The sequence below is a fragment of the Haliotis rufescens genome, unplaced genomic scaffold, assembly GCF_023055435.1.
Source record: "Haliotis rufescens isolate VD_foot unplaced genomic scaffold, xgHalRufe1.0.p SCAF_4, whole genome shotgun sequence".
NCBI classification, from domain to species: domain Eukaryota; kingdom Metazoa; phylum Mollusca; class Gastropoda; order Lepetellida; family Haliotidae; genus Haliotis; species Haliotis rufescens.
Window position 1 is genome coordinate 38548659 of NW_025964112.1, and position 144179 is coordinate 38692837.

General features: G+C 40.4%; 7 protein-coding genes across 10 annotated transcripts in view; 3 read left to right on the plus strand and 4 right to left on the minus strand.

Annotated features, from left to right (window-relative positions):
- Positions 1-8472: 8472 nt before the first annotated feature.
- LOC125372261 (SPRY domain-containing SOCS box protein 2-like) lies at positions 8473-13333 on the minus strand. The gene is made up of 4 exons (XM_048381562.1): positions 13318-13333; positions 12624-12633; positions 10462-10631; positions 8473-9065 (listed from the first exon to the last, which is right to left on the minus strand). Exons 1-4 carry the CDS (start codon positions 13331-13333, stop codon positions 8473-8475), a joined length of 789 nt encoding a protein of 262 aa, XP_048237519.1.
- A 1741-nt stretch (positions 13334-15074) lies between these two features.
- Positions 15075-21005, plus strand: LOC124134675 (perlucin-like protein). Its single transcript, XM_046499625.1, has 5 exons — positions 15075-15195; positions 16067-16155; positions 17417-17510; positions 18908-19142; positions 20908-21005. The coding sequence occupies exons 1-5, from the start codon at positions 15141-15143 to the stop codon at positions 20930-20932; spliced, it is 498 nt and encodes a 165-aa protein (XP_046355581.1). The 5' UTR covers positions 15075-15140; the 3' UTR covers positions 20933-21005.
- Positions 21006-21581: 576 nt separating this feature from the next.
- LOC124134674 (zinc phosphodiesterase ELAC protein 1-like) lies at positions 21582-37275 on the minus strand. Of its 2 annotated transcripts, XR_007218063.1 has the most exons (10): positions 36871-37275; positions 34999-35114; positions 33122-33316; positions 31693-31787; positions 30598-30693; positions 29009-29108; positions 28116-28296; positions 25112-25206; positions 22972-23226; positions 21582-22854 (listed from the first exon to the last, which is right to left on the minus strand). XR_007218063.1 is itself a non-coding variant. In XM_046499624.2 (9 exons), exons 1-9 carry the CDS (start codon positions 36947-36949, stop codon positions 23110-23112), a joined length of 1074 nt encoding a protein of 357 aa, XP_046355580.1. In that variant the 5' UTR covers positions 36950-37275; the 3' UTR covers positions 21582-23109. The 2 variants fall into 2 exon arrangements, 1 of the variants encoding a protein (XP_046355580.1); XM_046499624.2 differs by having other exon boundaries at positions 21582-23226.
- A 201-nt stretch (positions 37276-37476) lies between these two features.
- LOC124134673 (RUN domain-containing protein 3B-like) lies at positions 37477-57102 on the plus strand. Of its 2 annotated transcripts, none has more exons than XM_046499621.2 (10): positions 37477-37677; positions 39293-39408; positions 40129-40262; positions 41490-41575; positions 46181-46270; positions 51053-51133; positions 52434-52590; positions 52705-52862; positions 54009-54161; positions 54861-57102. In XM_046499621.2, exons 1-10 carry the CDS (start codon positions 37595-37597, stop codon positions 56041-56043), a joined length of 2241 nt encoding a protein of 746 aa, XP_046355577.2. In that variant the 5' UTR covers positions 37477-37594; the 3' UTR covers positions 56044-57102. The 2 variants fall into 2 exon arrangements, with proteins under 2 accessions (XP_046355577.2, XP_046355578.2); XM_046499622.2 differs by having other exon boundaries at positions 52452-52590.
- Positions 57103-64008: 6906 nt separating this feature from the next.
- On the minus strand, positions 64009-70387 carry LOC124134722 (protein SPO16 homolog). Of its 2 annotated transcripts, none has more exons than XM_046499764.2 (6): positions 70151-70387; positions 69200-69317; positions 68609-68710; positions 67045-67123; positions 65242-65359; positions 64009-64435 (listed from the first exon to the last, which is right to left on the minus strand). In XM_046499764.2, exons 1-6 carry the CDS (start codon positions 70248-70250, stop codon positions 64308-64310), a joined length of 645 nt encoding a protein of 214 aa, XP_046355720.2. In that variant the 5' UTR covers positions 70251-70387; the 3' UTR covers positions 64009-64307. The 2 variants fall into 2 exon arrangements, with proteins under 2 accessions (XP_046355720.2, XP_046355719.2); XM_046499763.2 differs by having other exon boundaries at positions 69134-69317.
- Positions 70388-74592: 4205 nt separating this feature from the next.
- On the plus strand, positions 74593-79515 carry LOC124134721 (EF-hand calcium-binding domain-containing protein 1-like). The gene is made up of 5 exons (XM_046499762.2): positions 74593-74677; positions 75075-75361; positions 76159-76321; positions 77091-77165; positions 78662-79515. The coding sequence occupies exons 2-5, from the start codon at positions 75080-75082 to the stop codon at positions 78775-78777; spliced, it is 636 nt and encodes a 211-aa protein (XP_046355718.1). The 5' UTR covers positions 74593-74677; positions 75075-75079; the 3' UTR covers positions 78778-79515.
- Positions 79516-121223: 41708 nt separating this feature from the next.
- Positions 121224-144179, minus strand: part of LOC124134672 (probable G-protein coupled receptor 139) — a 24273-nt gene continuing 1317 nt past the window's right edge. Inside the window, exon 2 of the mRNA XM_046499620.2 lies at positions 121224-123675. Within this exon, the coding sequence (XP_046355576.1) occupies positions 122505-123675 (1171 nt within the window). The 3' untranslated portion in view covers positions 121224-122504. The remainder of the gene's footprint in view (positions 123676-144179) is intronic.

Here is a 144179-nt window from a genome sequence, read left to right on the forward strand (position 1 = left end):
ACAGCTGAGAATAGTAATTGGACGGTAAGAGTTTGAGTCAGAACGATCTCCTTTTTTCTTATATACTGAACAGGGGGCACGGGTGGCGCAGTCGTCTAAGGCGCCCCGATTCGCTGTGCAGAGTTGCGTCCCTTGGGCACGCCAGAAACCTATGATTGTGGGTTCGAATCCCGGTTCGCCGGTTTCTAGGTTTGTCAGCACCATACCCGTGCTCGTGGGTTTCACCGAAGTGGTAAACGTCTGAGACCTGCCTCACTTCGGGCTTTCCTCCCACATTAAGCTGACACACCGCGATATAACTGGAATACTGTTAAAAGCGGCGTTAAACACAACTCACTCACTCACACAATATACTGAACAACAAAAGTTCATGTGACATTAAATAAGATTTAATGCAAAGTTATGTTTTTTACCAAATCTGAAACAATTTCGGTTTGCAACAGATAAGACTCCTGTAAGTGTTCAAATGGTTTAATTTGCCTTACTGACTTCAGAAAATGCGTGATTTCATAAAAAAACATGAACATGCCAAAATGTCAATTTACAAATCAGTAGCGTGTGTGTCCACCTCTGTTTGCGATGCAAGCAACACATCTTCGTCTCATGGTATTGACCAGGCGTCGCAGAAAGTCATGTGGGATATCTGTCCATATCTGCTTGAGCATGTTTCGAAGTTCCTGGAGTGTCTGTGAAACACGTGGTTGACGTCGAAGGCGCCGATCCATCTCATCCAACATGTGCTCGATTGGTGAGAGATCAGGGGAGCGAGTCGGCCAGGGGATGACATTCACGTTTTGTTGAAGAGAACCTGAACAAGTCGAGCAATATGAGGCCGGGCGTTTTCATGTTGAAAGGTAATGCCTGTGCCATGACGACGCAAAATCGGTGGAACGACAGGGCTGATGAGATTGAGATTTCCTTCTACAACAATCAAACGGGCCCTCTGTCTTGCTGTAATCCCACCCCATACCATAACGCTGCCGTCCCCGAACCGATCTTCTTCCATGATTGATGTAACGTTCATCTCGACGTAAGTACACTCGAATCCGTCCATCGTTGTGGCTGAGACGAGAAAACGAGACTCGTCAGTGAATAGAACTTGTCCCCACTGCATGGCCGTCCAGCGTAGACGCTGTCTGTACCACTGTAGACGTGCTTGACGGTGGTTTCCTGACAAAATGGGACGTCTGGCGGGTCTTCTGGCGACAATCCCTGCACATCTGAGGCAACGACGTACGGTTTGTGAAAATATTCGTCGAAGGCCAGGGATGCTTCTTGCAGTCACTGTTGCTGGCTGGAATCGATTTTGTAGGTGTGTGTTCGAATCCAGTTGTCTTGTCGATTATTGGTTACGCGTGGCCTCCCACTCCGAGGATGGTCTCTGACTGCATTCGTCTGTTGCCAACGTTGCCATAAACACCAAATGGGTTTTCTGTGGACGTTAAATTGTCTTGCAACATCACGTTGACTCGATCCTGCTTCAAGCATACCAGGGGGGCACGGGTGGCGCAGTCGTCTAAGGCGCCGCGATCCGCTGTGCAGAGTTGCGTCCCTTTGGCACGCCAGAAACCTATGATTGTTGGTTCGAATCCCGGCCCAGATTATGTTTCTAGGTTTGTCAGCACCATACCCGTGCTCGTGGGTTTCACCGAAGTGGTAAAGGTCTGAGACCTGCATCACTTCGGGCTTTCCTCCCACATTAAGCTGACACGGCGTGATAGAACTGGAATACTGTTAAAAAGCGGCGTTAAACCAAACTCACTCACTCACTCAAGCATACCAATGGCTCGCAGACGCTCATTTTCGGACCGGCGTGGCATTTCGTAATGTTGGATACATGCGTAATAAATGCGTAAAGTGGTTGTTGTCAGCACGATGCTAAACAATGCATATTGAATCCCGTTAACGCACATGTTTTAATACCCATTCTTGGGTAGTGAAATGCATGGGGCATGCATAAAAGTCAACGTTTGCATGAAATGTATTCTTTTCTGTACATGTACTACAATATTGAAAACCAAACTTTTCTTGTTTGAAAAATACACTAAAATATTGGTGTCACAGGAACTTTTGTTGTTGAGTATATATAGGTTTTATTATGCCGGTCGACCACGCCTCTGGTATGTAGCCTGTATTGAGAACATTGTTAAAGATCAAAAGATAAAGAGGACCCAAAGAATCTAGTATCTATCAGATAGTTGTTTTCAACGAAATCAAAGCTGTAGCTTTATTCCTTGTTAGTCTTTATAATGCAATATTTAATGTTATTTCATTATTCAACATGCTTGTATCCTAGTTGTTAAAATGATAATTATTTTCATTATCAAAGTCATTTTGTGTATCATCTACATCAGTATTCAAGTTAGAAAAGTATTCATAAAATACGTCTGCATTGGGTTGCGTTTCAGTATCATCGTTAGATTTTTGGTTTAACAAACTCCAGTATTATTTGGGGAATGTTTAGAACGATCACGTAACAACTGACTTGATGTATGTTTATTTCTGAATTTGTTGATTATTTTCTTATCTAATTTGGAATGTTGTGTAAAAGTTAAGTTCATTTTTGGGGGTTCTTTTCTTTAAAAATAGTTTCCTTGACTTCTGATACTGTTTGCGCTCTTCTCGGCATTCGTAACTAAACCACGGTTTATGTTGTCTGTTACTCGATTAAGAGCCAGTTGCCTTTACACGCCGTACACGCACAAGTATTGCGTGCGCGATGTCATTGACAAGACTGTCGATCACATTAGGCCGTGGGCTATGTATGACCAACGAGCACCCCCCCCCCCCTCCTCCCCCACACACATACACATCCAAACCCCACTGTTTTTTTTTAAGCCCATAAACATACTAAACATAATTTTGAATGTTAACAAGATGATTTGGGACGAACTTGTTACAGCCTTTCAAAGTATGGTACTACATGCCTTGTTCTCGCCCTTACGCTGGACAATAGATGATTAATGTTCACAAGATGACCAGCAGATGACGCACTTGATTTAAATAAGAGAGAAATAAGAACATTAGCACAAATAAATCGACTCATCTTGTAATTATGAGAGTTTCAAAATACACATTTACATTAAGAGTTTCGGGTTAACCATTCTTACAATCTCGTATTATTATTACAGATAAATACCTTCATTCTATGCGTCTACGTGCTGGTTTGCATGGTGCCATCGCCTCTGGCTTAGATCCACTCTTGGCACGTCCGGTATAGGAGCGTTTGTTTTTATTCATTTTGTCATCTTGTAGCGTCGCATCGGCACTTGGTCTACAGCTTTCAGCCACACAAGACATATTTTATATTCTGGCATTCATCTGTAGTTTGTTGCAAACCCTGTTGTCCTTAATTACTAGTTATTCAAGCTTTGCAGTTGTCAATTTTGTGGAATTTTACTGGAGCATTACGTTTGTATATACTGATGTCGTCGTGACTGCTGTCGGTGGACTGCATTACAAGTTACATTTGGCATCTTGGGATACATCCCAAATTATAAATTATATAGGATAGGGATGCCCGCTTTACAGCAGGAAACAATTTATCCATTCTGCTTGCTGATTGCTTAGTGTCCGCTTTACAGCAAATGGTCAGCTTGCCAACAATAGTTGCTCTCGCTCATTATTTGGCAATGGTAGTTGCCTGGCAGCGCTAGCTGCATAGCAACATGGGTTACTTGTAGTTGCAGGGCAGCGGGTGCTGCATTGGTAAGGGTTGCTTGGCAACGGTAGTTGCAGTGCAGCGGGCGCTGCATTGGTAAGCAACATAGGTTGCTTGGCAACGGTTGTCTTAATTTCAAGCCCGGCCTAATGGGGTCATGTCCTTATATAATATATATTAGGTCAAAATGTCTGAAAGTGACAAGTGTCAATATTGGTTCAAGGCAGTGAAAAAGCTGGGGTGTGGTGGGTGATTGGGCGTGGGAGGGGTTGGGTATGGGGTGATTGGTATGTGTAGGGGGAGGTTAATATTTTACGGCTACAGCTGCATAAGACCACCACCCGCCCCTGATCGACTTGATCATTGGCTTGCCTTTGCGTGTGTTTATGACTGGTAGGATACTCAGATACGCAGGATACGCTCACCGTTACGTGAACATCTGGAATCATCACTATTTGATAGTTATCCATAATCACATGCCCATATATAACCGAGGAAAAGAATGTATGCATTCATGCTTGATGGTGGATAAATATGAAACGAACAAGAAATAGTTATTGGATGGTGATGTATTTGATACGGGTATCATAGCTGTGCTTTGAACCTTTTGAACTTTCAGTTTGCACCGTTTCCGCGACTGTTTTCAGCCCAGTCACGTTTTTATAACGTTTGTAAAACCATCGGAAAAATACACGAATTTTCTTATGAATGTTCAAAGGGTTTTTGTCGCATATATTTTTAGGAAATTACATGTTCTAATACAAACACACACTTGGACATTATGAGAAATATAGTGTTAAAACAGTCCAACAACATCATTTAGTCAAGCAGCGTTCACCAAATGCAATGATGTGTCAGTCATATATCAGCCGTAATATCTGCAATCTTTACGGATTGTATGTATGCTTCATCTTGTCCTTGTGAATGTGTGTCATTGTGAATGTGTGTCATTGTGAATGTGTGTCATTGTGAATGTGTGTCATTGTGAATGTGTGTCCTTGTGAATGTGTGTCATTGTGAATGTGTGTCATTGTGAATGTGTGTCCTTGTGAATGTGTCCTTGTGAATGTGTGTCCTTGTGAATGTGTGTCCTTGTGAATGTGTGTCCTTGTGAATGTGTGTCATTGTGAATGTGTGTCCTTGTGAATGTGTGTCCTTGTGAATGTGTGTCCTTGTGAATGTGTGTCCTTGTGAATGTGTGTCATTGTGAATGTGTGTCATTGTGAATGTGTGTCCTTGTGAATGTGTGTCATTGTGAATGTGTGTCCTTGTGAATGTGTGTCCTTGTGAATGTGTGTCATTGTGAATGTGTGTCATTGTGAATGTGTGTCATTGTGAATGTGTGTCCTTGTGAATGTGTGTCATTGTGAATGTGTGTCATTGTGAATGTGTGTCATTGTGAATGTGTGTCCTTGTGAATGTGTGTCCTTGTGAATGTGTGTCATTGTGAATGTGTGTCATTGTGAATGTGTGTCCTTGTGAATGTGTGTCCTTGTGAATGTGTGTCATTGTGAATGTGTGTCATTGTGAATGTGTGTCATTGTGAATGTGTGTCCTTGTGAATGTGTGTCCTTGTGAATGTGTGTCATTGTGAATGTGTGTCATTGTGAATGTGTGTCCTTGTGAATGTGTGTCATTGTGAATGTGTGTCATTGTGTTGGGGCAGTGGGGAACTTTGTGATAAAAGCGATCGCTCGTCACGCCTAGGGTCCTGGCTCGATTCCCATACGTTTACAATGTATGAAGCCGATTTCTGTTTCCCCCCGCCGTGATATTGTTGGTATAGTGCTAAACGCGGCATAAAACCTTTCTCACACCGATATGCTCCGAAATGTGTGCCTGTCTTCACAAATCATTGTAGCACCCATACGTTGTACTGAACCTATATTAAGAGTGGTCGCAGCACTTGATCGTCAGTTAAAAGTACCGTTAAATATTAACAATTCAGCAGAAGTAAATTTACAGAAAACGTTCACAGATGAAGACACGGGTTTCCAGCACAAAATCAGAATCTAGTATAGGGAGGAGGCGGAGAGAGTGGGAGCTGGAACGAGGCATCTTCTGATGCAGCGTCCTCAGTGGCTGGGTCGTGGGTCCAAGCTTGTGCACGTCCTGTGGACACGAAATTGAAAAAATAAGTTGGTTGGTTTGTTGGTTAACGCCGCACTCAGCAATATTCCAGCTATATGACGGCGGTCTGTAAATAATCGAGTCTGGACCAGACAATCCAGAAAAAATAAGTCAAATCTCATATGTCATATCATCTTCCCGAAGAAAGTCAGTTAACTCTCCCACACTCTGGGAAGTTGATTTCATCACATAATCTCAATTTTCTTTTATTAGTAGTTTCAGAAGGGGATTGTTTTAAACATTGGTATTACTTGGTGAGTGTTTAGAATTTACTCGAAATACGCCTCAGGATATTGGCACTATAACATGAAACGTCAACGCCAGAGGTTATCCAGTCTCGATTATCCGCCGAAACAGTTGACATTTGGCGTAAAAGGCAAAATAGCACGGAAAAGTATATGAATGGATCACTGAAAATCAGCGATGACACCAGGTGTTCGCAAAAAGTGTAAGCAGGTCCTGCCCAACAGGGGGCACCCGCCACTCACACAATTTGGACCGCCTCCGTGGCCTAGTGGTTGAGCGGAGAGCGATAGGTTCGGGGTTCGATCCCCGGCCGCGTCATACCAAAAGACGTTAAAAGATGGTTGTTACCCTGTCTGGCGCTCGGCATTAAGGGGCTAAAACAAGTACTGGTCGGCTCGGAGTCAGTATACTGTGTCTGAGTGGGGTATTCATGTTTAACTGCGGCATGGTATCTCAGTGAGCTAGCACTATAAATTGGCATCAGTCCGGACTAGTACAAGCAGCCACACACACACACGTGCATACACGTCGCTATGTAAGTGCAATAATATTGGACGCGACGTTAAACCCAATTTCACCTCGCCTCACCTCACTCACACAATTTACATAAAGGAGTGTTTTCGATTGTTGCCTGACGCCGTGTACTCATACCACACGACGGCGGCCTGAAAACATTCGTGTTTTGACCAGATAATCAAGTGATGCACCAGATATTTCGGTCACACAATAGCGCATTTACTGATCTTATTGACACAAAACGATAGGTCAAGTTTGAATTTCGTCAGATATTCTGGTGCTTATAAGTAAAGAAAAACCTTCAAGGAACATATGATTTATATCCATCTTTGTTCATATTTATCACAACTTAAGCGGTATCCTAAAAACACTGCTGTTAATGTTTTGAATGAACAGAGGAAGAATTTGTGACGTCATTACTCACGCGTTGCGATTGACTGATACGTGGCTCGCTTGTGAAGATCCAGTTCTTCGGGCTTCGCGCGGTCGGGGGTGGAACAAGCAGGAGGTGTGGGTGTCGTCATGGCCGCCGCAGCTGTATTACGCATGGCACTCGATATGGCTATGAAAAGAAAGAAACGGAAATGCATTATATTCCTGACTTTTGTTGTATTACTCAAATTATAGTGAGGATATTATTACTATTCCGTTTTGCTCTGAATTGATAAGTTGTATAAGTTTATGTACATTTTAATAAAATTATCTCAGGATCCCTATCAAAATTTGTTTGTTTGTTTGTTATTTAACGCCGTACTCGGCTATATTCCAACTATATAACGGCTGTCTGTAAATAATCGAGTCTGGACCAGACAATCCAGCGATTGATTCATGAGCATCAGAATCAGAATCAAGATCGGTATCTCGACATACACAGCCACCAATCTCATCAAATCAGATCTGGTTCTCCGATACGATACCTCTGAGAGATATGAGGACATCTCCAAAGGAGATCAACCGATGAACATTGGGGCTTCTAAATTCCAAGTGGGGTGAGCGGAAGCATTCACACTAAAATAACTGTAGCAAACGAACTTAGACGGCCTTTACCGAATGTACATATTGAAGGTCGCGCAATTATATCGTTGTAGGTATCTTGCACGCCCTGTTGTATTTTAGCTCTGTGGAATCAACATTCAAAAGGGGGTACCATCGAAGACATATTTGTGTCCTACGTGGGTCTTCGTTTGCTAAAATCGACAGTTTCGAATTGTGGCGATACACAAATGAAACTGGTTTTTGACATCTGACTGGTTCAAGAACCAACGCATCCTTCATTTAGAGGTGTTCTCAGATCTGAACACAGAGAGGTATATGAGAGTTTGTTTGTTTGTTGTTTAACGCCGCACTCAGCAATATTCCAGCTATATGACGGCGGTCTGTAAATAATCGAGTCTGGACCAGACAATCCAGTGATTGACATCATGAGCATCGATCCACGCAATTGGGATCGATGACAAGCATCAACCAAGTCGGCGAGCCTCACCACCCGATCCCGTTAGTCGCCTCTAACGACAAGCGTAGTCGCCTTTTATGACAAGCATGGGTTGCTGAAGATCTATTCTAACCGGATCTTCACGGGTCATGAAAGTAAAAGATCAGATTTTAATGGAATTGACACAAACACGTTCACATTCTTAAAATGACCCTAGGGGCGGTGGGGTGCCTAGTGGTTAAAGTGTTCGCTCGTCCCGCCGAAGACCCGAGTTCGATTTCCCACATTTGTACAATGTGTGAAGCCTATTTCTGGTGTCTCCCGCCATGATACTGCTGGAATATTGCTGAAGACGGCTTTAAATCAAACTCACTCACTCTAAGAAGGACGCGTACTTTATTTCACCTGCATACTCAATCACTCACTAAAATGACCCGATCTTCATTAGATCTGAAAGCAACAATAGGGGTTAGCTATGACAACACTTCTAATGGAATGGCCTACCAGAACCTCTGTAGAAAACTTGCAGTCGAGCCATGGACACGTTGGCTCCCACCATCACATATAGGGGTTGGTTCAAGTTATGGATGTTTTCCGCCATCACTCCCCAGTACTCGTTGCTGGACCCGAAGCCCAGCTCTCCACGGTCCATGTCAACATACATGAAAAACCTCTCAGGGATGATGTCCTCTTCGTTTGGTGGACACCTCCTCCCCGGCGCTGAGTTGTGAAATATCGTCTTTTTGGCGATGTCAAATCCCCACGAGGCTGCTGTCATGCCAACCAAAGTGACCTTCCCCTTAATGAACAATGGCGTCGTGGCAGTACCCACACCAACTGATGCTGTGACTCCTCTGTGGACTTCCGGCCAGATGACCTCGTACATGTGCTTACCATGTGACACCCCACGTGACCACTTGGCGCCAACTGTTATAGGGCGTCGTGAACGTTTACGTTCTAGGGTGTTGCTGTCGACAATCGTGATGCCTTCACCAGCGAAGGCAAATCCATGGATGGAGAGTTCCGGGTCAGAGGTCGCAGTCAGTGTCCATGGAGGTCGGGAGAGAGTCTGAACCAGTACTATAATGAAGACAACATGACCAGTTGATACGAGGTTTGAACCAAAATAATATCCGAGATAAATCATGTTTGACAATCGCTTTTCACTCTTAAATAATACATAATACAATTGAGAGTGGCGTTCGCTTTTATCTTAAAAAATAACATTTAAGGGGGTAATCTACACCTGAATCCTCATCATATTGGATCTCTATTTGCTAGTTTCTCTAGTTCATGTGACCATCACATAACAAGAAAATTTGACAGCAGATGTGACCCTAACCACCATGTATGATACGACAGGATCCTTTTGTCCACCGTGGATTGTTTGTTTGTTTGTTATTTTACGTCGCACTCAGCAATATTGCAGCCATATGCCGGCGGTCTGTGAATAGTCGAGTCTGGACCAGTGATTGACATCATGAACATCGATCCACGCATTTGTGATACGATGACATGTATCTACCAAGTCATCGAAGTCAGACCACCCAATCCCATCTTCCCGCGGCAAGAGAGTGAATTGACTATAAACCAGTTTCCACCCTTGCCGAATTATAGAGTTATGTTTTGGCTGGACCAACGAGTCTATGCATAGTCCAATCAAACGAAATCGACACCCGGTTCGTAAACTGCCGTCGATTGCAGGATTTGCAGAGCATGTGCACAGACAACTCGGCGTAAACAGATATTTTCCAAATCGTTTTTAATCAAGGTGCTCACCTTATTTAAAGCACTTCGCGAAGTAAGACCCGTTTTATCACAATATAGATTTTGATTATCGTTCGGATCGTCTTGACTGGGTGCCGCCATTTTGTTTGACGCAAATGCAAGGGATATGAGGTGGAATCTGATTGGCCAAAAGCAAGAACATAGAAGGGACATAACTCGTACTAGACACTTGAGTTTTTCAGTCAGTTAACTCCCTTGCATCGGAAAGATGACCCGATCCCATCAGTCGCAACTTACGACAAGCATAGTCACCTTTTATCACCGTGGTATCATGTGATTAACGGAATAAGCCGAGCGAACCCGAATGCTAAAAGTGGTTCAACTGCGATCAGTCATTTTGATTTACGCAACAATACATGTTTTATATGTTCGGAATCCTTGGCTTTGAGTTGAGATTTCTCCGAGTTAGAATTGGTCTTCTGCAACCCATGCGTCTAACGGGATGGCTAAAGGGGCGACTAACGGGGTCGGGTGGGCAGGCTAACAGAGTTGGTTGATGCATGTCATCGCATCCCAACACCGTAGATCGATGCTCATGACGTCAATCACTGGATTATGTTGTCCACACTCGATTATTTACAGATCGCCGTCATAAGGCGTTCAACAACAAACACACAAGAAGTAGAGATTATTTATAATTATGGAAACAGTTTTTGTCGCTTTTATTTGAGTAATGGAGATAGACTACCTTGGTTAGCAGTGTTGAAGTGCACGACCCGGCCTGATGCTCGTTGTGCGGAACAGATATAGCAGGCTGCGATGGCGAGGACACAGGCCATGATGAGGAGGCAGACGGTGATGAGGGCGGCGTAGCCGACGTCCACCCCTACATCTACCCAGAAGGAGGGGTGGCTATGGCTGGGGAAGGAAAACACGGTCACACAGCTTTCACGTTGATAGAAACATTTGACTAACACATACACGAAGTCACGTCTTCATAAAACCGCTTTGGAAAAGATGGCGGGAGATGTAACCATTCCGAGTCTGTTTGGTATTTGATAAGACTCAGCATTATTTTGACAGACATTTCTTTAATAAGCACGTCTGTGACAAAGTTTCGTCTGTCTCAGTTAAGTTGCATCATTTGAGCATTGTGAAACGAATGGGAGTGTGTGCTGAAATCTGATTGGTTGAAAATGAGATTAAATCGGATTCGAAGCCCGGAAAAATCCTGGAGCATTCACTGTGCATGGATACTTCATTGAAAAGCATTTTGTTTTCAATACCAATTTGAAACATGTGCCATTTGGTTTGGCAAAATGTACACCACGTTAATTAGATATAAGTTCGCGTAATATTTATCATCACTTCGATGATGACTAATAACTGTAGTATTATACAATGTTGATACACATTCCGGACTTCGAATGCTCAATGAAAGCCGCTAAAAGGCGACTATGCTTGTCGTAAGAGGCGACTAACGGGATCGGGTGGTCAGACTCGCTGACTTGGTTGATGCATGTCATCGTATCCCAATTGCGTGGATCGATGCTCATGACGTCAATCACTGGATTACTGTAAACTGGACTTTTAAAGTCGGTTTACTCTCTTGCTTCGGGAAAATGGGCTTTGAGTGGAGATTTCTCCGATTTAGAATTGGTCTTCTGCAACCCATGCAACGGGATGGCAAAATAGGCGACTAACGGGATCGGGTGGGCAGGCTAACTGAGTTGGTTGATGCATTTCATCGCATCCCAACACCTAGATCGATGCTCATGACGTCAATCACTGGATTATCTGGTGCAGACTCGATTATTTACAGCCCGCCGTCATATAGCTGGTATATTGCTGAGTGCGGCGTTCAACAACAAAACAAACCAAACCAATAAAAGCCGCAAATCTGATAACACATATATTTAGGTAACGTCGTCGGTTCAAATAAACTTTCGGGGCCTCGAATATTCTATAAAACCCGCAAGGGTGATACCACTAATGTTTATTAGTGATTAACCAAGTGGAAACATCCAGTGGAGAATTACACCATGCATATGTTAAAAACAAGCAAAGTCTTTTGGGTTGGTATGAATAGAGACACATGTGTTAGTAATAACTTAAGCTTATATTTTCCCGACAATGAAAGACTTATGTCAAATTGACTATAAAGCAGTATACATTTTCCTATAGCCATGTTAAACAGACAGACAGACAGACAGACAGACAGAAAGAGTGACAGACAGACACACACACGCACACAAACGTCGCTATATAAAACCCATTTCCCCTCATAATTCATTCACACAGTAAACTTCAGCGCCTGGCCAGAGCCTCAATCGTGCATGGAATGCCGGCGTACTCAGGAATACATCAATTTCCCTATTGTCTGAGGTTAAGAAAACCAATTAATAACTGCAAACAATATAGCGTTCTGTGAGACTGGGCCAGGTCCACACACTGCTATACCACTGTATGAATAGAATGCATGGCTACTGCAAAACACAGACATGTAGACTATGTCAGACAACACCACTGACCCACATTGTGTAATTCTTTATATGAAATAGGATTATGATACATGTCAGTAACGCAATCACAGAAAATGGTTCTGAATGTGATTGATTTGTTTATACCGAGATGGAAAATATACCCTTAATCTGACGATTGTATGGAACAGCATTGCAAAACGGGAACTAGAACATAGAACTGACACTAGGTACCGTGTGGCTCGAGTTGTGGGTGTCGTGAAAGTGGGCAGAAAATTAGTGTTAGTGGTGTAAGCGTTTTATAAACAGAAGCCAAATGATTCTGTTTATTATGATTGCACTTTTTAAAATACGGTTTACTAAAGAAATGTCAGCAGGTAAAATATATCGGCCTAGCCGGCTTATGAACAAATGTTATATTAATACTTACCACAGAACACCTGGGAAGAAAATTAAATGGCATGTAATGATGTTTAAAGTTTCAGAATAAAACCATCACATCAATGGTATATATCGAAGCATTTGATAATTAGACAAAATTAAATACGTAATTTAAAACACATATTACATGTTGTATTCATTCCTGACAGGTAAAGATTTAAGAAGAGAAACCTAAACTTTGATTTCAATGAAGAAAATATTGTTTTAATTACCTTTGATTAAACCTGTGAGAACCAGAACACCAGGAAAGAGTGTCTTTATAGCCATTGCTGTTCATGCCATAGTGGTTCATGGGTAGTGTAGTGTGCCATTTGCAGTTGGGACCAAGCTGAACGGGCACGGACACAGCCGAGCGTTGACAAATGATTTATGTTTGAAAACATTTCTGTTATGAACTAGTGGCAGTGAACAAGTTTTGTTTCGTTTGTACATTCCCGCAATAGTGTAATTCGCATTTGCTTTTTAAAATTATTATCCATCAGTCAGCTGCCGTTAGATCAGGAGGGGACATATTCGTATCAAGAGGACTCAAAACGGGACTATATGTAGCCAGGGGTTTAAAATTAAGATTATGGATAAATATGTAAATCGGAGTACGTGGTCGATGGGGACTACATATCTGGATGAGATGCTAAGGTATGGTTGTCACAATGTATCAATACCATTGTTCATCTCACTGGTACCTTTCACTGGTACCATGACTAAGTCCTGTGTTGGAAAAAGCCGTCGCAACAGTGTACTAGTTGCCATGAGGTTCCTCCATGAGTGCACTATATTTCCAAACGCTCATCTTTTCGCGAACACCTGGTATCATCACTATTTGATAGTGTTGAATAGTCGGAATCGTACAATCGACTATGTTGTTGGCAGAGATTTCTAGTGAATATGGAAAGGGTTTTGTCGCTTGTATTTACACTTTCAGTAAGATGATTTTTTACATATGACATAAGTTATCATACCAAGTTATCTACTAGCGGTTCAGAACTACATTCCGACATTGTCATGCCACTAACACTCCTCGTCCCTCATTTAGTCGACATCGAGTAAATGTCTACATGGAAATGCATGTGTATTCACATCCAGGGTTAGCGAGTTGGGTTTAACGCCGCTTTGAATTAAAGTGGGAGGAAAGCCCGAAGTGTTGCATGCAGGAGGTCTTACCATATGGTGGAGGGAGTGTCCTGGTGTGGGGAGGGATCTTTGGGCAGGAGAGGACACCGCTGGTCATCGTTGACGGAAACTTGACAGCTCAGCGTTACATGGATAAAATACTTCGTCAAGTTGTCCTACCATTTCTCCAACAGCAGCCACATGGTGTCATTTATCAGCATGACAACGCTAGAGCCCATATAGCCAGAATTGTCACTAACTTCCTCGCAGCCAACAACGTCAACGTCCTGCCGTGGCCTGCACGCTCACCCGACATGTCCCCCATAGAACACCTCTGGGACTTGATGGATCGTCGTGTTCGACAACGACCACACTCTCCAGCCAACCGGCAAGAACTGATCTTGGCCCTCCAAGATGAATGGCGTCAAATCCCACGTGACCTCATCAGACGACAGACTTTTTGTGTGCATCGAAGAGTTTTTGCGTGTATTGAGGCATTTGGTGGTCACACACGCTATTAATGACCTATTATTGAACGTGAGCTATTGTTTATGTACTCTGCCTATTGTCCATGATTCTGAAAGCTCGAGTTTTGTACCACACCCAACTTTGGGGGGCTCTGACGTCATTCTCGGTCGCGGTATGATTGTCATTTTCAGTGTTGATTATGTTGATATATTGATCTTCTCAATACACTTTACTTCATGCATGTATGTTTTGTTGTTTTTGAGCAAGAGTGATTTCAAACTCTGGTAAAGTTTCTTTTGGACGTCAGTTTATTTGGGACATATTAATAGAAAATGATACTCATCTTCAAGTACATTAACACTTCTAGCTTGACAATAATCACAGTATCTAAGAGCTTTGATAATGTTGTGATATCGTCCAACTTCTATTTTTATCTTGTGACTCGATATTCTAATCATAATCATATTTCCGTAGACCCCGTGGTAAAATATTGAGATATAGTTCATAACCAAAAGTTACTTTTAGACTTCTGTACAACATCAACTTTCTACTATTATTGAGGTCTGAGTTCATTGTTGTTTATACTAGTAATTATCTATAAGTCTTTGTTTAAACAAAGAGACAAATATCAGAGGATTTACAGACAAAAGATTTAACCACACATATGTAAAACCATTTGTACACAACATATCTTTTATGGATCGATGCTCACGATGTCAGTCACTGGATTGCAAGGTCCGGACTCGATTATTTACAGACCTCCGTCGTATAGCTTGAATATTGAGTGCGGCGTTAAACAAGAAACAAAACGAACAAAATATTATGTCACGTGGTGCTTAATTTTATGTGTAACAATTTACAACAAACTGTGGTGGCGGCCTATCGCCCACATGTCGTGTTCTCAGGAGCAGGGAGATAGTAGACGATCATGGAGAAGGTACTCAAGTATTTGCCTTTCGTGTCAGCCTTTGTCCTCGTAGCAGGTGGGTCAATATTGTTATTATAATGAAACAACTCTTTACTATATGGTCTTAATCTGATGTATCGATTGATACCCATTTTCTCTGGGATCAGTGCTCAAGTTATGTGCCTAGATAGCATCAGAGCTCGTTCAACAAATCGATCGTAGCGTTAATCTGGACTTAGTGGAGATTCCAGGGAAGAATATGTCCCCATGATCCCATACTGGTCAAAAGTGCCGACTGAAGAGGAGCCAGTTGTCAGACTTGGTGACTTGGCTAGATCCGATGGAGTGAATGTTGTTCATGCTTTCAATCACTGGTTTGTCTGATGTAGACTCGATTATTTACAAGTCTCAATATATGGCTGGAATATTTCTTACTAGTATTAAACAACAGTCACTCCAACAAAGCGATATTAGTGCTACCATGTCTCAGTCTGTTGCACTGTGTTCACAAAGCGACCCTAGTGTTGCAATGTATAGTGCAGTGTTCACCAAGTGATCTTAATGCCACGGTGTCCCAGTTGGCAGCAAAGTGTTCACAAAGCGATCTTAGTGCTACAACCGCTCAGTCTGTTGTACAATGTTGACAGTGATCTTAGTGCTACCATGTCCCAGTCTGTTGCACTGTGTTCACAAAGCTATCTTAGTGCTACAATGTCTCAATATACAGGTCTATAATTGGTTAATCCGTTTAGGCTACCAATTTATGGATCGTGAAAGAAAACATCCTAAAAAATAAACGTCGCTGTGGAAAAAAACGATATTGCACTTACGATTTTGTCATTGTTCACCAGATAATAGAATTAAGCACGGATTACACGTGAGCATCCAGAATATTTTCATGGACTTCCGATTGGAGGTAGTACCTATAGTCACATGTATCCCCCCAGGTCAGGGGAGCTGTCCCCCCGGGTACGTCTCACACAGCGAGTCCTGCTACAAGATGTTCCCCCTGGCTGCCACGTGGCCCGAATCTGTGGTAAGGAGATGCCGTTAATATATCACCCTGGTTACAGTGGAGTAGGGGCGGTCGGGTAGCCTAGTGGTTAAAGCGTTAGCTCGTCACGCCGAAGACCCGGGTTCGATTCCCGACATGGGTACAATGTGTGAAGCCCATTTCTGGTGTCCCCCGCCGTGATATTGCTGGAATATTGCTAAAAGCGGCGTAAAACCTCACTCACTCACTCACTACAGTGGAGTACCGTATGACAAAAGATCCTATTTCAATGACATGCAATGTGTCAAAACACTCCAAAAATCCTATATATGGTTTCTACATATATAACCGCGGAGGGACCCCGTTAATCCAGACGGTAGAGTGTCAGTGAAATAGTCTGGATTTACGAGTCATTGGAGCCTTGTACCTGTGGTTATATGCACGCGTTTCAATATGGGATAGTCTGGTGGACGGGTGTCCGGTGTAACAGGGTCCGGCCTGTGAAGGTTTCACTGTACGTGATTGATGATGGCTACATACACTGTTCAAGGACACGCAGGTGTATTGAGTCTTCGATCCAAGGTGAAATCTATAACCTGCACTGCCTCTACTCTTACACCAGTACTATGAATGCACGTTATATTTGATCCATGACATGTCGGTGATGTTGCTCCTATCCATGTAAATGGATATAATTATTTCCGTTTTAGAAACGCAAAGGATGAAGTAACAATTTTATAAAACCAAATAAATATCTTGTTCATTATCCAGTTTCGCCGTAATAGGTTAAACATCATAATATGGGGCGGTCGGGTAGCCTAGTGGTTAAAGCGTTCGCTCGTCACGCCGAAGACCCGGGTTCGATTCCCGACATGGGTACAATGTGTGAAGCCCATTTCTGGTGTCCCCCGCCGTGATATTGCTGGAATATTGCTAAAAGCGGCGTAAAATCATACTCACTCACTCACATCATAATATTTGGTGTGAATACACAATGCCATTTCGAAGGCGGTTAAATGTGACAAATGTCATAACACTTTCTTAGTAAATTACAGAATCTCGTACTTTTTTGGTTTTGGGGGGTTGAGTCCCATACGGGATTCGAACCCACACTGCCAGAGTGCGACTCCTAATCGCCAGCACACAAAGTCAGCGATCGAATCCACTCAGACACCGAGGCTTCCGTCTCTACTTTACAAAGAATGTGTTCTCCCAAATATGGCATTTGTTATATTTGGTGTTATTGGAACTTCGTCTGTGTATATCTATGCCTGATAATGAACATGGTGGTGTTTTCCTACAGGTATTCTGCAAAACCTTTGGTGCGAAACTTGCCATGATAACGGACCAACAGGAACAGGATTTTGTGGAGAACTACATCAATGGACTGCACAATAGTAATACGATACATCCTGCGCGAACCTTTAGAGGCTTTAAGTAGGGTGTTTTATCAAATTGGAGTGACTGAGTATGGTTTTACGCCGCTTTTAGCAAGTTTCCAGCAATATCACTGCGGGGGACACCTGAAATGGGCTTCACACATTGTACCCATGTCGGGAATCCAACTCGGGTCTTCGGCGTGACGAGCGAAAGCTTTAAGCACAAGGCTACCCGACCGCCCTTCGCTTGGGTTAGCCTGCGTTGAATACTTAAAACCAAACAAATCGTTTCATGTGAATATATTATTTTCAACTTATTTTTTTAAATCAACTCTAACTGTAACTTTTTAAAATTGCGTAAAAGCAAACTGTATTGTTCAAATACTGTAACATTACTCAGATACTGTTCAAAGAGGCGTTACACCAAACTCCCTGCACGGTTGCAACGCCGTAAAATTACTGTGGTACTGTTCAAAGAGGCGTTACACCAAACTCCCTGCACGGTTGCAACGCCGTAAAATTACTGTGGTACTGTTCAAAGAGGCGTTAGGCCAAACCCTCAGTATGGTTCCATCGCCGTAAAATTACTGTGGTACTGTTCAAAGAGGCGTTAAACCAAACCCTCTGTATGCTTCCATCGCCGTACAATTACTGAGATATTGTTCAAAGAGGCGTTAAACCAAACCCTCTGTATGCTTCCATCGCCGTACAATTACTATGGTACTGTTCAAAGAGGCGTTAAACCAAACCCTCTGTATGGTTCCATCGCCGTACAATTACTGAGATATTGTTCAAAGAGGCGTTAAACCAAACCCTCTGTATGCTTCCATCGCCGTACAATTACTGAGATATTGTTCAAAGAGGCGTTAAACCAAACCCTCTGTATGCTTCCATCGCCGTACAATTACTGAGATATTGTTCAAAGAGGCGTTAAACCAAACCCTCTGTATGCTTCCATCGCCGTACAATTACTGAGATATTGTTCAAAGAGGCGTTAAACCAAACCCTCTGTATGCTTCCAACGCCGTAAAAGTACTGAGGTATTGTTCAAAGTGGCGTTAAACCAAACCCTCTGTATGCTTCCATCGCCGTACAATTACTGAGGTATTGTTCAAAGAGGCGTTAAACCAAACCCTCTCTATGCTTTCATCGCCGTACAATTACTGAGGTATTGTTCAAAGAGGCGTTAAACCAAACCCTCTGTATGCTTCCAACGCCGTAAAAGTACTGAGGTATTGTTCAAAGAGGCGTTAGGCCAAACTCCCTGTATGCTTCCAACGCCGTACAATTACTGAGGTATTGTTCAAAGAGACGTTAAACCAAACCAATTGCATGGATCCAAATCTGTAAAATTACTCAGATACTGTTCAAAGCCGTGTTAATCCCAACTCACTCTCTGGTTGTAACACGTGCAGGCCACCTGACGCTGGACATTTGGCTTGGTGGGTCCGACCTCCTGGTGAACCAGGAGTGGATGTGGACCAACACCATGGACCATATACAGTACAGCAACTGGAAACCCGGGGAGCCAAACAACGTCGGCAGTGGCACCTCCGTCACTGAGGACTGCTTGGCGCTCATGACTTCAGATAACTACCAGTGGAACGACGCTCCCTGCACAGACCGAATGTTCTTCCTCTGTGAGATAGAGTAAGTAACGTCCGATGAAACCAAATACCCTGTTTATTCCTTGTTCGCTGTGAAATAGAGTAACGTCCGCAGATGAAACCAAATACCCTGTTTATTCCTTGTTCGCTGTGAAATAGAGTAACGTCCGCAGATGAAACCAAATACCCTGTTTATTCCTTGTTCGCTGTGAAATAGAGTAACGTCCGCAGATGAAACCAAATACCCTGTTTATTCCTTGTTTTCGCTGTGAAATAGAGTAACGTCCGCAGATGAAACCAAATACCCTGTTTATTCCTTGTTCGCTGTGAAATAGAGTAACGCCCGTAGATGAAACCAAATACCCTGTTTATTCCTTGTTTTCGCTGTGATATAGAGTAACGTCCGTAGATAAAACCAAATACCCTGTTTATTCCTTTGTTTCCCAAACATAGGTTTTATTATCTGCTTCTTTAATACATCTGTAACGTCCTTTATCGCCCTTCCAAACACAATATAACATTATCAACCCCGTACACAGTACACAGTGAAACTCAAAGAAACAACTACGAAATAACGCCCGAATTTAGACCAGAATCGTTGCCTTATTGTTTTTATATAACAATAAAATGTGTCCTCGAGCGATGACGATATGGTTGGTTGGTTTGTTTGTTTGTTGTTTAACGCCGCACTCAGCAATATTCAAGCTATAGGACGGCGGTCTGTAAATAATCAAGTCTGGAACAGACAATCCAGTGATTAATATCATGAGCATCAATCCACGCAATTGGGATCGTTGACATGCATCAACCAAGTTAGCGAGCCTGACCACCCAATCCCCTTACTCGTCTCTTACGACAAGCATAGTCGCCTTTTACGGCAAGCATGGGTTGCTGAAGACCTATTCTACCCCGGATCTTCACGGGTCGATGACGATATGTGTTGGTGCAAGGTGGGTGTTGTAATAAGCCAAATGGTTATGGACATTATTTTATTTCGTGAAAAGGTCATCTTTGGAATTTATGGTGGCAGGACATCCTCGTTGCGAACATTTCCAATGAATGGAAGTTTGACGTCTTGTTTTAATCATGACTTTGTGCTCGGCAAAGATCAAGTGGCGTCCACCTTTAGAATTTGGAATAAATTGTATATCAACTTGTGCATTCGCCATAATGGAATGCCGTTTCTTGTCTGGGATACCTTTTATACACTTCTGATGTGAAACTGGTTCACCAATTTGATTGTGAGCGATCACTCACTTGTATTCATACATGCTAGTTAGCTGTGTGATTGTGGTTCACCAATTTTGGGTGAGGGCCCCCTTAATTCCCCATTGCCTTACCAACCGCTTGTTTGTGTGTTGTTTAACGCCGCACTCAGCAATATTCCAGCTGTATGACAGCAGTCTGTAAATAATCAAGTCTGGACCAGACAATCCAGTGATTGACATCAGCATCGATCCACACAATTGGGATATGATGACATGCATCAACCAAGTCAGCGAGCCTGACCACCCGATCCCGTTAGTTGCCTCTTATGACAAGCATTGTCACCAGTCTTACCAATCACCACGCTAGGGTGATTTAATGTCCATAACAAATAGGTGCTGGACAAGTAGGAAGACCCCGTTGTGGTTACCTGCTGTGGTTTCTTTGTAACGCTTGAACAAGTATTGGTCTGAGGTCATATTTATTAATGCCAAGTTGTGACCACCAGGCGACCAAAACACCGAGTCCTTGATCAACATCATGTTTTATTGATTCACTTCATTTTTTAACCATTTTATATTTTCCTGTTTATTTTTTAACAGGTTGAATTCAAATCCTATTGGGTAGCAAACACATCCACACAGAGTATTCACAGGAATGTAATTTTCTGTACTTTTCAAATAAATCGTGTTTGAATTTGGTTGTCTATTTTCTTCACATGTCATTATATCAAATCACATTATCAAATCATCCTAGTTTGTGCTTCAGCACAATTTGAATACTGGGCCACAAACGTGTTACTACGGAAGCCTTTTAGGGCCAATGTCCCCCCCTTTTTCTTCTTGAAATTTCAAGTCTTCGAAAGGCATTTAGAAGTGATACACATAAGGAAGAGAATTTATGGAATACCTCATAATAAAAACGTTGACATCAATAAATGCTCTTCCTTTGAAATTTCAAGAAACCAATTTGAAATTTCAAGATACCAAGTTGAAATTTCAAGATATTAAGTTGAAATTTCAAGATAATAAGTTGAAATCTCAACTTATTATCTCTAAATTAAAAAAAAAGACACCAAACAAATGGCCCTGAAAGGCTTCCATATGTTACAATGGCATCCCAGAATAAATATGTATCGAAAGGCTCATTAAAACTGTTCTGACCAAACTCAAATATGTATTCATCTAGTTGTGAAATTTGCACAAAAAGTGTGTACCATGTTCAGAGAAAACAGGGCATTTTGTACACCACAGGTAATTGATTTGCGAAAGTTACATGGAGTCCACGTGTAGTTTTATTCATTGATAATTTAAGTGAGGAGCATACATGTTCTATTGCATTTAGTGATAACCTTCTCATGATAATGTACATGTAAAGTAACTTGTTACATATACCAAAGGAGAAAAGAAGGGTTGACATGTTTCATGAACACAGGTAACTTATGCAATTTAACATTATACTAGTATTGGTTTGTCTAGCTGATAAACCAAAAGGGTAGGAAATGTTCTTCCTTTCTGTTTAAAGTTATTTTTGTGGACAAACTGTTATTAAGAAATATAGACAGGTGGAAAGGTGCATATACGTTTTTGATGTAATTTTGTAAGTTGCATGGAAACTATGGCCAAGTATTGAAATACACATTTGGAAATAGAATTATGACACTGCAGCACACCTGTTAATAATAAGCAGTGACTAAATTTATTGTCAACAATATTTTGATAAACAACAATTCATAACAAAAAACCTCTAATAAATTGACAAAAAGTACATATCATTAATATTCAATTTAAATTTCTTCTTCTTCCCTGAACGAATTAGTTGCAGATCCGTGAAGGTCCGGGTTAGGATTGGTCTTCACAGCGTTTGCTTGTCATAAGAGGACGAATGGATCAGGTCATCAGGCTTGCTGACGTGGTTGATGCATGTCATCATATCCCAATTTTGTAGATAGATTCTCATGATGTCAATCACTGGATTATTCAGACAAATCAGTAAGTGATATCATGAGGATCAGCCCTCACAATTTGGCTATGGTGACACCCAAGTCCAGTCAAGGAAGTTTGTACAAGATTTATTCGGTCGCTTTGTACGACAAGCATAAATTACTGGGAACTTTTTCAAACATCAGCAACAGATACCTTCAGTCATACATGCCGATGGCATCATGGACACCGTTTCAAACATCAGCAACAGATACCTTCAGTCATACATGCCGATGGCATCATGGACACCGTTTCAAACATCAGCAACAGAGACCTTCAGTCATACATGCCGATGGCATCATTGACACCGTTTCAAACATCAGCAACAGAGATCTTCAGTCATACATGCCGATGGCATAATGGACACTGTTTCAAACATCAGCAACAGAGACTTCAGTCATACATGCCGATGGCATCATGGACACCGTTTCAAACATCAGCAACAGAGACCTCAGTCATACATGCCGATGACATCATGGACACCATTTCAAACATCAGCAACAGAGACCTTCAGTCATACATGCCGATGGCATCATGGACACCGTTTCAAACATCAGCAACAGAGACCTCAGTCATACATGCCGATGACATCATGGACACCATTTCAAACATCAGCAACAGAGATCTTCAGTCATACATGCCGATGACATCATGGACACCGTTTCAAACATCAGCAACAGAGACCTCAGTCATCCAAGGCCTGTGTCCTCACACACCATCTACAAACTGAACGGTTCATCATTTATAGTCTCAGTCTTCCCAGTGGGGAGAACCTGTCGATACTGGTCACTCCAAGACAGAGTTCATCATATCAGGAATGTTTCAAGTCTTCTTCATTGGTACTGTGTAGGAGAACATGTCTTCAGCACAGATGACCTTGCCCTTCCCCAGGACATTCTCAGCCTCTTCAAGCAGCTTCTTCACCGAGTCCTCCCCTTCCTGGAATAATGGAGAAATGAAACCCACTGAAACGTGTTAACTTCATTAACTGGACATATATACTCAATTCCAAGAGAAACGCATATCCTAAAGTATGGACGTTAACACCTGACATTAGCCCTTGACAACCGATGGCAACTGACGCCCTGTGCTTGCCGACACAGATCTGTGGTGGGTTCTTCTTGCCTGGCAGTTATTGACACTGGTAGGTGGCATTGGTGACAGTAAGAACAGATCATAACCATGTCTTTACGTTAAAAACTTTACATATTGACATCCATTTCTTGGGCGACCCTGTGCACTGTTTATCTGTGCACTACTTGCAATAAGACACTAAATCATAGTATGATGAATCTGTACATTTCTCGACAATCATGTTGCTGCATTTTCAACAATGAGCATTACTTGATGACAAACGTTTGTGCTTAATCTGGACTCGGTTCAGTCAGGGTCACTCAAAGAACTGTCAGACGGTTGTTGCTACGTTTCACTTTCTTCGGAACTTTCATCACCCAACAATGCATGTTTCCCATTAAAAGCATGCATGTTGCCCCCACCATGTCTTCAGAGAGACCCACTCTGGCCATTTCGTCTTTGGATATAAACAGACTCTGTTCAGTGTTTGAATCTAAAAACGATGCTTGGAACGTTTCTGGACATGTTATTCTAGCACTTTGTGATAATTTACAGCAATTCTGGAGTGCTTCTGTAAACTCTTCTCCAAAATGTGATCTTTATAAGCATTTTAAATCCATGTTAAATGTTGAAAGGTACTTGTCATGTCCACTCCCTACCCATTTAAGAATTGTTTTTACTAAATTCAGATGTTCAAATTTTAAAATAGCTTTAGAAACTGGCAGATATAGTAAAACAGACCGTTCACTCAGATTCTGTAACTATTGTAGTAGTAAGGGAGTTAATGTCATTGAGGATGAATTTCATGTACTCTTTAATTGTAATTTATATTCTGCACTAAGACAAAAATACCTTGTTAATCTTCCTATACAGTGATTCTCATGTAATAAATATTCTTAGTAATTATAATGAGCAAACATTATTTCTAGTTTGTAAATTCTTATGTTATGCTCACAAAATAATTAATGATAAATTCTGTGCCCTGTAAATGTCATGCTCACATGTTTTAGTTTTGGGCCATTGGCCTTTTACTGAATAAACATGTCTGTCTGTCTGTCTGTCTGTCTGTCTGTCTGTCTGTGTATTTTGTTGTGCGAACAGATCGCTTTTATTGGATATCAATGAGATCAGAAGTTAAAACATGAGAAGTGCATTCTTTTCAGAACTTTGAACAGATAGGTGGGTGAATAATTGTAGTGGAACGATACACCGATGCATCGAACGATTGCGATATTTTACTTCTCGATCGCAATCGCATACAATGTTGTAAGTATCAATTCTTACCTTAAAAGTAGCCTTTAATAAATGTTATTCTAAACACTAATTACAAGTGAAAATGAGTAGTGACAATGTAAATATTTTCATCCATTGCCAACTGTAAATCGTTAGTGTGCCAGGTATTTGGCCATCCTGTCTATGAAAAAGATGGCTTACGCACCACCGATCAGAGTCGTGATACATATCAGATTGCGAGCAAGGTATCGTGATATGTATCGGATCGCACAATTGGTGCCTCGTCCCAGCCCTAGTGAGAAATTGAATGGAAAAAGAGCCTGGACCAGAAAAAACAGTGACTGAAAGCATGACCAACAATTCATTTGATTTGGGCACAATTGCACACAATCAATGAAATTTTTGGGACTAAAATTTCAGTTTAAAACAGCTGGGAATATGAGACATCCAGTTTGACATATCCAGGTTTCAGTAGCAGTATTTTTAGTACCAGTTTGCCAGGACTGTGAGTACGAACCTGAGCATCATATGATAGCGGCCTGTATCTCTGACTGAAGTGGGTGAGTATAAGTTGTCCCACATCCAGCTGCTGTGCCAACTCCGCCGCCATTGCTAGGAGACACAGAAAACAAGTGATGACATTATTGCAATACAAAACAAATATGGCCACTTGTGTATCTGAGTAGTGCTTACATTAAGACCACTGTGGACTATGCACTTTGAATATATCACACATCATCCTTACCACCAGGGCAGTTGTTCTGGAGCTCAATTCCCATCTAAACCAGAGAGCAGACTAAACAACTGCCCTGGTGGTAAGGATGATGTGTGATATATCATGTCCCCCGCCTGTATATACACCATAGTACCAAATATGAAGACAATCCAGCGATTAGTTCTTGAGATATTGCGGCAACACCGTTTTCCAACTCCAAAAACAGATTTGCCTGCTGTGACCTTGAAAATGGGGTCAAGGTCACCAAAACCGACTGATGTCTGGGGAGTCTGTATATACACCATAGTTCCAAATATGAAGACAATCCAGCGATTAGTTCTTGAGATATCGCGGCAACACCGTTTTCTAACTCCAAAAGCAGATTTGCCTGCTGTGACCTTAAAATGGGGTCAAGGTCACCAAAACCGACTGGTGTCTGCGGAGTCTGTATATACACCATAGTTCCAAATATGAAAACAATCCAGTGTTTAGTTCTTGAGATATCGCTGCAACACCGTTTTCCAACTCCAAAAGCAGATTTGCCTGCTGTGACCTTGAAAATGGGGTCAAGGTCACCAAAACCGACTGGTGTCTGCGGTGTCTGTATATACACCATAGTTTCAAATATGAAGACAATCCAGCATTTAGTTCTTGAGATATCGCGGCAACACCGTTTTCCAACTCCAAAAGCAGATTTGCCTGCTGTGACCTTGAAAATGGGGTCAAGGTCACCAAAACCGACTGGTGTCTGCGGTGTCTGTATATACACCATAGTTTCAAATATGAAGACAATCCAGCATTTAGTTCTTGAGATATCGCGGCAACACCGTTTTCCAACTCCAAAAGCAGATTTGCCTGCTGTGACCTTGAAAATGGGGTCAAGGTCACCAAAACCAACTGGTGTCTGCGGAATTTGTATATACACCATAGTTCCAAATATGAAGACAATCCAGCATTTAGTTCTTGAGATATCGCGGCAACAAACAGGTGGGACGTACGGACGGACGTAGTGACGGTCATGAATACTATATCCCCCGCTTCACGCTTTCGTGCGGCGGGGGACAATAACTTTAAAGTGATAGGCATACACAACCAGTTAGATATCAGCTTCATATTCTAGGTTTTTTTTCAAAAACTAATTGTGTTTTATGTTGACATTTTCTCTAAATCAAGCATTTTTTGAAGGCAATGAATTCCATGTTCTCAACATGTGAGGGTGCTTTACGTGCTGAAATAGATAACCTGGAAGATATCAGCTTTGGATTCTATGCTAATTTTTTAAGCACAGGTAGCAGGGCTTGATTTAACTATAAAAAACATGCACCAGTGCAACCTATTATTAAAAAAATGCAACCTAATATTTATGTCTACATGCACTTAGTGCATGTCAAAAACTTTCCATTTGTATCTGACTTACCCTTACTGGAGTGAGTGAGTGAGTATGGTTTTACGCCGCTTTTAGCAATATTCCAGCAATATCACGGCGGGGGACACCAGAAATGGGCTTCACACATTGTACCCATGTCGGGAATCGAACCGGGGTCTTCGGCATGACGAGCGAACGCTTTAACCACAAGGCTACCTGACCGCCCCTACCCTTACTGGACCATATAACATTGATAATTGAACATAATACCTCCAGGCCTTATTTACCATACTATAGGCCTGTAACTAAAACCTGTGCTATGTGTAATTTGTCATCCTTCCTTTGGCTTCACATCATCAAACTGTGGACACTTCAAGATTATGTAGGGGCGGTCGGGTAGCCTAGTGGTTAAAGCGTTCGCTCGTCATGCCGAAGACCCCGGTTCGATTCCCAACATGGGTACAATGTGTGAAGCCCATTTCTGGTGTCCCCCGCCATGATATTGCTGGAATATTGCTAAAAGCGGCGTAAAACCATACTCACTCACTCACTCAAGATTATGTGCACATGTTCCCATACCGTTTCAAAGCATTACGTGATAACTTATGTGACACTGCCAGCACACTGGGTAGTGTTTCATGTAGTTATTTTCTCTAAGTCAATCATGTCAAGGCAATGAATTCCATGGTATTAGTCATCTTCCTGAGGCAAGGGAGTTAACTGACTGTAAAAGTCCAGTTTCCACCCTTGCTGAACAATTCTGGAATTTTTCTGTGCTCACTGGTAGCGCCACCAGGGCTATCATGAGTTAGGTCTCTTCTATGCCCCTCCTATTGACCAATCAGATTCCACCTCTCAAATCAATTGCATTTGCTTCAAATAAAATGGCTGCGCCCAGTCAAGACAATCTGATCGATGATCAAGATCTGTATTGCAATATAATAGGTCTTACCTCGCAAAGTACATCAAATCAGGTGAGCACCTTGATTAAAAACATGAAAAGATTTGGAAAATATTTGTCAACGCCCAGTTGACGGTACACATCTTTTGCAAATCCTGCAGTCAACCGAAATCTGCACGTTGAAATCCATGTTATTTACGAATCGTGTCGATTTAGTTACATGATTTTGATTGGGCTATGCATAGACTCGTTAGTCCAGCCAAAATATAATTCCACAATTGCAACCTAGTTGGGCAAGGGTGGAAACTGGACTTTTACAGTCAGTTAACTCCCTTGCCTCAGGAAGATGGGTACTGTATCAGTATGTGAGGGTGCCATCCTGCATAAAAGAAGGGGGTTGGCACGATTATATGTGGAGTAAGAGAGTGAATGTTGCTTTATGGTGCATCAACAACTTGGCAGCTGTTTGTGGTGAGTGGCCTTATGATGAATCTTGGTCTGAAAGAAGAAGATGGCGGAAGTGATATGTGAAGGTTCACCTGGTGTGGAATGACCATTCTCCAAGCACTTCTCCCACAGGGCGTTCTCCAGTGTTGCTTCATGTATGAGGACATCTGCTCCTCTCCCTACCTTGACCACCTCGGAGGAGTCACTGGTGTCTCCCATCACCAGGATGTGACGGCCAGGTCTGGATGGGCCGACCACCTCACTCGCATCCACCTGCACAGACAGCGGGGCCACGATAACATGTGAAGTTGAGGTGTAACTGGGTTAACAGCACGTTCAAGGTTATTACACTTATATAGTGATATGCATGCACGTGCGTGTGTGTGTGTAGCTGCTTGTACTAGTCTGGAATATGTCATTTTGTATAGTACTAGCCCACAGAGATATGAGGCCACACATTTTTAACATGGATACCCAACTCAGACATAGTATAGTGACTCTGAGCTGATCAATCTTTGCTTAATTCCCTTAATGCCGAGCGCATCCGTTGTCTAGTGGTAGAGCATCCACCTAGAGAGAAGGTTGGGGGTTTGATCCCCGGCCGTGTCATACCAAATGTACTTCTTGTTAGGCGCTAGTCATTAAGGGGCTATAACATGAAATATGAAATAATGGGTTAGATGAATATAACTGTTCTAAATATACATCTTGACTCGGAAAGTAAATTAGCTCGTAATTGTGTTTCTGAAATTAGCTCCCCTGTAAGCATGCTGAAAAAGCTTCATTGGGTACTTACGCGAGCTGATTTATACATTTGAGTTTTCCATTTAATGCATGCATTTCTGTACGCAAGTTAATTGAAAGTAATTGGCTTTTGAATATTTTGGGGGCGGTATTTTATGCAAAAACGCTGCTTATCTGTAGCTCTGAATATTATGATGTTATGACTGTCATTCTGTTATAATCAGTGTCAAACCCTCAATACCTTAGTCCCATCTTCAAGGACAACTGCTTCTCCTGACTTGAGTTTAGAATACAGGGGCCCAGGTGGGATCCCCAGAGACTTAGCTGCCTGCACGTCAAATCTGTAACCAAGGCATTTTCATAAAATATTTGTATGAAATGGCACTAAAAATTAGTTGGATGGGTAGGAAAAAACCCACCAAAACTAAATATTTCCTGACTTATGGGGCAACTACCGGGATTCAGAAACCAAATTCTTCATCATGTTTCATGTTTATTTTTTCTTTGAAATCAGATAAAAATCAGTTCGATGGAACATTAATATAAAAAGAGAAATATTGGTCTGGACTAAGCAGAATAACAACATATAATGTTTTGAGATTAGACTTGAGTGAGTGAGTGAGTGAGTGAGTGAGTGAGTGAGTGAGTGAGTGAGTGAGTGAGTGAGTGAGTGAGTGAGTGAGTGAGACTGAGGTAAACTAGTGGCACATCACCAAACAGTGAGTGAGTGAGTGAGTGAGTGAGTGAGTTGGATTTAATGCCGCTTTTAACAGTACTCCAGTTATATCGCGGCGTGTCAGCTTAATGTGGGAGGAAAGCCTGAAGTGATGCTGGTCTCAGACGTTTACCACTTCAGTGAAACCCACAAGCACAGGTATGGTGCTGACAAACCTAAAAACATAATCAGGGCGAACCAGGATTCGAACCCACAATCATAGGTTTCGGGCGTACCCAAGGGACACAACTCTACACAGCGAATCGCAGCGCCTTAGACGACTGGGCCACCCGTGCCCTGAGATAAGTCTTGAGCTGCATGGTGAATATGTGCTGAGCTTGCTGTAAACATACACATACCATACTGCTCATCCCTTGAATATTGCCAAAATTAACTGAGTGCATTTCCTTGCATCTTCCCGAGGCAAGAGAGTTAACTGACTATAAAAGTCCAATTTCCACCCTTGCCGAACTAGGCTGGTATTATGGAGTTACATTTTGGCTGGACTAACGAGTCTATGCATAGTCCAATCAAAATCGCTCACTGAAATCGAAATCTAGTTCGTAAACTGTCGTGCATATTTCGGTCGATTGCAGGATTTGCAAAGCATGTGCGCCGCCAACTCATTGTCAACTGATATTTTCAAAACCTTTGCATGTTTTTAATCAAGGTGCTCACGTGATTTGATGCACTTTGCGTTGTTAGACCCGTTTTATCACAATATAGATCTTGATTATTGATCAGATCATCTTGACTGGGCGTCGCCATTTTGTTTGAAACAAATGCAAGTGATGGGATGGGATTGGTCCATAGGAGCGGCTCAGAAGGGACATAACTCATAATAACCACTGGTGGCGCTACGATCAAGCCCAGGAATTCCAGCCTAGTTTGGCAAGGGTGGAAACTGGACTTTTAAAGTCAGTTAACTCTCTTGCCTCGGGAAGATGATTTCCTTGATGGTTACATTTGAGAAACATAAAGTAGACAAATTACATTCTTGCTTTCAAACTACACATTTTGGTCTCATATGTTTTGGCGTACAAATCTGATCAACTTATTTAGGTCTATAGAGCTATATGCATAGGAACATGACAGGTCAGCATGAGTGGTCCTACCTTCCTGGTTGAGGTGCCTCCTGTATAGCGAACCCAAACGATGGCACCCGATGTTGGAGTTGAACACCCTGCACATGGAACTTCCCATCATTGAACCTACAGGACAAAGAGTCACAATCAGCAGCTGTCACAACAGGCTTACCTCATCATGGGATGCGATGCTTGATACAAATACAATACTTAATATTGGATGAAATTCTCTATGTTGAATGTGGCCAAACTAGCCAGATATCGATACTATTAGCCAGTTTGTGTTTAAGAATGGTTACTTTTGTGAGTGAGTATGGTTTTATGCAACTTTTAGCAATATTACAGCAATATTACGAAGGGGGACACCAGAAAAGGGCTTCACACATTGTACCCATGTGGGGAATTGAACCCAAGTCTTCGGTGTGACGAGGGAACACTTTTACCACTAGGCTACCCTATTGCCCCTTGGTCAGTTTAGACTTGTTCTAATCGTATTATGCAATCAGATTTAGCATATACATATTAGAAACAGACATTTATTGTTTGAGTAAGGTATTTTGTCGACCACTATACGATATGTCTACCACTACCATATGTCTAGCTTGTGTCTAGCACTACCATTTACCTACCATGTGTCTTCCACTATATGTCTAATATATGTCTAGCTACCATATAATATGTTTACTTTATGTCATACATCACTATATGTCTACCATGTGTCTACCACTACAATGTGTCTGTCTATCATGGTGTATATCTACAATTACCCTGTGTCAACCAAGTGTCCACCACTACCAAACGTCTACCACTATCAAGTATCTAGCTTGTGTCTACCATCTGTCTTCCATTACCCTTTGTCTACCATTACCCTGTCTCTACCAAGTGTCCACTACTACCATACATCTACCATATGTCTACCACTACCAAGTATCAAGCCTGTGTCTACCATTTGTCTACCACTGAATGGTTTGTACCACTACCAATACCACTACCAATGACCATGTGTCTACCACTGCCATGACTACCATGTGTCTATTACTACCATTTTTCTACCACTAGCACCATGTGTCTACCCTGTGTCTACCAATGTCTGTCTAACATTGTGAAACCAATCAAATCACTCACAGTTGCCACACACCATTTTCATCAGGGGAGATAAGTCTACCTGCCTTCTCGTTTGGATGGAGTTTTTCATCAGCGGCGTGGTCTACTGTCCATTCCTGCCACAGAGAAAAAATACAGTACAATATCTCAACAGGCATCACTCGACCCCACACTGATGAGTGAGTGAGTGAGTAGGTGTTCAGGCCTCTTTAAAGAGTATTACATCATGTATGTCAGCGTCAGCGTAATGTGGGAGGAAAGCCCGAGTATTATGTAGGTGTAAGGTGTTCACCACTTCACTGAAACCTACAAGCCATGGTATGGTACTGACAAACCAAGGATCAGTGTAAACCTACGATGTGAACCCATGATCAGAGCATCCTGTGATGCCTAAGGGATGCAACTCTGTACAGTGAGTGAGTGAGTTGGGTTTAACGCCGCTTTTAACAGTACTCCAGTAATATCACGGCATGTCAGCTTAATGTGGGAGGAAAGCTCGAAGTGATGCAGGTCTCAGACGTTTACCACTTTCTGTGAAACCCACAAGCACGGGTATGGTGATGATAAACCTAGAAACATAATTTGGGCGAACTGGGATTCGAACCCACAATCATAGGTTTCTGGCGTGCCCAGGACGCAACTCTGCACAGTGAGTCGCGGTGCCTAAGAGGACTGGCAGCAAATGGCAGTGCCTCAGACAACCTATGCCCCTGTACCAGAGACCATATCTATTACATGGTCTCTGCCCTGTACTGATGAAGCCAATAAGACAATGCAGAGCAAGTAAGGATAAGATTTATGGATAAACAAAGTCTTTATTACAATTCATCCATTTCAATGAATGATACACAACCTTGAACAACACACTACTGGTTTACAGCAGACAAAATAATCAACATGGAGGAAGCCGAATTCAATCTGATTTTATCATTTAACCTTGTCGAAACAAGAAGAAATAAATTGCAAGTGATTCCGTAGCATTTGATTGGCTTAAAAAAGAAATAACTTTTGCGTTTATGTTTCCACATACCCATATACAGAAAAAGAATAAGGCCACGACACTAAAGGATTACCGTTTCCTCGTTAGCTGATAATAGAATGGTCGGGGCTTTTGTTGCGTTATTGCGCTAATTTTGTAATTTTGTTTACAGTTTTTGTAATTATTAAGAGAAACAACTGAAGAGTTATTATGATTATGATTTTTTACATTTTAATTTATAAGTATTAACTTCAAAATGTTTATCAAGTTCTAAATGCTAAACCTGGTGTGCACACATTGCATACATCTGCTGTGTGCACACTGGTTCTTTATACCTGCATAAACACAAAAAATATTGAAGTCAGTTCTGAAATGCAGAAACATTCTTTTCGTGATTAAGCATGGTTTATACAAGGCAATCAATTACACCAATCAACATCCTACAGCACAAGTCACATGGCCTGAACTTACCATCCAATCAGCAGGCAGTTGGCTATCAAGCACCTGCAGCTCATGAACGATGTAGTCAAACCCGAGCTGTGAGCGAGACAGCTCAAGGGATACACGGAGGAACTTCCTCAGTCCCAGCGGTCCATAGAGCTCCACTGGCTCCGTCCTAGCGTTGTTCTGGCTGATGGTGCACATGAGGCCTGGGAGCCCAAAACACTGTACAACAAAAACACTGTACAACAAAAACAAAGTGATCCCAATATCTCATTGTGTTTTGTTTGTTTGTTTGTTGTTTAATGCAGCACTAGGCAATATTCAAGGACTATATGATGGCGGTCTGTAAATAATCTGGTCTGGACCAAACAATCCAGTGATTGACATCATGAGCATTGATCTACGCAATTGGGATACAATGACCTGCATCAACCAAGTCAGTGAGTCTGACCACTCGATCATGTTAGGCGCCTCTTATGACAAGCATAGTCGCCTGTTAGGGCAAGCATGGGTTGCTGAAGACTTCTACTAACATGAATCTTCATGGGTCTCATCGTAACATGTATTGACATGAGTGAACAAATTACATGCTGGATTACCTCTCTTGTATCAGTTTCCATCACAAGACAATTAAGTTTTTTTATAAGAAATGTTTTATTTGGGATAACACTTTCTCAGTAAAGTACAAATTCTAGTACTTATGGGGGGTTGAGTCCCATCCTGGGCTGAACCCACACTCTCTGATTGAGGCACCAAATTGCCAGCACACAAAGTCAGCGATATAACCCACTCTGTCACCAAGGCTTCCACAAACATGAAAGTCCAACAACTGGTATAGTCTAGATCACATACTTTGTGTACCCCTATGATGAGTGTACATTGGCACTGCTCCCATGGCTGAAATGTTATGAATACACAATGCCTTTTAGAAAGTTGTCAAATGGAACTACACTTTCTACATAAAGTACAAATTCTAATTCTTGGCTTTTGACAACATATAACCATGATAACAGAGATATCATACACTGTATAATCAAGTATAGGGAGTACGGATTAGTAACTTACTGGAGCAGAAAATCTCAGGGACACCTTGTAAATCGTGTCAAGGTCATTATCATATTATTATTATTCTTTTTGCTGATGGTATCTTAATCATGGCTGCCTCGGATCTCTGTTGCTTTACATCCTAACTTGCACCAGGTTCAACAATTTTGAAAACTGAACCAACAAACATTCTGGAAAGTTAATATATGGTTGAGATTGTATGGCAGTGCTGCCCACGTACTGTGCAACACCTCCACTGTTCAAATGTATATCCCACGGAAGTAAGAGATAGACGATAATTTTAACGGAATCCGTCATACGGGCTGTAAGTGTCGTTCTGAATACCAGGTGTTAATGTTTTCGAGGTTGCATGATTAGAAAACACATTCCGACTGTCACTTTCATGATCTGGTAGGCGACGCTTTGATTGGTCAGATGAAAGGTCGATCTGATGTGACCCGTAATGGGATAGCGAGAACTAAGATCTGATTTTAATGAGATTGACAAAAACATGACAAATAAGACACAACACAGGGATTAGTGATCATGGTGATGTAGTATGATAAGTAAACCTTAGCAGTATTCAGTATGTTCACAAATCGTTGTTGTGTGGAAAATGTTAGTCAGATACAAATTTGAGGTTTTTTTACATGCACTTGGTGCATGTAGCCATAAATATTAGGTTGCACTTTTCAATAATAGAACATGATAGAATACACTGGTGCATGTTTTATATAGCTAAATCAAGCCCTGATGGGAGATGACAAGAATCCCACAAATTTCAAGATTATCACTGAACACTGTGTATGACAGAGCTTTTGTGACTGAGACATTCAGATCTTCAGGAAAGAAAGACTTACGTGATCTCCATGGAGATGAGATATGAATATTTTGCTGATTTTCCCTGGTTTTAGAGGACTCTTCATCAGCTGAATTTGGGATCCTTCTCCACAGTCAAACATCCAGCACCAGTTATCTGGGGGAAAACACAGAAACAGTTTGGACTCATGTTTGTCTTCGCTGAAATTTGTTAGCTGTAATTATCTATATTTAAAACATTATATACTTGATGAAAATAATAATATTCACACATAAATAAATTGCAAGTAATTCCATGGCATTTGATTGTCTAAGTAAGCTTTGTTTGTTGTTTAACACTGCACTCAGCAATTTTCCAGCTATATGATGGTGGTCTGTAAACAATCGAGTCTGGACCACACAATACAGTGATTGACATCATGAGCATTCATCCAGGTAATTGGGATACGATGACGTGCATCAATCAAGTCAGCGAGTCTGACCACCTGATCCTGTTAGTCGCCTCTCACAAGTTTAGTTGTCTTTTTACGGGGCAAACATGTGTTTCTGAAGACCCGGATTTTCATGGGTTACTAAATAAGCAATTTTGTGTTTTTATGTTTGATTGGATGATAATTGAGTGGGCAGGGTTTGTGTTGCATTATCATGATTATTGCACTGATCAGTGTCACTGATTTCGTATTGTTGTCTACAATTCTTTATGTTAATCATTTTAATGATTATGTAAGCAGTCTGTGAAGTTATTATTGATGACGTATTGATTGTTCAGGATTGACTTCAATATTATTTTGCGTTTATGATGGTATAATTCATGTGATGTTTTGAATCACAAATATATATGATGCTATACACAAAGCCGGGAAACAAAACAACGTGAGAGTAACCATGGTAACTGAAAATACGATATGACACAGAACCTCGGGTAAGGTCTTTTTAGACATCTCAAAATTATGGTCTTTAGGAACCTATAGCCATCTTTTAAACTTTATATAGGCCTAAGAGTCTAAAGTTTCAAAGAAGGAAAAATGAGGAAGCCCATGAATATACGATGCCTTTGGCCATGGAAGCTGTGCAATTTACACTTACCAGAGGGGTATACAAAGTATGTGACCTAAATTACCAGTTGACAGACTTCCATTTTTGTGGAAGCCTCGTGGCTGAGTGGGTTATATCGCTGACTTTGTGTGCTGGTGAATAGGTGCCTCACTCCTGAGAGTGTGGGTTCAAATCCCAGAAGGGACTAACCTCCCCCCCCCCCCCCCTCAAAAAAAAAGTAAGGAAAATGCACTGAAGTTGTGGTTCAAATTACGATTTCATTTTGTGTAGTCACTGATCATTTAATTCATCTATTCAACTATAAGAAAATTCTGAAGATTCCATTCGTTTCTGAAAAGTTTGAATACCCAAGCCATTTGTATTCACCATCCATGTCAGCTTGATTAGTGGATTATGTAGTAGTAATGTAGTGCTAGGTACCGCAGCCCAGTACAGTGAATGTAAAATAATTAGACAACCAGACGACAAGATGTGAGAAGGCTGGTGCTAACAGTATATTTTTTATCCGACTTTTGGGGAACATAAAATTTGGTATCAGTGATCCAGGGCTATTCATCACGATGATGGACATTTCGTTACTGTGCTCATGTGTAATATGCTGCGATTCGGAACATTTTTGGTCAGCAAGGTTACGGAAAGTGTGTACATCAAATATTCCCATACAGGATTTAATTTACGTGATATCACAATAATTACTTCAATCCATGAATCAAGGTTATCCACGAATTTTGGCAAAGTTCTGCTTTCTACTAGAATTGGTACTTTTCTAAGAAAGTGTTATCCCAAATATACCATTTATTATAGAAATAGATATCATAAATAAATGACTGAGTATCATGTTAATGTCACATAATTACCATGCTTGAGAACAACGCAGGACACTCCTCTTGATGGTGTTGGGTAGGCTGATGCTGTCCCAAGAAATGTTATTTCCATCCTAAGTTAAATAATTGTCAAACTGAAAAAAAAAAAAAAATCCTGGTGTTTAGCATTCATATGAAACCCTACATTCAACTTTCCAGCATTTATATTGTCTCTTTCCAGCTTCTCTGTTTCACAACCTGGTATCATGTCCACATGTAAACAAAGATTACAGAATAGAGTTATCGTTCCTGAAACACCTGTTTGAAACTCTGGATCTCAAATCTCTGTTTGGAGCTTCAATGGGCTGAACGATTGTTAACCGGGTTCCACTGTTGTTACACGCTGTTTCCTATGTGCCCACAAGACAGGAACCTAGTCAGCCGCTGCCGATTATGCATCTACTGGTTTCCCTGTTAGTACGCGCATCAATAATTTCTCCTTAGCCAACAATATATGATAGACAGTTTCCCAGTCGACCCGTTGATTGAACCCTAAAACCATTTGCTATTTATTTTTATTATATCTTTGAGATTATTTTTTGGGGTTAAAAATTACTACCCACAACTCAAAAATGTTTAGTTTAAAACCTAAATTTGTCGATGGTCAAAGGTTAAGGTCAAACATAACCTATGGGCTATGATCACATGAGCGTAGAGTGTCATGTTTACATTTTCCGCCCGCCACCTGTAAACAATAGATAGATGAGGGGTGGGAACGATGGATGACAACAGAAACACGAGCACCAAGCTTTCCAACCGACAGATCCAAGTTGCAAGACGAAATGTCGTTTCTGTTTGCAGGTAAGGGTGACCTGTCATTTGTGAACATCAACATCGAAATTGTTGTCGCTCAAATTTTGTAATTGATTTAGAGAGTTCACAGTTATACCTCGATGTAATCCTTCATGTCAGTGATGACGTATTTTATATCAGATAAACGTCAAGAGAACAAAGGAAACGAACATCTAACTGAACGGGGTCATGATAGCTCATTAAATATCACTTCCTGATGAATTGTCAAATTTAATTCCAAGTGACATTAATCTCAGGACCAGAATAGGTTTTTGCTAATCAGCATGTATGTCTACTTCGTATTTCTTTGGTAGTCCATAAGTGATGTTGTATCAAGTTGTTGACAGCATGATCTTAATTGTCCAATATCCTTACATGCTGACACATTATTTTTTTTATCATGTAATTCGTTTCTGATTTGAAACTCTCTAGTTTTGTTCAATATTTGTCATTGTTCACAAGTGTCATTGTGATTGAAGCATGCATAATTATTTGATTTATTTTAGCTGTTTTAGCGTCATGCCAACAACTGAAGATTTATTCATATGGGTTTATTTTCTGTAAAGAGCTGTAACAGCTCACTCAAAGATGTATGTAGATATATATACGCCTTTGGCTCACTGATGGTGTGTAGGCTTTATACTGAGATACAAGAATCTTAAAATTAGGTCATGTATGTATTGATCGATGTAGTACAGACTGTATTTCCAATTTCTGAATGTGTTGACCAGAAATGACTGATCAGAAAGGTGCAATTCTAGGAAGAATATTGAAAACGCATCTTATCATCATTTCTGGTCAGTAGTTGATAAGTATGTCTGGTAAACTCAGATGATTAAAACCTGTGAGGACTACTGAAAATCTGTGGTTGCTAATCAATTAATTCACAAATCATGTCATATAATGTAAAACATGAGTCAAAATTGAGCTGTTGACTATTTCAATATTACTTGTGGAAAATAATCAAAGGCAAATTAATAATCAGAGTGATAGATGTCACAATACATGAGTTGGATAAAATATGTATTGCAACACTTTTTTAAATGTTAACTTGTACCATTATTTAATATTTAGTAGAAATTCTCCATGTTCTATGCATGCTGGCTGACAAGAGGCTGTTGCTATCAACCATTTTGTGTTTTGGTCAAATGACTGGTTAATAAGGCTTGTTCTGATCCGGTTTAGCTTTTTGCTTCATGGCTGGCGGTAAGGTAATAGCCCCAGTTGTTATCAGGTGCTGTTAATGCAAACCTTTATAGATATTACATATGCACATAGGGGTACAGTAAACTATATACAGTAAGACCTATTCTACCCCAGATCTTCACGGGGGCTATTACATCGATGACATCATACACATGATACAGTACATGATGCAGCTAGGTTATAAGTCAGTGTTGCTGTGTCATTCAAGTTTTGTAATAGTAAGTGGGAAGTAATTAACCTTTTGTTTGATATACTGTGCCATATCTTTGAGGTTTTCACTCTATGTTTCTGATTCTGGGAAGTGGATAACTCCTGATATGTGACAAGTTCTGCAGTGAAGCATACCAACAGACATCCTAACTGATTTCGATTATGCCGCTCAGTGTCCTGTCCACTTATTATGCTTATTATTTTTCAGATTCTGTGTGAAGAGCCTTATAGACAAGGCCTGTTTCAGCAACATTGACGATGAGTGTGAGGAATTCATCAACTTCTGTGCAGTTCTTGAACAAGTGCTCCTACACAGAATCAGGCGTATGTTGTCCAAAAACTGTCACATTTTGTCAGATATATAATCATGTTTGTAGTTTTTCTCAAATCCTCCTTATCTTATTGTAAATAATTGCAAGTTCTCAAAGCACCTACATATATATATATGTATTTCTGAGTCCTTTGCTGGGATTCATACCACAGACCTAATGGGAGGTCAGACACCTTGTTCATGTGACCGAGTAGGTTAACCCCATACTCCAGCTGACAAAGTAAGGATGTCAACTGTGGGATGACTCCACGCCCTGCTACATACCTGGGGACCGCATTCCCGCAGAGCAGAAGGTCCGTGGTTCGATCCCTGGTCGCGTCATACCAAAAGACGTTTAAAGATGGTACTTGTTGTTACCCTGTTTGGCGCTTGGCATAAAGGGGCTAAAACAAGGACAGGTCGGCTTGAAGTCAGTATACTGTGTCTGAGTGGGGTATTCATGTTAAACTGCGGCATGGCATCTCACTGGGCTAGCACTATAAATTGGCATCAGTCCGGACTAGTACAAGCAGCCACGCACACGTACATGCATGTTGCTATATAAGTGCAATAATCTTGGAGGCGACGTTAAACCCCATTTCACCTCACCTCACATACCTGGGTGACCATGTGTATGCCCTCTTCCTTTGCAATTATTGAATATGAAATTTGTTTTTTAGATGATCTCATTTCAGTCAGTTGTTTCCAATAGGTACTATATTATTTATTTACAGCTCACAGAACATGGTACCGAGGTGGGGACAATCGCTCCTTTTGGGAGTATGTTCGTGCAGCGTGCCGACATGTGCCCCAGAGCTGTATAGCAAGCATAGATGCCATAGAGAATATTAAGTCTCCATCTGCTAAGGTGAGGTCATCATTGTATAGATGCTATAGAGAATATTAAGTCTCCATCTGCTAAGGTTGGGTCATCGTTGTATAGATGCTATAGAGAATATTAAGTCTGCAACTGCTAAGGTGGGGTCATCGTTGTATAGATGCTATAGAGAATATTAAGTCTGCACCTGCTAAGGTGTGGGATCGTTGTATAGATGCTATAGAGAATATTAAGTCTGCAACTGCTAAGGTGGGGTTATCGTTGTATAGATGCTATAGAGAATATTAAGTCTGCAACTGCTAAGGTGTGGGATCGTTGTATAGATGCTATAGAGAATATTAAGTCTGCAACTGCTAAGGTTGGGTCATCGTTGTATAGATGCTATAGAGAATATTAAGTCTCCATCTGCTAAGGTGAGGTCATCGTTGTATAGATGCTATAGAGAATATTAAGTCTGCAACTGCTAAGGTGTGGGATGGTTGTATAGATGCTATAGAGAATATTAAGTCTGCAACTGCTAAGGTTGGGTCATCGTTGTATAGATGCTATAGAGAATATTAAGTCTCCATCTGCTAAGGTGAGGTCATCGTTGTATAGATGCTATAGAGAACTATTTATGGTATTCATCTTTGTAAAGTGTGTGAGTGAGTTGTGTTTAATGCTACTTTTAACAGTATTACAGTTATATCGCAACATGTCAGCTTAATGTGTGAGGAAAGCCTGAAGTGATGTAGGTCTTTGATGTTTACCACTTCGGTGAAACCCACGAGCATGACCTAGAAAAATAATCGGGGCGAACCGGGATTCGAACCAATTGTCAATGGTTTCAGGCGTGCCCCAGGGATGCATTCTGCACAGCGAATTGTGACAACTGGGCAACCAGTGCCCCCCCATCATTGTTTAGATGCCATAGAGAATATATGAAGTCGCCATTTGTTTAGGATAGATCACTGTGTAGAAGCTTTAGAGAATATGAAGTGACATTCTGCTGAGATAGGGTCTGCATTGTATTGCTGGCACTGGCACGGAGTTTATGAAGTCTGCACCAATGATACATGAAATTGGATGTCACACAGTCTGCTCAGTATGAACAAATCTTGTATAGGTGACAACCTGTTACTGCCACCTGTCTACAGAGGCCTTGCTGACTGAATGTCATTGTACCCCATCAACAGCCACCCGGGTCAATAACTTGTATTTACAGGGTTTTTAATATGAGCTTCACAGCTGAACATATGTCTTTCACCTCTCTTCCAGGGCCGAGCCTTCATTCGGTGTGCACTAATGGAGAAGAAGTTGTCTGAGTATTTAGGTGCAGCAACCAAGCAGCAGCATATCACAAGGTCAGTCTGACAGCAAGGGTGAGGTGAGGGGAAATGGGGTATTATGTCGTGTTCAACATGTTATTCCACTCATATAGTGAACATGGTGAAGTCTGTGTGTGTGTATGTGTGGCTGCTCATACTAGTTTGGACTAATGCTGGTTCTATAGTGCTAGCCCACTGAGATACCATGCTGCAGTTTAACATGAATACCCTATTCAGACACTTTACACAGACTCCTAGCCGACCCGTTCTTGTTATCTCCTAATGTTGAGAGCTAGGAAGGGTAACAAGTACCACTGTTTTATGTGTTTTGGTGTGGTACATCCTGGGGACTGAACCACCTGGGGATCAAACCACTGGCCTTCCTCTCAATCCACTAGACCATGGAGGTGATCGATTGGCAAGGGATACGGAAGATGCTTCTCCCATGTCTGTTTCAGGTGGCAAGCAAAGATGCATTTTTGCTTGATTGTAGTGGATAGGTGTTGTACTTGTTTGATGTGCATCTCATTATTGTCATTACAAAATTTCAATTAAATCCTTAAGTTCCTGACAATTTCTGTCATGCTTAAGACCTTTTTTGTAATAATTAAATCGTCGAATAGTTTGGTTACCCGCAGTTATTTTAACGTTTCCTTTTTATTATTTAGCAAATGATTTTAACACAAGTTCAGGCTTCATTTGTGAATATTGGTTGTACATGTATACTCTGCACACAGCAGTATTCCAGGTATGTCACTGTGGCTTGTAAGTTACAGAGTCTGGACGAGACAAACCAGTGAATAATATAATGAACAACATCTCACACTGCTAATCCATTGCCATTCGTCACCACTCGCCCCTCCCCGTAACCTGCAAGAAGAATCGGGCCCTATCGGTGAATGTTACGAGCGAAAATACGACAAACCAATCAGAATGCGCGTTCTTCGTCATAGAATCCGTCAGAAATAATTTTTAATTTTACATACATCTTGCATCTAAAAATATATCCATGACACAGTTAATGTGTTCAATCATACTGTATAATTCCGCCACTCCCGATGTTCTTAAAATTGCATCTGAAATATATATAATATATGGGGAAATATCTGTGAACCATTACAGAATGAGTTGACAATTGTTTTAGGTATGCCCATTTGCGCTAAGACGGAACCCGGTCGCAAAAATGGCCATGAGAGGGGCACGAGACGCTATTCAGCTTGTTCCCGGAATAACACGATTTGGTCATGAATGATCCATTGTGTCACCTCCTTTGACAAGTATGGGTTTCTTGGGACCTATTCTAAATGAGTGCCATGATTGTACTACACAGTGGGGAAGGGGAAGGTGTTGATTAAAAATAAATAAAATTAATTCAGGAGTCAGCGCTTCAAGACACATAATGTCCTTGTCTGAAAGAGGGAACAGATGGGTTACCTAGTGGTTAAAGCGTTTGCTTGTCGCATCAAAGGCCTGGGGTCGATTCCTTACATGGGTACTGTGTGTGAAGCCCCTTTTCTGGTGTCTCTCGCCGTGATATTGCTGGAATATTGGCGTAAAACCACTCACTCTCTTTCTCTGAAAACAACTTTTTTAGACCAATAATTTTTGAGAACATCCAGCATGCCTAGTGAACCAGTTTTTTATGTACAACCTGAGGACAAATTAGTTTTTACTAATATTTCTAGAACACATTATTGGCTCCTAATAGACAAAACTGTTAGCCCTTGAGAGCTAGCCCATAATCTGTCAAGAAGCCCTTCAAGATAGCTGTAACAGGATTCTATGGTTATTTAGGACATAGATAAGAACTAGGGATTACATCAACATGCATTGTATTCAAGATGAGAGGGTTCAAATGGGTACAAAGTGATAACTGAGGTTTAGTACAAGGATCAGTGTAAATGTGTTATGGAGTATAAGATAAGATATAAATAGAGATTATTAGCTGAGTATTTCTGTATTGTAAATACAGTAAACTATGGTTATAACAAACTCTTAGGGACCACTAATAACCGTAGTTCTCTATAAGCATATACAGTATATTTAAAACAAGTGTCAGAGACTAAAACAAAATATTCGTTTTATTGGTCAATCTTATTAAAATCAGATCTTAGTTCCCGCTATGGCAAAACAAAGATTTGAGGACATCACATTACGGGTCACGTCAGAACGACTTTTCATCCAACCAATCAAAGCATCGCTTAACAGATCGTGAAAGTGACAGTCGGAATGTGTTTTCTAATCATGCAACCTCAAAAACGGTAAAACGGGGTATTCTGAACGACAGTCAAGGCCCGTACGACTAATTCTGTCAAAGTAATCGTCTATCTCTCGCTTCAGTGGGAGAAACATTTGAATCGAGGAGGTGTTGCACAGTACGTGGGAAGCACTGCCATACAATCTCAACCATATGTTAGACACTCAGAAAGTTTGTTTGTTCAGTTTTCAAAATCTTTACTGATAGCTGTGTCAACATGTTTTGAAAGCGTAGTCTGAAATTGAAGTCGCCAGGTTGAAACAAGTGCCGTGAAGCTCGAGGAAGCTGCTTTCTAATTGACTTCTGTTGACTTCTTTTTACTCATTTCAGTGGTAAGTCAAAGTTCGCAAAAGGTCGTTCTGACGTGACCTGTAGTGGGATGTCCTCAGATCTTTGTTTAGCGGCAGCAAGAACCTAGATTTGATCTTAATGAGATTTTTTTATTGGTCAGTTTGTTGATAGCGTTCGTTATAAATGTAGTTTACTGAAGAAAGATTTATAATCGTGATTATTTTGCCTTGTCACTATGAAACTAACCTAAAAATGAAGTCATCAGTTATATACATCAGAGCTGTACACTTATGATAAAGGGAGATAATTTGCTGAGAGGTAACTCTTGTATGAAATAGTTCCGTCAAAGTGTTATGTTCACTGGCTTAAAATATCCAGTGCTATTTTCACTTTCTCAACTTCAAAAAACTCATTCTTTCACACTGAAGTATATGATAAAATGATTTCTTTATCAAATACTGTAAATCTTTAAATTAAAGCGAGCATGAATCAAATGCGAATGGTCTTTGCTCGCATTAATTAACTTCTCATTTATGTCTCCAAATGACCATCCAACAATAAGAAGGCCTCACTGCACACTTTGGATAGCAGAAAAACGAACTTGAATATAAACACAAACACAGTTTATTGAGTAGCAGTTGTAACAAGTATATAACAATGTCAGTCAAAGAATAGGAATTACACACTACGCATAGGGTGAGTTATCACTGCTGTGGTCAAAAGTTCTACCCACTCGTGTCAAGCTTGTTAACACCTTCTCTGCATACCAATCAGTGAAATGTTGTTGGTTCAATTATTTATATCCTTAATGCAAGTCAACATAGTAAACATATAAACTGTGTGTTGTTTTTAGGAAAACACTGTTTATTGTTATTAAGGAAGTGCTTTACTCAGTGCTGATAAGTGGTGCTATTTGTGTTAATTTGGAGACACATTACAGTATCATTCTTTAAGTAATCAATATTTACTTTAGAAACCGATTATGCATACAGTGTTTGAGGAAACAGCCCAATTTATCATATATAAAACTGATTTAAGGCCATGTTTGTCTACAATAACACCCATACATCAGTAAAGTACTATCGAAACCTATGGGAACATCAGACAATAGCATTTTGATCATGCATACATGGCAACGGTTGATGGGGCAACATTAGCCAATCAGAAAGCAGCTTTCTCGAGCTTAACAGCTTTAGGTTTAAGAGATGGCCAAGATTACACGGCAATGGTTTCCACGGGCTATGGAAAGTCTTTCATTTCAAATGTCTATCCAATAGATAGACAATGTCTAGAATTCAAAATCAGCCTTACCGCCCTTAAGACTTGTTCAGAATGCCTGTGTTAGCCTTTTCAAGGTTGCAGGATTAGAAAACACACTTGGATTTTCTCTTTTGTGATCTTGTAAGCGACACTCTGATTGGCCGATCTTTGTGTTTAAAGAGAGCATTAAGATCTGATTGTAATGGGATTGGTATTTTAGGAAATCTCGAGGAGAAACCTGTTAAGATGTAGATGAAAAAAATGGGCAGTCATGGTTGGTGTTCATCATTTGACTATGCATAGACTCGTTAGTCCAGCCAAAATATAACTCCAGCCTTGTTAGGCAAGGTTGGAAACTGGAGTATTATAGTCAGTTAACTCCCTTGCCTCGGGAAGATGAAATTGATGTACATAGCAACAATTTCAATTTTCAGATGGTAATTTTAACACTTTCCATATGTAATAATAAGGTTGATTGTGACCACAGCAGTGCAGGCCAAGTTGTGTAAGGTGACACAATTCGGTGTGCAGAGTTGTGTCCCTTGGGCATGACAGAAACCTATGGTCTCAAGTTCGAAACCCAGTTTGCCCTGATTATGTTTTTAGAATTGTCAGCACCATACCCGTGCTTGTGGGTTTCATGAAAATGGTAAAATCTGAGATCTGCATCACTTTCCTCCCTTATGAACATGATGAAGCTGACATCCCGTGATATAACTGGAATACTCTTAACATTGGCGTTAAACCCCACCGCTCACTCTTAATCTTAGAGGATAATTGTATATGAATTGCAGATAATACACTGACAGACAAATCATTTGCTCTGTTTTTAGAAAGCACTACCTAGATGGAGCCATAATGCTGTCTGAAGATGCCAATATGCTGTGTGGGGTGTTCTTGGGCCTCAATACTATAGACTTCAGGTGAGAAGAGCCCTCTAGATTGTCATACTATGTGGGGTGTTCTTGGGCCTCAATACTATATAGAGTTCAGGTGAGAAGAGCTCTCTAGATTGTCATACTATGTGGGGTGTTCTTTGGCCTCAATACTATAGACTTCAGGTGAGAAGAGCCCTCTAGATTGTCATACTTTGTGGGGTGTTCTTGGGCCTCAATACTATATAGAGTTCAGGTGAGAAGAGCTCTCTAGATTGTCATACTATGTGGGGTGTTCTTGGGCCTCAATACTATAGACTTCAGGTGAGAAGAGCCCTCTAGATTGTCATACTATGTGGGGTGTTCTTGGGCCTCAATACTATATAGAGTTCAGGTGAGAAGAGCTTTCTAGATTGTCATACTATGTGGGGTGTTCTTGGGCCTCAATACTATAGACTTCAGGTGAGAAGAGCCCTCTAGATTGTCATACTATGTGGGGTGTTCTTGGGCCTCAATACTATATAGACTTCAGGTGAGAAGAGCCCTCTAGATTGTCATACTATGTGGGGTGTTCTTGGGCCTCAATACTATATAGAGTTCAGGTGAGAAGAGCTCTCTAGATTGTCATACTATGTGGGGTGTTCTTGGGCCTCAATACTATATAGAGTTCAGGTGAGAAGAGCTCTCTAGATTGTCATACTATGTGGGGTGTTCTTGGGCCTCAATACTATATAGAGTTCAGGTGAGAAGAGCTCTCTAGATTGTCATACTATGTGGGGTGTTCTTTGGCCTCAATACTATAGACTTCAGGTGAGAAGAGCTCTCTAGATTGTCATACTATGTGGGGTGTTCTTGGGCCTCAATACTATATAGAGTTCAGGTGAGAAGAGCTCTCTAGATTGTCATACTATGTGGGGTGTTCTTGGGCCTCAATACTATAGACTTCAGGTGAGAAGAGCTCTCTAGATTGTCATACTATGTGGGGTGTTCTTGGGCCTCAATACTATATAGAGTTCAGGTGAGAAGAGCTTTCTAGATTGTCATACTATGTGGGGTGTTCTTGGGCCTCAATACTATAGACTTCAGGTGAGAAGAGCCCTCTAGATTGTCATACGATGTGGGGTGTTCTTGGGCCTCAATACTATATAGAGTTCAGGTGAGAAGAGCTCTCTAGATTGTCATACTATGTGGGGTGTTCTTGGGCCTCAATACTATAGACTTCAGGTGAGAAAAGCCCTCTAGATTGTCATATTATGTGGGGTGTTCTTGGGCCTCAATACTATAGACTTCAGGTGAGAAGAGCCCTCTAGATTGTCATACTATGTGGGTGTTCTTGGGCCTCAATACTATATAGAGTTCAGGTGAGAAGAGCTCTCTAGATTGTCATACTGTGTGGGGTGTTCTTGGGCCTCAATACTATATAGACTTCAGGTGAGAAGAGCTCTCTAGATTGTCATACTATGGGGGGTGTTCTTGGGCCTCAATACTATAGACTTCAGGTGAGAAGAGCCCTCTAGATTGTCATACTATGTGGGGTGTTCTTGGGCCTCAATACCATAGACTTCAGGTGAGAAGAGCCCTCTAGATTGTCATACTATGTGGGGTGTTCTTGGGCCTCAATACTATAGACTTCAGGTGAGAAGAGCCCTCTAGATTGTCATGCTATGTGGGGTGTTCTTGGGCCTCAATACTATAGACTTCAGGTGAGAAGAGCCCTCTAGATTGTCATACTATGTGGGGTGTTCTTGGGCCTCAATACTATAGACTTCAGGTGAGAAGAGCCCTCTAGATTGTCATACTATGTTGGGTGTTCTAGGGCCTCAATACTATAGACTTCAGGTGAGAAGAGCCCTCTAGATTGTCATACTATGTGGGATGTTCTTGGGCCTCAATACTATAGACTTCAGGTGAGAAGAGCCCTCTAGATTGTCATACTATGTGGGATGTTCTTGGGCCTCAATACTATAGACTTCAGGTGAGAAGAGCCCTCTAGATTGTCATACTATGTGGGGTGTTCTTGGGCCTCAATACTATAGACTTCAGGTGAGAAGAGCCCTCTAGATTGTCATACGATGTGGGGTGTTCTTGGGCCTCAGTACTATAGACTTCAGGTGAGAAGAGCCCTCTAGATTGTCATACTATGTGGGGTGTTCTTGGGCCTCAATACTATATAGAGTTCAGGTGAGAAGAGCTCTCTAGATTGTCATACTATGTTGGGTGTTCTTGGGCCTCAATACCATATAGACTTCAGGTGAGAAGAGCCCTCTAGATTGTCATACTATGTGGGGTGTTCTTGGGCCTCAATACTATAGACTTCAGGTGAGAAGAGCCCTCTAGATTGTCATACTATGTGGGGTGTTCTTGGGCCTCAATACTATATAGAGTTCAGGTGAGAAGAGCTCTCTAGATTGTCATACTATGTTGGGTGTTCTAGGGCCTCAATACTCTAGACTTCAGGTGAGAAGAGCCCTCTAGATTGTCATATTATGTGGGGTGTTCTTGGGCCTCAATACTATAGACTTCAGGTGAGAAGAGCCCTCTAGATTGTCATACTATGTGGGTGTTCTTGGGCCTCAATACTATAGACTTCAGGTGAGAAGAGCCCTCTAGATTGTCATACTATGTGGGGTGTTCTTGGGCCTCAATACTATAGACTTCAGGTGAGAAGAGCCCTCTAGATTGTCATACTATGTGGGATGTTCTTGGGCCTCAATACTATAGACTTCAGGTGAGAAGAGCCCTCTAGATTGTCATACTATGTTGGGTGTTCTTGGGCCTCAGTACTATAGACTTCAGGTGAGAAGAGCCCTCTAGATTGTCATACTATGTGGGGTGTTCTTGGGCCTCAATACTATAGACTTCAGGTGAGAAGAGCCCTCTAGATTGTCATACTATGTGGGGTGTTCTTGGGCCTCAATACTATATAGAGTTCAGGTGAGAAGAGCTCTCTAGATTGTCATACTATGTGGGGTGTTCTTGGGCCTCAATACTATAGACTTCAGGTGAAAAGAGCCCTCTAGATTGTCATACTATGTGGGGTGTTCTTGGGCCTCAATACTATAGACTTCAGGTGAGAAGAGCCCTCTAGATTGTCATACTATGTGGGGTGTTCTTGGGCCTCAATACTATAGACTTCAGGTGAGAAGAGCCCTCTAGATTGTCATACTATGTGGGGTGTTCTTGGGCCTCAATACTATAGACCTCAGGTGAGAAGAGCCCTCTAGATTGTCATACTATGTGGGATGTTCTTGGGCCTCAATACTATAGACTTCAGGTGAGAAGAGCCCTCTAGATTGTCATACTATGTGGGGTGTTATTGGGCCTCAATACTATAGACTTCAGGTGAGAAGAGCTCTCTAGATTGTCATACTATGTGGGGTGTTCTTGGGCCTCAATACTATAGACTTCAGGTGAGAAGAGCCCTCTAGATTGTCATACTATGTGGGGTGTTCTTGGGCCTCAATACTATAGACTTCAGGTGAGAAGAGCTCTCTAGATTGTCATACTATGTGGGGTGTTCTTGGGCCTCAATACTATAGACTTCAGGTGAGAAGAGCCCTCTAGATTCTCATACTATGTGGGGTGTTCTTGGGCCTCAATACTATAGACTTCAGGTGAGAAGAGCCCTCTAGATTGTCATACTATGTGGGGTGTTCTTGGGCCTCAATACTATAGACTTCAGGTGAGAAGAGCCCTCTAGATTCTCATACTATGTGGGATGTTCTTGGGCCTCAATACTATATACTTCAGGTGAGAAGAGCCCTCTAGATTGTCATACTATGTGGGGTGTTCTTGGGCCTCAATACTATAGACTTCAGGTGAGAAGGGCCGCTATTAACCATACATGTTTAATGTGTATTTGATTGTGATATGTAGTCATGATAACTACATGTGTTTGATGTTTATTTAAGAATTGACCTTCACTTTGTGTGAGTTCATTGGAGTACGAACCTTCATAGAGTGAGGGCCAAACTGTATGAATGTCGGAAAGTCAATTCTTATAATTTTTTTATCACAATTTCTTACCTCAAAGGATGTAGGCCAAGATCTAAACACAATTATATATAGTACGTGTGACTACATGTTTACACTGACAGCCATACAACAACCAGCTATGTCGCGGAGTAAAGTAGTTCCTCAAAAAGAGAGGTGACATGGGCACAACTTGCTCTTCAGAAACATCTTACGCAGCACATGTGTTCAAATCATATCCTCATTAGATGAGAAAGGTCTGTAAAGAACTACCTCAGTAAGTCAGTCACACTGACAGCGTGTTGTAATACATTTATTTAAGTACAAGACATCAAAATGGCCGACACGATAAACGTGACGGGAGAGATTTCCGAAGTTGTTAATGAACCTGTGGCGGTTACATGTATTAGTCATCATTGATCAAATGGCCGATCATTGAAAGGTGAATAAAGATGCGTCAAACAGACACAAAGGTAAATTCATAGATTGCTGGAGACGGTCAATGTCAGCCTAGGCACGGATCGAGTCGATACTACGATAGTTTAGATGTGCATTTCTTCGTTTGTTCATTAGGATGGGCCGTAGAATATAGGTTCTAAATGATCAGAAAGAACGCTTATGCATGTTTTCGTGCTAGGGAATTACCAGGGTTTCCCCAGGAATGTGGATGTAGTCCGTCAGTGTTTACGTCATTTCAAGAACACGGTCTCGTGAAAAATGTATGAACGTCAAATTGTGTCGTTCATACACTTATAAACGTCAATCTCGCGGTCATGTGACCGACCTCACAACAATGGAAAAGCCGTATATCGTGTAAACTTCAAATTAAAAAATTATTTGAATGTGATGTGGTTTTAGCTTCTGCCTGAAGGGGGAGAACATGGACTTGCTGGGACCTCTGGTCATAGACTTCACACCATTCCTGCAGTTCCACCAGAGGTATGTTCCTGGAACTGTTGCCTAGTTGTTTCAGGTGCTGGAATACCCTGTGTTGAGTTCCGTACCTTTGGCATGCTAGAAACCTATGATTGTAGGTTCAAATCCCAGTTTGCCCTGATTATGTTTCTAGTTTTTTTAGCAACAGACCCATGGGTATCACCAAGTGGTAAACGTCGAGCTTTCCTCCCATGTTAAGCTGACATGCAGTGATATAACTGGAATACTGCTCAAAGCGGGATTTAACACATATCACTCACTCACTCACTCACAGATCTTGTCCTTTTTCAAAATGGGCGGATATTGCAATCACGATGCCTGTTCGTCACCCCGCTGTTTTCCGTTTTCCAAAATCGGTAAATACTTGTTGTTGAAACTTGCTATATTGATCAGTCTAGTGGGGAACTGGTGATGATTTGGGATTTTGAAAAATACTGAACAGCATTACTATTTTGTTCACTGCTCTGAAGGTATCCATCAGCCATTTACCAAAAGTGTGGTATAAGTAGCTAAACGCCATTTCCGAATTGCACCAGACCAGGGGGATATGTCATCTCCTGATGACTCTTGTTGTATATCACACAGTTTGATACATTATTTCTCTGTTCATTGTCCATCTATTCAAACATCCTTCGTTTGGCTGTATTGTGTAGAGTTCTATAATTGGTTTCCTTACATGTTATATTAAGGCTATTCTCAAAAGGTAACAGTGTTTGTATTTAAAAGAGCATCTTCCTGTCCACTAGCCTATATCAAAGCCTAGTTCCTATCCTTGCCACATCAAGGACACTTTTCCTTGGCTCAACCCTGGCGCCACCTCAAGTTGTGCCCCTTGTAATGAAGATGCAATATCCAATCAGATCACTGTTCTTGTCTTATATAGCTTCTCAAAGATGGCTACTACCAAAGATGACAACTTAGTCGATCAGATAATAAAACATTCACGATTTCATCCCAGACACAAAAACATAAACAATCGTTTGGGGTTTAAAAGATGAAAAACACATTCGTGTAAACAAAGACAGGCAGCAGTAAATCCCTTTCATACGAAGGTGTACCTGTCGTGGAAGTTGATTTTGTGAAACGTTTTCTGATTGGACTATCAATATGTGCGATAGTCCAATCATATTTAGCACAGTCAAGTGGGCTTGATGTGGCAAGGGTGGATACAAGACTTACGATAAAAAGGCTAATGGACGTTCTTGCCTCGGAAAGATGGTAAAAGAGGAACAGTTAATGGTTCAGTTTGAGAAATTTTGAAGAAGTTGAGCCATGTTTTTTAGTAATGTCCCCTGTACTCCAGTGCCGAGAGTGTTTCTAGTGACCTTGAGGAAATGAGAGAGCTGTCCAACTCCAGCATCAGCAGCAGCATCATGAGCGAGGATGTCGTGGACGACGCCAGCTGGAGGAACAAGTACAAGAACCTGGAACATAAGTTCAAGAGTGCCTGTGAACAAAAGGTAGACCATTCAACTATTATTTATGTACGTCCATTTCAGTTCCTTTTATGCTGACCTTGTTTCGGGATGACAAACAGGAAATATTTCGTTGTCTAACTCTCACCTGTGTATCAGGGTTACCTGGAGGAGCTGGTGCGTCTCCGAGAGCGGCAAGTGGAGGAGATCTCCACTGACAACCAGCGGATGGAGATGCGGCTGCAGTATGTGGAGGCGGAGGGGCAGCGAGACCGGCTGATGCTGGAGAATGTTGTGCTGGAGCTCCAGGAACAGCTGTAAGATACCTTTGTACATCGGTTACCATCAGTGGATGCAGCATCTAGCATGACATTGGAATACCAGAATAACAATTTCTAATTTGATACTGTATGTTGTGATCGTGTACACAAGTGTGAAAAGGAGTTTGATGAAGGTGTTTTACAGGTGTGCTATATGCTGTTGTGGTAAATAATTTATCCATCTGATCAGAAATGATAATCAATTTGTGTGATTCTCAATATTGAAAGAGTTGCTGAAGCATTAAGAGGCATTGGGAAAGGTTTCCTATGTACGGTTTATCAAAATTATAAGATGTGTTGTTTGCTTAGTTAACACAGGGAGATAAATCTTATCTTCATCTATACGTACTTGTCCACCTTTTTGTAAAACATTCACAATCGCAAAATACACTGTTACAATATTGGTTTAAATGTCAATCAACAAAAAAAAGATTGTCAGATTTGTCTCCCTTTGTTAGCAGAGCAGACCACATGTCCTGCAGTTTTGCATTGGATTTAACATTGTTTAGTGATCTGTCTAGACTGTTGTGACTTTATCTATTTACTCTCAAGCATATCAGCCTTGACACACATACATCCATGTAGAATGTCTAGCATGTTAGAGGCAATCTTGAACGTGCTGAATGTTTTCTGTATCCATTCGCAATGCAAGAGGAAATATGTTCCTTAAACAATTTATCAATTTATACTTCAAAAGCGAACATTAAATTATTTTTGTGGACTACAGTAATTATCCCCTGCCCAAGGAAGTTGGCGGGGGATATAGAAACAGGCTCAGTCTGTCTGTCCGTCATGTTTCGTTTCCGGAGCATAACTCATAAACCGTTCAATATTTGTTCATGAAACTTTGCAGGTCTGTCAAGTACATGCTGAACTGGTGCCTTTTGCTATTTAGAAATTTTAGAAATTTTATTTTTTACGTTTCCATGGCAACAAGATGGACTTAGGTTCCAAGCTCTTTTTTTTTTTACAATTTCCATGACAAGTTCCACCTCGGTTAAAATAGGTTAGGGTTTGTTTAGATATATTTATGTCATAAACTCTGCAACAGGGGCGGGGGATATAGCCACGTTAGTGGCAAACTCTTGTTGTTTTCGAAACACCAGGACAAAGTTGCTATTGTCAGATGTTGCTATGTTGCAGTGCGAAGGTGAAGTCTGAGCGGCAGACGCTGCACCAGAGGCTGTCTCTGCTGCTGTCCATGAGGCAGCCACCAGGACCGAGGCAGGTCCGGGAGATCCAGATGGCAGACATGGCAGGGGAGGGGATCCATTCCGTCGACTCCTCTGGGGAACTGTGAGTAGAGTGGATATATGTTAGTCAATGTTTAAAATGATTGCAATTTTGACTTAGACTATATACAAAATGCCTAAATATTTCAGTTATTTTTCAAATTGACTGAAACATTTGTCCATTTACTTTATTATGAAAACAAATGCAAACATTTTGATGTTTAATTAGGTAGGGTATGGATTTTTGGCCCAAAGGGTTAGGTTGGCAGGTCGATGAAATAGAACTAAAAAAAATCCAATTTCAAATATATGTTTTTGTTTCCTCTCATTATTCGTCTGAATTCGTTTTTGGAGATAAATTTTCAACAGGTTTTAATTTCAGTGTTTTGAATAATTTAATTATTTTTGATAGCAACAATAAATGATTTGGTTGTTCTTACATTTTACTTATTTCTAGGCAGCAGAATATGGAAGAGCACACTGCTTTTAAGTTGTTTTCTTTCAAGATTTACCTCAGATTGGTCAATTAGTTTTTTGAGATCCCATACAAGTCTGCTGGCTGGGATGTTCAGCCTACATGATGTCATTAAGCATGTTTTTTCTCACATAAGCATCTCAACTATGTGAATTAGTACTGTGCTATAAGTTCTTTTACCCAAGGCTCGGGAATTTTGCCTAAGGGAAGACCTGTAACAGTAACTTGTTCATTGTTCTCTACAACTTGTTTCTACTCAATTATTGACAAACCTTTTTTGGATTCCAGCGATTTAATCACCTCAACCCGTCACCTTCAGAGCGTCCAGCAACAGGACAACAAGAGCCTTCTGTCAGGGTCATCCGGTCAGTTTACAGCGAAGGAGGACAACCACAGCATGATTCCACTGACCGGGTCACTCACAGATGTCCAGATTCGACCAATGGACACTCCAGTTCATCAGAGTGGGAAAACAGACAGTACAGAAATGTCTGAGATGCAGAGTCCCAGTCATCAAGGTGCTGATCCTTCTCTAGAAGCTCCCGGCCAGCAAAGACAGGAATCCACTGACAAGGAGAGCTCCACGGAGGTGGAGGCTGACTACCGAGAGAGGGCACCTGCTCTAGCTTTCCCTAGCTTCAGTTGCGTGGATCTGGATGGTTCCTTAGACACTTGTGAGGATGAAGATGCTGGTGAAGAGTCTGCTTCAGTGGCAGAGGAAATGCTGGGTGATCCCTTGGGTATTGAGAAGGGTAGATTGGAACATGCAGAGATGGTTGATACAGCAGACAAAAATGTAAATCAGGAAACTGAACCTGGTTCAGAGGGAAACAAACTTGAAAGCAAAGACACCGATGATGTCGATCCTGATGCCAATAATTCCCATGGTGATTTTGTGGAGAGTAGTGAAAAGACTCAGACCGTTGATGACTGTCATGATACTTTAGTTGAGAGTAGTGAAAAGACTGACAGTGGTAATAGCGATTATGATATTGTGAACCCAGATATTGAAAAGTCTTCCTCCAATGAGTCCAGCATTGAACTGGCAGAGGCTCCGGATTCTGGGAAAAGTGATAATATGGCTATGGGCGACTCCACGGAAGATGAATATTTGAGGATTGGTAGTGATGAAGGACAGAGTGATTCCCCGACAGACATTCCACATGAGAAAAAACCCAACTCCGATGAGGAGGCTGATGATTCTAAGAAACAAGCATCTGATGAAGAAGAAATTGGTGCGACTGATCCTGCTGAAAATGTTTCATCCAATTCTGGGAACCAATTGGAGGGAGAGATCCAAGTTGCTTGTGAGCAGACGGCCAAAGATGCTCCAATGTCTCCTGGAGGGGATTCCGGCTCATCTGAAGGTGATAAGGAATGGGACTTTGTCTCAGACTCCCGAGGAAATGGACAGACGCAGAGTGCCAAAGAACAATCTGGTGATGATCAGAGTGATGAAGAAGCATCTTAACTCGGACATGACAAGGGTGAACTAGATGTAGTGTATGGTTAGTTTGAGAAAAAGAGTGCAATCACCATGAAGACTTGACAAATTGACCAAATATTTATTGGAATTTGCTTCACTTATCTCGCCAGACAAGCTTTCTGTTTAAGAAAAACAATAATATGTACAATTAGGGTTAGAATGATACACGATTCAAGCTCAGAACTCCAGATAAAATGAGCAAAAAAATCACCATAACCAAATTAATTTGGAGTTACATAAAAGTATGCATGAAATAATAAAAAAGCCTGATAGTTATCAACACTGTATTATTCCCCAATGTATCCTTTTCAGCTTGTGTACTTGAATGTCTTTACATATCTTTGTTTGCTGATCAAATGCAGACATCACCTATTTATCAACTCTTCTGCAGTGAATAATGCATCAAACGGCTATGTCTCACTTATTGTGATTGAGAATTGTATTGGTGTTGTGAGCTTATGCGACACACTTGGGGCAGCACTTGAATAGAAGAAACTTAGAAGTTATCTGCAACAGTCTTTTAAGCAGAATTATCTTAAAACTGTCTACACATTGGTTTTAAAATACCCAAGGGAGTTAAAAAGTATTGAATTCCCTAAGAAAATTATCCAATACCCAATGTGAATGATAACATGAGTAAATACTCAATGGCCTAAGTTATTAAAGGAGCCCTGCACACTAATGGCATGTGTTAATTTAAAGTTTAGGGACCCGACTTGTTGAAATGATTTATATATTAAGGGATTAATGTCATAAAATAATGCTGTCCCAAGAAACATTTATGAAGAATTTGGAGAAAACAACTCATTTTAAATCTTTAATCTCTACATTAAGGTCTTCAATTCAAGTTTGTCATCATGTGACTTAAGTATTCAATAGTTCTGTATGACAGCTGTATTGTAGTTGTGTAGTCATCTAGGGTGCTGAGATATGCTGTGCAGAGTTGAATCCCTTGGTCACATAAGATACCTTTGATCATGGGTTTGGCCTGATTACGTATCTTGGTTTTCCAGCACCTTTCCCGTGCTCATGGGTTTCAGGGGGCACGGGTGGCCCAGTCGTCTAAGGTGCTGCGATTCGCTGTGCAGAGTTGCATCCCTTGGGCATGCCAGAAACCTATGATTGTGGGTTCGAATCCCGGTTCGCCCCAATTATGTTTCTAGGTTTGTCAGCACCATACCCGGAATACTGTTAAAAGCGGCGTAAAATTTTATCTCCAATTCACTCACTCACTCTCACTCACTCACTCACTCACTCACTCACTCACTCATGGGTTTCGCCAAAGTGGTAAACGTCTGAGATCTGCATCACTTCGGGACTTTGTCCTACATCAAGCTGACACGCCGTGATATAACTGGAATAATGTTCAAAATGGCGTTAAACCCAACTCACTCATTTAGGGCGATTGGCAGAAAAGTGTAGAAGCCTTGAGTTATTTCCCTTCTTCAGATTGTGACTTGTAGGTTTATATCCTGTTAAAGTATCAGTTAACTATCTATCTTAGTGACCAGGCAAATAGTTGAGTTTCTCAAACCATACACTGCAGGGACAAACACCACCATTCACATTCAAAGCATATTGCATGATTTCATGTTACCAGCTGTCTGGTTCATGCAGTCAAGTGTTTGTTGTTTAAGGCCTGTCATGTTTAAATGTACAAGTTTCACGAAGCACGAGATACTGTATACTTTATATCATATAAATGTACCTCAGACGACCAAAATACCATTGGACTAGGGCTGGGATGGGTAACTCGGGTACCTGGGTCGGGTGGGTACTGAGTAGGACCCGGGTACCCACAGGACTACCTGGACCTGTGGTTAGTCACGTGATATATTGTTTAATGACAAAAATTATCTAGAACTCTATGGTTACACTAAAGTCACTAATGTTCGCATTTCTTTCTGACTATGCACCCATTCCTTCTGATTTTTAATATGGTTGAATAAAGATATAACTTAAGTCAACTTCAGTGTGAATGACCATATCGTTTAATACATGTATCTAAATACGTTTTGCCAGGGCTATGCTTAAAATGTTCCCAATCGGACATTTTGAGACATCTCCTGAGACCTACAGCGGGTACCGGGTATGGTAGGGTAATAGGGGGTGGGTACCCGGGTAGTAAATTTGGACTCGTCCCAGCCCTACATTGGACGAAGTATTTACCTGTGCTCTAAAAATATTTAACGTGTCTACTGCTGATACCAAAGACTTGATTCTCTGAAAAGTCCCTCTGTATCATACAAGCAATCGAAACACACAATGGCTGTCAAATGGTTAACTCCTGATATTTATATTTTTAGTCCTGTATATCAGATATATGTGGATAATGTAGTCATGAAAGATGAAGTAGATGTTCATTTTTTAATGTTGACAGAATGTGATTTGGACTAGAGTGACATGACAATCTGTTCTCAATGTTTCTGAAGCAGGCAAGAATTGGAAGTGATATGTTTTTATGTTCAATGCAATTCAGTATTTTCAGACCATAAAATGACAGTTATCATTCATTTGTGTAATAATATTAATATTTGAAACATGATGTTTTGTTTGTGAATGTGAACAATAGTCATTCATACCAGAAGCATTGATTCCTTGGACAAAATAATTACAGAGCTAGACATTAAAGGACTGTGAATAATTGACACACATTTGTTTAGGGTAATGCATCACTATAGTCATGCCCTTCCCCAATTGGTGGCTCCCCCCAACCCACCATCCCACAAGTAGAACCCTTGTACATTTGATACCCAGTATATTAATCAGCAGATGAAAATCGGTTCCAAACTTGGGTCAAGGGTTTTTTAGTTTGATTTTGTTTCAATTTAGTTTGATTATGTTTCAATTTATGTCTTTCTAGGACAGGCCCTGTTTATGTTACCATGGTTACAGAGAGAAGTTATGGCTTCAGAGCATCGTGGTCATTGACTTTCAAACCGAGATGAGAATCAATGAAAGGGACATAATTGAGCTATTATGACATTAACATGACATTTATTAGACATTTGACATAGTATTTCATTCTCCAATATGAGATTATTATATCATATTAATAGTTGGACAAATTAACGAGAAATGATATTCAGTTTTTGATATGGTTTTAAGTCTAAAAGCACATTTTCTGAATTTGCGAGGAATATTAAGATGGTCACCAGGTTCAATTTCTAAGAAACCTGAAAGGGAGTCCTGTTGCATATCAGTGAATGTTGGGTTTTGAATCACAAATTTCATGCATTTCCCAGTAACATGATGGATCTACACATATCTCAATTGTAGGTTGACACAGACCTTTTCTATGTTGCATACAAGCATGTTGTGTAATGCTGTGGTAGACATATGTTAGCTTATGGTTTAAGCTTTGGCTTGTCTTGCCGAATACCCAAATTTGTTGCTGGAATGTTGCTGGTAGTGGTACAATAGCATACCACCTTACTCACAGAGTTGACTCAGATGAGATGTACTCTGTCTTTTGTCATGTAACAACTGGTAGTCTAGATCACATACTTTGATCACATACTTCCTCTGGCAAGTGTGGGTTCGAAACCCGGAATCCCAAAAAGGGAACGAGAATCTGTACTTTACTAAGAAAGTGTTATCCCAAATATAACATTTGTTACATTTGACCACTTTCTAAATGGCATTGTGTATGCATAGTTTTCGGCCATGGGAGCCATGCCAAATTACACTTGTCAGAGGGGTACTCAAAGTACGTGATCTAGACTACGAGTTGTCAGACTTTCATTTTTGTTGAAGCCTCGGTGGTCGAGTGGGTTAGATCGCTGACTTTGTGTGCTGGCGATTAGGTGCCTCACTCTGGCAAGTGTGGGTTTCGAATCCTGGACAGGACTCAACCCCAAAAAAGGACGAGAATCTGTACTTTACTATGAAAGTGTTATCCCAAATATAACATTTGTTACATTTGACCACTTTCTAAATAGCATTGTGTATTCAAAATATAGCAGCGATTGGGTAGCCTCATTGTTAAAGCGTTACCCCAACATGATAACAATGTGTGAAGCCTATTTCTTATGTCCTCATTGTATTGATTTGATGTTGCTAAAAGTAGTATAAAGCCATAATCACTCTCAAAAACAATAATGGCTGAATCTTGTGTACTCACTGATTTAACAGTGGTGAAATGTCTGAACGTTGATATTGTGATGGTGGATGCACCATCAGTTTGGGCATTTGTTAGTCATGTAAATACAGTGTTTGTTTCCCGACATGGATTAGCCTTTTTGTCTTGTGATAAAGTTGTACTGACAGAGTAACAACGTACCGTATTTCCTCTCTTAGATGCGAGGCGTCTATCAATTTTTCGCAAGCCATTGACCCAGTGTCTTTAAGCGGCAGGTCGTCTATTCTGTTAAGGTTTGTCACAGTGGCTACTCACTGCCTTACCGAATCCTACAGTTTTACACTCATACAGAGGGTAATTTTGCAGGAAAGGGTTATTATTTACCTCCCTGCGTCTTCTAGAGGCCTGACTTCTATTGTTTGAATGGAGCAAATGATCGACTTCTTATAGAGGAAATAGGGTAAACCCTCACTTTGTAACCCAGCATGAATACATACATATACACATTCCTGGTCAGTCACAAGCTCATTAAAATCAGATCTTAGTTCACTACAGCTAAACAAAGATCTGAAGACATCCCATTAGGGGTCACGTCAGAACGACCTTTCATCCGACCAATCAGAGCGTCACTTACCAGATCATGAAAGTGACAGTCGGAATGATATTTCTATTTGTGCAACTTCGAAAACTTTAACACGGGGTTTTCCGAACGATAGTTACGGGTTTAACGACCGAATCCATACAATCTAGACCATCTTTTACCCATTCCAGAATAATTTTTTGTTCAGGTTTCAAATTTGTGATGGAGAAATTTGTCAAAATATGTTTCGAAGCGTATTCGCCATTCCATTGGTCTTGATCGCGCAAGGTCGGTCTGACGTTACCCGTAATGGGATGTCCTCAGATCTTTGTTTAGCGGTAGCGTGAACTAAGATCTGATTTTAATGAGATTGGGTCAGTCATGCTTTCCTGGCAATATGACTTGTTTTTCCTTATTGTTTCTTTCATGAACGTTCTTATTCTTTAATGTGTATTTTCATTTTGATCAACATTATATTTTAATGATTTGAGCATAATAAAGTATTTTCAACTAATATCTCTTTTAATTCATTGAGTATGCTGTGAAGTAGACAGTATGTATCAATGATAATTTCGAAAAGTAAATCTTATGAGTATGAATATGTAAACAAGGCAAAAAATGAACAGGGCTCACAGGTACCCCGATCTCAATCAGCTGAAGAACAATTTTGATATTGGTGATATGTTGATGGCTTAACGTTTTGTACCAGTTTCTCTTGAAAAGCACAATAATCTAATAGTAATGGCATGATTCAAAGATGCCTTGTGGGAATTGGTTGTCCCAAAAAACGCTGAGATTCTTTTGAATGTTCTGACAGTTTCCATCACACGTCTTAATAATATAGAACGTTTTTCCAAATGTGAAAACACTCCATGTAGTAGTTTTCAACTAAAAGATGCAACAGAATTTGCAGGACAAAGCCAAAAAAAAATTTAACAAAAATTTACTTTCATGTCGGTGATAAAAAAATATTTCTTAGTTCAAAACATGAAAAAAGGCAATATTGTTTCTGAATACCCACTTATCGAAATCAAACTTTGCACTGTACCTCTATCTGGAAAAAAAATCCATGTAGTAGATCTCAAGTTATAAGTCGCACAAATGTTTAAGTAAAATTATTTTCTTGGTTCAAAACATGAAAACAATACGTTTTCAGAAAATACGCTTTGCAGTTCACCTCTCCTATTAGTATAGAAAGTGTTTCTTAAATTTGAAAAGAATCCAAGAAGTAGTTTTTCAAGTTCGCACAAATGTTTATGTAAAATCTTTTTGAAAAAATTCAAAGAGTCTGACAACCTGATCCATATACGACCTTCATTGGTTGTTAGGAACCAACGGTATTAGATAAACCTATAAATAGACATCTCCATAGCTTATTTTGTTCGCTTTATTTCTGTTTAGGTCATTTTGACCCTATTCCCCGAAGTGGCCTTCGCGTAAATCAATCGAAGGGCTTTAAGGTGATTTCAAAATCTTTCTTACCACCGACGATGTTTTTTCAATCTGTCAAACTTTCGATCAGTAATGTCATGACATGACTGTAAATTGAGTCAGGTCGAGGTCATTTATAATATTTGTTCCACATTATACAGATACACTCGCTGTAAATCACGTTTCCTACAGAGATCCAGTATTATGGAAACAGAACCTGGAAAAAACGTCACTATTTCTTCTACAACAGCCAAAACGGCACCGTTTACACTTTTTAGCGTACGGAAAGAAAAGTAGAGAAAACAAACGACAGCACTAATACTGCACAGACAATACACATGAAGACAGGGTTATCTTCTTTATTCTATCGGTGCAACGTTTCCCTCTATCCGGCAAATTAAATTAAATTATTATTTTTTTAAATTAATAATTTGTATAACGCATTGACCAATTAACAATTGCTCAAATGCGCTTTGACCATGAATGATCTATTCAATGGTTCTCTTGAAGAGACTCGCGGATTTCTTGACATGCATGAACCAAGTCCGCGAGTCTGACCACCCGATCCCGTTAGTCATCTCTTACCTCAAGCATAGTCGCCTTTTACGGAAAGTATGGGTTGCTGAAGACCTATTCTAACGCGAATCTTCACGGGCCGCTGATATCCAATGTGTTGCGATGTGATCTATTGAAAATTATGACATACTTATTACTTAAAGTTTGGTAATTATGTCTACAAAACTCTAAAAACGTTGAGGCAGGGAGTATAGTTTACCTGGTGGATGTATGAGGATGGCACGGGTCCGTTGTCGCGCTATTATTTGGTACGGTATAGAAGTGGTGCCGTATTAGCTTTAACCCGTCAACCAGGAAAGAAATATAATAATCCGATGAAATGCTGTCCTTAGAAGCATTTTAAGAAAAATAACATGAAAGCTCATAAGAGTGGCAATGAGTTTTCTGTACATCTGAAAGAAAGGTCCAAATGACGACACAACGCCTTGTCCATGTGGGATGTTTAAAGCTCTTTATGTAACAGTTGCTGACAGTTGTTGAGTGGAAGACTGCCACAGGGAAGATGTTGATGGGTAGGTTTTGTGTTCCTGAGTGATTAGTAACGAAGATGAAAGTAAAAAAGAATTATTGAGAAACTTGCAACAATCAGATAAACGTGATGATGGTCCTATTGCCATTTAACATGTAGTGCATCTCTCTCTCTTTCTCTCTCTCGAGTTCTCATCTGTATCAAAGTGTATATATGCCATGACCAGATCCCTTTGTTTTATTGTAAATCATGTATCTTTATTCTCCTTTAATCACGAATATACGACAGCATCCGACCCGTGGGGATTCCGGGCTTGGACATAGGTCCCCAGCAATCCAAGCTTGTGGTGAGAGGCGACTATTAGTGGATCAGGTGGTCAGGATCGCTGACTTGTTTGATTACATGTAATCTTATCCCTATTGCCTGGGTCGATGCTCATGATATCAATCATTGGATTGTCTTGTCCAGACTCGATTATGTACAGACTGACGTCATATTGCTGCATGGAATGTTGCTGCAGGTAGGCTAACGGGTTACGATCTAGATTCATGAAAACATGTTCATTGTTTCATATAGCTGTGTGACCCGTGAAGATCCGGGGTAGAAGAGGTCTTCAGGAACCCATGCTTGTCGTAAGAGGCGACTAACGGGACCGGGTGGTCAGGCTCGCTGACTTGGTTGATGCACGTCATTGATCCCAATTGCGTGGATCGATGCTCATGATATTAATCACTAGATTGTCTGGTCCAGACTCGATTATTTACAGACCGTTGTCAGCTGGAGTGCGTCAGACAAAAAAGCCCCACACAAACGTCTTATCCACAGAAGACGTTTATTCTGTACATCTTTGACAGTATAAAAGAGTGGCTCTACTCCATGATAATTTCAAGTCTTGATATGGGTGTTGCAATACTTGCTTTGTAAGAAACGTGCTCATTGTATCTGTGCAATAATGGACATTTCTGATAGCTGGATTGAAACCCATCATACAGTATGAGTTAGCAGACAGATTAAGTGAGATTCGACGGTCATGAATCCAACCTCTCAGGGCTACCCTTTGAGTAAACGTAAGATAAATACAGCTCATCATCGATCACACAGCAACGCGAGTTCTATTTATGAAATATGTCCAGTATTCGGTCTGCAGTGTCGGTATCGAGGCTACAGTTGAGGAGATCTTCTCGAGAGGCGGACGCCAGCTGTGCCAGGTTACCGATTCCATCCTGGATAAACTGAATCTCTGATGAGGATAAGGAAGTGTAATATTTAGGTGCAAACACATCAATGTAGTGTGTGTGTGTGTGCGTGTGCGTGTGCGTGTGCGTGTGCGTTCCTATTGCCGTTTCTCCTCGATTATGTTTGTAGGTTTATCAGCGCCATACCCATGATCATGGGTTTCACCAAAGTGTCTTCTGGCTTTTCTCAGACTTCAAACTGACATGCCGTTGATGGGTACCCGTTAGTGAATCACAGAAGACGGCTGGTATCGGGCAACATGTCCTCATGGACAGAAATCGAAAACAAAACAAAAACAGAAACATCTTGTGGACAGACACATGTGCATCTCCAGGGTGTAAATACTGAAACTTTAAAGTGCAAAAGTTATTTGGACTGTGAATACAGCTGTGTGTGTAACATAGACTCTCTTACACCGACTATGGATACTCAGTTTAGAAAACATATTATCCTGAACACATATAAGATGTTTTACAACTGAATACTGAGCTTAGCACTATGCTACCACGAATATGCCCGGATGTTACAGGAGTGCTCTTGCAATATTTACATTGGGAGTGGCGCCATCTGGATCGAGTCCGAACGATACGGTGTCGTAAAATCGGCCATTTGTACCAAGATGAATTTCATGTTAGTTCAACCTGTCCATTATATGAAGAAGTGGGAAGATCGTTTTCACTGAAGCTTAGCACTTATGTGTCTGTTTGTGTGTCTGTGATAGAACCGAAGTACTGTCTTAAAGTCTGAAGTGTTCTAGTTGTCGCCTCTGTAAAGCCCCCTCCCGCAATACATGTGTGAGGTGAAGGATACGGGGTTCCGTGAGGCCTAGCTGTGTCAGGGCGGCGCCAGTGACATCTCCACACATCGCATGCGTGAGAACACCTTGGAATCTCCTGGTCACGACTTCTCCCATAGGCTTACACAGTGACTGAAAAATAACGTGTTTTAATTTCTAGCAGAGTGTATTTCACATAAACAATAGATCTCACTGATTCGGTAACTGTTTGCAAACAGTGTTCGATACCTCTAAATTGAAAATGTTTATATCCCAATTGGTAGAATGGAGATAAACCTAGTGTGACTTCAATGTAAAGTTTTCCAATTACGATTTGATAGCTGTTTAATCTTCAAATTCGAACTTGCTCAAAAGGTAAATATGTCCAATCATATTTAAGAATACATTTAACTGATGAAGGTATGAAGCAGTTGCAATCAGTTGTATAAACGTTGGTGTTGGCCGTAATGGTCAGAAGATCATGGAACAAGCGACTTGTTTAAACATTGGTAACTCTCACGCTGCAGGCATCAATATTCTAGCTACAGTAGAACACGGATATAACGAACTACAAGGGACCAGAGAAATCAGTTCGTTATATCCGTTGTTCGTTATACACGTTTTCGCTCGGAAACGTCCGCCATCTTGGATAAGAGAAAACACAATACACGTAATTGCAGTGTTACACTGAAATCTTCATGGCCTAATTTCACTGCAAGTTCGTCAGCTTTGGTCTGCAGTAAGGGACCACTAAGCGGAATGTTTTCGCTTCTCACGACTTGAAACCATTTGAAGTCGCCTACGTCTTGGTGATAGGCAGCTCGTAACGTGTGACGATGGCCTACACCAGACAAACCAGTGATTGATGTTATAATAACGCCCAACGCCATCGGGATACGATGACAAGAAATCAGTCAAGTCACATAACCTGGCCATCCGAAGCATTTAGTAGCATCTCACGACAAGCAGCTTTTCACGATTCCAATGTGAGTTATGCGTTACTCGATGCCCTAGATGCGTCAGTGAAATTTCATGACAATATGTTTATTTTATCAAGTAGGATTTCGGCCATTTCAGCCAAACGTCTAGGACTTGGGGTGGATAAACAGAGTAAAAGAATACTTTATCGCAAACCTTATTATAATACTATGCATTAAAGATGTAACTTAAAAGTATGTATGCAAACTTGGAAAACATTGTCATTAATTTCTTTGTATCAGCATTGTTTATTTTGGATATATGCAACATTCTAAATGGAATTGGTTTGTAACAGTAAACACGGAACATTATTGTTTAACTGTAATTTAGTTGAATTCATGCATGATAGATAGTTTTAACGTTTGTATATGTGTATTTAGAAAAGGTGGCCATCATATATAGTGTGAGTTAATTGGTTTTCAGAAACCCATGCTTGTCGTGAGAGGCGACTAACCAGATCGGGTGGTCAGGCTAGCTGACTTGGTTGATACATACCACCGTATCCCAATGGCGTAGATCGATGCTCATGGCGCCAGTCATTGGATTGTTCTGTCCAGACTCGATTATTTACAGACCGTCTTCAACTGTGCGACTTATCCTATTGTCAGTGAGTGACGTTTTCTTCAGTTTGATTTAACGCAGCTTTAAAATGTATTTGAGTTATATCAGGGCCTGTCAGCTTGATGTGGGCGGAAAGCCTCCAGTAATGTAGGTCTAAGGCGGTTACCAGTTTTGTGAAACTCACGAGCACGGATTTGGTGCTGACAAACCTAGAAACATTACCAGGGCCAATGTGGGGTTCGTTCCACGATCATAGTTTTCTAGCACGTAAACGAGACCACCTACTAGCAAGACAATACCTTGGAAATGTTTAACATTGCTTGGATACTCTCTGCAGGGGTGTGGACTGGAATCATTTGTAGAGAACTCGTCATATATCTAAAATACAATATAAATAGTTACAAGAATTATAATGAATATAAGTTATTGATTAAAAGACACTACTGTCACAATAGTAACTGCTAGGAATATGTTTGGAAATGAAGAAAATCTATAACAGCCTTAAGGGGCGAAAAAATGTCTTTAAATTAACCTCTTTTAAAGTCGCTGGTCACATTTTTATGTTTGTAGGTTATTATCAGAGAATAGCCTCTCTGGGTAACTAGAACAATGAGAACGCACATCCTTGAACCAATTCTTTGAACAAGACAAAAAGTGAGCAGGGCTCAGTAATACCCCCGACCTCGACATCAGCTGAACAAGTTTTGATATTGGAGAAAATCCACTTATCGAAAGTAAACTTTGCACAGCACATCCCATAGTGGTATAAAAACAGTACCCCCAACTGGAAAAGAATCCATTAAGTTATAGGTAAAAAGTAAAACAAAATACAAACATCAAAATCAAACTTTGCACTGCACCTCTCCTATTCGTACAGAACGTGTAAATAATCTCATAAATGTGAAACATATCCATCGTTCTCAATTATAGGTCGCACAAATGTTGAAGAATAAAGTTGTATTTTTTAATAAATTCAAAAATATGGAAATCAAACTTCGCACTGCACCTCTCCTATTGGTATAGAAAGTGTTCACCAAGTTTGAAAAGAATCTATGTAGTAGTTATCAATTAATGGTCGCACAAATGTCATGGGTAGAATACTGGATATTTGGAATAAGAACCAGACCATTCTTGTACAAATGTAGCATGTCTTCCGAGTAACATATACAACTGCTATTTGTTTATCAAAAGTGTAAGTAAATAAAACCCGGCTCTGGACATGACAAGAACATCAATATTTCCTGCCACTGTGTATCCAGTTCCGTTTAAAAATGTGATGTAATGAATTCCCAAACAGAGAATAGGCTCACATCTACTCAGATGGTGGGCATGTGCAAATATATATTATATTCACAAGGAAATTTTGGGAAATGCAAACGTTTAGTGAAAAGAGCCACTGCCAGCAAGCTCAGCATCAAATACTTGAGGAGTATAGGTAACAATGAGATGCATGTCTTGTGCATGTTACCAGTACTTCTATGCAGAAGCATGGCGCCCGCGGTACAGTAACAAAAATCAAAAGTGTTTCAAATACTAGTATATTTTCAAAACACATAATTGCCACAATTTTAATACCCGTCCTTTTATCCTTGGTTTCCTAGAAAACCTGTCACCATTGTATTAGGGGTCGTGTGCACAATGTCCCGAAGATTCAACAAGGGCAATAACTCCATATAAAATAAATATTTTCGGTGTGGTCTCCGAACAGTCAAAACATGTAGTCAGTATTGATGTATTCAAAGCATCCTTGTATCCATAGCCCGAAAACTTCCATTGAATTTGAAGGGAGGGAGACCAAACCTCCCTGCCTGACCCCACTTCGTAGCTTGGATAACATGCTCATCAATGAACGTTAACACTTACTTCTCTTGTATCGCTGAGAAGACGCACTGTTCCTGCTCAGCGTGGCACGGGGCTTCAGCCAGGATGTAACAACGGCGGTGTACTTGAATAAACTTGTCAATACTTGATGATAGGAAACAATATCACTATTTTGAGAAACTGGGTTATACTTATTGAATGATGGTTGCTGGGGTATATACGTAGTGAGTAAAAACATATAACCAAAACATTGTCATTCTGATCTTCAATTTGAAAGACACTTATCGTATATATAAATAATATAAAGTTGTGATGTCAATACGTTTACGTATAATATAGATATAGACTCCTTTCATGAATAATAATAATTATTATCGAGCATATGAAACATATATTGTACATATACTATATCTCTCTCTATTTACCTATGTTTATGTCTTCATTAGTAGAACCCTACAAGCATAACAAGTAATATCAATGCGCCTCTGCACAATATCTATGTATGTCTATATTTTTATGTACATGAAAAATATATAGTCTAATATGTGTTGATCAAATCAAAATGACCTGATACGTCGTGTGGATTTAGAAGCAGCTGCAGCTGCTAGGTAGAAAACAGAAAGCCAGGCCAACCTCTCCCACACCTCTGCTCTGATGCAACCGTCGCTGATGACGTCTTTGAGATGAAGGATCATAAAAGCAACACCCGACATGGGGAAGATGATGCTATTGTTGGTGACGCTCTCTGAATCTGTAAAGAGTATGTAATGTGTATTATAAAATGTGTATACCTAATATTCCAGTATATGTGAATTTTACCAGGCTTATCTCTCTGATAGCCTTCATCAGTTCATGGTGGATAGCGTGTCTACCTGGAGACCGAAGGTCGGATGTTCGACGGTGGCCTCGCCATACCAAAAGGTGTTAAGAGATGGTACTAAACTGTTACCCTTGCTGGTACTCAGCATTAAAAACAAGGACTGATCGGCTCTGGGTCAGTATAATGTGTCTGAGTGGTGTATCAATGTTAAACTACATAACATATAGCCCGGTCGAGGCGTACAGCCCGGCGTCTCGTCTGTTTAATGATTGCACAGTGGAAACTCACTTTAAAATTCTACAGTCATACAAAAGATACATTTACAGGTCATTAAAAATCACAAACATATCACAGTATTGGAGACCCGGTGTCTAATAGAAGACAGGTTTCTATAGACAGACCAGGCCGGCATGTATTGAAGGTTAAATAGAGCAAATACGGCATCTTCACGTTATCATTATATGTGTAATATTAGTCACTGGACAAAGAAGAAAATATTGAGTAAGTGAGTTAAGTTGAGGTAGATGAGTTTACACGGCGTGTCAGCTTTGTTACTGTGAGAGAACGGCACGACGTTAACCGGACCGACGTACATACGTACAAGTAGGTTTACTGTAGGATAGGCCTACTGGATCTACTCAGGCGAAAAGCCACGAGTACCGACTCTCCGTTGTTCCACAAAAACAGTGCTGACCGATCCGAAATCATTTGCCTGAATCTGAGATTTGATCCTGTCACGACTAAAGGATCCCATCTTGACTTACTTCGAATTTTGAAGTTCTTTTGTCGCAGAAGTCGACTGATTTCACTCTTTTCCAGCGATTGATGAAGAATAACTGGCCAGGCACCCACTGGTCCGGCCATCGCGATGAGGATACAATCAAATTGCCTATATATCTGAGAAAAGAAGTAAAGGGATGTAGATTAGTCAAAAGTTCAGAAGAAATTGGATATGACGGTGTTTAGATTCAGCTTGGAGTTGCTTCTGCCACTTCCGCTGCCAAGGGCATCAAACGAGAGTTATCTCTCCTTTTCCAATTGGCTGTCAAGCTCCTCACGGCGATAGCCCGGTCGCGGAGCTTTCTATACTATGTTATACGGAGAGTGTAACGAAGGTGTCATGCGCTGGGAAAGGAGCTTGATTGGCTGTCATATCTTGATCATTTCGTTTTCTCCTTGTAATAGTTTTTCTGAAAAGTCTAAGTGACTTATGGGTTATTGAATAGAAAGTACATCCATTTCTATGTTTTAAAACAATTGTTTATAACATTTCACATGTGGTCTAATTTATCGTAACATCCTCGATATGTTGTTCTGTTAAATTATTTGTATTTAAACCCTGAAATGCACGACATAGAAAGTTTACCGCAATAGTGGGAGGAAGACAGCGTTCTACGTGCCACATGGAGACATGGAGTACGATGTCACACTCCGGCGCAGTGGTGACTTTGCATAACATAACTGCCACAGGCTAATTTGCATATCACGTGACGGGACCTTTGTCTTGTTTGTAAACAAACGCACTTATTCTGAAAACAGATTAGCCTAATTTTCACATGACGCTGGCCTGTGGCAGAGGTACTATGCTGGCTGCATGGATAGGAGAGTTGTAAGATGTAAAACGGAATGAATTGTTTAACAAGTTTAACAATTATTGTTCATATTGGTTTAAACATGTCTCTGTTGATTAAACATCCTAAAACATTTTTGGAACAATATTTTATTGTAAATTTAATTTGTTTGCCATAATCTTTTTCTTGTGATATATATGTACGTGGATCCAGGAGGGGCACCTTTAGAAATATACATTTAGACATTTCATAGTGATTGGAAGGTAAACTCATTTGGTGATGTTTCAAACAAAACTATACCCGAATACCAAACATAAATTGCTTCGTGGTTCATTGACATTCATCATTGTCGTATAATGGATTCAGGAAATGTGGAACAAGGGTTTTATATCACACAGAGCACATGACATACATGCAGGCAGACATATTGGAACTCCCTCCTTTCTTACTCCCTAACTGAAGAGTACATTTTATAAAATAAGCTGTCCGGAGTTATCTCCCCTAGACCATACAATGAACACATTAAGCCGTCCGGAGTTATCTCCCATAGACCACTACATCGAGTCTACATAAAGACATAACAATCATGTATCCGTATCTCCTCTAAAAGCTGTACTACATAACGGACACATACTCGGCACAAAAAGAAACTGTGCATATGATTTTATCGTGATTTTGGCACCAGTGTATATTTGTTTGTTTGTTTAGGTGTTCTTTAGCGCCACACTCAGCAATTTTCCAGCCATATTACGACTCTTAATATTCGTGACTGACACCATGGGCATCAATCTACGCGAATTGGATACGATGACATGCATCAACCAAGTCAGCGAGCCTGACCACCCGATCCCGTTAGTTGTCTATTACGACAAGCATGCATGGGTAACTGAAGACCAGTTTTGACCCTGAAACTTCACGGGGACAAAGAAAATAAACAACAGTTAATCACCTAAAGACAACCTCAATATAATTTGGTGGTAGTTATACCGAAATATGGGTGACTATATTCTGATCAAGAGAGAATCACTTCAACTTTAGCATTTGAACGCTTACTTTTCTTGTATCGCCGAGAAGACGCCTTGTTCCTGCTCAGCGAGCCTGTCCACCCGATCCTGTTCGTCGCCTCTTACGACAAGCATGAGCTTCTCATTACCAGGGTCTTCACGGGTACTAGTATACATTACATACATTTATATACATTTCACTTGCCACGCACTAAAGGAAAATGTGCATATGATTCAATTCGTCGATCGTGTATTATAAATTAAGAACATTTTATGAATAATATTTAGTACGTTATCTTTGTACAGATCTTTATGAAATAGTGTACAAGAATTTATCTACATACATACGAAAAGAGTGTTGTCGAGTTGAGAACATTAATATAGGATGTATAACGTTTCTTTATCGGAGTATTTGTTTGTTTTGTTTCAGTGCTATTTAACACACGAGATTCACATTATTAATCTTTTCTGTGTGTGTACATATATTCCTTCGTAGGTACAGGGGGGACGGATGGCCCAGTTGTGTAAGGCGTCGCAATTCGCTGTGCAGAGTTGCGTCCCTTGGGCACGCCAGAAACCTATGATTGTGGGTTCGAATCCCGGTTCGCCCCGATTATGTTTCTAGGTTTGTCAGCACCATACCCGTGCTCGTGGGTTTCACCGAAGTGGTAACCGTCTGAGACCTGTATCACTTCGGGCTTTCCTCCCACATTAAGTTGACACACCGTGATAAAACTGAAATAATGTTAAAAGCAGCGTTAAACCCAACTCACTCACTCGTAGATACATTTTTTCATTGTTTAAGTCACTATTTTTAGTCTTAAAAGAATCATGGTATCTTCTGCGTTGTATTTATAAACGTATGACCTGCATTAATAGTTTTTAAATATCAAAGCTCCCATTGGTGTAGCTACGTCACAGTTTGACCAATCATCTCAAAGATCGACATTACTTCGCACAAACATCCTCCCCCTGATGGTAGCCTAAACTCTGCCATTTTCCGAGGGAGGCTTAACGATAACCGTAACAAAAGAAGCCTGTCCTTTTATCGGCCTTGAAGATGCTCATATGTCACACCGCGTGTACAGTTGTCACATGACCTTGTCATCCATGTCACGTCGTGACGAAAACTGACAGCTGAAGTAGATGGTGTTAGACAGGTGTGACGTACCGTCCGAAGATTGCCAGGCCATGGTGCAAAACTGAATGTTTCACGTCCCATGCTGTCTATCAGCGAAACATTGTTTGTCCATTTACAGTGTATCTTATCCACATGGAAGAGAAACAGGTTCAAGCATTCCGAGTTACCAGTTCACCAACTTAGCACGCCTGTTTAAGAACAGCGATAGCGCTATAAACGGAAAACACCATGCAAATAAGTGGGGAGAGCATGGGAGGCTTGAGATGTGTTTAATATAAAAATAACCTGTTCCTGAAAATGCTGAAAAAATATTTTGTTGAGATTTTACCTCAAAGGTAAATCGTTCACTGAACATACTGGGACTTATGTCCTGAATAATAGGTTGTGGGTTAATTTGGTTGCTTAGGTCCTCATTTCAGAGCAAAATAAATGTATTGTTTTCAAACACTGAATAATATTCTTTCGAAAAGGGCACAAAGTCTTGTCAGTTCTATAATATAACGTTGTACAGGTGAAGTGTGAAACGGACACTGTGCATAAGAAAACGTACAACTTTGTGGATACCAATTTCTGGTTTGCTGCATATTGCGGCGTTTCGATGTAGATTCTTACACCGTTATCAATAATAGCAATAAACCAGAAGTTGTTATCCATAAAGTTATACGTTTTCTTGTACTCATCAACTTCTAAAATGCCAATCAAACAGTTGAAGTGGGTGAGTGAGTGTGGTTTTACGCCATCTTTATCAATATTCCTGCAATACCACGACGGGGGCTTACACAATATACCATTGTCGGGAATCGAACCCGGGTTTTCTGCCTGACAAGCGAACGCTTTAACCACTAGACTACTCGACCGCCCCAAACAGTTGGACACTGTGTAGCTACTGACAGCTTCTGATATGCGTGTGTTTTTTGTTGTTGTTGTTGTTGTTGTTGTTGTTGTCTAACGCCACACTCATGATCAGCAATATTCCAGCTGTATGACGGCGGTCAGTAAATAATCGAGTCTGGACCAGACATTCCAGTGATTGACATCATGAGCATCGATCTACGCAATTGGGATACGAAAACATGCATCAACCAAGTCAGCAACCTGACCACCCAATTCCGTTAGTCTACTCTTACGACAAGCATGGGTAACTGAAGACCTGTTCTAACCCGGATCTGATATAATAATGGACACACATTGACAGTTGTATATTTAAACACATAAGTAATCAATATTGTTGTATTGAAAAAAGTATTAACAATATCATTTCTAAAGGAAGATTATATAATACAAAAGCGGTCGAAACATGGTAAGAAATTGATTCGGTTATAACCTAAATGTTTATAATTAGCTGAAGTAAACATTGAGTTCGCGAGTTACCATAGACAGAAAATTTTCATCTTGGCCTGAGATGCGTGTTTGTGAGTCAGTGACGACAAAGCTTCTGTTCGTGCATCTACAATGACCTGCCACCCCCGCATGGTGTCGGGCACCTGCCCCTGGTGTGTATATATACCGGTGGGGGACCCTCACGACAGACATACTCATACACTGAACACGTCGTTACACCGCTCCAGTAGCCAAGTGAGTATATAGGGGATGTTGTGTCATGTTTTTTCTGTTCCATTTTGTATATGATTTGTTAATTTTGAAGATATGATTTTGCATTCTAGAAGCTTTGCCTAGAATAATATTTTTGGCATGCTACCATGACAAAGTCTTGATTCTTGGGCGTTAAATCAATCACTCACACGAGATAAAGAAACATAAAGATACTGTTGTACTTGTTTGACTTTGTCCTTATTCTTGTCACAATATACCTGTTTCGCTTCAAAATCGTAATCGTAAGTTTTAATGGAGTTTTGTGCCGCTTTAGTAATATAAATTGTTTTCCATATCGATCAACATCTTCAAAACTCTCCGAAACCCTTACTTTTTTTTGTAAAAAAAAAGACACGATGTTAACGGTTATATTTTCCAGGCACGATGAAGCTCCATAACAGTATCCTGATTGGCGCAACTCTACTTGTGTGTTGCCAATCTGCGTTTCTCGGGAGTTTGTGGCAGGACCTAGGACGGGAGTTTACCAACATGGGGAAGAGCATGGCCAAAGATCTGATTAATGTTGGACTTAAAGCTGTCAATCAGACCATGAACATCGGCTGCAAAACTGCATGTCCCAGACTCTGTGAAGACAAAGTCGGCATGTACTTCTGTCCCTTCGTCTGTGTGCCCCTCTGTAACCGAGGAAAGCGTTCAATCAGAAAGGTAATACGGGCTTGCAATTGTATGCATGCATGCACTCACACACATGCACAAACAAGCACGCACGCACGCAAGTACAAGTACGAACATACATAACGTTTGTCAGGCTTTGCTCCACTTTGTAAGGAGTTTGTAGTAGCCAGAGACAATGCAATTGATCCATTATCATTTAATAAGCTCAGTTATGTTAACATGTAATTGTACCTCTATATTTTCCTACCAGAGATAAAGCGGTCGATCAAATAAAATTAAAGTTAATTTATATTATCTGCAAATCCGTAAACAGAAAATCAACTAAAATGTGTGTTTAACATCTATCAATTGTTGGTTCGGTTTCCGTTACGTTGAGGATATAACGTTCAGGGTTGATTGATATGGTCTCAATCTACACAGAAGGAATCGCCCAATAGTGAAATCTTTTGTTGTGGACATAATACAAATGGGTTCCAAATCGTTGGGTTCCAAAGCTTCTGCACCTTCTTAAAGTTTGTCCATTTTCCAAAGTCACACACATCACACATTATACCTCTATGGCATTATGTAGTGTCCACAACAACAAAATTCACAATTTCTCAATTCCTTCCATTACAAAAATGGGTTCCAGATCGTTTGGTTACAAAGCTTCTGCACGTTCCTCAAGTTTGTCCATTTTCCAAAGGTCACTCATAACACAGTATACCTCAATGACATCATATAATGTACATAACAAAAGTTTTCACAATCACACAATGTAAGGCCAGGACGTATCAATCAACACTCGTATGTCCATCATGTTCACTTTAATGGTTCTGCATCAACAGGGCAGCGATTACCGCGGACATCTCATGCCCATGCCCAACAAGTTCTCGGCCTATGATCTCAACGATGATGGTGTGGTCAGTCTCAAGGAATTCGCCTTCGTTACTGGGCACACGATGGACCAGGCTGACCTCAAGACGGTCTTCCAACTGGCTGACAGGAATGGTAAGGAAATGGTATATTTTACATGTCTGTTGCAATGTGTACTAAATGTGTACTTATATATAAGTCGTTTGGTTGGTTGATTCGTTTGTTGTTTAACGGCGCACTCAGCAATATTCCAGCTGTATGACGGCGGTCTGTAAATAATCGAGTCTGGACCAGACAATCCAGTGATTGATATCATGAGCATCAATCTACGCATTTGAGATCGAAGACATGCATCAACCAAATCAGCAAGCCTTACCACCCGATCCCGTTAGTCGCCTTTTACGACAAGCATAGTCGCCTTTTACGGCAAGCATGGGTTGCTGAAGACCTATTCTACCCCGGATCTTCACGGGTCTGAAGTCTGGGAGGCAACTTGGTATCCTCTGCTACTAATATATGCTTTGTTTGTTGTTTAACGCCGCACTCACCTTTTTCTAGATATATAACTACGGCCTGTGAATAATCGTGTCTGGACCAGACAGTCTAGTGATTGATATGATGAGCAATCACCCGTGCCATCGGAGTACGATGACAAACTATCAACCAAGTCCCGATCCATTAAGTCGTCTCTTACGACCAGTGTAGGTTGCTGGGGCAGGTTCTAACCTGGAAACCCTGCGGGGTATTGACATTTGCAGTATATTTTAAGTAGTCAGACATTGCGACCCACCTGTTGGTCACACATATACAGCTAAGTAGATAACCTAAATTATCAGAAAAATATGTTGGGCACATATTGGACTTGAGTACACCTAAATGTTTTATTTCTATTTTCAATTTTCAGGAGATAATATCCTCACATCTGGCGAACTTTATGGAGGACCGTTTGTTTTCGAGATGGATGTCAACGATAACGATTGTAAGTTGAAAATGCTTGAATCATTTATGCACCAGCAGCTGTGGTATCCGGCTTCGCTTTGTCTCTCTGAATATTATTGGAACAGCTGAGTTTTCTCTTGCCCAAGATAACGTTGAGCCTGCCCATCTTGCGTTAGGGTGTTTTCTTCTTCTGAATAATACTCCTACGCATCTGTAAGAATGAAATTTATATGATGGATCTTATCGTATTTATTTTCTACTACATCACCTGCTGTATTTTTGACGGGCATTATAATATAATCATGTAATATATAATCAATTATAATCACCTGGCGTGAATTGGAGACTCGACGTCAGTGATAAACATGGGTTCAAACAAAGCGACCATAACGCAAAGACGATCATTATTTAGCATAGACTTGCAATAGCCGTAACGCAATGACGGCTTTCTGGAACTGGGCCTCGCCTGTGTTTCTTCAACGAAGTTTTGGGTTATTCATGATATGCTTTCTAAATGGGGGTCATTCTACTGTTATATAAGCACTGCCTTAATTTGGAGACTCGCCCGCTGTTCTTTCAATTAGTGTGTGACCCAGCGCCTTTCAAAACAAAGTGCGTTAATTTGATTTCTGCAGCTACACTCTATTCAAAAGTATGATGATAACAGCGACGGACATAGAATAATCTCCACTGTAATAAATAATATGTACATTCATGTCATTTATGAATGAGGCCCGTGAAGATTCCAGTGTAGAATGTGTCTTCAGCAACCCATGCTTGCCGTAAAAGGCGACTATGCTTGTCGTAAAAGGCGACTAAAGGGATCGGGTGGTCAGGCTCGCTGACTTGGTTGATGCATGTCATCGATCCCAATTGCGTGGATCGATGCTCACTGGATTGTCTGGTCCAGAGTCGATTATTTTACAGACCGCCGTCATATTGCTGGAATATTGCTGAGTGCTGCGTTAAACAACAAACAAACAAACATTTATGAATAAACAACGAATAATATGTAAAGAACAACAGAGAAAAACCCTCCTTGCAGACGCTGTCATATAGCTGGAATATTGCTGAGTGCGGCGTTAACAACAAACAAACAAACATTTATGAATAAACAACGAATAATATGTAAAGAACAACAGAGAAAAACCCTCCTTGCAGACGCTGTCATATAGCTGGAATATTGCTGAGTGCGGCGTTAAACAACAAACAAACAAACATTTATGAATAAACAACGAATAATATGTAAAGAACAACAGAGAAAAACCCTCCTTGCAGACGCTGTCATATAGCTGGAATATTGCTGAGTGCGGCGTTAAACAACAAACAAACAAACATTTATGAATAAACAACGAATAATATGTAAAGAACAACAGAGAGAAACCCTCCTTGCAGACGCTGTCATATAGCTGGAATATTGCTGAGTGCGGCGTTAAACAACAAACAAACAAACATTTATGAATAAACAACGATTAATGTGTAAAGAAGAACAGAGAGAAACCCTCCTTGCAGTCATGTTTATTGTATTGCTTTCAGACCAGTACTGCCAGTACATAGTAAACAGAAGGGCAAAGAGCGTTCAGCAGGAACACTCCCAGTCTGTCAAGACCAAGGCTATTAACCTGAAGAAGGATATTACCAATAAGCTCTAAATCCGAGATCCAGGATTCCTTCGTCACCACTCGCACCGTCATTCGCTTGTCCCATAATGACACGAGTGGTCAAGGATGGTGCAGCATTCCATTGCACTTGCTGGATATGTCTCCCATTGCACCTCTTGGATATGTCTCCCATTGCACCTCTTGGATATGTCTTCCATTGCACCTCTTGGATATGTCTCCCATTGCACCTCTTGGATATGTCTTCCATTGCACCTCTTGGATATGTCTTCCATTGCAGCTCTTGGATATGTCTTTCTCCATGCTGGCATAGCTTTGTCTATACCTATATTTTCGTTTATATTGCCATATCAAAAGTTCGAATTGGTGAAATTTACAATATAGTAAATTTCACCAATTCGAACTTTTTGACATGTTGAATCTTTAAGGGTCTTTTCTTTAATCAAATAATCTTTCGGTAAAAAAACCCATGCTCGAATTAATACTACTATATTTTAAAAAATAGAACGTAGTAATAAGTAATAAGACGTGATAAGTAAACATTTTATTAGTAGTGAAATAGATTTATGTAAAAGAAAAAAGGACTGTTCTGTAAGTAATTTACCTGTAAACCAAGCAATTGATAAAACATTCAAAGATGTTTTTTTTGGACAGAGCTTTGAAAGCAAAACCTAGGATATTATTTTTCTTCAAGCACATTGCCACAAACAATTATTTTTTATGCAATTGTTAGTTATTGGGACATGTTTTGTGAAATAACATGTCCAATTCCTCGTTTGGCAAAAAATGTATATGTTTGTCTTACATCTGTTTTTATAAAGTTTATAATAAACACACTTTTGAATGAAATTCGTTTTGTCTGTCGATTATAAATGTAATACATGTACATGCTTTCACGTATTTTAGAATCGTGATGGAATTAAGAGGGGCAAGCTGGATCGGAAGGTCACATGTGAGGCTGGCTGCTTTTGTGCCATCGTACACTGCCTAGACCGGTGCTCATGCTTTCATCCACTGCTTCGTCTGGCTGCGAATCGATTCGTTATATTACGCGCTGATGAAGTGTAACATGAATAACGTTCGGCGTAAAGCACCTTTTACTCACTCACTCACTCTCGAATTCAGAAACATTATTTTCAAACCTTGCACATGTATGAGTCCGTGAGTGAGTATGGTTTTATGCCACTTTTAGAAACATTCCAGCATTATCACGGCATGGGACATCATAAATGGGAATCGAACCACCCATCGGCGTGACGAGCGAACGCTTTAACCATTAGGCTACCCCACCACCTCTGCGCATGTGTAGTCTCATGACAAGGAATAGGAACAACTATAACGGTGGCAAAATCTTCAATTCCTAATTCACTGGAGGTTGCTTTGACCTTTCTTTCATATCAATAAGCATTTATGTCCAAATCATGATATAATTTGAGAAAAGAGAATTCCCAGTGATACTGTTTTTTTTCATATTCTCTACCCTAATTTAATGAAACGAAATAGATACCTTATAACATGTCTTAGAATGTGCTTTCTGAAAGGACTTCTGTGAACCCAAAGAGGAATTGGACAGTTTATGGATGTGTACGAACTTAACTTGATTTTCTGCTTGGATTTCCTTAACGTCAATGTCACACTAAACGGATATTAAATGTTATTACTGCCTTCTGGCAATGTAATTAAAGTCAGATCTGTGACTCTGATACTTCTCCTCTGACTCTGGAAAATCTGACTACACGCCAATATAAGAACGTTGAACCATGAGCGAACGTTGACCGCCTAATCTAAATGATAGTTTCTTGAGCCAATAAGACGGATGTGTCATTCTTAAAGCATGAATATCTTTAGATTCATGCAATGTAATGTTTTATTGACTTAAACGACATAATCAATCGACGTTTAATGCTACATTAGATAATGCAATAAAACGTACTAGGCCAATATGACGAAATTAATGCTGATATGAAAATCAAGCGTGAGGTCTTATACTTTCTTATTTCGCACTGACCCTCTTTTTAATGTCAAACTAAATGACACAGTGATCGATGTTGCCCTTATATTTCAGAAAGACGTAATAATTATTTTTTACTTAATGTTTTATCCTTGAAAACTGAACCGTACGTATTTTTTATATACTTTCTATATCTATCAATAATTTGTTTTAATATAATACTTGACATGTTTGATATGGAGACATGCAAGACAAACTATGGGCGGTGGGGCAGCCAAGTTGCTAAAACGCTCGCTCGTTGCACCGAAGATCCGGGTTCTATTCCACATCTATACCAGCCTAGTAGTGATGTATCCTGTCGTTATTTTGAAGGAATGTTGCTAACAGAGACATTAAGTTGTACTCAATTAAGTACGTCATGATGGAAAACTCAAAGAAGCGAATGTAAAATCGTTAGAAACCCATGTGGTATGGCATGGTATTTGGATTTTAGGTCTACTTGTGGAGTGAGCGAGTATGGTTTTATGCCGCTTTTAGCACTATTTCAGCTATATGACGGCGGGGAATACCAGAAATGGGCTTCACTCATTCTACCCATATGGGGAATCGAACATGGATTTTCGGCATTACGAGCGAACGTTTAACCAGTGGGCTATCCCACGTCCCCTAGGGTGACTTGCACAATTTAAGGTATATTTGCGCCCAACACATCAAATGTCTTTAAACAAGAGCAAAGTCAGCAATGTAAATGAGATTTTTAACCAGTGTGCTTCGTGGTCTAGTTTTTAAATTGAAACAGCAAGTAATCACCATTTAATTTCTGAAATGTAAGAGCTCATTTCATAAAAAAGCAGATCAGACAACACATTGAAAAAAAGTTACAATGGGTTAATAGTCAATATACAATATATGTATACATACAACATAATAATTTCCCCAAAGCAGTCAAGAAGTCTAATATCGCCCGCCGAATTGAACCATAAAATATGTTGGGGACCAAAATTGTAATTGGATAAAATAGGCTGCACTTCTTAAATTTAATCCGATATTATTGTGGCCTGAACATTTAAGTTAATAATGCTTCACTGTCTTGGGAATATTTCGTCACAGTGAGTACATAGGGGGTGACCTCTTTATTAACGACTACGGTAAGCATTTAACCCACAGTCACCAAGACGAAGTCTAGTCATTATGACGTTTCTTTCGTGGAGGAATTGTCCTATTGTTTTTACAGAAGGATAAATCGAATTCATATGTCGGCCAGTTGGCCTAGCATCCCACAACTGTCGCTAGCTTACGGTAAAAGATTTTGATAAAATAAAGTCGATTTCTTTTGGCTGGGGCCTGATTTCTGATATTGTTACCTCAGGATATTGCAAGCCAGATTAGTCTGCTGTCTCATTTCCATGCAGCCCAACATGAACTGGAACCCACACAATATCACACGTAATATACTTTGAGTTCAACAAATCTATCCAACTTTAATATTTAACAAACAATGTCAGTCCCTGAACCACTGATGCCAGATTCAATTGCTTTAACAGCCGTCATGGAGTCTGTAATTATAACCGCCTCATGACCATTTTCATTAACCCATCTTAATGCTTGAAGAATAGTTCAGCAGTAAATACTAAGAGATGCTCAGTTAGCCTGAACACACTTGAAATGCCAAAATCCGAATTCTACTATGCCTCAGCAGAACGTAACACAGCCGAATCTTTTAAGGCATCAGTAAACGTGTGTGAAGTTGGCATAATGTTCATTGAAGTCCTGAGATATGGATTATATAACATTTTGGTGAGGTTTTAATGGGGTTTAACGTCGCGTCCAAGATTATTGCACTTATATAGCGACGTGCATGTACGTGTGTGTGTTTGTATGGCTGCTTGTACTAGTCCGGACTGATGCCGATTGATAATGCTAGCTCACTGAGATACCATGCCGCAGTTTAACATGAATACCTCACTCAGACACAGTATACTGACTCCGAGCCGACTAGTCCTTGCTTTAGCCCCTTAATGCCGAGCGCCCGACAGGGTAACAACAAGTACCATCTTTTAACGTCTTTTGGTATGACGCGGTCGGGGATCGAACCCCGGACCTTCCGCTCTCCGAGCGGACGCTCTACCACTAGACCACGGAGGCGGTCTATAACATTTTGGACTTATTCTTGTTAATGGTTGAATTGACATCATAGCAAAGCCGTGGAGCAGTCAAGAAGCCGAATCTGGAAGTGCAGAGGAATCAACTGGGTTGCACTGTATTACCTACTCCATGCTTAACCGCAAGTTTCTGAACGCTCAAAGCGAAAGGGACCTTGCCATCTGACCAATCGCAAATCACATACTCAACAGTCATTAATCATTAGCTGAATTAGAGTTGGATTTAGCTTTCAGTTTAAGAAAATATTTGAGAGAGACAACTTCACGACGGAGGCCTAGTGGCATTTCTGCGCATACAACCTAGAGACGAAACGGGTACTTGGAAATGCACAAGTACAAATTCACAAAGCCTTTGACTGAATGCGGTCAAGTTTCGAAAGATGACATTTTGAGGCAGACGTAACTACCTGACATTCATAGTCAATCATTTATGGTATAAATGAAAATATGGCAATAACATTGATGATGTATCAGCACCCCAATTAGTTTTGGTAATGCACACCAATATATTTATGACTTTATTACATTTGTTCACAACATGAGATATGTGAGAACCCAGCAATTGCCTTTGATCGAAATAAACACCAAGGAATTTAAACTCATGTGCAATTTCTATCTTGCGGTTGTAACAGGATATTGTATATATAGTTTTTAGGAATATAGTTTTAGCTCTTTTCATTTCAAGTAGTTGTATACATCTTCATTAGTTGTAGTACTAAATGTATATGCTTGGGTTAAGAGTCCAAGCGGTTGGTCCAATTTTATTGAAGGGTGGACAGGTTAGTCTATTCTTGTCCCTTTGTCACCAACTCTCTAGCTTGTCAATACAATAGCTTTCAGCTTCCTAGCTGATTAACATTATCTAACTACAGCTTTCCTCCCTAACATTTGCACACTTTTTATTCACTCTGCTTATAACTCTGCACAGACAGGACATGGACTACATATAGTTCAGGTAAGTTATTTACATTATCTTTCCTAAATAGAATTCTAACCTATCATTTAAATATGTTATCAATAATGTAAAATATTGTAAATGCTTACCTATGATATCAAATAATCAAGATATCTTCTATTTTATCAGTATAAAGTGTTTAACATGTAAGTATGTGTGAGAGCATGATTTGTTTGGGAGTTTTGAATGTAAGGATTGAATTAGAAGTTGGTTTTCTATAATTTAAGGAAATGGTTGTCATGTATGTATGTATGTATGTATGTATGTATGTATTCAGGCATGATAGTTATGTTATTTACTTTATAATCCTATATGATGTGGGTTTATAGACACACCCCGGTGTCACCCACAGATGTAAAAGCATTTATGAATTGATTTGTTGGAAAACTTAAAATATCGAAACCGTCTTCAAAATTATTCACCATCAGCAAACTGTGCTGCATTCATATTTAATGAAAAGTATGTGAAAAAGCCATTTATCCTAATATTGAATGCACCCCTTGTGGGACACCAATAAAATGTATACCAGAAAAGTCCTGTCCAATGTGAACTTGAATAGACCTTTCAGAAAGATACGAGTGAATCCATTTGAACATGTTCCCTTTTATCTGGAAGGGGAAAAGAAATCCTTGTCTCCAGACCATATCATACGCTTTTTAAATATCAAGGAAACCGCACAACATATACTCTTGGATGCATTAAACGTTTAGTGCTTCTGCCTTGAGCCGTACATGATGATCTGTACATGAACGTCCCTTTCTAAAGCCTGACTGAATTCTTGACAGAAGCGTATTTTTCTCAAGAAAATAATTCAAACGATTTGTGATTAATCTTTCCATGATTTTGCGTAGATTGAAGGTTAGTTAAATTGGTCTGTATGAAGCAGGCATTGCTGGATCCTTCCTTGGTTTTGGAACCGGGACAATGATGACATGAGTCCAGGCTTTAGGAATAGTCCCAGAACTCCAACAAACATTTAGTAGATCACGGATAATTAAAAGAGCAGAAACGGGCATGTGCTTAAACATCTCATAACATAGAGCATCTGCCCCAGAAGAGGAATTGTTTGTTTAAGATGTGTCACCATTTAGTTCATCGTATCAGAAAGGGGTGTTTAAATCAGACCATCATCCGATGGCTGCAGAAATGTTAGGTCAAAACGTTGTCAGATTCTTTGAGTTCTCTGAAATCCTTCCGGAAATTTGCAGAGCTACCTACTGTTTTCTATTGTTCTAACCGTCTACATCTAAAACGGTTATTGGGCACCGGATAGGAGTACCGTTGATATTTTTAATACTGGACCAAATAGAAGATAAAGGAGTATGTTATATTTATACTTGAAATGAAGTTACTCCACCATCAGCGTTTTGCCCCAAGAACGACACGTTGAAACTCCGCACGCTTCTTTCCGAACACAGGCAGCTCACAAGGAAGAGAAGTATGGCACACCCTATCATAGGCTTGTTTCCTTGCCGTTTCACATTCATCGTTCCACCACAATTAGGGAACGAAAGAAGATTACTTACGTGACAATTTTCCAGTAGTAGCCCGAGAAATTTCATTAAGATGTGAAGTGATGTTGTAATTTGAAGCATTTCTTCGTTTTTAAGTTCACAAGTAAAATGTTGCTCACAAAGAGAAGAAAAATTGGACCAGTTTGCATTTTTAAATTTCCATCATGGAACTAACTGACTTGAATTTGAGTGAATACTGGAAAGTGATCACTACAAAGTGCATCGTCTCGGAACACATCCCAATTACATTTAGATGCTAATGAGGAGGATATCATCGGAAGGTCAAATGGAGAAAACATCCATCTCCCCAGATCAAATCGAGTCATTTCACCAGCATTTAAAATCACCAAGTCAAATTCATCCAAAAGGTTTTCAACACCTTTCGTAGTTTTATTACTTGTGACTCTTAAATTCGCCGCAAATGAATTTCAGGGTTCATGACCAACCACTGTTAATTTCATATAATCGTTTTCCAGTGTAAACATTATTCACTGTTATTGATTTAGTTTCATCAAAGTAAATCTTAATTGCATTGGCTTCAAAACAGTTCTTGGCAACTTGTGAAAGACAAATCAGATTTTACAAATATTGCACAGCCCCCTCTACGAAGATTTGCTACATTTGGATTGCCCGTCACTGTATCCTGTAGGAAACTGGTGTCGCCCTTGATATTAAATTACTCTCTTGCCACAGGAATGTCTCCTGGACACAAATGAAATTTGGAAGCTTAGATTTATTTGAAATGAATTGTTTCAGATTGTCACCATGAGCTATGAGACTCTGAGCATTCCATTGCAAAATAGTTAGGTAAAATAAGAGTTCTATCCATTACTCCTTTTTCAACAAGACCGCCTCCGTGGTCTAGTGGTAGAGCGTCCGCCCGGAGAGCGGAAGGTCCGTGGTTCAATCCCCGGCCGCGTCATACCAAAAGACGTTAAAAGATGGTACTTGTTGTTACCCTGTCTGGCGCTCGGGATTAAGGGGCTAAAACAAGGACTGGTCGGCTCGTAGTCAGTAAACTGTCTGAGTGGGGTATTCATGTTAAACTACAGCATGGTATCTCAGTGAGCTAGCACTATATATAAATCGGCATCAGTGCGGACTAGTACAAGCAGCCACACAAACACATACACATACATGCGCGTCGCTATATAAGTGCAATAATCTTGGACGCGACGTTAAACCCAATTTCACCTCACCTCACCTTTTTCAGCATGTAATCTGTATAAGATATCTTTTGAGATATATATAAGGATATTCGTTAACACAATTCGATTTTTTTTATCTTCATTGCTTGTTGAAGAAACCAGCTATGACCTCAAACAAAATGGTCATGAAAATCTAGGGTTAGGCCAGGGTTAGCAGTATGGTGGAGTAGTTTTTGGAACTATGGAAGTTGACTGGGATTTTTCACCGTTTCCGGGTTAGGATAGGTCTTTAGCAACCCATGCTTGCCGTAAAAAGGCGACTTTGCTTGTCGTAAGAGGCGACCAACGGGATCAGGAGGTCAGGCTCGCTGACTTGGTTGATGCACGTCATCGTATCTCAATTGCGTGGATCGATGCTTATGATGTCAATCAATGGATTGTCTGGTCCAGACTCGATTATTCAATACCGCCGTCATATTAGCTGGAATATTTCTATGCGGGGTGTTAAGCGACAAAAAAAACAAACAAACATGTATTTGACCGGAACAACGGAGGAACAGCAGTTGGAACATTACATGGCTTGGGTAAAGGTGTAGAATGTATCTCCAATAGAGCCTTAGTAGGTGGAGGAGCGAACACACTGTTGCCTGCTAGAGTAGATGCTAAAGAAGCAGGAGTGACCTTGACAATGGACCCGTGAAGATCCGGGGTAGAATAGGTCTTCAGCAACCCTTGCTTGCCGTAAAAGGCGACTATGCTTGTCGTAAGAGGCGACTAACGGGATCGGGTGGTCAGGCTCTCTGACTTTATTGATGCATGTCATCGTATCCCAATTGCGTTGATTAATGCTCATGATATCATTTACTGGATTGTCTGGTCCAGACTCGATTATTTCCAGGCCGCCGTCATATAGTTTGAAATTTTGCTGAATGTGGCGTTTTAAAAACAAGCCAAACCAACGAGAAGGACAACGGCCTTGACAATGCGAGTGACATACGATACTTTGTTTTTCAACTCGAACTCGCTGAACAGATACTGCTTCCCTAAATTTCTCACATCATCAGTAAACAGCACTGTGATTACCACTACAGTTACGGCATATTGAGGCACCGTCAGCATTACAATGTTCAACCTCATGGTCCCACTACAGCTTGTGCATGCTGGAGTTTTTCTGTTGCATCGAGATAACACGTGAGCGAACCGTTGACATTTATATCACCTTATAGCTGGTGGAACAAAGACACGAACACGGAATGATTGAAATACATTTTGACGCTATCAGGACAATGAGGCGTGTCAACTGTCAACTAAACAGAGGAAGTGACTTCCTGTTTCTTTCCTCGCAATAAACGCTCGGCATGTATTACCTTTTGACTTGGAAGCTGCTCAACAATTTCATTTACGTCAACGTCACAGTCAACGTTATATATAACCCCTTTGCTTTGAGTCAGGCTCCTTGGGACAAAACCCCTGGCACGGATGTCACAAATCGTGGATACATTCACGGCCACTTTCATTTGATCAAATTAGTAACAATGAATCACAAGATCCCCTTTTTGAAGTTTATTTTATGAACTTAACATCACCAATACTTTTTCTGTAAACCACGTGCTAAAGATATTGGACGTTAGTTTTTGAAGTCCAATCTTGGGTCAACTGTCGAAAACAACACCACAAATTTAATGGGAACATCCGAAATTGTCGTTTCTCTATGAGTCATGTCTTGATAATTGCGTTTTTTGATTACCATGGTGATGTAATTTTCCGCAAATTCCGCATCAGTAGACTTTTCTTCGGAGTCAATTACATTTGAAATATCTTCATCGCCTTCCCCGTCATCAACGCTATCCATATTAAACCGATTTATGACCAACGATGAGGTCGCTAAAATACAGCCAACGAAAACTGATTCCAGCCACTGGGGCGAGAAGTCCGTGCTACAGCGGTAATATCAAACAATTGCAAATATAGCAACAAAAGAAGCCAATATTTGATGCTGACAGTGATACAAAGTCACCTAGGTGATATAATACTCCTATTGAAACAAAATAAAATAGCATTTAACGCTAACTGACCCCATAGAACAAAACAGGCGAGAGCAAATGACAACGCGTCCGACCTTGCCGACAGTCTAAACCAGTCGCCGTTAGAGTGAGTGAGTGAGTGAGTGAGTGAGTATGGTTTTACGCCGCTTTTAGCAATATTCCAGCAATATCACGGCGGGGGATACCAGAAATGGGCTTCACACATCGTACCCGTGTCAGGAATCGAACCCGGGTCTTCGGTGTGACGTGCGAACGCTTTAACCACTAGGCTACCCGACCGCCCCTACCAACAGTAAATATCAACACAAGATCTTGAACCCACATTTTCATTAATAGGAACATAAACTAGGACTATAAACTTTTTTGTTATTCTTTTACTCAAGTGAACGATTACAAATTTTGTTTGGCACGGAACCTCACCAGCGGAGGTCGAGCCCGCATACGGTGAGAGTGAACCTCGGCTACAGGGACACATGACAGAACGGAAGAAATTAACTCTTACGTACTTTCAAACACTTGTATAATCCGTTAGGTAAAGAAAATAATATGTATACCTATAACGATGTTCGTGACAAAGTAACTAGGTTATCCTTGGATGATGAATTTGTTTTAAAATACAGGAGAAACTTATATCCTTGTTCATGGCTCTAACATTTCCTATAAATTCGGCCAGTATGTCTCAAAACGTAAAAGCGATCAGTAAAATATTCGTTTTTGCCCTCACGAAATGGTTTCCATAAAAGAATGTTGTGTCAAGTTCAACCTTCTCTCGGAATCATTGGCACAGACAACACGTACAGTTCAAGTGCTTCCTTCATCCCCAGATGGAAGTATCTGACCACTGAAATAGACCAGAGGACATACATTTATCAGTCATCTGTCACTTAGTTCGTGACACTGACAACCAACATGGGTGTGTATAGATGGGTTCTTTAAGGTTAAACATCAAATGTGTTACACTGATTAGAGATTTGAAACACAGGAACGGGTGATTAGTGTAGTGCTACAAGTCCGCCTGCCCTATTGCTTTAGGTAATACTACAGACAATCGACACTAGAAAACTACAACTAGCTGGAAATGTGATAAAAAACACGGAATAAACTTCAATTTCCCAGGTTAAACAGCACGTTAAACATAAATTGGAAAACGCCACAACTACCTCGTAACCTGTGGCAACCAAACGTCTTTCGGTACGCGGGATTCGGAGGAACTCTATTTGGAGGATCTCATCAGTGTTGTACGTAAAATAGTTTATGGTGCGCAGATTCAACATTAAAAAAATATAATGGTTAACGAATAGATTTCCTTTATATCTTTTATTGTTTCGATATGTTTTTTCAGTAAATTCTTTCGCACTCTTTTCTCAATGCCTTTGAGAGTAGTAGTATTTGGGATTCAGGGGTGAGCAATGAGACTCAGGGTGAAATATTAGACAGTATTTGGGATTCAGGGGAGGAGTGGGTTGGCACCCTCTAACCTGCCACTGTCGTTCAACATCGTGGTTAAAAATGAAACAAACAAGAAATGGTTATTCGATGGTGATGGACCTTAACTTTGTCGTGTTTCGATGACTGTTTTCAGCCTAGTAACGTGTTGATAACGTTTGTAATGTTTTGGTCAAATCCAGTTTTCATGTGAATACTTTCGTTTGCCCGTCAATTTATTAAAAAGGTATACGTTGTGAAAATAATAAGGATTAAACATTTGTTTTCAAATACATCCTTATGAGAACTAGTGATTGAAATGAGTTTCTACCTCTGGTTAATCGTGTGAGTGAGTTGTTGTATGACGTAGCCAACAATACATCTTCCCAAGGCAAGAGCGTTAACCGACTTGAAAAGTCCAGTTTCCACCCTTGCCGAACTAGGCTGGAATTCCTGGGCCCGATTGAAGCGCCACCAGTGGCTGTTACGAGTTATGTCCCTTCTATGCCTCTCCTATGGACCAATCAGATTCCACCTCTCGTATCACTTGCATTTGCTTCAAACAAAATGGCGGCGCCTAGACAAGACGATCTGATCGACAATCAACGGGTCTTACGTCGAAAGGTGCATCAAATCATGTGAGCACCTTGATTAAAAACTTGAAAAGATTTTGAACATATCTGTTGACAACGAGTTGGCGGTGCACATGCTTTGCAAATCCTGCAATCAACCGAACTCTGCATGACAGTTTACGAACTGGATTTCGATTTCAGTGCGCCATTGTGATTGGACTATGCATAGACTCGTTAGTCCAGCCAAAATGTAACTCCATAATACCAGCCTAGTTCGGCAAGGGTGGAAACTGGACTTTTAAAGTCAGTTAACTCTCTAGCCTCGGGAAGATGCCAACAATATTACAAGTATATTGCGGAGGCATATAAGTCATGAAGTCACCAAACCAAACGATGATACACAATTCGCCAGAGAGCACATTTTGCCCACCCGATTTTCTTTGTAGTCGGTTCATCACACAAACATTGGTTACAGAGAGTGATTTTGGGCAATGTTGTAGTAGTTTGTAGTCTAATTGTCTCCGGCTGTCGATATCTTGATCTCTCGTACGTCTGATCCTCAGGGTAAGTTGTGTTGGAGTTACCCCAGCTGTATCCTTACCCTTCGGATCCTCTTTCCGATATTTAGGGTAAGATACGTAATTCCGACCAAACGGCCCGTCGCGACCCTTAGGGTTGTGGACAGCTTCCTGGTCGAATGGATAGAGCGTCTGCCCGGAAAGCGAAAGGTCGGTGGTTCGATCCCCAACCGCGTCATACCAAAATACGTTAAAAGATACGTTACTTGTTGTTACACTGCCAGTATACTGTGTGAGTGGGGTATCCCTGATAAACTGCGTCATGGTAACTCAGTGGGCTAGCACTATAACAACAGTCCAGACCAGTACAAGCAGCACACGCACACACGCACGAACGCACGCACACACACACATTTCTGACCCTTAGGTTATCGGGAGAGCTGAGATCCAATTGGCTACATTGTCACTGGTTCATATTGTGTCATCGTACTCGGAGTGCATTAACGCATGTAGTAGTTGAAGCTAACAACCAATGGCTTGGCCCGCCTTGAATAGACTGCTTTCGGCAACCGTGCTGTAGCTGAAATATTGCTGCACACAGCACTCACACTGTCACGGTGTCCCTCACAGCAACGTCACGATGCCCGGCAGTGTGTGCCTTCCTGCAGCTTGCGTCATCATGATGTGCCTTACGGTATGCGCCACGGTTTCCGCCATCATGTGCCTGACGGTATTTGTCACGGTGCCCGCCATCATGTGCCTAACGGTATGATTCATCATCATGTGCTTCCACGGTATCTGTCAGGTGTCCTTCAATATGTGCCTAACGTTATCCGTCACGGTGTCCATCATCATGTGCTTCTCTCTGTCTCCCAGTGTGTAATCATCCACGGTTTCCGTCACCCTGTGCCTTTTACGGTGCACCTCACAGTGTGTCTCGTGTTACGTCTCGCTGTGGACCACAGTGTCCGTTACTGGATGTCTCACGATATCCCTCGGTTTTCCACGTGTCCGTTACTGGGTGTCTCGCGATATGCCTCGCTGTGTACCACGGTGTCTGTTACTTGGTGTCTCATGATATGTCTCGCTGTGTACCACGGTGTCCGTTACTGGGTGTCTCGCGATTATGCCTCGCTGTGTACCACGGTGTCTGTTACTGGGTGTCTCATGATATGCCTCGCTGTGTACCACGGTGTCCGTTACTGGGTGTCTCATGATATGCCTCGCGGTGTACCACAGTGTCCGTTACTGGGTGTCGCACGATATGCCTCGCGGTGTACCACGGTGTCCGTTACTGGGTGTCTCATGATATGCCTCGCGGTGTACCACAGTGTCCGTTACTGGGTGTCTTACGATATGCCTCGGTGTACCACGGTGTCCGTTACCGGGGGTCTCATGATATGTCTCGCTGTGTACCACAGTGTCCGTTACTGGGTGTCTCGCAATATGCCTCGCTGTGTACCACGGTGTCTGTTACTGGGTGTCTCATGATATGCCTCGCTGTGTACCACGGTGTCCGTTACTGGGTGTCTCACGATATGCCTCTTACTATGTAGCTCCATGGCGTGACTCCATGTGAAGTACTCAGTGTGGAGCGTATCTATACGCCTGTTTTTCTATGACAGTGCCCTCTCGTGACGAGTGCTGAGCAAATACGCCTATGTTTCAAGGACGATGTACCCCGTGACGGGGTTTAGCATATACGCGGGTGTTTTGGAACAGTACCTTGTGACAAGTGCTGAGCATATACGCCTGTGTTTCAAGGACGATGTACCTTGTGACGGGTGCTGAGCATATATGCATATCTTTCGAGGACAGAGTCCTTGGTTTCCAGTACTCCGGGCGTTTGACTGCTGCGCGTCAAGTCTAGGATGCCTAGAAGCCAATTTGGGTTCAGATGTCGACACGTTTTTGCTCAAATGGTCATTTAAAGCAACTAAAATGTATTAATTGTTCTGAATACTGAACCAGGGCCTAACGTAATTCAAACACACATTTGTACCCAGAACTGTTGCAAAAAGCTTTTGGGCCTTTGCCGTTATGCTTTTATTGATTATCAACACTCCATGAAACGGAAAATGTATATTCAATTATAACCGTCTGTAAAGAAAGTGTTCATCATTGCCGGTCATCTGACAAAACCCCCAATATGACCTAAGGCTTGTTTATTATCCTAATTGGTTCTTATTCACAATCATCCTGACAGTCTAATGACTTGTTCGGGAGGACGCAGGAAAACCCTACAAATTTATAAACCTATGTCTGTCACCTTGCTTCAGGAGCTTGTTTTTTTTCCGATTACGTCATCTTGACTCATCGAAGAACTTGATAACTTGATTGGCCAGTCGCCGTCTTGTATAATTCCATACATTTACACTTGCCGGCCTCTAAAACATCATGTTGTGGAACATCATGTCAGGACACTATTTACTATACCGATTGTCTGCTGGACGGCGCAATAATTGTGATTGTCACACAAACATATTTTCACATTTCGTTTTTGTAAAGCTCAATCAATCAATCATTTAATCTTTGTCTCATTCGTTTACATGTATAAAGTATGCATACAATCATGTGTCTCTTCGCGATTTATGAGAGACACTAATTCGATAAAACTAGGCTTTATAAATAAATACAACTTAAAGTATGTACACACGTAGTTAAATTAACTGTATAAAATATCCATTGTTAAAATAACGTGATTCGTACATCTTGATAATGACACTTATTGCCTAAAGCTTAAGATATATTTTTTTAGCATTAGGGTAGCCACGTGCTTAATTCGTTCCCTCGTGACGCCGTGACGCCGCGATTGGTATATGAATATATATTCGACATTGGTATAATTTGTGAACATTACTCTCAAAGTCCCGCGCCTTGGTATTGTTGGAATATGGCTAAAAGCGGCGTGAAAACCTACTCATTCACTGATTTCCTCAATGTGGATAGTCTGTACCACAAGCTGTTTCTATTCATTTATATGTAAAAATCATTAGCGTTCAAGTTTCAGATCATTGCGGAAAGTACTTTTTTGCAGTTTGTTTGTTTGTTGTTTAAGAACGCACCCGGCAATACTCTAGCTATATGACGACGGTCTGTAAGTAATCGAGTCTGGACCAAACAATCCAGTGATTGACATCATGGGCATCGATCTACGCAGTTTGGATACGATGACATTCATCAACCGCGTCACCGAGCCTGATCACCCGATTCCGTGAGTCGCCTCGTTCGACAAGCAAGATCAATTCTAACCCAGATATTCACTGTTCCTTTCAAGCAGTGGAGTAAAGTCATGTTGGTGGTGACAACTATTGGGTACTTTTGCACTAGAATTTGAAGTTAATGGTGAATTGTTTTATTGCATGTACATAAATTGCAAATTAAAAGTGGAAAACGAATATACTTTGGGATATGACGGATCTCTCGACACCACATTATAATGATTCCGATTCTAAAATGGAGGGGCGGTGGGTAGCCTAGTGGTTAAAGCATTTGCTCGTCACGCCGAAGTCTCGGGTACAATGTGTGAAGTCGACCTACGGTATCCCCTTTCGTGAAATTACTGGAATATTGCTAAAGGCGGCTTTAAACCATACTCACTCGCTCTAAGAAGGACGCGTACTTTATTTCACATGCATAAATAGCAAGGCGTAAACCTTGTACACTTTAGGCAACTTAAAGAGCTACCAGGACCTTCCAAAAGACCAATGATAAGCAGAAAACAGGCTGTTATACATGAGGATGAACCTGCATAGACGGCGGTCCAAAATCTCATAACAATACATCTGTACATTGACAAACCTACGCCAGAGGCTTAACAATATTACCCTGAGTGCTTTTGACATTAATCGTCTCCAAGAGTGAAGAGACATACACATGACAAAAAAGACGTATTCAACAAAATGTCTAAAAGCTCATGTAAACCTATTGCCAGTTAATAACGTTTGTAACGATTGCTTTTAGCGTATAGATTGTTTGTGCTACAGAAGAAATCGTCTCGATATCAACGTTTAAAACTGTACAATGTTGTTTTAGAAGAAATTGTTAAAACAGAACTGTTAGTCCCATGGGACGAAAAAAAGCTTTGCGGAATTGACACAAACACTGTTAATTTTATTAAGAACTGATGTTACTTTTTGTTGTAATGAGAAACTGACGCGCTGCCTTAAAGAAACCAGGGCACATGACGACTCGCTGGGTAAGCAATCTAGTTATCTTTTACCTAAATGTCACAGCTGGTGTAACTGGATTAGGTTATTGCATCCAGTAGTCGGATTAAGATACACGTGGCGGTCAATTTGACGACAACCAGTAAATAACAGTTACTCTACTTTTATGGGAGTTTTTATACGATTTTAGTCGGATGTAATCATAGCACGGGGTGTAACTCCTTGTTATGTATACAACGTTTAAGGGCCACCTCTTGCCTCTTCATCAGGCGAATGACAGGTGGGGGAACGTGAAATGCCAGTTATAATACGATACATATAAATGAAGCCAGTTGTGACAATATTTACGTCATACAATTAACACATAATTGATGGACAGTCATTATAGGTGGGGTGAAATGGGGTTAACGTCGCGTTCAAGATTATTGCACTTATATAGCGTGTGTGGCTGCTTGGAATGAGTTCATAGTGCCAGCCAACTGAGATGCCAAGCCTCAGTTTAACATCAATCCACACGCAGACACTGATTCCGAGCTGACCAGTCCTTGACCACCCTAGGCAGAGTAACAACAAGTACCTGTCTTTCGGTATGACGTAGCCGGGGATCGAATCCACGATTTTCTGCTCTCCGTGCAGACGCACTATCCACAAGTTATTATAGGAGAGTGGGTACATAGTAATGTGTGTATTGGGGGCACGGGTAGCCCGGTCGTCTAAGGCGCCGCGATTCGCTGTGCAGAGTTGCGTCCCTTGGGCACGCCAGAAACCTATGATTGTGGGTTCGAATCCCGGTTCGCCCCGATTATGTTTCTAGGTTAGTCAGAACCAAACCTGTGGTCGTTGATTTCACCAAAGTGGTAACCGTTTGAGACCTGCATCACTTCGGGCTTTCCTCCCACATTAAGCTGACACGCCGTGATATAACTGGAATATTGTTAAAAGCGGCGTTAAACCCGACTCACTCACTCACAAATGTGTTTATTCAATAGATTAAATGAGTTGATAAATAGACTAAACAACATTTATGTTTCTAAGAAACTGCGACCCTTTTTTCTTTACAGGTAGTTATAATTGAATAAAAAAGTAATTTGAAAAAAGCAATTTCATGTGTTGATCTGATGGCACATAATTTTCACCATGAACCACTTTACACGATGTTCATATGGAACCTCTGTGTCATGAAGAACCTTCTTTTGTGATTATTCTTCTTTTACAAACCGCATTATCTTGTGTTATGTTAGCCTTGATGTCCCTTCACAGACCTTGTGTAATGTAAATGCTCATTTAAAATCACAACTACCTCATGATATGTCACCGGCGTGCACGTTGTGTAATGTACGTGTTCATATAGCGTCATAGACAAGCACCTTGTGTAATGTACGTGTTCAAATAGCGTCATAGACAAGCACCTTGTGTCATGGTTGTGTTCATATAGCGTCACAGACAAACAACTTGTGTAATGTAAGTTTTAATATAGCGTCACAGACAAACACTTTGTGTTGTGATTGTGTTCATATAGCGTCATAGACAACCACCTTGTGTTATGTATGTGTTCATATAGCGCCAGATGCAAGCACCTTGTGTCATGGTTGTGTTCATATAGCGTCCAAGAAGCACCTTCTGTAATGTAAGTGTTAATATAGCGTCACAGACAAACACTTTGTGTAGTGATTGTGTTCATATAGCGTCATAGACAAACACCTTGTGTTACATGTATGTATGTGTTCATACAACGTCACAGGCAAGCACGTTGTGTAATGTACGTGTTCATATAGCGTCATTGACAAACAACTTGTGTTATGTATGTGTTCATATAGCGTCATAGACAAGGCCCTTGTGTCATAGTTGTGTCCATACAACGTCAAACAAGCACATTGTGTAATGTAAGTGTAATATAGCGTCACAGACAAACACATTGTGTTTTGATTGTGTTCATACACCGTCACAGGCAAGCCAATTGTGTTATGTATGTGTTCATATAGCGCCATAGGCAAGCACCTTGTGTCATGGTTATGTTCATATAGCGTCAAACAAGCACCTTATGTAATGTAAGTGTTAATATAGCGTCACAGACAAACACCAAACATGAATAACACATCACTGTCACCATGTCGTGTCATGACGAGACACGACAGTTGCAAAGTAGTGACATCAACGCGTACGTCAGGGCGATGGGGTCGTCATGGACCCACATGCAAAAATATGCCATCTAATAAAAGCGCCCGTAAAAGTTAGCATTTTGCATTACTACGATATCAGGTAAACACTGACGAAAAGAAACAAAACAGTTTTTGCAAGCTGCACCGATGATTGATGAAGAATTACCATGCCTTTGAAGATATGTCAAGTATCGTTATTTGTTAAATGAACGAACATTCATTTTGCGCTTGATCGGAAACACATTATTTTTGTTTCTTTTATCTACAAAGAACCTAACGCCACTGTTCGAAAAGCATCGGTTTATTGGTGTAATTCTATTATTGATTTCAAACGTTGGTATACATGGTTGCACGGCCAGACTCAGGCTTTCTAAATATCATCGCAGGTGGATAGACACATCCCATCAGTGGATGGTGATCCCAGGGGTGATGCTGGATGGGAGACAACTGACACCACTGTTCAGATTGGAAAGAAACACGCAGTCAGAAACTCGACACTTTGAAAGATCAAACATTACAATCACGAAGTTTACGAAGGTATCTAATGAATTCTAGGAGAGCTGGAATCACACGTTACTCATTCTTACTTGGTTGATGCATGTCATCGTATCCGAATTGTGTGAATCGATGCTCATGATGTCAGGCCAGGATTGTTTGGTCCAGATTCGATTATTTACAGACCGCCGTCACATAGCTGGAATATTGCTGAGTGCGGCGTCAAACAAACAACCAACCAACCTCTGGTATATCGAAGACATAATATGTTTCAAACACCAACCACGTCGCCTACGATGCGGTCTGTGAATGTCGCTTTACGTTCATGTGAAAAATTCCAGCTACACCACCATGGCCGAACTTGCAAGCCACTGCGTTTCAGGAGGGGTGGCTGAAAAGGTTTGAGCCTAACTGGGATGGGCTGGGTCGATGGATTTAACTTGCTAAGTATGCTTTCAACATAATCCCCTTCGAGGTTCTGCCAACGATTTTGCTTGTAAACGGGATGGGGTGGTCAGGCTCGCTGACTTGGTTGATGCATGTCATCGATCCCAATTGCGTGGATCACTGAATTGTCTGGTCCAGATTCGATTATTTACAGACCGCCGTCATATAGCTGGAATATTGCTGAGTGCGGCGTTAAACAAGAGTGAGTGAGTGAGGTTTTACGCCGCTTTTAGCAATATTCCAGCAATATCAAGGCGGGGGACACCGGAAATGGGCTTCACACATTGTACCCATGTCGGAAATCGAACCCGGGTCTTCGGCGTGACGAGCTAATGCTCGAACCACTAGGCTACCCGACCGCCCCCGTTAAACAAGAAACCAACCAACCAAAAGCCAACGACGCTGGAACGTTTGGAACCCACTGGTGCAGGAGGCTTCCTCACGGTGGTCCACAGCAGGAATGTCGTCCTCAACATTTGCAAAATGTTTGACAGACAGTTATTTCTTCAAGTTTGAGAAGAGGTGAAAATCTGACGGTGACAATTGGTGACTACAGAGGATGTTCAATGAGTTCAAAGCCACAGTAATGAAATTGCAGCCAACAGACCTGTGCACAGATGCTTTGTCCTGGTGGAACAACACACATTTAGAGAGTGTTCCACGACGTTTAGCCTTGATATTCTCACTCGGTGACCAAAGCAGATTAACATAACATGGGCTATTAATTGTCTGATCATTCACGAGCTGGTCCACCAGTGGGATTCTTTGGATTCCCAGAAAACCGAAGCCATCACTTTGCCAGCTGAGCAGACTTTGCCTTCATTGGAGGAGGAGACGTCAGAGGTTTCCACTGCCTTGACAGTTCTTTAGTCGATGGCTGTCTGTAGTAAACCCAAGACTCATCCATGGTTACAAATCTGTTCAAAACGACGTATCTTCTCACGAGAGATTATGAACCTGGAGCGTATTTGATCAAGGGTCAGAATCCTTGGAACCCAGGCTCCTGAATCTTTTGTCATGTCCACATCTTTCCTCAGAATCGTCTCAACTCTCTCATGTGAGATTCCTTCTGGAAAGTATATTTGACGTGTGGTGATTCGTCGATCATCCGTAATCATACCATGTATTCTATCAACATTTTTCTTTGTGGTGGCAGTTACTGTCTGTTAAAGGTCTTAACTCATCTCCGAGGCTCTTTCTTCACCCTCTTAAACTTCTCTTCCCACCTCTTAACAGTGGCAAAGGATCTTCATCCCCTAAAGTGACACCATGTCTCCATTGATGGCTGTCGGAGTTAGCCCTTTCAGTTAGAGATACTCGATGATACTCAAATTTTGTCCATTTTGATCACTTTGATGCCTGCAGAAATATGCTGTCTGGTTGTAATTAAATGCAGCATGTAAGCATGGGGAGTATTGTACTGAATGCATTCAAACTGTTAGGGTGTACTACACATCCTTCGTTGTAAGGCTCAGAACCTTTCAGCCACCCCGAGTAGAATGAGCAACGACCTATGGCGTCGAGGTATGGTGACTGTTTCCCCCGACGTAACACTTATTCACATATATAACTCTGGTTATATCACGAAATATTGTGTCCTTGTACATGTATATTAAGATCGTTTGATCCCAACACACAGTGTTGTCAGATTGTGGGGGTATTATTTTTGGATATGTTGAATATGTACGTCTAATTCTAAAAGAATATCCGCACCACAAACTCTGAATGACTGTTAACGTTCGTTCGAAAAGAACAGTGCAGCTCGTGATATGCGTAAGAAGTGACACGTGAGGTCAAGGTCACCAGAAGTAAGAGTGAGTACCATTGACGTCAATAGCTGCTTCACATCGTCAGACTGGAATCAATTACTGTACCAATTATACAAAGTTGTGCACGCGTATGCAAATGTAAACTGGTTATCTTGAATAACGGACCCAATTGTATTTATGAATTATGTAACTATAAAGGTTGTTAAAAAAGCATAATTTGAAAAGTTGATGGTGTTGTTCCGTATTACTAATAGCCGCAACTGGGTATATGCCACTCTGTAGCATTCATTCCATCTGCATTCTACAAAAACACGTTGATCCTTTGTCTTTTGCATGGAAAGCATCGCCTCTACATCCAACAATTTGACGTCAAAGATTATTTTATTTTATTTTCGTAGCAAATTGTTATTCCTTGTGTTCAACAGTTCGAAATAGACACATAAATATGGATATGCCACGGTATCTCTAGATGTAACCGCAATACTGACGTTGCTGATACCTGTGTCTGTTTTTGAGGTAAGAGGCAACGTTAAGGAAGATGGCGACACACAAGGAATTACATCACCATGGAGACAGTCGCACGCATGTCTTCCGTGGCATGATTCCAGAGCATCATGGACAAATATGTCAATTCAACGCTGTCTTCCCTCGATGGTCTAATGTATGATGGATCTCACACAACGGGACAGAACATATCGCTTTCACGCCTTCTATACGTCAGTTATTAACGCACCAGGATCCGCGTGCATATTCCACACCAAACATTCTGGGGACTAGAGAAGGTACTGCTACTGGAACTGCAGTCATGTAGCGCTCCACTGCATCCATAAAGCATGATAGCCGAGTTGGAACAAGAACTAACAATCACAAAAATCAGAGAGAACATTAACGACTGCGGTCAGGTTCCCTCGTGCAATGTGAAATAAAAGCGATAGAACTTTTCTCTTAAAAAAGCAGAGTCGGTTTCATGATTCCGACCTCTATCCTAAACAAGTGTTTATGAATCACTCTCAAATAGTGATGATACCAGGTGTTCCCGGAAAGGTTGGCGTATCCTACCTCACTGGTGGAGCCCGTCACAAACACATGCAAAGGCAACTCGATTGTTCACTTGATAAAACACGGGAATATATGGTACAATTCAAAATAAGGAATTGCATCGGATATCATTTTGTCATCGATGCGTCAAATCTGGATGAGATCAAATCAGATGAGGCAGCCTCACTTGTTTCCTATATTTTTAGTTCAGGTGGGTAAATCAGTCTGAGGGAACTGGCTGTTTGATGGTCATTATACGACATGTAATCATCGATATACCTGAAGCTTAAGTTTAAAATTCTTTGCCAAATTACCGTGTTTTGTTTTACCAAATGAATCAGAAATTCCGATTCATATGCATAAAACATCCGATCAGCAAGAAGGGGAGCACAATTAGTGCCAGTGGCGATGCTTACTTCTTGCCTAAATGTCTTGTACATATTGAACATATATGTTTTAAATTAGGAAGTCCAGCATTTCACATATTAATCCTGATTTCACATTTCACAGCATTTCGATTCTGTTCATGGCATGCGCATTTGCTTTCATTTTTGAAAAATTGCCCTAAACCTCTGAAGATATAAATGTAACTGCATCAACGATCACCTCGTTTTGTAACAAAAGCCCCATGGATCAAGGAATGAAGTTTTCCCTTTAGTTTGTCATTACGGATAGTGGTGTACAACGTTGAAAAATCAAATGTTTTGACAAAATTGAACTTGGTCCCCCATCTGAGACTGCAAGAAGTCAAGCAAACTCAATTTTTTGAAAACCCACATGGTATTAATTCCACTGGTCTCAAATACGTTCTTTGAAAAGAAAAATACCTTCCTCGATTGTATTTAAAATTATGGGTACTCTTTGAGACAGGAATTTGGTAGTACTTGTGCTGGGCCCAGCAATATATCTCCCTTTGTGCTGTTTTTTATTGAGCTTTGCAGCTTCTCAGATGTTAGAGCTGCATTTCAACAGTTTTTCTATCTCTTTGGTATTTCAGATATATCAAAGCTCGTCAGCTCAATGTTGGAGGAACGCCCGAAGTGACGCAGGTTGTTGTCACGATCATGAGTATGGTGCTGACAACCCAATAATCATAATCAGAACGAACCTAGAATTCGACATACCAAGAGCGAGGGTTCTCTCTGTATGATCTTCAACTGAATTTAATGATCTTTAATTTAAAGGCGCATATGTGCATTAGGAATAATCCTTCACCACCTTCAATCATGGCGATCTGTATGGCAGTCATATCCCACAACCCTTGTGTTCTTTCAACACCCAAATGCACACTCACCCGTTGAATGTCCATGATGTAGGTCCTTCTAAATTAAATTGTGTTGAAATATTCCTTCAGATAAAAAATGATAAAGGTATGTTTCCCTTTTATCGTCTATTCCAGAATGTGTTCATACACAGTCGACGAATCGAGAAATGTTTATGGGACATGAACCAATACTATCGCGGTGTTTCTTGACGCTACTTCATTGGTATATTTAATCTGTGGCGGTTCTTTTATTACCTGCTTTACGGGTCATCGACCTAACGTTACACAATGTGGATATGTTTTCTTCCCAGCGAGTCTGTTCACGAATGTTAGTAATAAAAAATTCAATTCACAGTAGGCCGATAAAAGTAGGGACGCGCCATATTAAAATGGGCCTACGTTTAGCGCTTGTTTAGAGTATAACTTACGGGCTACGAGGAATTACGTGATATTCGTCCCAAGGGATTTAAGTTTGTTATTCCCGAACGTCGTTTGACTTTTAACATTATTTCCCAGGGACAGATAATCCGAAATTCAAGGTTGCCTGAAGGATATTCTATATTACCTACAGTCTTTTTATAAATGAAAAAAATAAATGAGTTTCCCGATCACATGGGGAGACATCGGCTCACTCAATGCATTGATTTGGTATAAAACCGATTGTGACGTCATGAACAATGGATGACGCCATACTTTATGGTACGTTTTACAAATCTGGAATTGAGGAAAAAAGATACTTATCAAGGAAAGTATTCAAACGTAATGAAAAGTTTTTCACTCAATCGGATTGCAACACAAACTCCAATTTGTTTGATAATAAGTGATCCGATTCTGGTTTCACCACGTTGACTGTACCTTTAAGAGTGAGTAGTGAGTTGGGTTTATTGTCGCTTTTATCAATATTCCAATTATATCACAGCATGTCAGTTGGTGTGGGAGGAAAGCCCGAAGTGATGCAGGTCTCAGACGTTTACCACTGTAGTGAAACCACGAGCACGGGCATGGTACTGACAAACCTAGAAACATAATCGTGACGAACCGTACTAAGGATCATTGGTTTCTGGCGTGCCAAAGGGACTATACCTTTATTTCTTTAAAAATATGGATACTTCGTCATTTTCAATCTTATTGTCCAAGTGATGTTTATGTTCTCCTTCAATTGCGGTCTCTTCAAAACTGAACAGTCAAAAATGAATCTCTGATGTCGGTGCCACTAGCATGTAGGATCCCGACGTTGACTGTGGTTCCTGGTTCATCTTTACGAAGCAAGGGTTTTACTGACTATGAAAGTCCAGTTTCCACCCTTGCCGAACTAGGCTGGAATTATGGAGGTTTTTTTTGTATTTTGTATTGACTAACGAGTGCATCGTCCAATCGACATCCGGTTCATAAAGAACATGGCGACTGCCGGACCTTTACTGTCAGATAACTCCCTTGTTTCGGGAAGATGCTCCTGGTTTGACTGTGTGTGCATTTTGGACTGCAGCATGCCAGTCTGGTAGGTGGGGCTGACTTTTGTTTTCACACAGGTTGTGTAGTGCAACAGCTGTAGCCACAAGAGTTGACACAAAATTGACATCAACGTCAATCCCCTTGAGGAAACGCCTCCATCTCCCTTTAAACCTTCCAAATGGGTTTTCAGTCGCCACACGGTGACTGCTGAGACGGTAGTAGAAGCACGACTGTTCTGCTGTAAGCTGTCCTCTATTGATGAATGGATTCAGGAGCCAAGAAGACAATGCCTTTTCGGCTTAATCATCAAACACAGCATGCATAATGATGCATTACAACTCATGATTTCTGTTCACAAAGTCAACAAGGCAATAATGGAAGCAAATGCTTCTCCACATTTCGTAAAGTTCCATTTCTTTTAAAATCCAAGCCCATTTCTTGTGTCCACCACCGTGATAATGCTGGACTGTTGCTAAAAGCGGTGTAAAGCCATACTAACACCCTCACATAAACCATCAATGACCCCCTCAAGGCTTCACCACGTTGAAATCTGACCAGTTCATTTAACATCTTCTGATATATGGCTTCGCAGACGTCATGGATACAGATACACACTGTAGACCTGGTTATTCCAAACAAGTTACCTCATTGAGTACACAGCAGCTGCAACTCAATGTTTTGAGGCCAAGGCTTGTCTTACAGCTGATGAACGGCGCAAATGTGGCTCTAATGGTAGGCAGATGACTTGAAACACGGCTTGACACGTTGAGGTGTTTTTATAACAATATTGTTCCACCTCTTTCTGCATCTTTTCTTGATCCTGGTTAATCTTTCGTGTAGAAAAGACGAGCTTATTGCCAAAGCAACGCCTGTATCAAACGTAACCTACTCAGAGCACTACGTAAAAAAAATCCATTGTCTTGATTCAAATGAGCTAAATTGACTTATATTAACTACCCCAAGTATACCTTTTACCCTTTGTCCATTTGGGTATATTTACCTTGGGTGATATTTAATTACTCTTGGGTTCAAAGAGGGTGCATAAAACAGGGCTTACATAGTAGGCTCTCTCTCAAAAACAATTCTACCGAGCTTATAAATTAGCCGTGCATTGAAAACGTTATATGTCCCATTATCTGGTATGGAAAGATGAGTTTACACTTGTCAAATACACACGTTGCACATTCAGATTGAAACGGCCTTAACTGACGACTGTCGACTAAATAAATACCATACATTCTTAATATATATTGTAAGTTTATTTTCCACGATTGTCGGTGTCCTTACAAAGCGTGGGGGGCGCTGGTGGCCTGTGGTGATATTCCCACAGGAACTCTCGACATGGAGTAACCTCCCTTAATGTTTACAGTCTAAGCTCCACACCAGCGCTTGACACCTTCGTTACTCTCCCGATACAGAATGCACCCCGTGTGGAGTTTGTTTACAGTTGTCGATTCAAGACGTTTTCGTGAGGTACCAGTTTCTAGAAAGTTGGCTGTACTTAGCGAGCGATACGAGGGCAATTCGAGGCCTTCTTCTCCGGCCCCACTTGCGACTTATATACTTGCAAAGTTCAGACAGGATACCCATCTGAATACATTGACTTAACAACTGCTTCCAACGCTGTTTCTTGGATGCAAAAACGGAGTACGTGCCCCATTAAAGACTTGCACAAGTTCTGGACATTCATGAGTGCACTTACGTAATAGGGCTTGATATAATTGCTACTGCCACCTACTGGACCCATTGTATTGCCTTTTATGACTGTAAACCTAATATTATTTGTTTCAATATAATCTGTTGATTGTTCATTGATCTTGTGTTGATATTTACTGTTGGTAGGGGCGGTCGGGTAGCCTAGTGGTTAAAGCGTTCGCACGTCACTAAGAAGACCCGGGTTCGATTCCCGACATGGGTACAATGTGTGAAGCCCATTTCTGGTGTCCCCCGCCGTGATATTGCTGGAATATTGCTAAAAAGCGGCGTAAAACCAAACTCACTAACTCACTACTCTTTGTAATTCTGTACGAACTGATCTTTTTTTAATCCTTCCCGCTTCAACTTTTGAATCAACACGTAACACTATGAAGACACTCTTCGTTTTGGTCCTGTATTGCATGCAGGTCTCCCCTTGTTTGTGTGTGCCACCCATATAACGCGAGCGAACGTAGTGGTGTAACGCACACATATTGAGACGTCGCTCTTCTATGCTGTGAGCGAACGCTATTTTTCAGCAATAGATCTCTACATCAGAGGAATATAACGCGATTTCCAATATGTTGAAACGCTACATTACAGCCATATAACGATAATTGCCTAGCTCGGAAATATGTAGTGTGGTGGAAAACTTTGTAGTACAGCGGGAAAATCCGTAGTATAATGGGCAACGCTGTGGTATAGCGAGGAATGCGTATGATGGGCAGCGCTGTAGTACAGCGAGGAAATTCGTAGTATGACGAGCAACGTTGTAGTATAGCGAGGAAATGCGTGGTATAATTGGCAGCGCTGTGGTATAGCAAGGAAATGCGTAGTATGATGGGCAGCGTTGTGGTATAGCGAGGAAATGCATGGTATAATGGGAAGCGCTTCGGTACAGCGAAGAAATGCCTAGTATGATGGGCAGCGTTGTGGTATAGCGAGGAAATGCGTGGTATAACGGGAAACGCTGTGGTATAGCGAGGAAATGCGTGGTATGATGGGCAGCGCTGTGGTATACCGAGGAAATGCGTGGTGTGATGGGCAACGCTGTCGTTTAGCGAGGAAATGCGTGGTATGATGGCGAAGGTTGTAGTATAGCGAGGAAATGTGTAGTGTTATGGGCTACGCTGTGGTATAGCGAGGAAATGCGAGGTATAATGGACAACGCTTTGGTATAGCGTGGTATGATGGGCAACGTTGTAGTATAGCGAGGAAATGTGTAGTGTAATGGGAAACGATGTTGTATAGCGAGGAAATGCGTGGTATGATGGGCGGGCCTGTGGTATACAAGGAAATGCGCAGTATAAATGGGCAACGTTTCAGAATGGCGTGGTATGATGGACAACGCGGTGGTATAGCGTGGAAATATGTATGATGGGCAAAGCTCATCTTTATGGGCAACGTTATAGAATGGCAAAGATATGTGTGGTAGGTAGGGCAACACTGTGGTATTGCGAGGAAATATGTGTTAGAGTGGGCAACGCTGTGGTATAGCGAGGAAATGCGTGGTAAGATTGGCGGCGCTGTGGTATAGCGAGGAAATGCGTGGTAAGATGGGCGGCGCTGTGGTATAGCGAGGAAATGCGTGGTAAGATTGGCGGCGCTGTGGTATAGCGAGGAAATGCGTGGTAAGATTGGCGGCGCTGTGGTATAGCGAGGAAATGCGTGGTAAGATGGGCGGCGCTGTGGTATAGCGAGGAAATATGTGGTAGGGTGGGCAACGCTGTGGTATAGCGAGGAAATGTGTGGTATGATGGGCAATGCTGTGGTATACAAGGAAATGCGCAGTACTTATGGGCAACGTTGTAGAATGGCAAGGAAATGCGTGGTATGATGGGCAACGCTGAAGTAGAGCGAGGAAACGAAAGATAGAGACATCAACACAGCAAATAAGAGCGACTGATAAGAAGACGATTTCTAAACTGAGACCTGGCTACGCTAACGTGCCATCGTATCCCTGACAGATTAGATCAATATTCACACTATCGCTTCTTAATTTCCACAGGACCAATTTTACTTTGAAGTTGCTGGGTGACATTGGTGCCCAAGGATTTGTCCCATTACCCCACTCACACTGTTCCAGGGCGCGTTCTGGACAGACCCAATGCATCAAAAGCCTCGTAACAATGTCAGGGCAGATTTACGATGCTCATTGGTCACCCATGGTAGTGAGGTTGTGCATGTTTATTCCCTTTTGATAATGACGTTTGCATGAAACCATCCCTTTTCTTGTTCATTTCAGAGCCTCCGACTACGGCACGTCGATATTTTCCTAACACTTAAATCGTGACGGCGTTAAAACCCATCATGCCACTCCAACCACTACATATCAACGTATATATTGAAAAAAACCCATCAATTATCATTAAAAACAGAACATCGTCCCTCACCGGCCACAAAGCATTTAACATATATATTGAAAAGAAAATCTGTTATCATTAAAACCAAAATTGTCTGAAATACTGTTCAATAAATAGCGGTATCGTAGACAAAGTATCTGAAGCAATCAATGGCCTGTACACTTTCGTCAATCAGTCTCCTAAATTCATCACCGCAATATCAATCTCATTTCCCAAGCGTAGAAGGTTACAAAAATACACTTCTTGTATCACTTAATAATATTATGTAAAACCATCCATTTACAACTGAAACAAAGTTTCCTTTCAGCCTTAGAATGATCTATATCAAATGAAATATTAAATAATTTCCATGGCGTCGGAGTCGAGACTCATCTGGACTTGGTTACGCTGACCTAGTCCATTTTTTCGTGCCGACTCATTATGTTATGATAGACGCTTAATGGAACGGCCACAGACAATTTCACTCAAGGATGGTCACGAGAGTGGTTCCATCAAAACTCTTGAAATAGGAACCATAGTCGTGGTCAATTAAAAAAAATAAAGTTCACAGGATTGAAATGTACATTTGCCAAGTGTGTACATCATGTCGTGGTCGATTGAACGTTTGCCGCATCAGGAGTTTGTTCTTGATGAGAAACCTCTATGTTCCGCAACACACTTACAGGTTTTCCTGGGTGGCGGGTCTAGAGGATGTTAATAAAACATTTATTTTCATCTGTGACAAAATGTCATGTAGCTCATAGTTGGTTAAGTGATATAAATATTGCAGGACTTGTCTGAGGGAAAAAAATGTCATTTCTTCGTTTATCGACGTCTGGTCGGCTAGGACTTAAGTTTGTGAATATGCTCATGGGTGAGTACGTGAAAAAAATATTGTATATTGTTATGCGTAAATAGTTTTAGAGTAAATATATTGAAATATTGAATTACTAGTTGAAATAAAAATATCATGTGCTGCCGTGGCCATATTGGAAGCACAATCAACAGCAGCGAGTGTAATAGGCCTCAGACCACAGACCAGTGGTCACTGCGAAATCCAGCCGGTATATCCAGGCCGATAGTTTGCGGTTTAAGTGACAAGTTGCTGGTGAGGTGAGGTGAGGTGAGGTGAGGGTGAGGTGAGGTGAGGTGAGGTGAGGTGAGGTGAGGTGAATCGGTTGAAAATGGGGATTGTCACGTTCAAGATTATTACACTTAAATAGCGACGTGCATGCACGTGTGTGTGGGAGTGTGAGTGTGTGTGTGTGTGTGTGTGTGTGTGTGTGTGTGTGTGTGTGTGTGTGTGGGCGTGTGCTTTCTGCTTGCACTAGTTCGGACTATTACCGGTTTTATAGTGCTAGCCCACTGAGATACCATACCGCAATTTAACATGGATACCCTACTCACTCATACCACTTGATCCCGTGTCTTCAGTTTGTGTACGTGTGCAGTTGCAGACTTCACACATTGAAACCTGTTCGTTCTTTGGCATCCAACCAGAATCTGCTAACCTACTACTCTACTACATACAAGAGCCCCCGTTCACGAATCTGTTTTAGCTAAGGTTGTCGGGAAGAAGCGAGTGTATGCTATATCCACACGGCTATATCTACAGCAATGCCTGCAAATAATATCTTGAAAGAAATTTCTGTGAAAACATTTTTCGCCAACCTCTTGATGCAAACTTTGTAGAATAGATTATAATTGAATTTACTGAACATTCTTTAAATGTTCGCTGAAAGAATTTAACGGACAATCTTGATAAAGTGGCGTTGTATTCAGATATGATGCATTCGTAATGCCTTTTCTGCCTATCGAAATTTAAAAAATGAGAAATAAAATACGAATCTTAAGAATTCCTTTCATACAACACTTTAATGAAAAAAATCCACTTGAGATCACTTCAATAAAACAAAATCCATATGTTTTTAATAGCTTTTATTTCGATGTAACGCTATCCTGTAAAGTGATTAAAAGAAGAGGCCTAACAGTATATGGGCAGTCATGTATTCACGATGTAACGAGCGCCTCCAATCTTGGTCTAGACATCGTGATTAGAACTTTGTGTTAAACTGAAACACTGTCTCTAAGTAATAAGGGTAAATGGTCATTGCAAAAGCAAACAAGACAATGAAACTTGAAGTAAGAAGACAACATGAATAGTCGTTTAAATTACCTGATTAGATTGTGTTTGGTCTGAGTGGACTTCTGCTTAAACAATACACACATCTTAGTGCCTGGCTATGATCAAACGTATATCAGAACTATCTTTGCCAGCCAGAAAGGCATCTCCAGAAGTAGCTGCAGTAAAAATAACCTAGCCGTCACACGGTGAGAGTATGTTACAAAATGCAACAGAACCAGCTTCACTGTATGGCTCTGAAGTACCCGGCGTCATACGGTTTCATTCAATTGAACAGGTGCACCTTCTTGCTTGTTAATAAAAGCGACAAAAACCTTTTCCATAGCCACAAGACATCTTTGCAAAACGCAGGGTCAATTGTACGTTTCTGCAAGTACAGTTGTTCTCATTGTACGTTTATGAGTCATCAAATGGTGATGAAACCAGTTGTTCGCGTACAAGTGAGCGTATCCTGATCCACCGATGCTCACCCTCACAAACACTTGCAAAAGCAAGTCAATTGGACGTTTATGAATCATCAAATGGTGATAAAACCAGGTGTTCGCGAAAAGGTGGGCGTAACCTGATCCACCGATGCACATCTCACAAGCACATGCAAAAGCAAGTCAATTGTACGTTTATGAATCATCAAATGGTGATAACACCAGGTGTTCGCGAAAGGTGAGCGTAACCTGATCCTCCGATGGCTCACGTCACAAAGGCATGTTGTCACCATGTCGTAAAACCTGGCTCATCACGGTCCAGTGATCTTTGTGTCTCCCTACGCACTACTGCCCCGCCGCTCGGCTTCAGTTCTTGGACTTTGCAATTGATTAGGCTATCGCTGGAGAATTTGTTGTCTGTAAACTAATCTTATGCTCTTATCACGTGTTGATTTGATATATGTTATCTCTCATTACCATACAGTAGCGTCATTGTCTAGTGCTATGAAGATATTTCTCATGTATTTCTCGTCATTTTTGGCAACCTTACTCATTGTACATATCCTTGCTGTAAATATGTACTTGTACCCTTATGTAGCCCATGTTCAACCCTTTAGTTTGATACCTATATTTCTATTATGGGTTTAGTTTGTTTTTCGTGTTTTCCCTACTTCACTCACGTGGTCAGACAGCTTTCACTGTCAGCAAGCGGTGATTGTCTTCTCCGAAGTCCGCACTTCTCGCTAAAGTAGCTCATTGCTACCGAGTGTAGTCATCGCCAAGAATCGTAAGACCTTGTCAGGTCATTCTGCTGCTGTGTGATCGGTGATCGGTGATCGGTGATCGGTGAATCGCTCGCCAGAAAGATATTATGGAGCAGTTTTGATCTTATTCTGACTTCTCCTGGTGTAATCTGCTAAACTGATCGGCTAGGTTAAATTTATATTTTCTCAGGATTATCAAGCTTAGGTCAAGTACCTTTTTTTATTGTTGGAAGTCAAGAACGTCTCTGGAAGTCAAATATTCCGAAAGTCACCGGTGGCCCCGTCACAAACACATGCAAAGGCAAGTCAAGTGTTCACCTGAAAAAAAGTCAAAAGAAGGAATTGCCTTAGACATCATTTTTTGTCACTGATCAAGTTTGGACATATCCTGCAATTCTCTACCTGAAAACAAGCTTTACAAAGGCCTTGGCTGTATTAAACTTGATCAAACAACAAACCAACACTACTACCATCAGTGTAGTGCAATAAAAACAGCAATGAATCCTCCTCCATGACCTCGAGTTCAGTGTTCAGGCTAAACGGTACCGAATGTGTTGGGGTGAGAGGAGTGGACGTCTTATTGGTCTTCAGGTAATTAATGCTGGTGCATTCAGTCGACGCCTAAGGGTGCCCCTGTTGTGGGTATGACAGTGATGACGAGGAATCGTGCCAGTTGAAGAAATAAGAATCTAATATCTCTTTCAATTTCAGTTTTTTCCAAGTATCCCCTACCTTTTTAAAGAGTATATACGGTACCTTTCCCAGCGGGGGGTGTATGTGGAGATGGTAATAAGCGGTAAAAAAACACAGACAAAGTTTTTAATATGAAAACAAATTCGTGTGCAGAAACCATTCCATATATCAATACTCTTTGTTAATGGGTTCCATATGAATCTACATTTTAGATATGGAGTATTGACATGGTTCCAGCTGGCAGACAAGAATTCTAAGTGCTTACGGAATCTCCGATATTTTTCATTTGGAAAATCGAGACTGTTTATTCTCTAGCATTGACGTATTTCTACAACAATGATTGTTCACGACATGAATATTAAATGATAACATCTGGTGTTACATAATATATGTACAGTCTGGCTTTTATTTAACATTTATGTTTGATATTGACCGGGTCACACATTTCAGCAAGAGGTAGCTAATGTGGTTTAAATATTATTTTGTTCATAAAACAATATTGTTAAAATTAGTTACCTGAACAGGTAACTACATATTTGTTTCTTCCTTTAAAATAACATGTGTTTTAATACACAAAAATGTTTTGTTTTATTTAGCTAATGTAGACGTGTACATGTGAAATGGATAAATGTTGTGTAAATTACTATGTAAACTAGTGTCCAAAAGAAACGATACCACCTGTTTGCAACGACATAAAAGAAAAACTAAACAATGCAGAAGTTAAGGATTGGTGTTATGCTTTTGAGAAATCCTTTCACAACATCTGTACAAAAATTTCATTTCAATAAAATCTGTACAACCAATATGACAAGCCTTTAAATATTGGTGGGGTCGAAAAATGAACATTTCGTTAGAGCACTGATCACAGAAACAACGGGAAATGTCACACCACACGTCTCAAAGTCAAGTCAGTAGCGGGTATGTTCACCGTGAGCATCAATACATGCCAGAACACGCCTACGGACTGATGACGTCAAACGTCTGATGACGTTGGGAGTGATGCGTTGCCATTCCTCGAGGAGACATGGTTCCAAGTCCTGGACGTTGACTGGAGGCACACGGCGACGTCGGATTTGCCGATCGAGGTGGTCCCATAAGTGCTCGATGGGATTCATGTCCGGTGAACATGCGGGCCATGGCAAAACCTGTACGTTGGCGTTGGCAAGGAAGTTCTGTGTCAATCTTGCTGTGTGTGGCCTTGCATTGTCATGTTGGAAAAGGAGTCCACGAGGCTTTTGCTGAATAAAGGGCACCACAACAGGCCGTAGGATGTCATCAAGATAACGCTGTGCATTCAGGTTTCCACGAATTGCGACAAGCATCGTTTTGACGTCACCACATATGCCACCCCAAACCATTAACCCTCCACCTCCAAACGGCCGGACCTGTTGGATACAGTTAGGCGCCAAACGTTCACCAAATCGTCAGTATACAAGCTGCCGTCCATCGTTTCTGAAGATGAGGAATCTGCTCTCATCAGAGAACATAACACGTGCCCAGTCCCGCCGTTGCCAACGTCGAACTCGCCTGGCCCAGATCAGTCTGTTGTTCCGGTGTCGAGGCGTCAGGAGCGGTCCGCGGTAGGGATGACGTGGCCGGATACCATACTGCCGTAGTCTCCTGTAGACGGTCTGTCGACTGATCCTGTGTCCCAGTGCTGTAGCCGCCGTGGACGTCGCCGTTACGGTGCGGTTCCTCAGGTGTAATACCCGGATGTAACGATCTTCACGGGGCGTGGTTACTCGTGGTCTTCCACTCCTGGGCCTGTCTGACGTCTGACCTGTCTGACGTAACCGCTGCATCAACCTGGTGATAGTGATGCGTGCGCAGCCCAACCTTCTGGCGACGTCGACATGTGACGCTCCTTGTTGGACCATTCCAACTCTCTCTCTCGATGGCTGTCAAACGTGGCATATCTTGTGTTCTTTTTGTTGCTGTGATATCAACGTGTCTGATCAGCCGTTTTATACAGTTTTTCTGCACGTGCAGAACATGCTAGAGAGGGAAATGTCAATTTCACGATATTTACTTTTTTTCCCGGAAGTGATCACGTGTTCCCAGTATTTTTTATCGACTATGCTGTGTTTGGGATGTGCAATACGAATTGGCATGTTTTCATACTTGACAATTCACTTAGTAAAAAACAATTTTGAAAATAAGTTGGTATCGTTTCTTTTGGACACTAGTTTAGATATGGATACGATATTAAAATAATGAACATGTTTAAAAGGCGAAACATTTCAAAACAATATGCAATAAGAAGTGTTGAAGATCTTCTTTGGTTGACTACAACATGTAGTTTTTACACGTGCACACACCTTAAGCTACATCATACTTTTTATATTTCATTATATTTTCTCATTAAATATCCTCATAGAAAATCTGTCAATGGGCACTACAAGACATACCAATCACCTCATGACGAACTGTTTGTATTTGGATTATTTTTTAAAAAACATGAATACTTTTGACAGACGACATTAAGACTATAAGATATGTTGAAAATAAGTGAGTGAGTGAGTGAGTTTGGTTTTACGCCGTTTTTAGAAATATTCCAGCAATATCACGGCGGGGAACACCAGAAATGGGCTTCACACATTGTACCCATGTCGGGAATCGAACCTGGGTTTTCGGCGTGACGAGCGAACGCTTTAACCACTAGGCTACCCGACCACCCCTGAAAATAAGTAATGCTGGGATCAGCTGAAGATCAGAACTACAGATGGTACCAGGTTATGGGTACACGTGACAGAGGTGCGTTGATTTTAAATGTATGTGTTATGTAAAGAGAAGTTTATCCTTGATATGATGCTTATGTTTATATGAATCAAGGTGACTTTTAACCTAACTATTTGAGAGATATGGCACTTCCAGAATGGTAACGGGCGATTGGTGTCACATAGTAATTTATAAGGTAGATAGATAGATAGATAGATAGATAGATAGATAGATCGCTGGGCAATGCGAGGTGTAGGGTGGTTGCTGTACAGAGTTGTGTCCCTTGGGCAAGCCGAAACCCTCTGATCACTTTGGGCTTTCCTCCCACATTAAGCTGGATGTTACTGGAATACTGTTCAAAGCGGCGTTAAACCCAAATCACTGAATCACGGTCAGTGCAGCGTTGAACCCAGCTCACTCACCACGGAATGTTGTATTGAACTGAGCGATTGTAGAAACCAATCTATTTTTTATCGAACTACTAACTGTGCCTTAGTATTATTATAAAATTGTCCAAATTGACCATAGAATGTTGTTACATGCTTACTTTACTGCATTATATGCGAATATCAACGAAGAGTATACTACTGAACTTTTGATGGTAGTATTATTATTATGGAGTCGAGCTCCCGAATCCATTAGTCGCCTCTTACGACAAACATTTGTTGGGTCACCGCCAACACTGTAGGGATGGATAGCGAATCTTTAAAGAATAATTTGAAAAGTAAATTGGTAGTGTCACTCACCAGATGGGTACATCCCAGAATTAGTGGTGCAGTAGTCTAGTACTTATACCGTTCGTTGAGACACCGAAAATCTGGGTTCGATTCCGCACATGGTTACGATATGTGATACTCTTACTTCTTGTCTTCGTTCTGATATTGCTGTTATGAAACATAGGACGGCGTAAAACACCACTCATATTTTTTATACGTATTATTATACAACATGAAATACCAGTATATATGCTTAAAGGCCTTCAGATCCACATTCTCAATACAAACAATATCATTAGCAGATAGATATTTCACCACACACCACATGTAGGTCTAGTACCTCCGCTTTGTCGGGCAATGTCATTAAGCCATGTCCTCAGTGTCACTATCATTGATTGGACCAGGCACCTGTGTCATATGCAACGCTTCCGTGGGATTGGACCAGGTACTTGTGTCCCATGTAAAGCCGTCATAGACTGGGTCGAGTACTGATGTTAGAGATTTAAAGTCGGTGGGGTGAATGGCAGTTCAATTGTTCTATGACGTAGAGTGCCAGTTAAGCTTACTGCAAATGCTCAGTTCAAATACAGGTGCATATCTGGATGGGATCAATTCCTTCTGAAAGACGTCTCTCGCTGAATGGTGAAGCACTATCAAGTTGTAACATAGCGTGTGGAAACTTAAAAAAAACCCGTACTTTTTAGAAGCCTGAGAACATAACTGATGCAGACTTTTGATGCATCTCTGTATCAATAATATAATTAATCGATAACCTTTAACATGTCCAAGCAGGAATTCCGGGATATAATAGGCTCCCAAAAGTAATAACTTGTAAGAACTGACCAAATAGGATAAGGACAGCGTAAGGATAAGGATAAGTGTAAGGATAAGTATAAGGGCCAGAGTAAGGGAAAGGGGAAGGGCAATCAAAAGCGTAAGTGTAAGAGCAAGGGTAAGGACAAGCAAAGGGGTAGGGGTAAGGGTAGGGATATAGGTGAGGGTAAAGATACGGGTAAGGGAAATGATTACAGTATGACCTGCATGGTTGTGTGTGGCATCGTGTCCCGATGGCATGGATATAATCACTGGTTTATGTGATTATATACATGTTGCCGTTAAGTTGCTGAAAACCTGGTGTCTGATGCGTAAAACAGCATTCACTCACCCCGACAACGGGTTACGAGAGTACTTTCATGTAGATATGCTAATCCTCCAATTGTATATCCTTATAAAAAGTGTGTCTATGGCATCCATAAGTACATGCACTACCAAACCCCCAAAATACGCGAGTGAGTGAGTTGGGTTTAACGCCGCTTTTAACAGTATTCCAGTTATATCGCGGCGTGTCAGCTTAATGTGGGAGGAAAGCCCGAAGTGATGCAGGTCTCAGACGTTTACCACTTCGGTGATACCCACGAGCATGGGTATGGCGCTGATAAACCTAGAAACATAATCGGAGCGAACCGGGATTCGAACCCACAATCATAGGTTTCTGGCGTGCCCAAAGGACGCAACTCTGCACAGCGAAAAGCACTGTAAAAGGTAAAACAGAGAATAACGATGACTGAAATCAACACACTCAATGATAACATGTCTGTAAACTCCTCCGCCGATGGTGTAAATAATACCAATTATTCATTGTCTGCTCTGGAAATGCCTTCTTGCACCAAGCTAATTAAGAGCGCAAAAGATAGTAATTCCAATATTCTAGCTCAGACCTAGTCGTTGTCGTACTAAAGATTGCTTTGTACACGTGCTGCCAAATCGCGTTGGACCTATTACAGACATGTACAATCCTTTAGGTCACTCCATTGGACTTATGTAGTCCCAGGACCCGTGAAGATCCGGGCTAGAATAGGTCTTCAGGAACCCATGCTGTAAGAGGCGACTATGCTTGTCGTAGGAGGCGACTAACGGGATCGGGTGGTCAGGCTCGCTGACTTGCTTGATGCATCATGTTTTCGTATCGCAATTGCTTTGATCGATGCTCATGATGTCAATCACTGGATTGTCTGGCCCAGACGCGATTATTTACTGACTGCCGTCATATAGCTGGAATATTGCTGAATGGGGCGTTAAACAACAAACAAACAAACATGTAGTTCATGTGTTTTCTATTTTAAGGTAGGAAGGGTTCATTCTGGAAGAAGAAAAGTAATTGTTCTCTTACCATGCTGTTTCCTACAGCCAGAGATCACAATAATTATGGTGTTGATACAAGACCATTTAAACAGTATCGCCGTTATCATACACGGAGACATGACATCTGTTATAAGATCCATAGAAGTCAAAGTTAACATCCTTATCACCAGTTCTCCATGGGCCAGCTGAGCCACGAAACAAGGTTCCATAAAGGCGGCCACCACATTCTGTTTCTTCTATTGTGAGTGGGCTGCGGACTGGAGCGGCATGGGCACCGAATCCACTGATACAGGTTAAAGGGGGGGATTTTAAACAACTTTTAATTTAATAATACTAGATTATGGTGCTCTCATCACACTATCGGATCTCTGGCCCATCACTTGATTGTCCGGTATCTTCACATGTCGCCATCGCATTGCAGGAGTACTGTTTGCGGTGTTGGGCAGCAAACACATGTTTTTTATGCAAATTGTGTGAGTAACGGGTAATACAGGGCGGGACAAGCTCACCCTTCTCGCGAAAACATACTTAGTGTCATCACTGAGTTTCAGTGATCCATTCATAAAACTAACCGCTGTTTTGCCATTTCCGCGCAATAGTATCTGTTTCGTCGGATAATCGGGACTGGTTATTCTCTGTCATTGACGTTTTGAATTGAGGTACAAGTAAATTCTAAAGAAATAGTGCCCAGCACTTTATCAAAACACAAACACAGCCACTAAAGGATGCCCTCTGGTCTGTAACAAGTGTATGTATCTTTTCGAAGATGGGTATTTCTCAAATCTTTGTTATTTAATCTAACTATCAAAATAAAGAAGGAAGGGTATCAGTGTGCATTCCGTTTCGCAAGGCATAGTTGTAAACTACCGCGATAAATTCACATTTACTTTTGAGGCACACGGGGCATGTTGACACTTTTGCATAAAGTACGATTAATTATATTGAACTTTAAAAAATATTTTACCACCATATGGATAAAACGTTCATTTATAAGACGTCATAAAACAGAGAATCACAGTCTCGATTGTCTGCCGAAATAGATTCCATTGGGCGTAAAAAGAAAAACAGTTGTGCAAAGTACATGAATGGATCACTGAAACTCGGCCAAGAGCGTTGCCTCGCTTCTCATGCATTTTTGCCGTAAGCCCCACGGGACCTGTCGTAAAATGAATTTAAATTTCGGCTTCATCAATTCATATTGGCGATGGTAATATGTCGTTAAAAGACTCCCGATATACGTCAGTTCGAGAACCAAGATGAACAGCAACACTATACCTGCACACATCCTTGAGATAAGTTACTGTCAGCATCAACAGTCTATTACTATTCACTGCATAAATTGAAGACCAGTGGACACGAAAACATAAATAATTGTTTCTAGATTTGCAACGATGATGAAGGTATAATACTGTGTAACATTGCCATCTATATCTGTGTAGATTCATAAGATCTGAAGTCGTGTCGAATTATTGTTAAAACTTAAATAAACTTTACGTGTAAGCAGAGTTACGTCTGCAGGTTCCAATAAATGTGACCATTTGCAATATGGTCTTTAATTACTTTGTGTTATCCACACACAATTGACGCTCTTTCACGTGTACGCCTTTCGAACCGAATGTGTGTGAACATTTACGAATTCGTATTTTATATCTCATATTAATTATGAATATTGATGACTTTCTCCATGATTATCTATCCTGTTAAGGTGACATATATCCCTCATGAGGTTCAATGAATTATGAAGCGGTTCAATAACAATCAGATAGGCCATTTCCTTCCACTGATTTCCACACATGAACCAGACATTAAGGAGACCAGTGAGACCGCCTCATCTATTTCATATTTGGATCTATGCATTAAGAGTGACAAAACACTCTCCACAAGACTGTATGTCAAAAGGGACGACTTTACAATAGTCAACTTTCCCTTCATGTTGAGCAATATTCCAGCAGCTCCAACTTTTGGTGTTTATATTTCACAACTTTAGAGGTACAATCGGATATGCTCTTTCTACCAAGATTTCAAAGAGTGTCATACGACTCTTGCTCAGAAGTTGTTTGATCAAGGTTACACCATTTAAGGCCTCAGAAGAGCTTCAACAGTTTTATTGTAGACATGTGGAGGACATTTCCACACTTTTTGTTTAACATCACACACAGCAATATTCCAACTATATGACGGCGGTCTGTAAATAACCAGACAATCCAGTAATTTCCTATCATGGGCACCAATCCACGCAACTTGGATACGATGACATGCATCAGCAAAGTCAGCGAGTCTGACCACCCGATCCCATAAGTCGCCTCATCACGGGTCATTATTGGAATAGTATATGTTGTTTGTTGTCCCCTTCCTACTATATATGTTGTTTGGTGTCATCTACCTACAGTATATGTTGTTTGTTGTCCCCTTCCTACTATATATGTTGTTTGGTGTCATCTACCTACAGTATATGTTGATGGTTGTCATCTTCCTACAGTATATGTTGTTTGTGTCATATACCTACAGTATATGTTGTTTGTTGTCATCTACCTACAGTATATGTTGTTTGTTGTCATCTACCTACAGTATATGTTGTTTGTTGTCATCTACCTAGATTATATGTTGTTTGTTGTCATATACCTACACTATATGTTGTTTGGTGTCATCTACCTACAGTATATGTTGTTTGTTGTCACCTACCTACAGTATATGTTGTTTGTGACATCTACCTACAGTATATGTTGTTTGTTGTCATCTACCTACAGTATATGTTGTTTGTTGTCATCTACCTAGATTATATGTTGTTTGTTGTCATATACCTACACTATATGTTGTTTGGTGTCATCTACCTGCAGTATATGTTGTTTGTTGTCACCTACCTACAGTATATGTTGTTTGTGACATCTACCTACAGTATATGTTGTTTGTTGTCATCTACCTAGATTATATGTTGTTTGTTGTCATATACCTACACTATATGTTGTTTGGTGTCATCTACCTGCAGTATATGTTGTTTGTTGTCACCTACCTACAGTATATGTTGTTTGTGACATCTACCTACAGTATATGTTGTTTGTTGTCATCTACCTACAGTATATGTTGTTTGTTGTCATCTACCTAGATTATATGTTGTTTGTTGTCATATACCTACACTATATGTTGTTTGGTGTCATCTACCTGCAGTATATGTTGTTTGTTGTCACCTACCTACAGTATATGTTGTTTGTGACATCTACCTACAGTATATGTTGTTTGTTGTCATCTACCTACAGTATATGTTGTTTGTTGTCATCTACCTAGATTATATGTTGTTTGTTGTCATCTACCTACAGTTTATGTTGTTTGTTGTCATCTACCTACAGTATATGTTGTTTGGTGTCATCTTCCTACAGTATATGTTGTTTGGTGTCATCTACCTACAGTATATGTTGTTTGGTGTCATCTACCTACAGTATATGTTGTTTGTTGTCATCTACCTACAGTATATGTTGTTTGTTGTCATCTACCTACAGTATATGTTGTTTGGTGTCATCTACCTACAGTATATGTTGTTTGTTGTCATCTACCTAGATTATATGTTGTTTGTTGTCATATACCTACAGTTTATGTTGTTTGTTGTCATCTACCTACAGTATATGTTGTTTGTTGTCATCTACCTACAGTATATGTTGTTTGTTTGCATCTTCCCGCGTTTTGATACAAACATGTAGTTATTTCCTAATCGATTTCTAACCGTCGAAAAGCCGACGGAACCTTGAACTACACCGTAACGTTTCAAAGTTGACAATATCAGTTTATTTACACAAAAATGAAGATATGGTACATTTTCCTTGATTGTCCCCAGTAGAACAGGCAGTACAGCACTAAGGCAAGCTCAAGTTGAAAAAAACCCATTCATATGCTAAGCAGTAGTCTCATGTACAACACGACATCACCAATGGATTCATATGACTTCATTCTAATAGTTTGAGTGATTTAGTGATAAATGAACATGTCAAGTAAAGATGAAAGTACGGCCTGTTAGTAACAGGAATGTTACGAGCATCAGTGAAAAGCTTTCGTCAAGCTTTTCCGATTATCAAATAATTTTATTCCCACGAACAAAATATTACCCATGCACTTTCCTTTCAATTGTTTACAGCAAAAGGGTTGTACCTCCAAAATCAACCAATGAGCTTTTGCATTGTGAGGGGTCTTCAATGCTATTGGTTCGTTTTGGAGGTAACATTACTAGAGGATGTACGTTCAGTGTCATGGTACAAATGCATGATACCATAACCTACTGATTCATTAAAAGACTTATATGGTGTTGTATCCATTACGAGGTCCCTTGAAATACATGGTGCACATTAAATCAGGAAATTCACTATAACCATTTGATAACAATGATTGTTAGGTAGTTGTAAAATGTAGCAGGTTATAAAATGCCCAAGTGAAGACGCCATAAACAGTCGATAGGCAGTGGGGTGATCACATCCAACTCTATACGTACAAAGAAGCCCCGGAACATTATATACATATTTGATAAAAAATGTAAATTTTCGTGGGTGTATCACAGTTGCTGTATCACACATACATAGACTGAATGGTCTGTTTACATTGTAAGTCTGTTGAGCAGCTTGTTCTGTGCAACAGGGACACAAATCCACAACACAAACAGTTTTTATGTGTATGTTGCTCAGCTCAACGCTTATATGTAAAGAAGAACATTGTAATTATCAAGGGAATCACTGTTGAACAAACGATGTGATATCAAATCTCAAATAGGAAGTACGATCGTTGAGCAATAGCGAAGTCACGACATTGGTTCATTAAATTGCCACTCTGGGATTCGGTGTGGTTGGCCTCTCTTAAAGCCTTTACACGATGACATTACATCGTCCTAGGTCACTTTTTCGTGAAGTTGAGGATGACCCTGTCCAACGCAATTCATCACAACTCAGCACAATTAGTTGTCTAATCGTGACAATAGCTAGTTTGTTCGCTTTATGTTGGCATTTTCATTAGACAAGATATTATACATCTGGAAGAATGATCAACTGAAAACGTTTTTACAGATGTCAGACTTCCGATAGAAGGCCATCTTTGAACTTCCGGCTACCTATGCGTACGTGCAAGGATGGACGTGGTCTACCCACCAGTGACAATCGTCGTATTTGTGATTCTTCCATTTGAACTGTTGGACCACAACAAGGTCTACAGAATAAATACACAAAGTTTCTCCAGAATATTGTGTTAAATATGCAATAGATTACAAAATTACAAGCCGAATTGACAAGTAGTAGCAAGTCTGTGATCTCCCGCACGCCTCGTTGCAGGAACTTCTCCTCATAATATCCGATGCCGAAGAATGTCGACATAATTGCATCTGGGGTGATGCAGACGAGAAACACGATGATTACGACGATCAACATGACGGTGATGCGGTGTCGTCTACTCGACTTTGATCGGCCGATCCTACATCGCCTCATTCCGTAGATGATGCAGGTGTTAAGGACAATTAGGATACACAACGGGATGATCGAACGCAGAAAGTTCTGAAGCCAGGTATATGTCGTTGAAAATGTCTCGTTCATCCACAGGTCGGATACCTGCAGATCGTAGTAATGATGGGATGTGGTATTGTTGAATTGCTCCACTGTCCTGTAACGCATGGCGTAAGGTATAGCCAGTATGCTCATGATGAGGAACACAGACGTGGAAATAGTCCTGGCACGTGATATACCACAGTAGTGCTTCACTTTGGTCGGGTGACAGACGTAAATGTATCGCTCCACTGCCACAGACACTGTCAGCCACGCGGATATACACAGAGAAGAGTTAAAAATATAGTGCGCGTAGGGATATAAAAACCCAAACGCCATATTACCCCTAGGGAAGTCGATTTCTAGTAACAAAATCACCATGAAGTATAGAAAGTCACTGATGAGTTTGATGCAATCAGAGATAGCTAAGGCGAGAAGGTACACATTTGTAGATGACGTCATCTGTTTCTGACACATGACGATAATGCTGAGGACATTTCCAACCAATCCAAACACACACACGATGGGGTAGCATATTAGCCCTGTTACAAAGCGAGCTTGCACGTAGAAGTCCTCATAGCCATCGCTTTCCCGTATACCGCTGTATACGACGCTTTGGTTGACTAGCTCCTGCATCTCAGCGCCGAACACCTCCGAACCCTCACGTGAAACCGTCATCAGGTCAAGGGTCAGATCACTCCGGCTTCTGGAACATACAAATGATAAAACTGTATTAACATCTCCTCCCGTGGCTTAGGATGTGAACGAAAGCGTTTTCAGACATATGCAGTAAACTACGGTTATAACGAACTCAAAGGGACCACAAATTTTAGTTCGTCATAACCGTAGTTCATTATAAGCATATATACAGCAATTGACCGGGACCAGAACACAGTTCCCTATATCCATCAGGTCGTTATAAACGTAGTTTACTGTACTCGCATTTTTCGTAATTAATTTAAAGATTAACAGTATTGCAGCAACTGAACGTCAACGTCAGGACACAAGTTGGGCATACGCTTTAGTCATAGGGTGCGCAGAACCTATATATCAAGCATTAAAGGCAAAATCATTTATCATTTGGCTTGCCCACCGGACCATGTAACGTTTGAGTGTTCATTGCAACAGTCAAATGCTTTTCAAATAAATAAAAACAATTGAACCCTTTTAATAATCACATGAAATCTCTGGTAAAGGGAGAGTCCATATACCATAAGTATGCTTTTGTGATTCACTATCAAATATAGATGATACCAGCTGTTCGTAAAAAGGTGAGCGTATCATGCCCAATCGGTCACCCGTAACAAACACTTGCAAAGGCAAGTCAAGTCACCTGAACAAATCGTGCTTTTTATTGCCGTCATTCCAATAATTTTATCCCATAATAACACATGTGCATGACGTCAAAATATACCGTGAAGATCGCCTTTACTGTGGTAATAAGAGTTTTCTTAATTATTTTGTTTTATGTCATTTTTGTGTCATCCAAAATGTTGATAACGGTGAAAAAAGCCACAAAAAATAGTCCAAACCATTCTCTTAACTAATTTCAGAAATGTTTATGATTGAGTAGGTTAATATGGATGTGAAGTAACCAATTGACATTTCTTAAAAAACCGTTCTCTGAAACAAAAAAGCCATTTCATTATGATATTTAGTCACAATTTATTTCTATTTTAACCTCAGGCCTAAGTGACCTAAATGAAAGCGACAAAACCCTTTCCATATGCATAAAAAGAATCCCTCGATTGTACAATTCCGACTATATCATGAGCATGAAAACGTACAACTTTATGGATAACAACTTCTGGTTTATTGCATATTTATTGGATGTTATCCATAAAGTCATACGTTTTCCAACTTACGCAACACCATCTAGAATGCCAATCAATCAGTTATATCATGAGCAGGATATCAAATAGTGACGATACCAGGTATTCGACCAAAGGTAAGCGTAACCTCTCCCACAAATCACGAGAAAAGGAAGTATCTTGCAGTGCTTAGGAAATACTATATTGCTAAAGAGCATCGTGTATTTATGATCACAAATACATCAAAGAAACATATCACCACCCTTTCCACAAAACGATTCATAAAAGCACAATAGCACTGGCTTGTGACATCGATTGCCTGTTATCGTATATTAAAGTTGCCAATCAAATATCGCAGGACGGCTACTTTAAGCAAGGGTTAATAAGTGCCTGAAAGAGTGAATGAATTCGAATTACCACAGCATGAGGAGCACGTGTTTTGTTTTATTTATCCAAACAGGTTGTAAAGGGTTGAGTAGGCCTTTGGCATGTATCGACCGGCATGATATACTTTATGTTCCATTTCATCAGAACACGTCCGCGGTAATATAAACACCTACTGCAAGCTATGGCCATCATCAGTCAGGTATTCCTGACACCAAAATGCTTTTAATCATTCAAAGGTTAGTTTGGGGGCATTGTATCGTGTCACACACACACATTTAAAATTGTAACCGTCAGTTCAAGAGTACCAATACACAGGTTTGCTCTATTTGCTGAGTGAAACAAAGTCTTTGTCATCAAGAAGCTCTGGCACTCCCAGTATCCACTCCAATACTTCAAGCTTCTTCCTAGTCTTAAAGAAGTCAATGCAAAACATCGATTCCTGGATTACATGTTTTTTGCATTATGTGTGATCTTTGGAGAAATACAATATTGCCGAATGACTACTAGAGTGCGCTTGTGGATGTTAAAACAGCGTGAAAAGGAATATTGGAGAATTAATGGATTTTGGTACCATTATGTAAGAACATGTAAACATTAACTTTGTAGAATCAACATTCAGATTTTAATGAGAGGAATCTATTCTGAATCGTTAATCGTAATTGCACAGAAGTACAGAGAGAATATTGATTTGTGACAGTGTAGCACACTTTGAGGATGTTGTATCTCACTCTCTTTATATAATTGTACAACAGACTAATTATTTTTTTCCACATTTGGTTTGAAGTACTGAAAATCTTGAATAAATATCAATACTTTAAAAAAACACAACCTATATGCTCAAGTTCATTTAGCGAGTGAATTAACGTGTTTACCAGATTTAGTCAATCGTCCTCATTGAAATTCGAGACGGCTATGGCGTTCATGTACAAAATTGAAACCTCAGTTGCATCAGCATTAGACTTTTCCCTTTAAAATGTATTCTTGATTTTTACTACAAATAAAAGTAAATATTATAAGCAAAAAAGATAGAGATCATGAATATTTGGGGGATTTTTTTAGTAGACTGAGCTCAAAATGTCCTAAAAATATACCCCAAAATATTCATAATCCCTATCTGTTTTGTTCTGTTTAGGAAAACAAATTAAATAAGAAACACAAACATCATGTTACGTTCAGTATGGTTGATGGCGGCACGTGGTAGAGCTGTCAGCAAGCAATACGCCGAACGTCATCTACAACATGGCCCATGAGTCCTGGTGAACGTACTGGAGCTACTGGGGTAACAATCGCTTCCAACTTAGAGAGCCAGGCTGGAATGAATCATCAAAGTCCCAACTATTCGTCGTAAAATTTCCATCTGTTCACCGTAATGGATCGATGTCGATTGGACACTTCCTGTGGAGGCACCTGTCATTCATCATTGATGATTTAATGATGATATTGATGATATGTTCAATTTCGTCTACTTTTAAGTGTTGTTGTTCCCAGTGTCATTTCCTTTATGGACAATACATTTGCGCAATGTCTGCAGACAAGTAGAATAATGTTGTCGTAAATGTGAGCATTGTTGGTGTACACTTGCACTGTCCTTCACCTATTGATCTCAGGACAGCTCATCGGAGACATACGATATTCGATTATAAGGGATTGTACTGTGTTGATCGATGTATACCTCCAGGGATTGCCACTTGAGTTATTGAGGTAGCTGCCAATAGTTCGATTTCATTATTCGTCCTACTTTCAAATAGCGGTAGGTATGTTAAGTTTCGATTTCGTAACAGAGAAAATAATAATGTGACTAAAACATTTTTTTATAGTACAACAGCGATGTTCCAAGCCAGATATATCTGTACATAATAAGAAAGTGCCGTGGATATAGAATAGGTCACCAGCGGTTCATCACCAATTGGTGGTATTTTGACACTTTCGCCGCGAGGAGAAATAGCTAATTCTTTAAATAATCAAACAGTTTGATGTATGTTATGTAACAAAACTAGAGCAGGGAGTCAATATAATGTATATAATGATCGGTGTATATGGAAATAAGGATCAGTGTATATGTATATAAGGATCAGTATGTGAGTACATAAGGATCAGTGTGTAAGTATATACTGATCAGTGTATATGTAAATAAGGATAAGTGTATATGTATATGAGGATCAGTGTATATGTATATAAGAATCAGTGTATATGTATGTAAGGATCAGTGTATATGCATATAAGGATCAGTGTATATTTATATAAGGATCAGTATGTAAGTACATAAGGATCAGTGTATATTTATATAAGGATCAGTGTATATACATATAAGGATCAGTGTATATGTGTATAAGGATCAGTGTATATGTATATAAGGATCAGTGTATATTTATATAAGGATCAGTGTATATGTACATAAGGATCAGTGTATATGTACATAAGGATCAGTGTTTATTTATATAAGGATCAGTGTATATTCATATAAAGATCAGTGTATATGTATATAAAGATCAGTGTATATGTATATATACGGATCAGTGTATATGTATATATACGGATCAGTGTATATGTATGTAAGGATCAGTGTATATGTATATGAGGATTAGTGTATATGTATATAAGGATCAGTGTATATGCATATAAGGATCAGTGTATATGTACATAAGGATTAGTGTATATGTATATAAGGATCAGTGTATATTTATATAAGGATCAGTGTATATGTACATAAGGATCAGTGTATATTTATATAAGGATCAGTGTATATTTATATAAGGATCAGTGTATATTCATATAAAGATCAGTGTATATGTATATAAAGATCAGTGTATAATGTATATATACGGATCAGTGTATATGTATATATACGGATCAGTGCATATGTATGTAAGGATCAGTGTATATGTATATATACGGATCAGTGTATATGTATGTAAGGATCAGTGTATATGTATATGAGGATTAGTGTATATGTATATAAGGATCAGTGTATATGTATTGAAGGATCAGTGTATATACATATAAGGATCAGTGTATATGTATATGAGGATCAGTGTATATGTATATAAGGATCAGTGTATATGCATATAAGGATCAGTGTATATGATTATAAGGATCAGTGTATATGCATATAAGGATCAGTGTACATGCATAGAAGGATCAGTGTATATGTATATACGGATCAGTGAATATGTATGGAAGGATCAGTGTATATGCATATAAGGATCAGTGTATATGCATATAAGGATCAGTGTATATGCATATAAGGATCAGTGTATATACATATAAGGATCAGTGTATATGTATATAAGGATCAGTGTACATGTATATGAGGATCAGTGTACATGTATATGAGGATCAGTGTATATACATATAAGGATCAGTGTATATGATTATAAGGATCAGTGTATATGCATATAAGGATCAGTGTATATGCATATAAGGATCAGTGTATATGATTATAAGGATCAGTGTATATGCATATAAGGAGCAGTGTACATGTATATGAGGATTAGTGTATATGTATATAAGGATCAGTGTATATGCATATAAGGATCAGTGTATATGATTATAAGGATCAGTGTATAGGCATATAAGGATCAGTGTACATGCATATAAGGATCAGTGTATATGCATATAAGGATCAGTGTATATGTATGGAAGGATCAGTGTATATACATATCAAGATCAGTGTATATGTATATAAGGATCAGTGTATATGCATATAAGGATCAGTGTATATGTATATAAGGATCAGTGTATATGCATATAAGGATCAGTGTACATGTATATGAGGATCAGTGTATATGTATATGAGGATTAGTGTATATGTATATAAGGATCAGTGTATATGTATATGAGGATTAGTGTATATGTATATAAGGATCAGTGTACATGCATATAAGGATCAGTGTATATGTATTGAAGGATCAGTGTATATACATATAAGGATCAGTGTATATGATTATAAGGATCAGTGTATATGCATATAAGGATCAGTGTATATGCATATAAGGATCAGTGCATATGCATATAAGGATCAGTGTACATGCATATAAGGATCAGTGTATATGCATATAAGGATCAGTGTATATGTATGGAAGGATCAGTGTATATACATATCAAGATCAGTGTATATGTATAAAAGGATCAGTGTATATGCATATAAGGATCAGTGTATATGTATATAAGGATCAGTGTATATGCATATAAGGATCAGTGTACATGTATATGAGGATCAGTGTATATGTATATAAGGATCAGTGTATATGTATGTAAGGATCAGTGTATATGTATATGAGGATTAGTGTATATGTACATAAGGATCAGTGTATATTATATAAGGATCAGTGTATAAGTATATATGGATCAGTGTATATGTATATAAGGATCATTGTGCATGTATATAACGATAAGAGTACATGTATATAAGGACCAATTTAAGGACCACAGTTTCACAGTTGGGGAATCGATATGATATTATTTTTCCTGAACTAAAATGTGAGATCAGTGAGCAATGCAAATATCTACATATCAAAAGTTCCAGATAGTTGAAGAAGTACAACATTGACAGGTAAATTTTGCACATGTTTGGTAACGTTTGGATATTACAAATTATGACATTCATTTGGCGTGTTGAAGCACTGATGTTTTCAAATCATGTTTTGAGACAAATATATCTGAGGGCTACTTCTGTGAGTACTTATTCACTGCATTGTATTTAACTGTATGCACAGATGCCTGTAATATGAAATTTATTAGATTTACACGTTTAGTGAAGAATGAACTTGTAGTTTGTCTCTAAAATATACTAGATTACCAAAGTGACACTCATAATTATTTTGCCATACTGAATAACAAACGAATGTAAATGACAGCTGTATTTTGAAAACATCCATGTAAACGCACAAAACCGAGGCGGATAGGGTACAGCAAGTTGACTAAAACGTTTCGCTGGCATGTTCGCTTCAAGTTGGTAAAACAGCCACAAGAAGGGAACGAATCGACATTCGGCTTGTCCAAACAAGTGACACAAGTGGACACAAATGTAGTGACCGTGGTGATACAGCCTATGGCCTCTACGACGAAATGTGTAGAATTTCACCTTTTAAAAAGTGTAACAAAATAATTTGATCTGTTCCTGTAATAATGTAATATAATGTTTCATTCCAGGGATCAGTATAATTTGAATAAGAAAATCGAAAATAGACCTTCTAGTTAAGAAATAAGAAAAGTGTATACATTCGTCATTGTAACTTTGTAAAGAAAGGAATTGAAACGTATAGATCGACTGTATGGCCTTGACACTCTCCTCTTCCGTAGTATTCGCCATGGGGCAACTAATCCAATTGGAGTAGGGTAATGTACATATGTTTGAGATTACATATTGTCGTGTTTCCCCGTAGTCATCTTGAAACTCGAAACCCTTAAGCACCATTGGGTTTTCAATTGAGACCTAAGATCAAAGAACGACCCCAGTGTTCCATTGCACGTCTGGTTAAACATACTGTAGTTCACAAAGTTCCTGCCAAGTAAAGATCATTAAAGAGTCACACGGTGGTGTAGCTTGTCACAGGGGACTCTTTCGCCGTTATCGTGCCGGATATGAGGAGATGAAATGTATTACTTCACAAGTTTGTTGCTGGCATAATTGACACCGTCTTTCATTTAAGAAATAAATTCGATTCTTGAAATATGTGATCTTTTGCCCAAAAGTTTTTGTTTTGAAGGACATTGCTTACTTTGCAACCGCTCCGTAAAGATCTGGGTTAGAATTGGTGTTTAGCAACCCATGCTGGTGAGAGGCGACTAACGGGATGGGGTGGTCAGACTCGATGACTTGGTTGATGCATCTCATCGTATCCCAGTTGCGTAGATGGATGCTCATAATGTCAATCACTGGATTGTCTGGTCCAGACTCGATTATTTACAGACCGCCGTTATATAGCGGGAATATTGTTGAGTGCGGCGTTAAACAATAAACAAATGAATAATGTGCTTAGGTAGGGCAGGTGGGTAGGTAGGACATGATTACCCTTTCCGTGAACACCTGGTGTCATCACTGATTTTCAGTGATCCATTCATATTATTTTCACTGCTATTTTGCCTTACGCTCAAATGAATCGGTTTGGTCGGGTAATCGAGACTTGTTATTACTGTCGTTGACGTTTTCTGTGATTGTCTGATATATGATACCTTACCGTTTTGTGTTGATTGAAGAGTCCGTTTAAATGTAATTAATTTTTTTTTAAATACTATTAAAAAAAAATTTGCATTGTAAAATGAAAACAAGTCATTCTTATGGAAACGTCTGAAAAACAGATACCACAAATATGCAACTGATTTTCCAATAGATAGGCTGGTATGTGCAATCCATCACTGAAAATAAACTTTAAAAGAAAGATGAAACAAAACAGCTTTGCTGCAATCCAAACAAGTGTTCAGAAACTGTTGAATTAGAATTCTGGTCTTCATCGGATTTTTGCAATCACTTTTACTCATCATTTATCATTGGCACCAAAGCGTCCTGGCAATCCAGGATAAGTTGAACCAACTCGCAGAACGCTTTTGAGACAAGTAGGCGGTGCAAAGAATTTGGGCAAACATATTTGGTTGATTACAGGTAGAGGGGGTGTACGCATGTTGTGCACGTGCAAGTCATGGCGATTAAATTAACATCCCTCCCGTGAACACACGTGTTGCTCATGAGACTATTTAGAGGTCGGTGTGACGGTGTGAATTCTCTAAAAGTCGTTTGACAGAAGATAATTACAAACAAATATACACGTCAAAGCTGGGTAAGCATGGCCAAATTATACATTCTCAGGATAGAGAATTGTGATGTAAAGTCATAAATTACACGGAGAATGAATGTAGCATTGCCACTGGTCTGCCTATATGTTCGCTAAAGCGCATCATCTGCTGTCACCGTTTTCACAGTCATGGGGTACCTCACTTCAGCACGTCCTATTATGTGCTAATGAACTCGCCACAAGAACCAGTTGTAATCCCAGACAGGACACGCACATATCCATCCTACCTACCACCCGCAACCCTTTCTTTACAATCATTATGGCACGCGCCAGTGGGCGGACCTCATACACATAGCCATACGGGGTTAATTGTCAGGTCACAACTCAATTTATCCTGGCTCACCAGTATGTATACAAGGCTTAATCAACTGTGTTGGTTATGCACAGTGTTGCAATTATGATTCTGAAACAAGGATTGGAATCACACCGTTTTGTGGCATAGACATCTGGTAATACAGTGTCTAATCAATGATATGCGATGGTGGACACACCATTACAAGAATCTCATCAAACCTCAGCGTATGAAACGTTACTCGCTTAATTGTCTCACGTTTTACCTTGAAGAAAAATCGAATATTTTCAGTCAATAAAAGATATCAAACCAGTGTTGAAGTACCCTAAAATCAATTGACCGCAACACCGAGATGGCAAATATTGACTTCAGGGTATTTTATTCTCAATTGAGTGCATTCAGTTCAGCGTGTTAGCAATTTTGAACTTGTGAAGAAACCCAAATTTAAAGAAATAGTTGGTAACTACACTGTGCTTACGGAGTAGAATGGGATCTGGATAAGTGAAAGCAATGATTCTAAGTCGAAGTGTTTCTATGTTAGAATATGATGATCAAACACTTAAATTAAGGCTACCGCCACACGCCTTGTAGTGTCATTGACCGTGTTTAGTTTATCTCATCTTTGAACAGTCGACCAGTTATACCAAGGCGTGTCAGTTTCATGTTGGAGGACCGCCCGAAGTGACTTCTTAGACATATGCCACTTTGGTTAAACCAACGAGAACGGGTATAGTGCTGACCACCAAAGAAACATATACAGGACAACTAGATTATAACCCACGATCATAGGTTTCTAAGAGACGCAATTCTGAAAAAAGGAATGGGGGCGCCTCAGACCACTGGACCACCTAGCTATAGACTCCCTATACAACCAAGCGAAAAATAGTAATACATACATCTAGTACAGGCATTTTTTGGCCAAAGCTCGGTGTCAAGACAGCTGCATAAACCCCATCACCTGATGGAAGCCCACATAGTTCATTCTTTGATCCAAGCTCAACTTTTTTCTTACCAGAGTGGGTTTGCGTTCCTGCCAACACCGTGTACAACATAGAAGCCGAATAATATAACACCCTGGTTTTCTTAGAAGACAGCGTATTGAAAGTACATTCGGGTCATGGTGCATTTGATATGAACTAGATATTTAACTCCAGGAGCTTTAATATGATGTTTGGCAACTTTTCTGAAGTGGTTATTAACCTATTAAAAAGATACAGTAAACCTCGGTTATAACGAACACGCTTATAACGAACTATCGGATATAACGAACTAACTTTTTAGTCCCGACTATTTGCTGTAGTTATGCTGTAAATATGCTTATAACGAACTACGGTTATAACGAACTAAAAATAGTAGTCCCTTTGAGTTCGTTACAACCGTAGTTTACTGTAGTTATATCACGGCGTTGCACCTTAATGTGATATGAATATTTGGTCGTTCACATACACCAGCTTGTTGTTTCATATGAATATCATGTTGAGGAAAATATTTTTGTTTTGCAGGACATTGCTTAATATGCTACCGTTCCGACAAACTGTCGTGGGAATATTGTTGAGTGCGGCGTTAAAGTAAAACAAATAAATAATGTGCTTAGGTAGGGCAGGTGGGTAGGTAGGACATGCTTACCCCTGGTCGGGGCGAATCGGGGATTCTTGCGGTTCCTTGCACATCTAATGGATGCACTCTACACGCTGAGGAGCTTCAGGCAACCAAACCACCCGTGTCTCCTTAACGAACATGACATCTATTGTCCAGATATTGCATATTCGTGCATGTCTCTTTCCAGTGTGCTTTCATTGATTCAACCTTAACACCAACCACTTCACCCATACATAACGATTCAGTTGTAAACACTGCCAGTTTTTCAGTTACACATATTGATGAAACATGCTTTGTTTCCTTCCTAGTAAACAAACGTCCACACGGATGGGAAGGCGCTGATGTTGAACTGAAGAAAGGCAAATATTTAAAACCTGTTTTGATCTCCTTAAAGGACATTGTTATACATGCTTTTATAGCTCACCTGGGAAAGCCTATTGAATTTAGCCACTGGCAGGTGTTGTACGTGGTCAATATAAAGGGTGACGCGGTATGCCCTTTGTATGGATCTTTGAAACATTTCATCGACCTATACTTAAGAAGAATAATTGTTGGGTTTGTTACCAGCAAGGAAACGGGTAAATTAGGGAGCAGTAACATCGACTCGTAAATTCAAAGAAATGATGTCTTGTTTGCCAAGTTGGTATTCAGAAGAGTCTATCGGTATATTAACGTGCTTTATTTGTTCAGTTAGTTTACTCTTTTAGCACGCTGCCATTAATGCTCACAATGGAGTGAAAGATATATACTTGCGAATACAAAAATCTATTATAAAGATTATGTCGGATAAAAAAAAGGGCTCGGGTTGCCCAGTCATTTAATGCACTGGAATTCATTGTGGAGAGTTCATCCGTCAGGAGTGAAAGGATTCATGATCGTGGGTTCGAATAGCAGATTCGCCCGGATTATGAAACTTGGTTCAGCACCATAGCCATGCTAGGTTTCACCTAAGTGGAAAAGAGTTAAGACCCAAAACTCTTTGGGATTTCCTTCCTAAAAAACTGACATACCATGAAGTAATTGAAATACTGTTTCTAAGCTGAGTTAACTTATTCACTGGTTCTGCTGGCATGACTTGTCGTAAGCACGAACATACATGTACTTATTAATAGTTGGGGCTTAACTTCACAGTTGTATTAAAACTGCTGTGTCAGCAACAAAACTTGGGGGTTGATCAAATGTCAAAAACCTGCATCATTTCGGGCTATTCTTGCAGTTCCAGTTGACGCGCCGTGATATAACTGTTATATTGTTCAAACAGGGGCTAACCCAATTCACTCACTGTATATAAATGTAAATATTATGAACAAGTCTTTTTTTAAAAAGTCTTACACATTAACTTTCTTTTCGTTTCTACAATACGTTAGCCTCTTTGAAGTTGAAACTCCCATTACTATTCAGTAAATTGTTTATGCTCTGAACATGATCAAAGTTCTTTTTCAATGTACCTTTCTTTATTGTCATGCAGATTGTACTTATTCTTTTCTCTGTTTGATTATGCAATCGACTTTGTTTACTGATACCGTATTCCAAAGAAATTTCGCGAGGATTCATAGAATCACAAACAATACAATCTTTTTATTTTTTCGATAGCAGTATTGAAAACCTAATTTGCCTTTCAAACTACTTGTGTGTGTATGCATGTGCGAGTGAGTGAGTGAGTGTGTGTTTGTGTGTGTGTGCGTGTGTGCGTGTGTGCCAGGTAGCTTTTCATTTTACCATTTTAAAGCGTTTGAAACTATGATAACAACGATTAAAATGAAAACCTCAAACGATGTCTTGTAGAGCTATAAGATGAACGTCGACATGTTGACACATTAGGCAAATTTGAATAACATAAATTGTGTTGAAAGACACTGAAACGAAGTAAAAAAGGCATGTTCCTTTATTCAGGTGAGGTGAGGTGAAATGAAGCTTATCAAGATTAGTGCACTTATATAATACACGTGTGTGTGTGTGTGTGTGCGTGCGTGCGTGCGTGCGTGCGTGTGTGTGTGTGTGTGTGTGTGCTTGTACTAGTCCGAACTAATGCCAAGTTTATACTGCTAGCCCACAGAGATACCATGTCGCTGTTTAACACGAATACCCCACTCAGACACAGTATACTGACTCCAAGCCGACCAGTTCTTGTTTTAGCCCCCTAATGTCGTGCACCAGACAGGGTAACAACAAGTACTATTTTTTAACGTCTTTTGGTATGATGCGGTCGAGGATCGAACCCCCGACCTTCCGCTCTCCGACACTCCGGGACCACGGAGACGATATTGGTAATTGGTCTGCCGTTGACATTGGTGTTGTGGGATTTGCACAACGACAAATGCCACGAACCAACCTGGGGTTGTTCTTTGAGCGTAACGAGGTATGTGGTGTAAACCTGACGAATAAACGGGGCAATTAAACCAGGACACAGAAAGAAATATACTTTTGTAAAAATGACCATTACCTCCTCTGAGCGATATTTTCTGCAAAACCTTATTGACAGAAATTTCCCCCGTGGTTTGTATACCTTTTGAATTCCATCAATCGAAAAACTCTTTGGCCCCGGTGGGAAGGCACATCTGGAAGTTAACTCGGTCGGTCTTATTTCACTGTCGTAAAGTTGAAGTTGGAGAGCTAAAATAGGTAACCAGAAGCAGGAAGTGAAAAAAACTAAAGGAAATGCTTCTGGTGGAACCATCCATTATACACAAGGCAAAGAAATACCATCTATTCGGTTTTTCTCTGCGTGATACCTTCAGAAACATAGGCCTTAACCTTTGACACGTGTCCTGAACGTCAGTCTATTTCTTTTATTGGCACATTTATTGGCATTAAGTCGACGTAGTGTGCTCCCACATACCTTAACGACACTAAACTACTTAGCCTCCAGTACTTCTTTCCACTTTCACAGGGTCTTCGATGTTGATAGGATTTTGTAACATTTCCGAAGGAATTTGATTATGGTGGTTACATGTGTCATTTTGGAAATCTAAAGTCGTCGAAATCAGTCGATGTGTGGCAGGGTAAAACGTATTTAGCAAGTTGTTGCCACGGTTAATTGGAAATGGAATTACGCGGCTGACAGAAACAACATAATTTAGTCAAACGTCAAACTAAGCAAAAAAACGACATAGACGTGCTCTGAGGCAATCACTGGAAAGTAAACAATCTGAAAAAAAAAGTTCCGTTACGTTTGCATAATAAGAATATAAACTCGCGAATACTCCTCAATTTGTTGCTCAGGTGATGGATATATTACTATCTTTCAAAAACATTTGTGATTAATTTCAATAAGTCTGCAAACTCTAAATATGGTAACTGTATAGACTAGTATGATACATAATTTCTCTGCAGAAATGTGAACAAGGCTTTCTCTAGTTTCATGTGTTTATTTATATCAAGTTAATCAATTAAAATGACTTTTCCAGACGTTGCAATATGATGCGGCTCGATGGAACGGAAAAACTTGAATGATATTCTTCCTTCATTATAATAATGAGCAGTCATATAACGAGACATCATGAGTTATAATGTCTACATTTACATAAGGTCGAGATAGAGCGACCGCCCGGAGAGCCCCGGCCGCATCATACCAAAAGACGTTAAAAGATGGTACTTGTTGTTACCCTGTCTGGGGCTCGGCATTAGGGGGCTAAAACAAGGACTGGTCGGCTCGGAGTCAGTATACTGTGTCTGAGTGGGGAATTCATGTTAAACTGCAGCATGGTATCTCAGTGCGCTAGCACTATAAATCGGCATCAGTCCGGACTAGTACAAGCAGCCACACACATCTTGGACGCGACGTTAAACCCCATTTCACCTCACCTCATAAAAGGCGATCAAATGATTGGCGTCGTATCAGTTGCACAGCGTTAGGTATCAAAGCACGTTCTAATGACACTGACAAAATGATGCATTCGTTTCTCTGGCTAGAGTGACACATATGCCGTTTGTCCATAAACCTGTAAATGACGTTGTGTATTCATTAGACGCGTCAGTGCTTGAAGTTTTTGACTGGATACCAAACATGAAGACATGTCCATTTATCTTTCGTTTTCAGTTGGTCTCACTCACTTGTTTTCAATTACGAGGCTCCGTTTAAATCCGTACAATGAGAGATATGTTGCAGGGTCCAGGAAATGTACCACCAAATCCCTGTCTCAAAGATGAACCAAAATTCTTAATACAACCAAGGCAGGACTTTCTACGTATTCACAGGAAGTAGTTGAGGCAAGTGGAATTAATACCATGTGGATTCTCAAAATATTTTGCAATCCCAGTAAGGAACGAAGTTCAATCTGTCAAAACATTTGATTTTTCAACTTTAGACACGTCAACAAGACAAACTTAAAGAAAACAACATTATCGATCCATTGGGCACTTGTCACTTAACGTGGTGACCATATGGTGAGTTACGTCTTTAAAGGCCAATTTGTCAAAAATGAAAGCAAATCTAATCTGAAGTGCACTGAGAAAATACTATGCTGGACTTCCTCAGGGATAACATTTATTCATGAAATTTGGGGATAGAAGTAGGCAATCCCCCCTGATTTACCCACCTGAACTAGAACTTAGGGACCAATAAAACCACCTTATCTGTTTCATATTCGTATCTATGCATAAGGATTCAGCATGGAAAAACAAATGTCCACAAAACTGTACGACTTTAACTTTCCAATAGTCCACTTTGTCTTTATGTGAAGCAATTTTCCTGCAGCTCAAGCCTTTCGTGTCAACATGTCACAACCTCTGAGGTGCAACCGAGCATTCTATATACAGCAAAAACTAAGGGAAGTGATGATATGATAGTGAAGATTTTATGACTATAAATGTCTGTAATATTAATTTCGCGCGTGGAGATCAATATCTGTTGTGTAACCCATGTTGGGCGATACGTGCAGGACAATTTGATGACAGGGTTGCCTGAAGAGCTACGCCAAGCTTGGCCACGTTGGCGGGTGCTGGGTCTCTGCCCGAGAACATCCCACAGATGCTCTATTGGGAACATGTCAGGGGACTTAGCAGGCCTGTCCAATGTCCGTATGCCTTCTCGTCGGGGATACTCGGTGACGACCTGGGTACAATGTGGTCTTGCTTTGTCATCTTTCAGTTCAATATTTCTGCCAATAATTCCAGCGAATTTAACGACAGAACGCAAAGTTTCGTCAACATGTCGCTGGCCAGTCAAATGCCCATTCACAATATAACTAAATCATTTCGCCTGTCATGTGTGATACCGCCCTACACCATGACACTACCGCCCCCGTAACGATCATGGTCACGAATTGTTGCCCAGGCATACCAGTCGCCGCAACGTCGCTAACAACGTTTTCTGCCATCTGTGGAAGGGAGGAAAAACATTGATTCTTATGTAAACATGGTGTAACCCTTATCTTGAGCTGTGAGGGTCACGCCCTTCACATGATTTCGGGCGGGATGCATAGATCCGGAGGCAAAACCTAGATTCGTTGAAAGAGGCCATCGGCACACAGCCCGTCCCTGGTATTGCCTTCCCCATCCCAATCTTTGCCGCCTATAGTACGCTGTAAGGGTCAAGCCCTTTACATGACGCCTTAATTTCAGACGAAGAGCCGTTTGTTTTGCGCTAGATGAAATCCGCCTACCTGTTATTGTAAGGAATTCGCTATTGATCACAGAAATGATCACAGAAAATGATTCTATTGCGTAGTGCAATTAATATAATGAGACGATGATGTCGTTGTGTTGAGCCTGCCACGTTCAGGTGTCATTGGAACCCCACCCGCTTGACGGTACTTGTCCCACAGTCGAGAAGTTACATTTTTTTTATTTGCGAACCATTCGGGCGACCTGGCGTATTTACGTCCCCTCCCTGTCGTACTCACAGTTCGAATTCTGTCTGTTCACTGAGAAACTGTATCGAAGGCATTTGAAGCGTGTGCTCAGCTCATTTGTATTAGTGATTGTGAGTTCACCTCACATACTTCGGCTTCTGTGTGCACTTGCATCACCTGCTGTTCATGCATGATCTGAAATTTATTGTGATTAGATGCAACGCCACGGTATAATTGTAAAATGTACACCTCAGCGATAGCTACACTAAAAATGATTAGTTCCCTTTTTCTAGTCGGTAGTCGGTCGTGTGTCTACGCAAATTGAAAAAAGCGCCATACGACTCTTGCAGAAAAGTAGTTTGGTCAGGGTTACACGATCCAAGTCATTGGTAAAGCGTTCCAAAAGTTTTAACTTAGATATGCGGAGACATTTCCAAATTTGAAGCATCAGTGACCAAAATGATGTCCGATGTTATTCCATATTTTGACTTGCATCATTACGTTCCCGTCTTTGTTCGAGTGAACTCTTGGCCTTTCAGGTGTTTGTGACGGGTGCCATTGATGGGGCAGGATATATTCACGTGATAAACACCAACATATGATACAATCGGAATCTTACAATGGACACTGCATTGAGCGACTATTTCTAATGGTTATTGAAAGAATTTTGAAGCTTTTATCGAGATACTTGGTCTTGTTATGTGAACTGAACTGTGAGTATTTACAAATATCTTTTTTTCATACTTGCGTGGTCAATATAGTCACACAGTGTCTTCGTGTTCCTTTAAACCAAACCCTTCCTGTAAGTATTGAAAAATAATTGTCATTTCTCTCAGGTTCATGGTGGGACGTTGACATGATTCACCCATGTATTTACAATGTCATCAGGACGTAGTCCTGTATCAACATGGTGTAGGCGTGTACCGTGTATATGTTGCATTTCCATGGCAATGCCATTTGACTTCGAGTTCGAATGATGAATTATCTCCTACGAGGCGTAACTGCTGCGAAAGTAGAGCGTTTCTATTTAGAGGAACACCTGACCGGAATCATGAACATCAGTGAGTTTTCCGTAATGACAATCCTATCTGCGTGGAAAGTAATTATAGTACTAATACCATGTTGTGAAACCTTTATAAGAAATCAATGTATTTCAGCCTGCTGCATTTGTCCTTGTGGTCTAAACATACTTCTTACATTGACGTGAACTAAATATACTCTTTCACGTTGAGGCGCACGAAAATTACTTCTTACAATGATGTGAACAAAATATACTGTCTCTTTGACATTGACGCGAATCAAAATTGACGCAAATTAAATGTATATCACCGACAAAAAATAGAGGAACTGATGAAATGATACTGTAGGTACAATGACGATGAAGGTTTGAAAAATGAATTTCGGGGGTTGGAGATCTATATTTGGTGTGTTTACAATGTTGGGACTTATGGCATATTGTTGATTAACTTGCATGTGGTTGCCCGAAGTACTGTCCGCCATTCCGCCTGAAGAGCTATCCCAAGCTGGGCTACAATGTTGAGTGCTGGGCCTCTAGCGTATACTCTTCGCCCGAGAACATATCACAGATGCTCTATTTGTCCGGGGACATAGCGGGCAAGTCCAATGTCCGTATAGCCTTCTCGTCGAGGAAACTCGGTGACGACCTGGGCACGCTGTGGTCTTGCATTGTCATTTTGAAGTTCAAAATCTACCAATAATTCAAGCGAATTGAACAACGACAGGATGAAAAATTTCGTTAACAAATCGCTGGCCAAATGTCCATTCACAATAACTAAATCAGATTTCCTGTCAAGTGTGATACCGCCACACACCACGACACCATCACCCCCACAACGAACATAGTCATGAATTGTTGCCCTGGCTTATCGCTCGCCACTACGACGCCAACAAAGTTTTCTGCCATCTGTGAATCGGAGGCAAAACATTGATTCTTCTGTAAACATGGTGTAACCCCAATCTTTGCTGCCAAATTGAGCTGTGAGGGTCACACCCTTCACATATTTCGGGCTGGCTGAATAGAGCCGGTTTTTAACCGGGATGTTGAAATTCGCATAGGAGCATATATGACTCTATTGCGTAGTGCAACTAATGTAATGAGTCAATATTGTCAAGGTGTCGTTTTTATAGGCGTACGACGGCAAGGTCTCATTGTAACCCCAGCCGGTACTTGTCCCGCAGTCGAGAAATTACACTTTTTGATTTGTGAAAAATTTGGGCAACTTGGGATACTGTCTCGGGGCGTGTTAAGCGTGTGCTTAGCTCAATTGCATTGGTGATTATGAGTTCCTCTATAGGTACACACACTTTGGCTTCTGTGTGCACTTGCATCACCTGTGGTCCATGCATGATTTGAAATGTCGTTTGGATTAGACACTGCGTTCAGATGAAACGCCACGGTTATGTAAATCTGCGCCTCTTTGATAGCTACATTCAATCATTAGTTCCCTTATCTTTCTCGGTAGTATACTGCTTACGTGACGTGAACTAAATGTACTTCTTACATTAACTTGAACTAAATATATATCTTCACTGACGCGAACTATATATACTCAATTACATTGACCCGAACTAAATATACTTCTTACATTGATATGAACTAAAAATACCTATTTACATTGATGCAAATAAACATAGCTTTACTTCTCATATTGACTAGATGTAATTATACTCCTATACACTGACGCGAACAATATGTACTTCTTACATAGATGTCAACTCAATACACTTTTTACATTGACCTGAATTAAATAATAGTTTATGTATCGTACATTGACGTGAACGAAATGTATTCATAAATTTACGTAATTTTCAAATAAACAGTCATGGAGAAAACTCTTCTTGATATCAACTCAATATACTTTTTACATTGACCTGAATTAAATAATTATAGTTTATGTATCGTACATTGACGCGAACTCAATATATTCTTACATGAACGAGAACTAAAAATTCTTCTTACACTGACAAAGCAAAAAGTATTCACTACGTTCCGCTCATGCTAGTATCCGTGTATCCAGCCCCACCGCACCGCCTTATTAATTGTCAGTACTACATTTTCTAGAGGTATTCTTTAAATTTCAAGTGTTAAAAATTCTATAATTTGAGAGCCTTGTACAGTTGATTTGAGTGCCTTCGCGTGAGACAGTGATTGACATCAATCTCTCTGATCAGGAAACGCCAATCATAACGGATCAATCTAATAGAGATGCAATCGCTTCCAATAAACACCGTTTACCGGATCTTTGTGTCAGTAGAATTAACAGATTGCGATTTTCAGAAAAAAATGTTTGTTTTTTAACTTGTTTTATAAGTCCGTGCTAAAGTTACTAAAGAACGTGTATGAACTATTTGTGTTCATAACTTTAAGTGTGTTCTGTTAGTGTACCACACATTTCAAGTAAATGCATTTTGAGGATAAATGATAATGCATTTTGATGATAAATGTTATTATATAATACAGTATTATGAGATGACAATAGAACCAACATAAATTAAGTCATTTGAATAAATTCTGATTGTCCAACTGATTGTAAACTTAAGAATGTATTTTTAAAAATGATTAACTTTTTATGAAGTCATCACCTTGTATGATCAAAATTTGATAATGTTTCATAAAGACAAGCTCGTGATATTGTCGGAATCTTACAATGGACTCAAAATGAAGATTTCTCGTGATTATGGATTTTTTTCATCAGAATTCCGCGATACTAAACATGAACTCTCATGATGACAATTGATGTCGAAAGGAAACATAAATACACATATAGTCATGAAATCTATGATATAACATGCATACGTTTTCCCTTGTATAGCAAACGTAATACAAGTTAAAAGCTTTCATCGTACGTTTCATTATCTCGTTGAGGCATTTCGAAGGACAATCACCTACTTCAGTCAGTATTCTGTGTCTGAGAGGGGTATCCATATTAAACTGCGGCACAGTATCTCAGTGTGCTTGCGCGATGAAAACGGCACTGGTCCGGACTGGTATAAGCAGCCACACTCACGTACACACACAGACATTATAAGTGCAGCAATCTTGAACGCGACGTTAAACGCCATTTCACCTCACCTAACTTAATTTAACATAACAGAGACCCTGATGGAACCTGAGGAAAATGACGAATACAATATATATGCTTCTTCCTATGACGGCAAATGACGAATACAATATATATATATGCTTCCTACTATGGCGGCACATGACGAATACAATATATATGCTTCCTAGTATGATAGCAAATGACGAATACAATATATATGCTTCCTACTATGACAGCAAATGACGAATACAATATATATGCTTCTTCCTATGACAGCAAATGACGAATACAATATATATGCTTCCTAGTATGATAGCAAATGACGAATACAATAAATATGCTTCCTAGTATGATAGCAAATGACGAATACAATATATATGCTTCCTACTATGACAGCAAATGACGAATACAATATATATGCTTCCTACTATGATAGCAAATGACGAATACAATATATATGCTTCCTACTATGAC

What these genes read in the sequence shown, in the direction of transcription:
- LOC124134673 (XM_046499621.2), top strand. Translation starts at nt 37,595, where the DNA reads ATGGATGACAACAGAAACACGAGCACCAAGCTTTCCAACCGACAGATC. An exon ending in CTGGAGCTCCAGGAACAGCT is followed by an intron (nt 52,863 to 54,008) that starts GTAAGATACCTT and finishes GCTATGTTGCAG; the next exon opens with TGCGAAGGTGAAGTCTGAGC. An exon ending in GTCGACTCCTCTGGGGAACT is followed by an intron (nt 54,162 to 54,860) that starts GTGAGTAGAGTG and finishes TTTGGATTCCAG; the next exon opens with CGATTTAATCACCTCAACCC.
- LOC124134722 (XM_046499763.2), bottom strand. Translation starts at nt 70,250, where the DNA reads ATGGCCGGACCAGTGGGTGCCTGGCCAGTTATTCTTCATCAATCGCTG. An exon ending in AAATCCACACGACGTATCAG is followed by an intron (nt 68,711 to 69,133) that starts GTCATTTTGATT and finishes CCTATCATCAAG; the next exon opens with TATTGACAAGTTTATTCAAG. An exon ending in GCTAGGCCTCACGGAACCCC is followed by an intron (nt 64,436 to 65,241) that starts GTATCCTTCACC and finishes TATCCTCATCAG; the next exon opens with AGATTCAGTTTATCCAGGAT.
- LOC124134675 (XM_046499625.1), top strand. Translation starts at nt 15,141, where the DNA reads ATGGAGAAGGTACTCAAGTATTTGCCTTTCGTGTCAGCCTTTGTCCTC. An exon ending in AGCCTTTGTCCTCGTAGCAG is followed by an intron (nt 15,196 to 16,066) that starts GTGGGTCAATAT and finishes GTATCCCCCCAG; the next exon opens with GTCAGGGGAGCTGTCCCCCC. An exon ending in CATCAATGGACTGCACAATA is followed by an intron (nt 17,511 to 18,907) that starts GTAATACGATAC and finishes TAACACGTGCAG; the next exon opens with GCCACCTGACGCTGGACATT.
- LOC124134721 (XM_046499762.2), top strand. Translation starts at nt 75,080, where the DNA reads ATGAAGCTCCATAACAGTATCCTGATTGGCGCAACTCTACTTGTGTGT. An exon ending in CCAACTGGCTGACAGGAATG is followed by an intron (nt 76,322 to 77,090) that starts GTAAGGAAATGG and finishes TTCAATTTTCAG; the next exon opens with GAGATAATATCCTCACATCT. An exon ending in GGATGTCAACGATAACGATT is followed by an intron (nt 77,166 to 78,661) that starts GTAAGTTGAAAA and finishes TATTGCTTTCAG; the next exon opens with ACCAGTACTGCCAGTACATA.
- LOC125372261 (XM_048381562.1), bottom strand. An exon ending in CTTCAACACTGCTAACCAAG is followed by an intron (nt 9,066 to 10,461) that starts GTAGTCTATCTC and finishes TCTTCATTATAG; the next exon opens with TACTGGTTCAGACTCTCTCC.
- LOC124134674 (XM_046499624.2), bottom strand. Translation starts at nt 36,949, where the DNA reads ATGGAAATAACATTTCTTGGGACAGCATCAGCCTACCCAACACCATCA. An exon ending in AACTGCCTGCTGATTGGATG is followed by an intron (nt 31,788 to 33,121) that starts GTAAGTTCAGGC and finishes TCTCTGTGGCAG; the next exon opens with GAATGGACAGTAGACCACGC. An exon ending in GAGGCACCTCAACCAGGAAG is followed by an intron (nt 29,109 to 30,597) that starts GTAGGACCACTC and finishes CCTTGGTTACAG; the next exon opens with ATTTGACGTGCAGGCAGCTA.